General features: G+C 41.1%; 1 protein-coding gene across 1 annotated transcript; it reads right to left on the bottom strand.

Annotated features, from left to right (window-relative positions):
* Window positions 1–39,577: 39,577 nt before the first annotated feature.
* Window positions 39,578–143,029, bottom strand: sucla2 (succinate-CoA ligase ADP-forming subunit beta). Its single transcript, XM_072270486.1, has 11 exons — window positions 142,921–143,029; window positions 110,853–111,027; window positions 106,882–106,981; window positions 98,171–98,333; window positions 92,247–92,375; window positions 69,392–69,530; window positions 66,452–66,613; window positions 65,309–65,451; window positions 53,338–53,458; window positions 48,219–48,307; window positions 39,578–41,760 (listed from the first exon to the last, which is right to left on the bottom strand). Exons 1-11 carry the CDS (start codon window positions 142,990–142,992, stop codon window positions 41,686–41,688), a joined length of 1,368 nt encoding a protein of 455 aa, XP_072126587.1. The 5' UTR covers window positions 142,993–143,029; the 3' UTR covers window positions 39,578–41,685.
* Between the last annotated feature and the right edge of the window lie 1,150 nt (window positions 143,030–144,179).

The raw sequence follows: 144,179 nt of genomic DNA, 5'->3' as shown, positions 1-144,179 counted from the left end.
TAACACTGAATCACAGGATCAGTTAATGGATTCACTAGTCATCCAACTTCCATGAAAAAAATGGCAAAAAAAACGTGGAGGCAGAAATTGAAAGATTTTTGATTGTTCAGAAGGTGAAGGGTTACAAGGATAAGATGGGCAAAAGGTGGCGAAAAACGAACCAGCAATGATCGGAGGCGCAGTGACATCCACACCAGACTTCGAGGCGAGTGGTCCTGGGTTCAAATCCAGCCGGCTCCTTTCATGCTTTCCATCCGTGCTGGGTTGAACATCGAGTAGCAACTCGGCCTCGTAAAAATCAGATAAAAACGCTAAGGAAACGGCAAGGTTGCCGCCCGACGCACCACAAGGCACAGAAAGGACTAACAGCAACAACAATGATTGGATAGCAGAATAGACTTAAAGGGCTGAATGACCTAATTCTGCTCGTATATCATAAGGCCTGAACTATCAATCCAGGAATGGGAGTTAGGATCTCACAGAGTCCTGGGAATGTAAACACAGAGAATTAAATCGATGTGTTTCATCATCATCAGGTGCCGTGCCCAGTTTGAGCTTTGACTGCCATGGCCCACACACTCCTGTTTCGGGTCAAGTGGATCAATTCATTGGTATTCATTTCCAGTTCTCTGGCTGCTGTCTCCATCATCATTTGTCTTTGTCTTCCTCTTGCTTTCTTCCCTTCAATCTTTCCCATAATTACCGTGTATTCTAACTCCTCTTTCCTAATCACGTGTCCAATGAAGTTAGATTGCCTTTTCATGATCTCATACGTTATTTCTCTTTTTGTGCTTGCTCTGTTCATGACATCCTCGTTAGATATTCGTTTTGTCCATGATTTTTTTTGCATCCTCCTCAAAAACCACATCTCTGCTGCTTTAATTCTTTTCCTCACTTTACTAGATATTGTCCAACATTCTGAGCCATAGAACATAACTGGATAAACGTAACATTTCAGTACTCTGAGGCGGGTTGTCATGCCTAATTTAGTATTGGTCAGTATACTCTTCATTCTCGTAAAGGTGTCTTTTGCCATCCATATTCTTCTTTTGATGTCCATGTCACACCTGCCATCTGATGTCACCCAGCTTCCTAAGTAGCAAAAGTTCTGTACTTGTTTTATGTCTTCCCCGTTTATTCTCAGCCTGTAGATAGGATTCTCCTTCTTTTCGGATATCACCATACATTCTGTCTTTTTGCAATTGATAGACCCATTTTTGCACTTTCTTCAACAACTATATCAATTAAGTTTTGATGTGTTTAAGTTTTCAACTAAACCCTCTGCTTCACTTTCTGCTTTTCACAGAGTCCTTTCACTTCATGAGTCCCTGGACCTTTCCGTCTCAGCACTCCCAACTCACAGCACCTTCCCATGGAACTAGAGAAGATGCACTTGTCTATTCACTTCTTCCCTTCCCAGCCCAAACCACCATTCCAGGTGAAGTGATGGATCCACTTGAACTTGCAATCTAATGTATAGTATTCAGTAGTCGCAATGTGGCTTCCCCCTCATTGGAAAAGACCAACCATGGACGGGGTGACTGCTTTGCCGAGGACCAGCATTCAGTCCGCAGGGGCAATCCGAGCTTCCTGCCACATGTCACTTTAATTCACAACCCCTCTCCCTATCTGACCCGTGTGTCTAGGGCCTCTTCCATTGCCATAGTGAAACCCAACATGAACTTAGGGGACAGCATTTTGAGAACAGTGTTCAGAAGTTTTTTTTTGTGATCATTATGGATAAGGATAAGTCTGAATCTCGGGGTAAGGTGCTAAACTGGAGAAAAGCTAATTACAACAATATTGGGAAGGAGTTAGGGAGAATACATTGGGAGCGGCTATCATTGGGCAAGCCCATATCTGACATGTGGAAATCACTTCAAGGCCAGGTGATCAGAATTCAGGACTGGTGTGTTCCTGTGAGATCTATTACTCTTTAAAGCACTTGAAAACGGCCTTTCCCATCCAGCCACTTACTTCAATCCAATCAGATAACCTGTTATTTTTAGGAATGTTAAAAATTGTACAGCCCATCTTGATACAGTTGTAAATTACAGTCTAATTGAAATAGCAAAAGTTACCAGGTGCTGATTTCAAGAATCAGTGAAAAAGAAATTCAAAGAATTCAATTACTTTGATGGGACAGGCAGTGTAAATTCAACTGGAAATGAAAGCACTCATCTGTCAAGAGTTGATGCATCTCCCAAATAGAGTCAGGAGAGAGACACAGTGTTGAACACTGGTGAATGGGTATGTGTGTGAAGGGAACCAATACGTTCAGTGGCCACTTCATTAGGAATATCTGCACACCTGCTCGTTAATGCCAATCTAATCAGCCAATTGTGAGGCTGCAACTCAATGCATAAAAGCGTGCAGATATGGTCAAGAGGTTCAGTTGTTATTCATACAAAATATCAGAATGGGGAAGAAGTGTGATATAAGAGACTTCGTAGAATGACTGTTGGTGCCAGATGGGGTGGTTTGAGCACCTCAGAAACGGCTGATCTCCTGGGATATTCACACACAACAGTTTCTAGGATCTACAGAGAACGGTGTGAGGAATCAGAAGCAACCAGTGAGCTTCAGTTTTGTGGGAGGAAATGCCTTGTTAATGAGAGAGGTCAGAGGAGAACGGCCAGAATAATTCAAGCTGACGGAAAGGTGGCAGTAACTCAAATAATCACACATTACAACAGTGGTGTGCAGTACTGCATTATAAGAGGTACCTAATGTAGTGATCACTGAGTGGATATCCTGTAAAGGTGCACTCAAAAAAGTAAATCCATTGTAGCAACCTCGATCTCCTCATAGAAGGGCAAGGACTTCTATTGGGAAATCTGGGTTAGCAATCCGGAAATGCTTTGAGCTGACATAGATGACATGACGTGCTAAACAGCTCACTCAAAGTATCAAACATTGTCTGAAAAGTGATGCTAGCCTTCTGCTATAGAAAAAAAATATTTCTCCATCCCTGGAGGCCTTATTGATGAGGTTAATAATGTGGAACAGATGTAGGGAAAATGATACAGGGTAGTTTACCACAAAAGCATTTAAGTGTGTGAATAAAAGTAACTGATATTTGGATAAAAAATGATACTGCACTTACAAATATTGCTGGAGGAAGCTTGCTGCCTCTCTCACCTGTAGCAGATTTCCTTTCATAAAGGAAGAATCCTTCCATGCCTTCACTCCAGACATTAGACTTTTTAACGGTGATCAGGTTGTTTAGAAATTGTTTGAATGATATTAGCTTAATTTCTGTAAATTTAAAACTTCTCAAATCCTTGTAATTAGAGAAGGTTGTCTACTTTTTCTTCCATGCAACAGAGATAGGTGTTGCAACCAAAAGCAGACTGCTGGAGAAACCCACTGGGTCAGGGACAGTCAGTATATTGGGCCAATACCGGTGACAGTGTTGAGTTCCCAGTACAGATTTTTGCCAGATTAGCAATAATTTCTAAGCAGGTGAGAGTGGAAAGGGAGAATGAAACAATCACGGGGGCTGCACCTACACTAGTCAACAAGTTTACACTTCTAAACTCCCTGTGAGCAGGTAGCTTCCAGATTAGATAAATTAAAGTGTCCCTTTGAACTCAGCCTCTTCTATCTGATAGGTCACCCTTGTTTAGTGTGATTAGAGCTATTGAGGAGTGTGTTCATTTCTCTAGAAGAGTATCTTCAAGATGCATCGGCCTGCAGCAGGAGGCCACCAAAGATCCATGGACCTTTAAGGCCATATTTCAAGAGAAGTACATCTTTAGACGTGATAATGGGTGTCGGGCTGGAGGTATGTTTCCACCAAAGGAGGTGTAAGGCGATCCTTTCCTCTGCTAGACTGCAGGTCACCTCAGGGCAAGGTGTCACTGCGGCTGAGCAAACCCCCCCCCCCCCCACCACCAATCAGGGTCCGGTGAAGTCATGGGAACACGGCTTGTACGAGCAGCTGGTGCATATCACAAGTCCTGGTCATGCAACCGCTGACCCCAGGCAGACAATCTCTGAAGAATATTAATAATGGCAAGGATCACCTGTCTTGTGAAGACATTGCCCAGAAGAAGACAAAGGCAAACCACTTCTGTAGAGAAAAATTGCCAGGAACAATTGTAGGCTCCTTGATCACCTACAGCATACAAAATAGCACATAATGATGATGGTGGTGATGACGACAAGACATGTTAAAAGTCTCCTTGTGACGAACCAACAAACGTATTATTGAAACTTGCACCACTGAAGTCTCACAATGGCAGAACAAACCAAAGAAATCAGGCACCCAAAGCAGGGACAGGTCCACGAAGAGGCCTGGGAGGAAGAATGGGGATTAGGCATGGGGTCAGATTAGGGACTATAGGACAGTCAGATCAAAGGACTGTGTTGGGTATCAAAGCAATGGGAGGTAAAATTCAGATGAGAGGATTAGTCTGCAAGAAGTAAAGTGGTATGGCATTGAAAGTTTGGTTCAGCAGAAGTTTGGGAATCAATAATCAATGAACTTGGTAACCAGGGAAAATAAAATGCCAATGGTGTGGTTGTTGAGAATAAGGTTGGCAGTTAGGGGGAAAACTACTGTGGAAACCAGGAGTCAAAGGGGGTGATTAATAATACAGACTGATAGATAAATAAGTGATCTACACTATATTTGGAGTGGCAATAGTACGGTTGAACACATATTGATGGATTGGGATCTTAACAGTTTGGGCATTCAACAGTTAGGGATCAATACTCAGGGGCCTTTGGTAGTGGAGCTGAGTCAACAATTGATAGTTGGGAGTGAATGTGGCTTGGAGCACAGTCCATAGTCTAGGAGATTGAGGTGGTGGTAATGGGAATCAGGAAGGATCAGTGTGGACAGGTCAAGCTATGGTCAGCAGCTTGAAGAAGATGCTTACCATGACAATAACAGGCTGTGGAGGCCAAAGTAGTACTCAGAAGGCATATCACTGAAAAGGAAACCATTTCATGCGCTCAGAGCAATGTGGGCAGCAGATTGAAACCTAGATTCACAAGCACAACAAAGACTGGTTTCCGCATGAGTGATTTGCACCACCTACTGGCCAATGATACATCAACAAAAGTCACATATCTTGTGAACAGGTGCGTTATAAACCAGTGACCTCTGCTGTACACTGTGCATTTACATGGAAGATCTGAAATAACATCATGGAATTTGTGAATTTCACATTTAAATGAAAATTCTCATTTAACTTTAATGTTTCATTGAAATTGATTCCTATTGCAGGGAAAAATGTGACTACACAATCTAGTTTCTAAGCGACAATGGTAAAGAAACACAGATCAAACATTTTGGAGTAAAAATAGCTCAGTATTATTGAAATGGAGGAAGGTTTATAAAACAATTCCTTTGTTTCTCACATAACTTAGTACTTCCTACCATTCTGTACAATCCCTTCATAATTTGAGCACTGTAAAACAAATCCTCTTATCTTCTTTGGTGAATAATCAAGAAGAGATTTAATCACAGTTAAATCTCTATTTAGAGATTAATTTAAGGACTTTGACCCTAATCTCATCCAATGCTACTTTCCAAATTAACTGAGCAATATTGAAATGTAAAAGAGAAATCAGATTACAGATTCCTTAACTTTGCTATCATTTCTAAGGGTTATGTTTCTTAAACTGCAGTTAATATGTCCCAAAGAGTAACACTGACGCTGGAAATGAGATGTAAAAGACTCTTCTACAATTTCACTTTTATTCAAAATTAAAGGGAAATACCTTTCAAATTTAATCTGCTTCTTTGACTTTGAATATTAGATTTGCAACTCATACATATTGTCTAAACATTACAATACCTGCAAAGTTAATTAAATAACCTCCATTCTTTCTTTTGTTTTCTAAGTGGCAAGCGAAACTCAACACTGCTCATTGAACTTGGCTCAGAAAAAAAGTCTGATTCGCCATCATTTAGTACCTTACACACTCATTATCATCTCAGCCATTTTTCATTGAGATCAACATAATTTGGAAAGTAGAAAAAAAAGTAACTTACAATGTTAATTGGTCCTGGTAAATCTGAAAGTAGACAACTGTACATAGGTTACTGAAGAGTAACTGCATACTGACAGCACTGTCAGCAACAGTTATTATCATTTCATTGATGACTGACAGCTGACGGATTAGGTGGGAGTTGGATATATTGAAATTTTCCTGCCTTATGTGACCATAAGACCATAAGGTATAGGAACAGAATTAGGCCATTTGGCCCATGAAATCTGATCTGCCTTTGCATCATGGCTGATTTATTATCCCCTTCAAGCCCATTTGCTTGCCTTCTCCCTGTAACCTTTGTCACCCTTAAGATGGGCAAAGATAAGGTGAAGGTGAAGATCTACCATCCAATCTATCTATTCTTAATTGTCGACAGTGGCAGAGGATCTTTGTAGTCTAATATTGACAGATTAATAGGGCCTATCTTTCATATTGTCAGGTAAATGCCATATTGTAGTGGTCTTGGTACCTGTTAGAGGCCCAGGTAATTCTAGAGCACAGGTTTTCATATTACAACTGGGCCAGTGTCTGTTCCAGACTGTTTCCTGTATCCAATGCTCTTTGGCATTTCTTCTTATAATATGGGATGAATCAAGCTGATTGAATGGTTTTTATGATGCTGGGGATCTCAGCAGGAAGCTGAAATGAATCACCCACTTGATATTCTGGATAAAAAAAGGTTCTCAATGCTTCTCCCTTGTCTTTAACACTCATATGTCAAGGCTTGTCATTAAAGATCATAATGTTCTTGGAATTATCTCTTCCTATTGGCTGATTCTTTAGAAGTGATAATTATTTAAAGAAATGACTTATTTCTTAGAGCAAAGAATACTTACCAAGTTTTCACACACAGTAAGCAGTTGAGAACTCCTTGACCAAAAATCTAAAATCCAGAAACCTCTGAACTACGAACAAGAGACTATCTGTAGATGCTGGAAATCCGAGCGACACACACAAAGTGTTGGAGGAACTCAGCAGGCCAGGCAGCATCTATCGAGAAGAGAACGGTTGGCAATTCAGACCGAGACCCTTCAGTAAGACTTCAGTTGGCCGTGTGGCAAAAAAAGCACAACAGCAACTCTTCCACTTCAGGTGACCAAAAAAGTTCGGCATGAGCCCTCAAAACCTCAAGACCTTCTAGAGGGGCGCCATTGAGAGCACCCTGACTGGCTTTATCACCACCTGGTATGGGAACTGCCCAACCTTAATCACTGGGCTGCATACCATCGCAGACTTCAAAGCCAAACATTCTGGTACCTCTCTCCCAGATGAGCTCAATTGCTTTTATGCTCAGTTCGATGTCACTAACTCTGAGCCTCAGAGGAAAGCCACCACTACAACCTGCAACCTGGTCATCTCTGAGGCTGCGGTACGCAGGTGTTTCCAACAAGTGGACAGTCACAGGGCTACGGGACCAGCCGGCATCCCAGGGGGAGTACTTCGGATTTGCACAGCACAACTGGCAGATGTGTTAACAGACATTTTTAATCTCTCCCTCTCCCAGTGTAGAGTGCCTTCCTGCTTCAAATTATCCACCATTGTCCCTGTACCAAAAAAGACCAAGGTAACATGCCTGAACAACTGGCGTCCTGTTGCACGCACCTCAATAATAATAATGGCATGAACATTGATTTCTCTAACTTCCGTTAATGCCCCTCCTCCCCCCTTACCCCATCCCTATTTTTTTTATTTCTCTCTTTCCCTCTCACAATAACTCCTTGACTGTTATCCATCTTCCTCTGGTGCTCCCCTCCCCCTTTCTTCCTTGCTAGGCCTTCCGTCCTATGATACTTCCCCTTCTCCAGCCTTGTATCCCTTTTGCCAATCAACTTCCTAGCTCTTAGCTTCATCCCCTCCCCCTCCTGCCTTCTCCTATCATTTCGGGTCTTCCCCTCTCCCTCCCACTTTCAAATCTCTTACCATCTCTTTTTTCCGTTAGTCCTGACAAAGGGTCTCGACTTGAAACATCGACTGTACTTCTTCCTATAGATGCTGCCTGGCCTGCTGCGTTCACCAGCATTTTGTGTGTGTTGCTTGAATTTCCAGCATCTGCAGACTTTCTCGTGTTTGTGTCAATAATAAGCAAATGCTTTGAGAGGCTGGTCAGGGACTACATCTGCGGCATGCTGCCACCCTCACTGGACCCCCTACAATTCACCTACCAACACAACCGATGGACACACGATGCAATAGCCACAGCTCTACATATTGTCCTTACACATCTGGAGAAGAAGGATGCTTATGTGGGAATGCTATTGTTGGACTGCAGTTCAACATTCAACACCATAATTTTGTCCAGGCTCAACAAGAAGCTCAGAGACCTCAGCCTTGACCCTGCCTTGTGCAGCAGGATCCTGGACTCCCTGTCAAATTGCCAGCAGGTTGTAAGAGTGGGCTCCCTCACCTCCAACCCTCTGACTCTCAATACGGAGGCCCTTCAAGGCTCCCTACTGAGTGTCCTCCTTTACTCCCTGTATACCCATGACTATATCGCCACCAACAGCTCCAATCTGCTAATTAAATTTGCCGACGACACTACATCGATTGGCCTTATCTCAAACAATAATGAGTGGCCAGGGAAGAAATCATCTCTCTAACACAGTGGTGTCAAGAAAACAACCTCTCCAACAATGTACAGGTGTATAATGGAGGGGAGGGAGAAGATGGCAGCACAACGCAGTGCACAGCGGCCACTCCGGTGAATGATATCTGTAATCTGTCAAGTAGGGTGCCGTGCACAATTCTGATTTGATGGAGACAGACATGAGAGAACGGAGGAACATCTGGAGAAACTTCTGAAATGCCTTTTTCGCTGCTGCTGTTACTGTGATCTAGAATCTCCGGAGGGGAAGGCCCTGAGTCCTCGGCTTTGCTTGTTGCTTGGCGGCTGGGACGGAGTCGAAGCGCTCAGCAGAGATGGTGCTCAGTGCTCGGTGTCGAAGGGCTGGTCGGAGGCTCAAAGCTTTCGGACGGATTCAGTGTCGGCTGTGGTCGGGTGCTTCCAATGCATCGACAGTTGTTGGTGCCTGGAGGTTTGTGGCAGAGAGAGTTTCTCCTTTCTGCTGCCTGCTATCGAGGACTATCGGTAGTCTATCAGAACTTTGAGACTTTTTTTTTACCGTTCCCATGGTCTGCTCTTTATCAAATTATGGTATTGCTTTGCACTGCTGTAACTATATGTTATAATTATGTGGCCTTGTCAGTGTTAGTCTTTGGTTTGTCCTGTTTTTTCTGTGATATCACTCTGGAGGAACATTGTATCATTTCTTAATGCACGCATGCATTTCTAATTTCAATAAACGAGGACTGAGTGTCCTCATAATCTAATCTAATCTAATTTTGCAAAAACCAAGGAGCTGGTTGTGGATTACAGGAGGAGTGGAGACGGGCTAACCCCTATTGACATCAATGGATCTGGAGTTGAGAGGGTAAACAGCTTCAGGTTCCTCGACATCTACATCACCGAGGACCTCACATGAACTGTACACACCAGCTGTGTGGTGAAAAAGACACAACAGCACCTCTTTCACCTCAGACGGTTGAGGAAGTTTGCTATGGGCCCCCAAATCCTAAGAATTTTCTACAGGGGCACAATTGAGAGCATCCTGACTGGCTGCGTCACTGCCTGGTATGGGAACTGTACCTCCCTTAATCGCAGGACTCTGCAGAGAGCGGTGCAGACAGCCCTGTGCATCTGTAGATGTGGACTTTCCATGATTCAGGACATTTACAAGGACAGGTGTATAAAAACAGCCCGTAGGATCATTGGGGGCCCAGGCCATCCCAACCACAATCTATTCCAGCTGCTACCATCCGGAAAGTGGTACTGTAGTGTAAAAGCCAGGACCAACAGGCTCCAGGACAGCTTCTTCCACTAGGCCATCAGACTGATTAACTCACATTGATTTGAGTGTACTCTATATTACATTGACTGTTCTATTTATTATAAATTATTATAAATTGTTATGATTGCACATTGCATATTTAGATAGAGATGTAACATAAAGATTTTTTACTCCTCATGTGTGTGAAAGATGTAAGAAATAAAGTCAATTCAATTTAATTCAGAGACTGGTACAGACAGCCCAGCACATCTGCAGATGTGAACTTCCCTCCATTGAGGACATTTACAGCAGCAGGTGCAGAAAGAAGACCTGGAAAATCACTGGGGACTCCAGTCACCCCAGCCATAAACTGTTTCAGGACACTGCTTCTGTCTGGTAAATGGTACTGCAGCATTAAAGCCAGAACCAAGAGGCTATGGGACAGCTTCTTTCTACAAGCCATCAGACTTGTAAATTCACCTGTTTGTACATTGCGACGGAGTCATAACATAAAGAATTTTACTCCCTCACATTGTGGAATGATTGTAAGATTTAAATAAGTTCAAATTCTAATTTAGTAACTTACTACCTCTGTCAGTAACAGAACAAACCATTTAAGACAGGCCTAACAAAACAAATTCTTTCACCAAGAGTTGGGGGACAGGGGTGCTGAACCAATGGAATTCTCCACCTCAGAGGACTATGGAGGCCAAGACACTAAGTATATTCTTGGAGAGGGAGTATAGAGTATTAAGATAAAAAATCAGCTACAAATATATTGAATAGTGTAACAGCCTAGAAACATTGAATGGCTGACTCCTGCTGCAATTTTCTAGGATTTTGTATTGCTTTCAATAAAATCACCTCTCTGCAGACTGGATTGCACCCCTGAGGTGAGCAGTAGTGTACAGATCACATAGACACATCTTGTAAGGATGTGAAATATCTTTCTACAACACTCTAGTTCTGGACACCCATAAGGGAACCATGTCCACACTGTTAATCATCATCGTAATTGTATATGTTTTGAAAATGTTCCCTTTCATTCTTCTAATCTTCAATGAATATAGTCTAATGTAGCTGTCTTTACTTTCCACATGTTTTAGAAATGTGTGTAGGGCCAGAGAGATTGCATATGGCAGGACCTATTTCGATGGTGGACTATGGTGGGTTAAAATCTGGGAGGCTTGAATTCCAGCTAGTGACTTCCTGTATGACTAAGATTGAGACCATCTGCTTCACTCTCTTTCCATCTTTTGAATGGAAAATAAACACAAAAGATTCATTAAAATCACTCTCGTAATTCAATTATAAGGAAAGGATTGGCAAGTCATGTCTTCTTCCCTAGAAATGGAGTGAACTGAGTTATAAACAGTCGAGGATTTCCCAAAACAGCTCTTGAACCGTGATCTTGGATCAGCTCCGATCCACCATGATGAAGTGTTTCAAGAGATGGTCATGCACGCATCAATCCCAGCCTCCCAGACAATTTCAAACCACCGCATTTCACCTGACTTCAAAATATGTCCACGGCAGATGCCATCTCTGTAAGACCACAAGACCTAGCAGCAGAATTAGGCCATTCCATCATGGCTGATCACTAAACCCCACTCCCCTGCTTTCCTTTCGTAACCTTTCATGCCCAGACTATCAAGAACTGATAAAACTTCCACTTTTTATAAACCCAATGACTTGGCCTCCATAGCTGCCTGTGGCAACAAACTCCATCCTCTGGCTAAACAAATTCTTCTTCATCTCTGTTCCAAATGAATGTCCCTCTCTTCTGAGACTGTATCCTTTGGTCCAAGATTCCCACACCATAGGAAATATCCTTTCCACATCCATTTCATCCAGGCCTTTCAATATTAGACAGGTTTCAATGAGAACCCCTTTATCCTTCTAAATTCCAGTGAGTAAAGGCCCAAGGCACCTCTTCCTAGAGATGCTGCCTGGCCTGCTGCATTCACCAGCAACTTTTATGTGTGTTGCTTGAATTTTCAGCATCTGCAGAATTCCTGTTGTTTGCCTTATTTCCTCAGAATCATTCTTGTGAAAATCCTCTGACCCCTCTGCAATGTCAGCACATTCTTTCTTAAATAATGTTCGCATTGCTCCAAGTGAAGCCCAACAAGTGTCATAAAAAGCCTCAGCATTACATCCTTACTTTCATATCCGAGGCCTCTCGAAATGAATGCCAATATTGCATTTGCCTTTCTCACCACCAACTCAACCTGCAAGTTAACCTTTAGGGAATCCTGCACAAGGACTCTCAAGTCCCTTTGCGTCTCAGATTTTTGAATTTTCACCCCGTTTAGAAAATAGTCTATGCTTATGTTTCTTGTACCAAAATGCATGACCATATACTTCCTAACACTGTATTCCAGTCTGCCACTTCTTTGCCCACTCTCCTAATCTGTCTACGTCCTTCTGCAGCCTTCCTGCTTCCTCAACACTACCTGCCCCTCCACCAATCATCGAATTGTCTGTAAACTTGGCAATAAAAGCATCAGTTCTATCATCCAAGTCATTGACATACAATGTAAGAAGAAGCAGTCCCAACACCGAACCCTGTGGAACACCACTAGTCACTGGCAGCCAATCAGAAAAGGCTCCCTTTAGTCTCACTTTTGTCTCCTGCCAATCAATCAATGTTATATCCATTCTACTATCTTTCCTGTAATACCATGTAATATCTTGTTAAGCAACCTCATGTGCAGCACCTTGTCAAAGGCCTTCTGAAAATCCAAGTAGACAACATCCACCAATTTTTCTTTGTCTATCCTAAAGTCATAGAAAACTCCAGCTGAAAAACAGGTCTTTCAGTTCATCCAGACTATGTCAAAACATTTAAACTGCCTAGTCCCAACCAATTGCACCCAGACCATAGTCTTCCATACGCCTCCCATCAATGTACCTATCCAAACTTCTCTTAAACTTTGAAATCAAAATTGCATCCACCACTTGTGCTAGCAGCTCATTCCACACTCTCACCACCCTCTGAGTGAAAACATTTCCCCTTGTGTTTCCCTCAAATATTTCATCTTTCACCCTAACCCGTGACCTCTAGTTGTAGTCTCACCCAGCCTCATTGGAAAATGCATGCTTGCATTTACCCTGTCTATTCCTCTCATAATTTACATACCTCTGTCAAATCTCTCCTCGCCCTTATTCGTTCTAGCGAATAAAGTGCTAACCTATTCAAGCTTTCCTTCCAACTCAGATCTTACAGTCCCGGCAATACAATATCCTTATAAATTTTTCCTGTAGACTTTCAATCTTTTTTACATCTTTTCTGTAGGTAGGTGTACAAAAATTAGGCATCACCAATATCTTACACAACTTCAACATACATATCCCAACTTCGGCACTCAATACATTAATCAATGAAGGCCAATGTTCTTTATGACCCGATCTACCTGTGATGCCACCTGTAATGAACTGTGGACCTGGATTCCCAGATCCCTTTCTTCTTCTAAACTCTGTGTCCTAGTGGCTCACTTTATAAGACCTGTGCTGGTTGGTCCTTCCAAAGAGCAACACCTCATGTTTTCCTGCATTAAATTAAATCTGCCATTTTTCTGCCCATATTTCCTGTTGATACAGATCCCATTACAAGCTTTGATAGTCTTCATCGTTATCCACTACACCCCCAGTCTTGGTGTCTTCTGCAAATTTGCTGATCCAGCTAACAACAATATGATCTCGGTCACTGATACAAAAGACAAACATCAGACCAGCACCGATCCCTGTGGCACTCCACTAGTCACAGGCTTTCAGTCAGAGAGGCAACCATCTACTACTACTCTCCGGCTTCTCCTGCAAAACCAATGCCTAATCCAATTTACTACCTCTTCTTGAATGCCAAGCGACTGAACTTTCTTGACCAACCTCCCATGCGGGACCTTGTCAAATGACTTGCTGAAATCCATGTAGACAACATCCACTACCTTGCCTTCATCAGCTTCCCTAATAACATCCACAAAAAACTCTATAAAATTGGTTAGACATGATTTTCCATGCCGACCATCCCTAATCAATCCATCTCTCCAAGTAATCATATATCAGATCTCTTAGGATACCTTCCAATATCTTTCCCACTACTAATGTCAGGCTCATCCACTTATAAGTTCCTGGTTTATACTTAGAGCCTTTCAGAAACAGTGGACCAACATTAGAAATTTATGCACTTGTCTCCCACAGGTCCTGAAGGAACACCCCTTCAGGCCCAGGCTATTTGTTCACCCTAATTTGCTTCAAGACAGCAAACAACTCTTCCTCTGTTATCTGTATATGGTCCATGACCTCACTGCTGCATTGCCTCACTTCTATGAACTCTGTGTCCATCTCCCAAGTAAATACAGATACAAAAAAGTTAATTTAAGGTCTCCACCATTTCTTTAGGCTTGATGCATAGATTGCCAATGAGATCTTCCAGAGAGCCAGTTTAGTCCCCTGCAATCCTTCTGCTCTTAACATACCTGTAGAATCCCTTAGGATTCTCCTTTGCCTTGTCTGCTAGAGCAACCCCATACCTTCTTTTAGTCCTCCTGATTTCTTTCATAAGTATTCTCTTGCATTTCTTATTCTCCATGAGCACCTCATTTGTTCCTACCTGCCTATACCTGCTATACACCTTTTTTTCTTAACCAGGGCCTCAATAGCTCTTGATAACCAACATTCCCTAAACCTGTTACTTTAACTTTTATTCTGACAGGCACATACAAGCATTGCACTCCCAAAATTTCTCTTTTGAAGACCTCCCACTTACCAACTACACCTTTGCCAGAAAACAGCCTGTCCCAATCCAGACTTGACAGATTTTTTCTGGTACCATCCAAGTTGACCTTAGTCGAATTTAAAATCTCAACTCAAGGACCAGAACTATACATTTCCATATTTAGCTTGAAACTAATGGCATTATGTTCACTAGATGCAGTGTTCCCTTTCACAAACTTCTATCACCTGCCCTGTCTCATTCCCGAATAGGAGATCAAGTATTGCACACTCTGTTGGGGATTTCTATGTTAAGATTAAGGAAACTTTACTGAACACATATGACAATCTCTATCCCATCTAGTCATTTAACAGTATGTGAGTCTCATTCAATATGTGGAAAGTTAAAATCACCTACTATATCAACCTTATGTTTCTTGCAACAGTCTGTAACCTCTCTACAAATTTATTCCTCTAAATATAATTTTTGCTCTATTATATGCCCTCTCTTTGGCTTTTACGTTAGCTTTGACTTCTCTTATCAGCCACAGTTGTATCATCCTGCCTTCAGAATTCTTCTACCTCTTTGGGGTGAATATATCCTGTGCCTTCTGAAGTGCTCTCACAAATTCCAACCATTGTTGTTCAGTCATCATCCTTGCCAGTGTTTTTTTCCAATCAGTTTCCACCTCCTCTGTCACACCTCTGTAATTCCCTGTGCTCCACTGTAATGCTGATACATCTGACTTTAGCTTCTCCTTCTCAAATTGCAGAGTGAATTCTATCATTTTCCCTAAGGATTCCTTTACCTTAAGCTCTCTAATCAATTCCAGTTCATTGCACAACACCCAATCCAGAATAGTTGATTCCCTAGTGGACTCAAACACAAGCTGTTCTAAAAAGCCATCTTGTAGCCATTCAAGAAATTCCCCCTTTTAAGATCCAGCACCAACCTGATTTACCCAATCTACCTGTAGATTGAAAACCCCATGATTATTGTAACATTGCCCTTTTGGGAATATTTTGTATCTCCCGTTGTAATTTGTAGACAACATCTTTACTACTTTTTGAGGGTCTGTATATTACTCCAATCAGGGTCTTTTTACCTTTGCAGTTCCTCAGCTCTACCCAGAATGATTCAACACTTTATGACCCAATGTCACCTTTTTCTAATGATTTGGTTTCATTTTTTACCTACAAAGACCATAAGACATACGAGCAGAATTAGGCCATTTAGCCCGTTGAGCCTGCTCTACCATTCCAGCATGGCTGATCCCAGATCCCACTCCACCCATACATCTGCCTTCTCGCCATATCCTTTGATTCCCTAACCTATCAGGAAACTATCAACTTCCACCTTAAATATACCCACGGACTTGGCCTCCACCGCAGTCTGTGGCAGAGCAATCCACAGATTCACTACTCTCCAGCTAAAAAAATTCCTCCTTGCCTCAGTTCTAAAAGGTCACCCCTCAAATCTGAGGCTGTACCCTCTAATTCTGGATACCCCCACCAGAGGAAACATCCTCTCTACATCCACCCTATTGAGTCCTTTTAACATTCGGTGGATTTCAATGAGGTCCCCCGACATTCTTCTAAATTCCAGTAAGTGCACACCCAAAGCTGCCAAGCACTCCTTGTATGTTAACCCATTCATTCTAGGAATCATCCTTGTGAACCTCCTCTGGACTCTCTCTAATGACAATACATCCTTTCTGAGATATGGGGCCCAAAACTGTTGAAAATACTGCAAGTGTGGCCTGACTCATGTTTTATAAAGGCTCAGCATTATCTCCTTGCTTTTATATTCATATTCCCCTTGAAATGAATGCCAACATTCCTTTTGCCTTCTTTACCACAGACTCAACTTGTCAATTAACCTTCTGGGAGTCTTGCATGAGAACTCCTAAGTCACTGCACCTCTGATGTTTGAACCTTCTCCCCATTTAGATAATAGTCTGCACTACTTCTTAACCAACAGACTGCAGTGACTAAGAATAGGCAGCAACACCTCCACCATGACTACCCTCAAAATTGCTGCCTCACTAGGCTGCATCCTCAGCCCCAACCATTACTCCCTCTGTTGGCCATGGAGGAATTAAAATATGGAAGGAAACATCGAACTCGAATGGGTGAAGGACAGTGGAAGTAAACAAACCAATTGTTTTTGTTCTTACTATATGGTTGAAGGAATGGAGGCTGCCATTTTCTGAAGCTGCTCTGTAAGTTCCACCTTGTGAACTGTTTGAGAATTGATTCTTGCTCTGTGGTAATCTAACCAGAACAATTGAACCTGGACACAAGGAGTTTCTGCTATTGACCTGCTAAACTAGAGATCATTCTCAGATAAACTGTACAATGGCAGGTTTGCCAAAGTAGTCTCGTTATCTTGGCCCAGTACCTGAGTGATCTGGTTTGACTGGTTTGAACCAAAGTCAAAGAAAATAAAAGAAGTCACCTAAGGCATGAAGTTGTGTTATTCTTGGACTATATCCAGTGGGAGGTATTATAGGTGAGTCAGATGACCTCAGGCCTACAAGAACGAGGTGGATAATTTGAACTGATAAGAAGTATTTAAAATAAGGAGCTTCAAATGCAAAGGTCACTACAACTCCAGAGATTAATCATCGCAAGAAAGAATTCCCAAGCCAGGGTCTGGGAGAAGAAAGGCTCAATCTTCTGGCCTACGGGTGATCCCCTGTTTTAATGTTATAAATTGGAAAAGCAGTCTGAGTGAGTATTGGTACAATGGGAACAGGAGAATTCATGTCCTAAGTTGTTTGCCTGGGGTCAACATTGTTGTGTGTGTGGACACAATAAAGTGTGAGTTTTGATTAATTAAGAGTTGCATAGTGAGTTTCCTAACCTAGTTCTGTCGAGGAATAGTCAACATATTTTGGTGTCCCTGGGTGGACTCATAGCTAGAAGAATAGAGGCCTGGGACCCTAGTTTCGAGTTGAACCACCCATTAGGTTAGGATATTAAAATGGGAAGAGGGAAGGACAAGAAGAACACACAAGAAGTTCGGAGGGGATTGGAGAGAATACCTTCTTAGTTATATATTAAGAAAATAGCCTGACTATGAGGAGTTGAGAGTGGAGGGCCAGGGATGCGTTGTGGAAAGCAGTTAATGAAAAGGAATCAAAGAAAATATGAGAGATTTAAAATTTGCTATGATGGGATTTATACTGGAAGATCTAATTGAAGTGAAGAGAGCAAAACAGAAGTGTAAGTATAGGGAAGAGTTAGAGACAGAGAGAAAGAGAGAGGAAAGTAAATGAAATTCTGAGGAGCAGGGCTATGCGAATTTGATAGATGATTCATTTCCAGGCTTAGTGTGAACATTTGAAAAGAGAAAAGGAGGAAAGTGAAGAGGAGTGTAAAAAGGTGAATACAGGAGTGGAGAAATGGAAAAGTCATCATCAGTATTTACAGACTGCTGTGAATATCGTACAGAACTCAGCAGCTGAGAAGAAAGGCAGCGCTAATCACACCTGGTGTTTAAAACAGATCAAAAAGCTGCAAAGTTAACTCTCAACTCAGAGAGAAGTAAAATGTGAATTTGGGATGAGGACTAACGATGATGCTGATATAGGTTGGGGTAACTTAGCATATGAAGTGATACACTATAATCTTAAATTTGACTGGGGAAGTGGCCCACCTCCCTATGGAGTTTTTCAAGAGAGGGTGAAACCTTTAACACCCACTGCCCCAGTGGCACCCATGATAAGTTCGGAAGACACCAGATCCCGGAGAACCAGTTGTAATAAGGTATTCTGCCCTTTTTGACAGGGTTCAATTGAGTGCTATAGCCTTGTCACTGCAGGGTTGGAATGGAGTTGTAAAGGGTATTAAAGTTTCTACCTTCCTTGCAGATAATCCTCATTGTACTGCAGAACCACAGGGGTGTCAGGATATGATAACAAATGATCCCAAGGGACTATTTATTTAAAAATAATAATGGGGGAGGAGGTAAGAGATCAGAAAGCAGTACCCGAGAACACAGACACAAACAAAGCAAACCCTTTTTTTTTGTAGGAGGTTCCTCGCTTGCACAGGGTGATGTGAGGCGAGCCAGCTGTGGAATATACTGTATGTGAGGATAAAAGAACACAGTCATAAAGGTGAAAACTCACATCAAGCATCCCAGAGGGAATACTAGTCTGTTTTTCGGTCCAGTTACTGAGCAGCCCTCGGGTAACAATGGCCAAGGTAAGATTACAGTTCTGTGGGATCACACTCATGTGAGTGTGAGTGGGGCAGTGACTTACTCGAGATATATCTGTTTGGGTGGTTACAGCCAAGGATTTTCCAAAGGATGCTTCATTTGTTATTAACTGTACACAGGAGAATGTTATACAGGGGATAGCAGAGATAAAAGGTTCACAGTGTGAGCAAATATCATGAGTATACTTGGAGATTCTTAAGTAACCCACCAACACAGGCTATTGTTATGAATGGTACTGGGAAAGGAATAGGACTATCAAGATGCCATCAACAGGGAGACCAGCGGTTTTGCCTGGAAGAAATAACAAAGCAGAAACTTGCACATTGTAGTTTTAGCATTCATGAATATTGTTCATTGGCTACTTCACCTGTGAGTAATCAGTCTCCCTTAGAATATGCACTGGTGGGACAGACATGTTATATAGCAATAGCAGACACAAGTTATACCAAGGGATGGAAACAATGCCTTTGGAAAGTCACAATTTCACAATAAGGAACTTGATCTTGGATCTGGCTATTGGAGGACAAACATCGTCTGAGCCAGCAGTAAATAGGGTAACAAAGGAGAACCTCACAATCCAATGCAGTGATACAGATCAATATTTGTGGGACTGTGTTGTTACTGAGTTGCCACTGATTCATCATTTGACTGCAGACTGAACGTGTGTTGTGAAGGAGGCAAGGGAGATGAGAATGTTTAGATTATAATCTATCAATGGACTAAACACACTGAAGTAATGTAAACACACTCTGGTTGTTTCTGGTTTAAGATGGTGCAACCGAAGATGTACAACAGTCTACTGGTATATCATAAGACAATAAGAATCGAATAAAAACGTTCCTTATGGCATCTTTCATGAAGCAAGTTGTGGTGAACTATCGCCACAGGCAGTGAGGAGGCAAGCAGAGACCAGGCTGATTCGGAAGATGAGCCACGCTGGGACATTGCGACACACAAATTGTTCAAGCGGCCAGGTTCACAGATGGAGTTGGTATCACTGTCGGAGATGGAGGGAGCGACTTAGAGAGCGGCCAATGTGGCAGAGTTTCAATGCCCCTCCACCTACCCCCGATATGAGGCTGGATCACTCCAAGTGCTGAGCTGATCTGGTGCGTTCGAGATGGCTTCAGGCAGGGCAACCCAGGCATATCGGGGCGCTGGGATCAAGGTCCTAGAACGTGGAACTACTCGGTGCTTGGACAATGTGAACGACGGCACAGGTAGACTGGGAGCCCAAGTGTTGAGTACAGAGGTAGATAGATACTTCATTGATCCCAAAGGAGATTAGTGTCACAGTAGCATTACAAGTGCACAGATATACAAATGTTAGCGTGAACTAGGAAAGAATAAAAAAGTTACCTCAAACAGTCTAACAGAAGTAGGTCATCACTTCCCCAACTAGAGACTGACTAATTATAGAGCTTAAAATCCAAGGGTAAGAATGAGCTCTTTGGAACAGCACAGTTGTTTTAATCTACTAACAATGTTCCTCTGTTCAGCCAAGATGGCATGCAGAGGGTGAGAAACATTGTCCAAAATTGCCAGGATTTTCTGTAGGGTCCTTTGTTCTACCACAGCCTCCAGTGTGTCCAGTTTGACTCCTGTAACAGAGCCAGCCTTTCTAATCAGATTATTTAGCCTGTGGGCATCACCCATGTTGATACCATTGCCCCAGCACACCATTGTGTAGTGGAGAATGTACTGGCGACAACAGGCTGGCAGAAGATGTGAAGAAAAGATAACCGTCCGGCTGATTTTGCTCGCTCTCCCGTGAATGTTCATTCCTTTCTCCGCAGCGCCAAGACTGTGATCTGGCTGCTGTGCATTTCTGCCCGCTGTGCATTTCTGCCCCACTGGTGTGAAAACCAGGGACTGAGGCTTGACGTGGGCCTACTCGGGCTGCTCCAGGAGCGGATCTGGGACTCAGTCTGGATCGGGATGCTGTTGGCTCCCTTCTATTGTTTGCACAGTGTGTTTTTCTCTCTCTCTGTCTGTGCAGTGTTTTTTTAAAATTGGGTTAGACAAGTTTCTTGCATTGTGACTGTCTATAAGCAGACAAATTTCGAAGTGTATAATTTATACAATCTTTGATAATAAATGTGCTTTGAATCTTCTGTGTTTGAAATAATTGGTGTTGGAATACAACTGCTGAGTGGCCTCATGATAGTTGACAGCTCTATTGAAGGTTACGTGTCCTACAATAAAGTCTGTTGAATATTCATTTGAACAGATACAAGGTATGAAGATTAGGTTGGCAATGGATAGACTATTCACAATATTCATTCAATTTCATCGGATGCCACGGCAGTAGATTATGTGGATGAGGAAGGTGAAATGGTAGTACGATTTTTTTATTATTATTCAAAATCAGTGGAGACTAGGGCCTTCTGGCCCTTCGAACCACTGCACCCAGCAATCCCCCAACTTAATCCTAGCCTAATCACAGAACAATTTGCACTACCAACCGGTATATCTTTGGACAGTGGGAGAAAGCCAGGGCATCCAGAGGAAACCCACGTGGTCATGGGGAGAATGTACAAACCCACACTGGCAGCAGCGAGAATTGAACCCAGGTCACTGGTACTGTAAAGTGTTGTGCTAACCACCACACTACTGTGCCGTACCGAATTTATGAAGAATTGATACGGGATTTTGTAGAGGAAATGAGGCCGATGGTTGTTGATAATCATGATTGAATAATGGTAATATGGGGAAATGATGGGAGAATTAGGATAATGTTAAGAAGTCCTGTGCTTTTTGGGGTGCTGCTTTAGAAAGAAAGGACTTAGAACCCAAGTACAACTTCACTGTGAATGTAATGATAATACTGACATGGACGCAAATCAGAAATGAGATCATGGGTTAGCACGTACGACAGGTAACTCAATCTCTGTTGCTTGGGAGCCTCAAGATCTTCTGCATATACCTTACCCCTTGGTGTAGTCAACAACTGATACCACAACCACTGCATTGCCAATTGTACTGGTCCGTCGTTGTGAGATGAGGTTCAGAAAAATACAAAGGGAGTAGGACTTTTTTTTAGAGGAAACAGGAAAACAAACTGTTCTAGTACCGGGAAAGAGACCTATGCAAGTGTTGTTCAACTTGACATCACTCCAAATTTCTGGCTGGTGTGGAATAAGCCTCCAGAGCTTTTCCAATATTTATTAATTGAACAGTTAGGTTCATAGTGTTGGAAAATATCAAAAGGAGATAGGAGGTGAGGCAGTGACTGGGGGGAGGTGAAAGTAACTGGGAAACAATAATGTCAGTGGTTCAGAGAGATGATGAGCCAGCCATGAATGGTGCAGAATGTAAATATCAAGTGTATGAGTATTCAGAGTTGGATAATCCAGGGAGGGATGATTCAGTCTTCCTGAAGATACTGAAGGAGGGCCTGACCTCAACCCACCAGGAAGTTTTAGATTTGGGGATAGCGGTGGGATAGACCTACTCTGGAATAGTATCCTGGGCCAGTAAGATAGACCAGAGGAGGGGAAAGAGAAGTCGTACAGTGGCTGTAGTGAATGTAGCTGCTGTGATGTCACAGAGGACTTGCTATGTGTGCCGGTATCTGGGGCATGTAGCAAGGAGCTGCCGGAATTGAAGTGGGAGAGTAAAGGAGATAATTTGTTCAAGCTGCAGCTTCTCAGGCCATGATTGGAACTAGTGTCCTGAAAAGAGGGTTAAGTGTGAAAATCACTCACCAAAGCAGGCAGAATCCAGCAGCGCCCTCTCTTTCTGATTTTGACTGCTGACCAGATTATAGAGCTGGTGAAGTTAGCCAAATGGCTGACAGCAGCCTCGGATGGTCATCCACGGAGGTACACAAGAGGTTTATTTGAGGGCCAGCAATGTGAAATGTTAGTGGACACAGGGTCATCAGTATCGATATCTGATCTACCTTTGCCCATGACTGGAGAGCTGATTTACATTACCAGTGCAGGAGATGAAACAATGAGGGCAGAGAGAAGTCAGCCCCACGTACCCGAGATTGAGGGAGTGCAGATTCCTGTAGATTTTTGGGTGTGCCCAAACAATGAAGATTCTGTCCTGGGGGTAGACACACTGAGCAAGGCAGGAGCAATGATAGACTCAGGAAAAGGAGAAATAACATGGACAAGACAGGGACAGGGAACATGTATGACCTGCAAAGCAGCTAACATGGCGCACAGAGAGACAGCAGCCTCAAGCATGGAGGAGAGACAGGGTGATGTGAGGAAATCATGTCAGGAGGTCCCAAGGGTTGGGCCAAGAACAGCCAGGAGTTGTTAGTAGTGCAGCTGCCTGAGGAGGGAGCTGAGATGAAAGTAAAGACTCACCAGAAAGGGGACAGTAAGGAGCAGAAAGGGAACAAGTGGGCAGACACCAGTGTGAGGAGAACAGTGAAAGAAAGTACAAACACCAAATTAGTAGGATTACATGGAGAAGTGAAGGACCACTGTAACTATGGTAACACATTGAGGGCTCGAGCAAATAGCAGTGATATATTGCAGATCGGAGAGAGCCAGAGAGAGAGAAGATAGTCCTCCCACAGCCATGTGACCAAGTCATGGTAAGGGAGCCGGTTTCACTCCCAGGTGGATGGAACCACAGGCGGTGCTCTGGATGAATGACCATGTGTTGGTGAGCAGTTCCTGCGAGGCAGCCAGTGGAAACAATGGATACAGGTTAAACCGAATGACTCACCTTCTTGTCATCCTCACAGATGGAGCAAGAGATCAAGTGTTCCCAGTAACAGTGTCATTTAATTGCAGAGAACCAAGTGAAGAACACCAGCCGGCTGCATGAGATCCGACCAGAGCTGATGGACACAGACCCACAGCAAACATGAAAGTAGAGTTCACCGAGAGAGCGCGAAAGAAAGCCGTGAACACCATATTAAAGTATAACAGTATCTGTACTCTGTAATGAAGGCTGCGTGCTGAAGGCAGATGATTAGTCGCATAGCAAAACATTTGGGGAAAATAGATGGGATGGCATCTGAGTTACAGCAGCAACATCAGTTTCCACAATTGCAATGGTGTGGCAGACCGAGCAAGAAAAGAAATGACACACATTGGGCCAGTAATCAGCTGAACAGTCCTGAAGGGTTTGCCACCGAGATAGGGAATTGCCATCATTCAAATGGAGACCACCCCAATCCCTCCTGTACACCGATGAGAGGGTCTGAGAGACTAGTTGTCAAGATCCTGACAAGCATTTGTCACAACAATATTCTGGAGTTAGGGCATATAAGAATATGAAGTTTAACCGCAGCCATTCTTCAGACATGAACATGGATTGTAGATTAAATTTAAAATGCATCCCTAAACAAATTCCCTGGAGCTGTGAACGCCAGCTGATTGAAAACCAAACAATGCTGATTAACATTCATTTTGGGTGTCTGGAGTGTGGGTGCAAAGGAGGGATTGAATATTCAAAGGAAGCATTGTGCATACATTGTAACTATTGAGTTGTCCTGCTGTTACCTTTGATCTTCAGCATATAAAATGTCATGTAATATTGGATCGGGCAGGTCTCTTCCTCCAAGAGTGCCTCAGTATGATACCTGCTTCACATTTTTGTTGAATAAAACACTTCCGTATCCACAAACTTCAGTGTCTCTCCGGTAACTTTGCTCTTGTTACAACACATTATTGATTGTCACTCTGCAACACTTTGATAAGAATATAACTTAATTAGTTTTTACAAAGTGACAAGCAGAAAAGCACACAGAATTTTGGACCACTGCCTGAAAGGCAGAGCGTAGGTTCAGTTCTCCTGCTAGAGTTGTGTTGGGACCCTGCCTTTCCTCACAATTGCTGGGTGTAAGATTTCAGGGGTCTATGCTTTGATCATCCAAAGGTTTTGGAGATTCTAGGCAAATTCACTTTAAATAATCACCTCCATTAACAGGTTTACACCCACCACTACCGGTTAATCTATCCAACTGTCCACCTACTCTGTGAAAACCATATTTTATAGAACTTGTGTTTATGCATGTGCTTCCTTGTCAGTCATATCTGATTTAATGTTAATACAAATTCACACTTAAAAAAGACCTTCTTAACAAAAATAAGAACATGAAGTACAGAGACACAGAGTCTGTAGGCTCTGAATTCACCATCCTATAAATAAATCCAGGGATCTGGTATCAGGCTTCTTCAGCTCCATGAGTTTGTGCCCAGAATAATGTGTGTTGAATGCAGGGCATGTGAACAATGTGGCTTGCTCATCGTTACAGGCCGAGTATAACGAGGGCCTCATTGCTGGGGTCATGGATGTTGATTCACTTATCCTTCCAGTTGAAATGGTGGATTTTCCGGAGGTAACCTTCTCTCCAGTGCCTTGAGGTCCCTCATAAGTCCCGGAAGCACATAAGAGGGCAGGGGTCAACACTACCCAATTGACCATGGGTTGTGTAGCAAGTTTGAGACTTGTTATTCTTTCTCTTCCTCTGTCAGCTATAAATTAGAACATAGAACAGTACAACATGGGAACAGGCCCTTCAGCCACAAGATTGTACCAAATCAATTAAATTACTAATCAAATGGACAACTAAACTAATCCCTTCTACCGACACAATGCCCATAACCTTCCATTTCCCTATCCGGTCATGCTTACTCTGTGATGCACAAAGACAAGTATCATTGGCAAACTGCAGTTCCACAGAGACTGGTCCCACTTAGGTGCCATAAAATGAATGGTTTCTAAATAGTGCTGCATATTAATTCTGCTGTAGCAGAACAATGCTTGGACTATTGCCTCAACGGTAGTAGCACGTTGTATGAAGCCATCCATTATTTACTTAGCATCACAAATCTGCTACATCTTGCCCTTTTAACAATAAAACTCAGTGAATAAGTGAAACCAATAAAAGTAAGGGCAAGATCAAACATAGCCTAACTGCTGTCTATAGTAAAGCTCTCTCACAAAATAAAAAAAGCAGCTCTGTTTTGGATACCAACTTATTGGCATATAAAATAATATTATAGAGGGAGATTACAAGTTATTTATAACTAGGAAAAGAATTGATTAACCACATAAATTATTTTGTTCCTATTACTGTATCACAAATAATAGAATGGAAATAAAAATAAAAATAGAATATGTATCTATTGATAGTGGTCTGTATGTGAAATAGAAAGTCATTGTGATTTCTAATCCCATTGTGACATGTTCATTAAAGTTTAGATTCAGATTTATTTACTTTTCAGATGTACATTGAAACAGCTAAATGTGTTGTTTGTGCTAACAGCCAATACAACTCAGGGGTGTGCTGGGGACAGCCCACAAATGTCCCCACATATTCCTGCGCCGATACAACATGCCTACAGTGTTCAGCAGAATAATACAAGCACCCACAATGTATCAGATGTAATTGTTATACTTAAGCAAGTATATTTGGATAAACAAGGCATAGATGGATAAGGCTCCAATGCAGCCAAATGGTATTAGTGTTGATGGGCAAAAAGATCAGCATGGATGTAGTGGGCCAAAGGTTCCATTTCTACGCTGACTTGAGACTTTGGTGATGCTGGAATGGTGGATCTTCCAGATGGTTACTGAATGTAATTTCTTTTAACTCTTAGATGTTACATGGGATGAAAATAAACTTTCCAATAAACCAGGGGAATTGAAGGTGAGCGCAGAATTCAGCTTCCCTAGTGAGTGGAAAGAGAACATGGTAACTGGAGCCCCAGTGAATAGAAAGGATCATGGAAAATCGGACCCTGGTATATGGAAAGAGAACAAATGAAGCAGGGTGTTGGTAACTGGATAGGGTGCATGGGAAAACTGTGTCCCTGTGAACAGGAAGAGTGCTCTGCAAACATTAGCAGGTAAACTTGAAGCTGAATCATCAGGGATTCTCTAGTAATTAAATAGCAGATTATTGTAAATTATTATATGAGTAAATGTACTCAATATGCAGTCTGCAGAATATATCAGTTTAGGTATTAAAAACCTTGCAAATAAGAAGAGGCTTGTTGTTAAGAGAACAAGATATGCACTGCAGGCTACAGAGTTTTACTAATGCTAAGTAAGCAAAAGAAGATTTAATTTAGCTTAATGTTGTTTAGCCCAGAGATTGTACCCTGGTTTTATTTCTGAGAAAGTGAACTGAGAGATTGTACAAACTGTATCTCCAATATTTTACCTCTGTATTTTTGTTAAGTATGCCATTGCTTTTTAAATTGTGAAATCTTACATTAAACATTTCATTTTAAGTGTAATTGTCAAAAAGGACATTATTAAATAAAAGTTCCATATAGTTTTCGCAGAGTGGGTGGATAGATTAACCAGCAAAAGTGGGTGTAGAACTGTTAATGGAGATGATATTTGACAAGAAGCTGTCAAAAAGCTCCTCAAACTTCAGGAATTCAAATCACAGAGCAGTGGTAACTTCTACCTGGAATTGTGAAGAAGACCAAAAAGACGTAAGTGAGGTATGAGCACTAATTCAATGCTCTGGTCAGAAAAGGATTCTGGGAGTTTATGTTGTTCATCATTTTGGAACTACAAATTAAGTGGTAAGCAAACAACCAAATCTGTCAGGATTTGGAGTAGTTCAAGATGTACTTCAAAACATCTCTCCTTTTGTAACATGGGTATTTTCAGAACATCACCCCTCTTCCCTGAACTTCCTAGCTTCCACAATCTTCTCCACAGTAAATACTGACTAAATTGATTAATTTAAGACCTCACTCATCTTCTGTGGCTCCACACAAAGGCAGTCACCGTAATTCTTAAATGACCCATTCTCTCCTAGGTTATCCATTCTCTCTTAATACACTTATATAATCTCCTAGGATTATCATTTACCTTGTCTTCCAAAGGTATCTCCATATTTTTTCATCCCGATTCCTCTTGAAGTAGCTACACATCCTTTATATTCTTCTTTCTTTTTCCTTACAAGAGTCTCAACATCCCTTGCTGAGAGTTCCCCTTGCTGTCAGTCTTACCGTTCACTCTATCGGGAACATGCTGGCACTGAACTCTCTCCATCTCATTTTTAAAGCCCTCTGCGTGTCACATGTCTTTTTACTAGCAACCAGCATCTCACTGTCAATCTTTGTGAATTTCTGCTGAATAGGTGAACAAAGTTATGAGGGTTAGGGTAAATGTAAGCAGGTTTTTTTCCACTGAGGTTGGGTGGGACGACAACCAGAGGTTATGGGTTAAGGGTGAAAGATGAGAAGTTTAAGTAGAACATTAGGGGAAACTTCATCATTCAGAGGGCCGTGAGAGTGTGAAATGTGCTGTTAGCACGTGGTCCGTGCAAGCTCTATTTCAACATTAAGATAAGTTTAGATCGGTACATGGATAGTAGGGATGTGGAGCGCTATGGAGTAGGCAGTTTAAAAAGCTTCAGCATGGACTAGATGGGCCAAAGGGCTAGCTTTTGTGCTGTAGTTGTCTATGACTGTAATGCCATCAAAATTAACCTTATCCCATTTTTGGTCTTGAACTCATGGATCAGTCCCACCTTTTTTTCATAATTATTTTGGAACTAATAGAATTATGGTCACTGACCCCAAAATGCTCTCCCAATAATACTTATTCACTTACCCAGCTATTTTTTCCAATAGGAGATTGATTGTTGACCCTTCCCTACTTGGAATATTTACATCAGTGAAAATGGTTGCTGGCTACTCAATACTCAGAGGAAATTTTCAATGAACATTGAGCGTAACCTGCAAGATTTCCAGTGGCATTTCTCTGAGTTGAGACATAAAGCAAGGTTGTGTTGTTTAGATTGTCTGAAGTGGCTGCTACTGACACATTCTACAAGGAGAAGTGACATTATTTTGCTATCACTGGAACATTGTCCACATGTATTATATAACAGTAAATGACATATTTACATTGATTGGCTTGCATGGCCATTTAAGGGGACAATCTTTTTTTGAAGAGTGGCCAAGCAAATGGCAAGAGAAGGGCAGTAGATGTTATCTATGTGGACTTTAGCAAGGTCTTTAATAACGTAGGCCGGGAAGTTAGATCACATGGAATTCAGGGAGAGCTAGCCAACTGGATACAACATTAGCTTCAAGATAAGAAGCAGAGGGTGGTAGTGTAAGATTGCTTTTCAGATTTGAGGCTTGATTTTCAGGTTGGAGCATGTGAATGGTAGTGTGTTGTAGAAATCAGTGCTGGATTCGCTGTTATTTGTCATTTGCTTTAATGTTTTGGATGAGAATGTAGGTGGCACAATTAGTAAATTTGTGGACAACTTCAAAATTATGTAGCAGTTGACAGGGAAGGAGGTTGTCTGAGACTGCAACAGGATCTAGATTAACTGAGGAAGTGGGCCAAGGTATAGCAGATGGAAGTTAACTCAGACATGTTTCGAGAAGTTATACCAGACAGGATATATACCGTGAATGACAGCATCCTGTAGTATGTTGTAGAACAGGCAGGCTCAGAGAATCAAGCAAGTAGTTTCTGAAAGAGGTGACATTAGTAGATGAAGTGATGAAGATGGTGTATGGCAAGCTTGCCTTTATAAGATAGGGAACTGAGTACAGGAGTTGGGAAAGGATTTTTTATAGCTGTGCAAGACTTTGATGAGATTATACATGGAATTCTCATCACCATACAATCACATACAGATGTTTATAAAATCACAAGGCACATAGATAAGGTGGATTGTCACAGTCTTTTTCCCAGGGTAGGGAAGTATAAATCTGGGGGCTGTAGGTTTAAAGTGAGAGGAGAAAGAGACAAAGGGGATTTGAGTTGAAAGTTTTACACACTGAAGGTGGTGGATATATGGAACAAGCTGGCAGAGGAAGTAGTAGAGGCAGGTATAATTACAAAATTTAAAATACATTTGTACTATTGACTGTGAAGATATTAAACCATGGAAGAAACCATCAAACTTGAACAAGTCAAGGACAGTGGAAGTAGACAAAACAAGTGGCTTTGCTCTTGCCATGAAAGAATGGAGGCAGCCATTTTGTGACACTGTTCTGTAACCTCCATTTTGTGAACTATTTTTGCTCAGGGCTAGCTGGATCAAAGCAATTAAAAGTAGGCACAATGAGCCCCCTACTGAGAATCTGCTAAAGTAGAGATCATTTTCAAATAAGAAGTTGTTTATGAGATGTTCTTTGGTAAAATATAAAATTCAGGTTTATGAATAAGGCAGTTTGTGACTGTAACCTGAGCCCAGCAACTGCCTGATCTGGCTAAACTAGTGTGATTCAGGGATGACAAAAAAAAAGTAAACATGATAGATAAATCGTTATTTATGAGAATAGCAATAAAGTGATTCTGCCTTAGACTGGAGCTCTTACTTAGGAAAAGAGCAAGGAACTAATGTTGGCTTGAACCAGAGCCAAAAAGCTGAATAGGCTGGAGCCAATGAAAAATCAAACCACAACAGTTTGAATTCATAAGGAATGAGGGGCTTGAGATGTAGGGCACCAAGAACTCCAGAGATTAGTTATCACAAGAAAGACTTTCACACACCTGCAATCCCATGCCAGTGGTAGAGAAAAGGAGGATCAATCATTTGGCCAATAGGAGATCCCTGTTTTAGTGTTGGTCTGTGTGAGTATTGGTACAAAAGGAACAATAGTATTCATGACCTATATTGTCCCAGGGTCAACATAATTTATTCTGGAGACAATAAAGTGAGAGTTTTGAATTAATTAAGATTCATGCAATGATTTGCTTAATTTAGGTATTTTTGTGATAGGTTGACAGTAAATGGATAGGAAAGGTTTTTTAGAGTGATATTGGCCAAATGCACGCAATCGTGACTTCCCTTTAAAAAATGTAAGGTAACTGGAAAATGGTGAGCAGGTAATTGCTGATTTAATAATTCTGTTTAACATCAATAAAGAAAATACAATTCCACCAATTTTATATTAATAAAGGCAGTTCTGGGACCGGAAATAGAAGTCCTCAGTATGACCCTTGTTCCCACACAAAAACAGAGTTATGTGTTGCTACTGGGTATTATCTCCCAAGATGAATTTCACTACTAATGCAGTCAATGTTTGAACAATGTTGCTTTAACCTCTGATTCCTTAAAGCCATTTTGGCTAACTGCCTACAAGCTAGCAAATAGCCACAGTTTCAACAATGTAGATGTTGTGTGCTGAAGTGTGTGAGGAGCACAGAAGAGTGCTGTTAAACCAGGCCAAGAGCAACTGGCAAGGAGTTTCTCACTGCACGATCTTATTACAAAACAACTTTCACTACAGAACAGCTGCAAACAATTTATTGTGGAAAAAGTTACTTTCTGCTGTTAATTTTCAAGCAACCTAACTGCAATATTTTACAGGCTGTTTAATCCGTCAATGACCGCGCCCAATTTCTGATAGCTCTCTATTTATTCCCTTCCCCCTTCCTCAGTCGTATATTATTCTTTCTCTTCTATCAACTGTTTTTAAATGTATTTATTCTCCTCCTGTGAGATGTGGGATTTCAAGGTACCTGACGATCTCCCTGACAACTACACCACAGGAAATGCATCCACCTGTTGCTCCTGACTGACAAGGTCAAGGAACTGGAGCTGGAGCTGGATGCACTCAGGACCATCCAGGAGGCTGTAACCCTCATCGACAAGACTTTTACTGAGGTGGTTACATCCAGAGTGCAGGTTTCAAAATAGCAGATGGGTGACAACCAGAAAGGTGTATAGGGTTCCCTGTGGACATTCCCCACAGCAGCAAGTATACTCCTTTGAATACTGCTGGGGGTTGATCTTTCAGGGTAGTGCACCAGCAGCCAGGCCAGTGGCATTGTATCCATCTCTGAGGCTCCGCAGGGAAGGGTAAAGTCAGGCAAAGCTGTGGTGATAGGTAACTTGAATGTTAAAAGGATGGACAGGAGATTCTGTAGCTGCGAAAAAGACACCAGGATGGTGTGTTGCCTCTCAGGTCCTAGGGTCCAGGATGTCTTAGTCCGGCTGCAGAAAATTCTCAAGGGAGAAGGTGAGCAGCCAGAGGTCAATGTGCACACTGGCATTAATGACATAGGAAGGAAGGGAATTAGAGGTCCTGCGCAGTTATTATAGGGAGTTGGGGAACAGGCTGAAGAACAGGACCTCCAAAGTAGCAATCTCTGGATTACTTCCAGTATGTGCTGGTCAGTACAGGAATAGGATGACAGTACAGAGGAATGAGTGGCTGAGGAAATGGTACAGGGGGATCTCCACTGAGGAAATGATGACAAATAGGATAGATTGCACTTGAACCTGAGGGAGACCAATATCCTTGCTGGAAGGTTTGTTAGAGCTGTTGGGAGGGTTTAAACTAATTTGGCAGGAGGATGGAAACCAGAGTGATAGGGCTGAGGATGGGGCAGTTGCCATACAAGTAGGTTCATTCTATAGTGAGACTGTGAGGCAGATGGTATGGCATAATTGCAATTAGCAGGTGAGCTGAAATGTAACATGAAGGCAAAATTGAAAAGGATGACAAACACAGGATGGAAGGTATTAAATTTGAATGCACTCAGTATACTGAATAAGGCAAATGATCTTGTAGCACCATTAGAGATTGGCAGATATGATGATTGGCAGGTGTTACTGTACTAAGTCATGCAGAAAGAAGATCATAGTTGGGAGCTTAACATCCAAGGATACACATTTTATTGAAAGGACATGCAGGTAGGCAGAGGGGGTCGGTGGTTCTGTTGGAAAGAAAATGAAATCAAATCCATAGGAAGAGGTGACATACAATTCAAAAATGTAGAATCCTTGTCAGTGGAGTTAAGAAACTGAAAGGGGAAAAAGACCCTGATGGGAGTTATATATAGGCCTCCAAACAGTAGCCAGGATGTGGGATATAAATTACAATTGGAGATAGAAAAGGCATGTAATGATGACAATTTTACAATTTTACAAGAGGAATTTCAATATGCAAGTAGATTGAGAAAATCAGGTTGGTGCTGGATCCTGCAAGGGAATTTGTAGAATGTCTACAAGACGACTCTTAGAGCAGCTTGCGGATGAGCCCACTAGTGGTAAGGCAATTCTGTATTGGATGTTGTGTGATGAACCAGATTTAATTTAGGAACTTAAGGGAAAGGAACCCTTAGAAACTGTGATCATAATATGAAAGAATTTACCCTGCACTTTGAGAGGGAGAAGATAAAGTAAGATGGATCAGTATTACAATGGAGTAAAGCAAATTACAGAGGCATGAAAGATGGGCTGACCAAAGTTGATTGGAAAGGGATACTAGCAGGGATGTTGGCAGAGCAGTAATGGCTGGAGTTTCTGGTGGCAATTATGAAGATGCAAGATAGATACATCTCAAAAATGAAGAAGTATTCTAAAAGGAGGATAAGGCATTCATGGCTGACAAAAGAAGTTAAAGACAGCATAAAAGCAAAAGTGAAGACACATAATATAGCAAAAATTAGTTGGAAGTTAGAAGATAGGGAAGCTTTTAAAAACCAATATACAATGGAAATCTAATTCTTACCTACAGTGAGATCTTTGTCTTTGTTAAAATTCTTTTCCTGTAGAAGGAAGCCATTGAAATAAAACTAAGTGAAAAGAATTTAACAAAGACGAAGATCTCACTCTAAGTAACAACTGGAACTCAATTATAAACAAGGTGGGACAGCGGAAACCTGATTGGATGAGGACTAACTAATCAGAAGGGACAGACAACGGGGGTATAAGTACCAACAGACTACACATGCCCTAGCATCATCCCTGATGAAGGTGGCAGAGTTGGTCATCAAAACATCGGTTATGATTGATACCTGTACCTGGCTGGAAGCCCAAGCAGAGTTTATTTGTCATTGGATGTTGTTTACTTGGATTTTCAAAAGGCCTTTGACAAGGTGTCGCACATGAGGCTGCTTAACAAGAGCCCATGGTATAACAGGAAAGATACTAACATGGATAGAAGATTGGTGGACTGGCAAGAAACAAAGAGCGGGAATAAAGGATGCCTAGTCTGATTGGCTGCCTATGATTAGTGGTGTTCTACTGGGGTCGGTATTGGGATTGCTTCTTTTCACATTATATATCAACCATTTTGATGACAGAATTTAGGCCTTGCTGTCAAGTTTGTGTGGATAATACGAAGGTAGGGAGAGGGGCAGATGATATTGAGGAAGCAGAGAGTTTGCAGAAGGACAAATTGGGAGAATAGGTAAAGAAGTAACAGATGGAATATAGTGTAGGGAAGTGTACGGTCATGCACTTTGGAAGAAGAAATAAAGAAGGAGACTATTTTCTAAACGGAGTAAATTCAAAAATCAGAGGTGGTAAGTGATTTGGGAGTACATGTGTATGAATCTCTAAAGGTTAATTTGCAGTTTGAATCAAATAAAGATGGCAAATGCAATATTATCTTTCATTTTCAGGATTAGAATTTAGGAACAAGAATGTAATGTTGAGACATTATAGGGCATTGATCAGGTCACATTTGGAGCATTGTGAAGACTTTTGGACCTTTTATCCAAGAAAAGTTGTGTTAGCGTTGGAGGAGTTTCATAATGCTTTCAGGATTGAAAATATTAATGTATAAGAAGTGTTTGATGGCTCTGCTTGAGTTAAGAAGAAGGTGGTGGCGGGGAGAAGGGTGGGAAATCACATTGAAACCAATTGAATTTTGAAAGGCTTAGACAGACAGGGTATGGGGAAGATATTTTCTATAGTGGGTGAGTCTAGGGCCAAAAGGCACATCCTCAGAATAGGGGGAAATCCATTTAGAACAGATGAGTAGCAATATCTTTTGCCAGAGGGTAGCGAACCGAAGGAATTCATTGTCATGGATGACTCTGGAGGCCAAGACATTGAGTATATTTAAAGTGGAGCTTGATAACTTCTTGATTATTTACAAGGAAAAGGCAGGAGAATGTGGTTGAGTTGGGATAATAAATTAGCCATGATGGAATGTCAGAGCAAACTCGATGGGCCGTATGTCTTAATTCTGCTCCTATGCCTCACGGTCTTATTCTCTGTGTAGAATCTGACCCTCCCCTTTGTCCTTTCTCCTTTTATAATCTTAGAAACATAGAAAAACCTACAGCACAATACAGACCCTTTGGCCCACAATGCTGAGACGAACATGTACTTACTTTAGAAATTATCTCGGGTTACCTACAGCCCTCTATTTTTCTAAGCTCCATGTACCTATCCAGGAGTCTCTTAAAAGACCCTATTGTTTCTGCCTCCACCACCATCACCGGCAGCCCATTCCACGCACTAACCACACTCTGTGTAAAAAAAAAACTTACCCCTGAAATCTTTGTACCTACTTCCAAGCACCTTAAAACTGTGCCCTCTCATGTTAGCCATTTCAACCCTGGGAAAAAGCCTCTGACTATCCACATGATCAATGCCTCTCATCATCTTATACAATTCTATCAGGTCACCTCTCATCCTCTGTCGCTGCAAGGAGAAAAGGCCAAGTTCACTCAACCGATTCTCATAAAGCATGCTCCCCAAACCAGGGAACATTCTTGTAAATCTCAATACCCTTTCTATAGTTTCCACATTCTTCCTGTAGTGAGGTAACCAGAAATGAGCACAGTACACCAAGTGGGGTCTGACCAGGGTAGCTGTAACATTACCTCTAAGCTCTTATACTCAATCCCACGGTTGATGAAGGCCAATGCAATATAATCTTTCATTTTCAGGATTAGAATTTAGGAACAAGAATGTAATGCTGAGCGTTATGGGGCATTGATCAGGCCGCATTTGGAGCATTGTGAACACTTTCGGACCTCTTATCCAAGAAAAGTTAACCACACAATCAACCTGTGCAGCAGCTTTGAGTGCCCTACGGACTTGGGCCCCAACATTCCTCTGATCCTCCACACTGTCAAGAGTCTTACCATGAATACTATATTCTGTCATCATTCCTGACCAAAATGAATCACCTCACACTTATCTGGGTTGAACTCCATCTGCCAATTCTCAGCCCAGTTTTGCATCCTATCAATGTCCCTCTGTAACCTCTGACAGCCCTCCCTCCACACTATCCACAACACCCCCAACTTTTGTGTCATCAGCAAATTTACTAACCCATCCCTCCACTTCTTCATTCAGGTCATTTATAAATATCACAAAGAGTAGGGGCCCCAGAACAGATCCTCGAGACACACCACTGGTCACTGACCTCCATGCAGAATATGACACGTCTACAACCACTCTTTGCCTTCTGTGGGCAAGTCAGTTCTGAATCCACAAAGCAGTATCCCCTTGGATCCCATGCCTCCTTACTTTCTCAGTAAGCTTTGCATGGGGTACCTTATCAAATGCCTTACTGATATCCATATACACTAGATCTACTACTCTACCTTCATCAATGTCACATCTTCAAAAAATTCAACCAAGCTCCTAAGGCACAACCTGCCTTTGACAAAGCCATGCTGACTATTCCTAATCATACTATGCTTCTCCAAATGTTGATAAATCCTGTCTCTCAGGATCTTCATCACTGATCGATAATTCCTGGGCTATCTCTACTCTTTTTCTTGAATAAGGGAACAACATCTGCAACCCCCCAATACTTCGGAACCTCTCCTGTCCCCATTGATGATGGAAAGATCATTACCAGAGGCTCGTCAATCTCCTCCCTCACCTCCCACTGTAGCCTGGGGTACATCTTGTCTGGTCCCGGTGACTTATTCAAAAGCTCCAGCATATCCTCTTTCTTAATGTTTATATGCTCAAGTTTTTCAGTCTGCTCTAAGTCTTCCCTACAACTGCCAAGATCCTTTCCCATAGTGAATACTGAAGCAAAGTACTCCTTAAGTACCTTTGCTATCTCCTCCAGTTCCATACACTCTTTTTCATCGTCACATTTGATTGGTCCTATTATCTGACATCTTATCCCCTTGCTGTTCACGTACTGTAGAATGCCTCGGGATTTTCCTTAATCCTGCTTGCCAGGGCCTTCTCATAGCCCCTTCTGTCTCTCCTAATTTCATTCTTAAGCTCCTTCCTGTTAGCCTTATAATCTTCTAGATCTCTATCAATACCTAGTTTTTTGAACCTTTTGTAAGCTTTTCTTTTCTTCGACTAGATTTTCAACAGCTTTTGTACACCACGGTTCCTGTACCCTACCATCCTTTCCATCTCATTGGAATGTACCTATGCAGAATGCCACGCAAATATCCCCTCAACATTTGCCACATATCTACAGTATACTTCCCAGAGAACATCTGTCCCCAATTTATTCTTCCAAATTCCTGCCTGATAGCTTCATATTTCCCCTTACTCCAATTAACCGTTTTCCTAACTTGTCTGATCCTATCCTTCTCCAACGCTATGGTAAAGGAGATAGAATTGTGATCACGATCTCCAAAATGCTCTCCCACTGAGAGATCTGACATCTGATCAGGTTCATTTCCCAATACCAGATCAAGCACAGCCTCTCCTCTTGTAGGCTTATCTGCATATTGTGTTAGGAAACCTTTCTGAACACACCTAATGAACTCCTCCCCATCTAAACCCCTTGCTCTCAGAAGATGCCAATCAATTATTTGGGAAATTAAAATCTCCCACGCCAACAACCCTGTTATTATTACATCTTTCCAGAATCTGTCTCCCTATCTGCTCTTCGATGTCCCTGTTACTATTGGGTGGTCTATAAAAAAACACCCAGTGGAGTTATTGACCCCCTTCCTGTTCCTAACTTCCACCCACATATCTTAAATATATGCCTTTACTAACTTTCTACCCAGGAGGAACAGCTATTCCACATTAATACAAAAGAAAAACTTTAATAGAGCTCACCTTTGTCTGCTGTTCTGAAAAGGGCCAATTTTTATTTCCAAACAGATTTTCATCCTTGAAGCGCTGTCAGTAAATCTCTTCTATCTTTTCCCAGTGGCTTTGACTTGCTCCCTGAAGTAGGGTTTTAACTACCATTCTGTCAACATTTTAAACTAAAGCTCAGCAAAATGGAAGGGTTCCTCTCCTCAGGGTATTTGAACTGTTCTAGTCAGGTAAATAATATAAACAGAGATGAAGCTTTTCATATATTTGGTTTGATATGGTCAGAACAAATATCAGTTGTTTCCAAGTGCATAGATGGCTTCACTCAAGCATATTAATCAACTTCATGTTCAAGGAAGCTATCAGATTACATACAGCAACCAAACATCACATTTAAATAGTTTGACAAGAAAATGCTTTACGTATATTATATCAGTAACCGCATTTCAATTATCTCGTCTGCTTAAGCAGCTCCTCAGCATCAATGATAACTTGCTTCCACTACAGATCTGAGAAGCAGAAGACACTTATGTAGGAATACTCTTCACGTGAATTTGCTGTTGCACTCACCAGCTATCAAGCCCCAAAGATAATTGGAGATGAGATCTTTTCTATCTGCATTCCTCCCTCTAACATTCTTCTTCACCTAAATCAATGTGAGGAGTTGCACTTTGAGAGGTCAATTACAAAAAGCAATTCCCTTAAGGATTGATGTTGAGGAGTCTTGGAAGTCCACAGCTCCCTGAAAGTGGCTTCGGTGCGGTGGTAAAGGTGGTGTATGGCAAGTTTGCATTCATTGTTAAGGACAATGCATATGAAAAATGGGAAGTCATGTTGTAATGGTATGAAGTTTCATTTAGGCCACACTTGGGAGTCATGTTTGCAACTCTGGTCACCACACTATAGGAAGGATGTCAAGGCTTTGGAAGTGATTCCAAAGAGGTTCATAAGACATTTCTTGGGTTGGAAAGTATTAGTCCTGAAGAGAGACGGGACAAATCATATATGCGATAACGGGTCTTGGCCCAAAACGCTGACTCTTTATTCCTTTCCATGGCAGGACTTGCTGAATTCATCCAGCATTTTGTGTGTATTATGAAAGATTGGACAAACTAGGATTGTTTTCTTTGGATTACTCGATGGTGAGAGACGACCTATTAGAAGTATAGAAAATTATGTGAGGCTTAAGAATCTATTCCACAGAGTTGAAACGTCAAATACTAGAAAGAAAAATGTTCAGGTGTGAAAGGGAATATTTAAAAAATTACTTGATTTTTTTTTACATAGAGGTGGTAGGTATCTAAAACCTGCTGCCAGCTGAAGTGGTGAAAGTAGATACAATAGCAGTGGAGGAAAGTTTAGGCGAGATGTCAAAGGTACACAGAGGCAAATGCCTGGAATGCACTGCCGGGGCTGGTGGTAGAGGTTTTAGGAAAGAGTTAGATTGATCATGGAGTAGGTTAAAGAGGCTGTACTACTCAACAAGGAGCCATTCAAATCTACCATTTTAAAGGCTTTAAAACTGCATTCAAGTAGTGGTAAATGATAAAATAGTGACTAGGAAAGTTAAACTAAACCAGTAAGTTGCAGAGTAAAATAGAGCTTTGAATATCTATAAAAATGAAATACCTGTTCAGTTTTTTTACTCACAGCTGTTTTCAATCTATAGCACCGTGACTGTTAGTGAGATTTTATGCCGCAGGCCACAATCACAAATGCAAATCCCAAAATCTTACTTTAAATTTCAAAATGCATGCAAGAAAAAAAATCTAATTAGGGTGAAATATGTCATGGGCATACCACCAAACACCAAAGATTACAGTCTTCTACTGTTTTTACCAGAAGTTGCTTATGCTTCTGGATAAATAAGATAAATCGCTCTCGGAGCAAACTATTTAGCTACATAAATATAAGTATTTGTCTAATATTTTTAATTTCAAAATCAGAAATTTCTGATTATACACCAGAGTTCATGTTATTCTCATCTTTATGCACCCTTTTAAAATGATCAAATAAAAACAACATTCAGATTTGTGTTAGATCAGCATACCTTCATCTCACACAATTAGTGCATTCAAATTTAATAAACATAGGTTACTGAACATTCAATAGGGAAAACAACTGTTAAAAATAAATGGCAACCTTGACTAAGTTAAGCAATCTTTAGAATTCATTGTCTTCTGTATTAAATGAACAGAATGACCATTTTTTCTAATTATTTTCATTAAAATTGTTGCAGTTTCAATAAAAACTCTATTAATATCATCGCAGATACAGACCCCGGTTGAACTTAAAAATAAATTCAAGTTCAGATGATACTTATGTTTCATTCTGAGCTGGCATTTTCATTTTTCGCATACACTATCACAAATCCATAGTTTTCATTAAATCAGACAGACACAATTTAGTGAGAATCTGAACAGACATCAAAACAGTAAAGCCTTGAAAAGTCTGCATAGTGAAAATGCTCTACCCAGAAAGGAAAAATAATAATTTAAAATTTTGAAATTTAAAAAATGCAATTAACATTCATTATCTGAGGAAAGAGGGACAGAATTAGTCTTTCAGAATGAAGACACTTCATTAGAGAGAGGAAGAGAGAAAACAAGTTAGTCTTAAGGTGCAGAGAGGGTCAGACCAGTGTTGTACTTAAAACTAGCTTGTTTTCACTGTTCTCCAGCTCTGAGGATGTTTGACCTGAAATGTTAATTTTTCTCTATTTCTGCAAATTCCGCCTAACCATAGCCCTTTCTCAACATTTTCTATAATATTTTTCTCAAGTTCCAGCATTTGCAGGTTTTTAAAAAATATCATTTAGGACTTTTTTGCAGCAGCATAGGGAGCTGTAATTACACTCATAATTACACCACGTGGCACTAAGCTTTATATTGCTCATGTTGTCTTTATTTGAATTTTCCATAAAGTTTGATAATACAATGGACTCAAAGTGAGCCACATGGCCATTGCTCTATATCATCTGATACCTTACCAAACAGAAATCAATGGATTGCAGTCTAAAATTGCTCAAAATTCTTGCATTCTCAATCTTTCATATTTCACTGGATTCATATCTCTGCTAAGTGGGAATTCTGTGGGCCAGTGTTTTATTTGTCTAAAATAAACAGGAGTGGTATAATGAAGAGCATTTTTAAACAGAGAAACTAAATCACATGCAATGTACACATTCGTGTAATAAACTTACTAAGTCAACATAACATTTGTTCTGTATCATTGAAGGTACTAGAATTATTTAGATAAAATTTACAAAATTATAAAAATTGCTGATATAATTAACTGTGCAAGCTGACGGAACATAGTTACCCAGTACAAAGCAGTAAACAAGCCATAAAAATGACCCATTTCCTATCTTCGATGGAAGAAGAAAAAGCAATCTAAAAAGCACAGAAAATAGCATAATTACTGCTTCTGTACATGCAAATCTTATGCTCAGTGGACGATATCTTCAAAATTCATTTTTCAGGACACTAGCGTTACCGGTAAGGCCAGAATTTACTCCCTATTCCTATGTGCCCTTGAACTAAGGGGTTTGCTAGGTTCTTGTATGAGATTTGAGTCACTTAAAGGCCCCATCAGATAAGGGCAACAGTTTTTTTCATGTATTTCTGATTATTAATTAAAATTAAATTCCACAGCTGCCACAGAGAGATTTGAATGTAGATCACAGGGATTGCTGAAAGTAGATCTCTATTTTGCTGGTCGAATAATTGCACTATTGTACTTTGACTCTTGCATGACCAATAGATGAAGGAATTAAAAGACAGAAATTACTGTTTGTTAACAATTTAACAAAACCACTGAACATTTACATGACATTCATTATTTTAATGTAGATGTTAAAATTTTACACATTTCATTGGAAAAAGCCAATTGACAAACTGCACTATGAACATGTGCACCAAAGAAAAACAGCCTTTGTGCTAAGCAAGTTAAGATGTTTCATGTAGAGTACATTGCTCTGAAGCATCCAATGTTAATGAACTGGCATGACAGATTTTCATAAGTTAATATAGCCTGGAAAAGGCAGTAATCAGTGTTGCTTCTTCTAAACATACCTTTCTTTCCCCTTCAAGCAAATAAATAACTCCAGGTTGCTAACCACATTCATTTTATTAAGCAAACATTTCAAAAAACATAAGCATATGAAAAATAAATAGCTGTTTAACAACTGTCCCCTTAAAGCATCCACTTTCGAGGCTGGAGTATTGTGATTAGATTGGGAGCTGGAAATTCACATTGACTTGTGCTTCTTTAGCCAGTGAAACAATTTCTGAAAGTTTGACAACCTGTTCGGGAAGGAAAAATAGAAGTAAAAAAGAAGAGAGGGCATATAATATCTGCAACAGAGAAAAACATGAGTAATTCAGTTTATTTTTAATCTTTGAAATTGGTGTTCAGGATATAATTCATGATGGCAGTTATTCTTTGAAGCATTATTTGTTCTTTTTCAAAGCAAATAAACAACTGCACAGTCTCATTACAAATCATTATCCAGTGTTCTAATTAATAATCATGCCAGTTCTTCAGTAATCTGATTGAAGCTTTACCTAAGTATTTATCTGATTGTTTCTGAATGTTAACACTGAAAGCCACATTCACATTGTCCCTTTAACCTTTCCACATACCTAAAAATGCTCACCACCGATAACACTGCAGGAATTGTTATCCTTGCCTTCTCCTAAGGCTCCACATTCATTCAGTGTGGACTTTGAACTGAATACAATATTCTCACAGATGCATAGGAAATGTTTTATAGCTTACAGCATTCTTCTTGACATTGTAATACTGTTCTTTTATTAGTAAAGTTAAGGATGCATACGGTATCTTAAGCTTATTCCCAATTGGTCCTGACGACTTTATTGAATGTACAGTATGTGCACCCAATTTACCCTACCCTTTGTGTCACTCTTTATACCAAAATGTTTAACTTCTGTTCTTGCCATTCTCCCAGTCTATTCTGTGGATATTTAAGCCTTGTTGACAGAAAAACACAAAATAAAAGTGGTCAACTATAGATTCCTGAGGAATAATATCCTACTTCCTCGGTCCTCGGGGCTGGTAGAAACTGAACAACCATCCTTCCACCGTTCTGAACAGAGTCAATTTTATATTCATGATGTTACTGTTTTTTAATCCATTTGGCATTAATTTTGCAAGTATGTTTATTATATGGCTCTTCGTCAAACTCTTTTTAAAAGAATTCAGCAACAAGATTAAAGATGTAAAAAGCTTTTATAGATATGTAAAAAGAAAAAGATTGGTTAAGATAAATGTAGGTCCCTTACAGTCAGAAACAGGTGAATTGATTATGGGGAGCAAGGACATGGCAGACCAATTGAATAATTACTTTGGTTCTGTCTTCACTAAGGAGGACATAAATAATCTTCCGGAAATAGTAGGGGACAGAGGGTCTACTGAGATGGAGGAACTGAGGGAAATACATGCTAGTAGGGAAGTGGTGTTAGGTAAATTGAAGGGATTGAAGGCAGATAAATCCCCAGGGCCAGATGGTCTGCATCCCAGGGTGCTTAAGGAAGTAGCCCAAGAAATAGTGGATGCATTAGTGATAATTTTTCAAAACTCGTTAGATTCTGGACTAGTTCCTGAGGATTGGAGGGTGGCTAATGTAACCCCACTTTTTAAAAAAGGAGGGAGAGAGAAACCGGGGAATTATAGACCAGTTAGCCTAACGTCAGTGGTGGGGAAACTGCTGGAGTCAGTTATCAAGGATGTGATAACAGCACAATTGAAAAGCGGTGAAATCATTGGACAAAGTCAGCATGGATTTGTGAAAGGAAAATCATGTCTGACGAATCTCATAGAATTTTTTGAGGATGTAACTAGTAGAGTGATAGGGGAGAACCAGTGGATATGGTATATTTGGATTTTCAAAAGGCTTTTGACAAGGTCCCACACAGGAGATTAGTGTGCAAACTTAAAGCACACAGTATTGGGGGTATGGTATTGATGTGGATAGAGAATTGGTTGGCAGACAGGAAGCAAAGAGTGGGAATAAACGGGACCTTTTCAGAATGGCAGGCAGTGACTAGTGGGGTACCGCAAGGCTCAGTGCTGGGACCCAAGTTGTTTACAATATATATTAATGACTTGGATGAGGGAATTAAATGCAGCATCTCCAAGTTTGCGGATGACACGAAGCTGGGTGGCAGTGTTAGCTGTGAGGAGGATGCTAAGAGGATGCAGGGTGACTTGGATAGGTTAGGTGAGTGGGCAAATTCATGGCAGATTCAATTTAATGTGGATAAATGTGAGGTTATCCACTTTGGTGGCAAAAACAGGAAAACAGGTTATTATTTGAATGGTGGCCAATTAGGAAAAGGGGAAATGCAACGAGACCTGGGTGTCATTGTACACCAGTCATTGAAAGTGGGCAGGCGGTGAAAAAGACAAATGGTATGCTGGCGTTCATAGAAAGAGAATTCGAGTACAGGAGCAGGGAGGTACTACTGCAGTTGTACAAGGCCTTGGTGAGACCACACCTGGAGTATTGTGTGCAGTTTTGGTTCCCTAATCTGAGGAAAGACATTCTTGCCATAGAGGGAGTACAAACATTTGTATGTTTATCTCTGATAATATTCTGGTCACTGTTTTATCCATCCTTTGCAGTAACTTGGCATCCTCATTAAAGTGTTCCTTCTGAACAGAACGCAATACTTCAGCTAAAAACAATCTGCTAGAGGATCTCAGCAGGTCGAAAGCATCTACAGTGGGGGAAGGAATTGCCGATATTTCAGATCAAGACCCTGCATCAGGAGAGGGAAGGTAGATGGTTTAAAATAGGAGAGGGGAAGTGGTTAGATAATGCTCTCCCACTGTCTTCCACAGATATCACAAAGACAGATTCTGCAAACAGGATCTCGACCAGAACCATTGGCAATTCCACCCTCACCACAGATGCTGCTTGACCCTTTGAATGCTTTTGTTCCAGATCCCCACAACTGCAGTCAGAATCAGAATTAGGTTTAATATCACTAGCATATATCGTGAAATCTTCCCGCCCACTCCCGATCTCAGCTCTAATCCTTGCCATAAAACATCAACTGTTTATTCATTTTCACAGACGCTGCCTGATATGCCAAGTTACTTCAGCATTTTGTGTGTGTTGTCATGCAATTTGTTGTTTTGCAGCTGCAGTACATTTCAATATACAATGATTAAAAACAGTAAATATAATCAATTAACTAGTGCAAAAAGAGAAAAAATAGTGAGGTAGTGTACATGGGTTCATATTCCATTCAGAAACTTGATGGCAGACAGGAAGAAGCTGTCCCTGAAACACTGAGTGCTTCTCTTCAGGCTTCTGTACCCCCTCCCTGCTGGTGGCAATGGGAAGAGGGCATGTCCTGGGTGACAGGGTCCTTAATGATGGATGCCATCTTTTTGAGGGATCATCTTTTGAAGGTGTCCTCGATACTGGGGACGATAGTGCCCATGATGAAGCTGGCTGAGTTTACAACTTACTGCAGCTTTTTCCAATCCTTGATAAAACCCATTAGATGGTGCCTTATAAAGTCCAAATGTACCAGAGCAGTTGCATTTCTTTCATCTATGTTCTTTGTAACATCAATAAACTTCAGATACATTTTTTTAAACTCATCTCTTCATCCACATTTGTCAAAGTGATTTTGTCTCCAATCTCCCTTTTTAGAACTTTCCCTACTTCTGAAGTTAAACTATAGTTATTACAGTTTATCTTTACACCCTTTGTGAACGAGGGTCATCATCCATATATCAAGAGATAAATATACGTGTATAAAAGATAATGATGGAAATATTCTAACAACATTCTAAGATTTTTAACAACAGCTGAATCTGTAACTCAGTCCTGGCATTGTTTACTTCTCACTGCCCTGCTCTAATTCAGCGGTCCCCAACCACCGGGCCGGGCATGTGCTACCGGGCCGTGAGGAAACAATATGAGTCAGCTGCACCTTTCCTCATTCGCTGTCACGCACTGTTGAACTTGAACATAGGGTTGCCAACTGTCCTGTACTAGCCAGGACATCCCGTATATTGGGCTAAATTGGTTTGTCCCACACAGGACCGCCCTTGTTCCGTGTTCCCCCCGCTAAGGTAGAGCATTCCTATGAAACCTTTCGTGCTGAAATGGCGTGAAGCGAAGAAGCAACTACCATTAATTTATATGGGAAAAAGTTTTGAGCGTTCCCAGACCCAAAAAATAACCTAACAAATCATACCAAATAACACATAAAACCGAAAATAAGTAACACTAACATATAGTAAAAGCAGGAATGATATGATAAATACACGGCCTATATAAAGTAGAAATAACGTTCGTATAGTCCGGAAGATAAAGGCAAAACCGATTTGTGGGGGGAGAAATCGGCACGTACACGCATGCACACACAGGTGCCCATGCAAGGCTTCATGGTCATGGCAGCCTTTCCTGGGGTAAACACAAGTATCCCGGGATTTGACTGCTACTTTTGGGAGTGAGAAAGTTGGCAACCCTCACTGTAAAAGACATGTTGAGGTGAGTTTAACCCTATTTGAACATCCGCACCCCCCCCACCCCCGGTTGGCCAGTCCGCAAGAATATTAAACCATATTAAACCAGTCCGTGGTGCAAAAAAGGTTGGGGACCCCTGCTCTAATTGATCCCCATCATCCAGACAGATCAGCTGCTGTAAACTATTTCCCGTCAATTGTCATCCAGTTTCTCTTGGTCTTTGACCAGTTACAAACATATCTTTTCTTCTCTTCACCTGGCCCCATCTCTGTAATTTATAACCTTCACAGAACAATGAAAGGTAATTGACCTAAAAATCTTGACCTACCAGTCCTTGCTTCACCTCTCTCTTACCTCTATACTCTTTTATATTTTGGATACTTCATATCAATTGATATTTTCAGAATCAAGGGTCTCAGTCAACTGTAAGACAGGGTAGACAATAGTTTGTGGAAATCTTCTTCTACCTGTAAACTACATCTAGGTCTTTCTGCAGACTCCCTGCTTCCTGAGCAATACCTGCCTCTCCATCTATCTTTGTATCACCTGCAAAATTAGTCACAAAGCCATCAATTCAATCATCCAAATCATTTACATATCTTGTGAAAAGAAGCTGTCCCAGTACTGACCCCTGCAGGACATCACTAGTCACCGGCAGCCAACCATAAACGGCCCCCTTTATTCCCACTCTTTGCCTCCAACCAGTCAGCCAATTTTCTATCCATGTTAGTATCTCTCCTATACCATGAACTCTTGAGCAGCCTCACGTGCAGCATCTTGTTGTCAAAGGCCTTCTGAAAATCTAAGTATACAACATCCACTGACTCTCCTTTGTCTATCCTGCCTGTCATTTCCTCAAGGAATTCCAACAGATTTCCCAAGCAACATTTCCCTTTAAGAAAACTATGCTGACTTTGGCCTATTTTATCATGTTCCTCTAAGTACCCCAAAACCTCATCCTTAATAATGGACTCCAACATCTTCCGAACCACTGAACTCAGGTTAACTGGCCTATAACTCCCTTTCTTCCCCCCCCCCCCCCCCCAGTCTTAAAGAGTGCAGTGACACTGCAATTGTCCAGTCCTCTGGAACCATTCCAGAGTCTAGTGATTCTTAAAATATCATTACTAATTCCTCTACAATCTCTTCAGCTACCTCTTTCAGAACCCGGGGTGTAGTCGATCTGATCCAGGTGACTTTCTACTTTCAGATTTTTCAGCTTCCTAAGCACCTTCTCCTTAGTAATAGGAACTACACTCACTTCTGCCCCCTGACACTCTCAAATATCCCGCATACTGCTAGTGTCTTCCACAGTGAAGACTGACACAAAATATTTATTCACTTAGTTTGTCTGCCATTTCATTGTCCCCCATTACTGCCTCCCCAGTGTCATTTTCCAGTAGTCCGATATCTAGCCTCGCTTTTCTTTTATATTGGGAAAAACTTTTTACATCTCCTTTTATTTTATTGGCCAGCTTTCCCTGAAAATGGTTGGCTTTTAAAAGCTACCCAATTCTCTTAACTTCTATTTTTTGCAATATTATATGCTTCCTCTTTTCCTTTTATGCACTCTTTGACTCCCCTTGACAGCCACGGATGCCACACCCTGCTTTTAGAATGCTACATCTTGCTGATACATCTACCCTGAACTGCCCCCAGAAACTCCAGCCATTGCTGTTCTGCTGCCATTCCTGCTAGTGTCCCCTTCCAATCAACTCTGGCCAGCTCCTCTCTCATGCCTCTGTAATTTCCTTTACCCCACTGGAATATTGATACATTTGACTTTATCTTCTCCCTCTCAAACTGCAAGGCGAATTCTATCATGTTATGATCACTGCCTCAGAAAGGTTCCTTTACTTTAAGCTTCCTAATCAAATCTGGTTCATTAGACAACACCCAATCCAGGACTGCCTTTCCCCTAGTGGGCTCAACCACAAATTACTCTAGAAAGCTACCTAATGGCTGATTGATTAATCTGGGAACATTTAATTTACACCAACATTCATCCTTTGTAATAAACCCTATTTATAATACAAATAAGAAAATGACTCATTCTTGTACCAGGTGGGAGACTCAAAGACGGTTTCCTGTGTGGCACGTGAGTAGTTTTAGGTCAATGGACTGAGAGTGGAGGGCAGGAGTGATACACACGTGCAGGCTTTCAGCTGTTTTCTGCTGTTTGTTGCAGTTAATTGCAAAATTTAAACTTTTAAATATTTTTACATAAACTCCTGATTGCAGAATATGTATTACCATTCGCGCTGCATCATCCAGATCATCACAGGCAAGAATTTTCAGGCTGCTCGCTGCTATTAATGCTTTTGCATCATCAACACGTGTACCTAAAATAAGATAGAAACCAACAAATTTGAAACAGTGCAACACTACCATCAAAAATCAGTACAACTGTGGAAGAAAATCCAACAATTCATGCTGGTTATTTGTCTCCTGACCGTGTTAAACTTTGCAAGAACATGTGGTGGAGCAATATCACTGGTGGCTAACATTTATCAGTCCCACCCAAAACCTGGATTGGCCAAACTACTGATCAATTAATAACTATAATTATAATCATGATATCATGGACTCCTTCCATTGCTCATGGTCACTGCAGACCCCAATCTACACTCCCTCCGATCTACACTCAACGTGCTTGGCAACTTCTCAGATGCACTTTTTACATTTAAATTAATCACCAAGAATACAGATAATACATTTCCCCCAAATAGGCCTGACATCATCCTTAAAACTCTTTGGCTATACTGAAAACCATTTATGTGATGGAGCTCCGAAGACAGGTGTGGATACAGCAGAAAACAAAAATCTGGATGAACTCAAAGGGTCGAGCAACAACTGTAGTGGTGGAGATGGGAAAAGATGGCAGACATTTTGGGTTGAGACACTGCCTAAAATATATACGTATTATCCCCCCCTCCTGCCAACAGACGTCCTTCAGGAACCTGATTTATTTTGCTGAAGATCGCAGCATCTGCATTCTCTTGTGACTGGGAGCCAGTAGGAGTTTTGTTTGAGGAAATGTGGGAACAATAGCCTTGGTTGGAAAAAGAACTCAGAAAAATAATCCCTAATGAATCAAAGAATGTAGGAACAAATTCCAGTTAATAAAAGGAGCAAATAAGCAAAGTCTAAGAGATTAAATGGAGAACAGAAAACAAATCTCTGCTGAATAAGACTAAGGAGAAAAACAGATCCACAATGAGTAAAAGGAGAGTAGAAGACAGTGTTGCAGCAAGTAACAGGAATTCAGGAGACAGACTCCAAGTGCGTACGAGGACCTCCAGGGCATACAAAAAATGGGGAGGTGGGAATGTATCACACCAGGTGGACATATTAGTTGCAAGAAGTATTATGGTTTTGAAAAATTAACTAACACTACCAAATGTATTGACATATCACACTGGAAGAGATTGTAAAAGATTCTGCACTATTTATTCTTTTGTATATATATTTTTATTGTGAATAAAGCTTACTTTTGAAATAAAAACCGGTGAGTAAAAGCTGTCCAGGGTACAGAGCATGAGTGAGTAAAAGAGCCAAAAACAGATGGCCATTTAGTAAAAACAGCCATGGAAACAGTAATAAATAAAAGGAGCACAGGGAACAGATTCTTGATGGGCCAGAGTCCTGGTTGGGTTTGGTGAGTTAAAAAGCAGTGTATGGGTGATTAGAGACTGATTGGTTGAAAGGCAACACTGCCTAAAAGGAACAGGAACAAGTTTCCAGCAGGAAGAAAAAGAACACAGATCCCTGATACATTTAAGGAGTACAGTGTTACATAGTCATACTTTATTGATCCTGGGAGAAATTGTTTTTTGTTACAGTTGCACCATAAATAATAAATAGTAATAAAACCATAAATAGTTAAATAGTAATATGTAAAATTATGCCAGGAAATAAGTCCAGGACCAGCCTATTGGCTCAGGGTGTCTGACTCTCCAAGGGAGGAGTTGTAAAGTTTAATAGCCACAGGCAGGAATGACTTCCTATGACGCTCTGTGTTGCATCTCGGTGGAATGAGTCTCTGGCTAAATGTACTCCTGTGCCCACCCAGTACATTATGTAGTGGATGGGAGACATTGTCCAAGATGGCATGCAACTTGGACAGCATCCTCTTTTCAGACACCACCGTCAGAGAGTCCAGTTCCATCCCCACAACATCTCTGGCCTGAGTAACAAACAATAACAGGATTCCAGTGTGGTTAAAAGCCACATGTTAAGCATGGTTTAGGTGATTAATGGTACTACAAAGTGAAATGACCTGATGAAACTAAATCTCTGTGAGCAACAGGAGTGGAGGAGAACATGTCCAGTCAGTAACAGGACTGCGGGATACAAGATCCAATTACTTTAAAAGCAATATGGACAAAAGTGCCACAGTGGGTTAAGGGAACAGGAACAGTATCTGGGTAGAGAGTAAAGAAGCACCTCAGTATCAGAATGGACCCAGCGCTCTGTGAATAAAAGGCGTATTGTACATAAAAAGACTGAATAAAAGGAGTGCTTTGCATTTTCAGAATCTCCAGTGACACCAAATTGGAGGCACAGTGAACGGTGAGGAGAATAGTAACAAGCTGACAGAACGAGTAGATAAATGGCACATAAAAAAAGTGAGAAAAGGCAATAGAAATTCAAGTATACAATTCTAAAAGAGGGATCAGAACAAAAATATTGAGGTGTATTTTGTTAATTGAGAATGATAGGGTAAATAAAGAAAATGCTAATGAAGCAACTGGAGATGTAAAATACAAGACCAAAGAAATCTTGATGAATCTTTATGAATAACTGGTTTGGCCATAACTGGAATATTGTATTTGATTCTGGACATCAATTTTTAAGAAAGATCCCAAAACTTTTTACAAAAACATTTGTCAAAATAATTACAGGGAAGACAGACCTCAGTGGGGAGAGTGAAGGTGCTGCCACTGATTTTCCTTGCAATTGAGAGATTGTCAGATGATCTAATATAGAAAGTCAAATTAATTTAGTTTAGAGTAGCTGGACAAAATCAGTTCTCACGATCTGAAGGAGCAAAACCCAGAGGATGTGGAATGAGATACAATGAAACAACCAACTGAACATGAAAAAAAACTTTTCAGAGTGAGTACTTAAGAGCCTCAAATACAATGGCAGAAGTTATGGAAGCAGACTCAATTAAATACTTCAAAAGATAGTGGGATAAGAATAAAATAACTTGTAGGCTATGGAATGAGGTCGTAAAATTAGCTAGATTGTTCTTAGATACAACTGATTGAGACTTAATGGGACAATTGACTACTTTCCATATCAAGAGTATTTGGTAAATCTGTGATTTATGCTGGTTTTATTTTCTGGATTATCACACTGAAAGATTATTGCACTATCTCAGTTTTCAATCAGATTGCTGGACAAACTTGCGAGCAAATTAATTTTATTTACCCAATAAAGACATAATCTCGAAATAATGAAAACTTATTCTACTTTTCAAACATATTCAGTTGTTCATAAGAGTTTGAATTTTAGGACTGACTTGTGGGGGACTAGGTAACAGCATAATGTTTCATCCTGTAGGTTATCAGTTGATCACTTGAAACAAAATGAATTTTCAACAGTGCACTGCAGATGCTTAAAATTAACACAAGAACTTTGGAATTGCTTTGTTAAACAAAAACAACCTCTTCACTCTTCTGTTTATTGGATACAACAATGATTACTCACTGACTATTAAATGAAATGGAAAGCAGGGATATTGACCTTGTGCAGACAGATGGGATTAGAACATAGAACAAAGATCATTCGAGCACAGTACAGATCCTTCGGCCCACAATATTGTGCCAACATTTTAACCTACTCTAAGATCAATCAAACCCTTCCTTCTACATAGCTTCCAGTTTTTCTATCATCCATGCGCCTATCTAAAAGTTTCTTAAATATTCCCAACATATCTGTCTCAACTATGAACTCTGGCAGGGTGTTCTATTCACCCACGCTCTCTGTGAAAGACTTACCTCTGACATCCCTCCTATATTTTAAAATAGCACTGATTAGCGCAGACATAGTGAGCTGAAGGCCCTGCTCCTATGCTATACTGTTCTATGTTCAATCAATGTTTATTGATTGAAGTACATCAACAGGCTAAGGAAAATACCAAGTTTTAGAAAGCTTTAAGAGAAGTAGGTCTAAAGTCACCCAATCTCCTAAATATTCTACACTGAACATATCACCTCTCAACTTGTTTATATGCTGTATAATTACTGAGCAATCTAATTTGCATTTAGATTATTCAACACCAACTGCTTTCACAATTTCCATTGGGAATTTATACTGCAAATTTGCTAATCCAGCTTCATTTTAAGGCTATGCCCTAGTAATCTCGACAAGATTGAAAAATCTTTTGAAGTCAGAAGTAACTGCAGTTATATTATTTCTCAATTTTTCCTCTTCCATTAAGATCATTAATTTAATCACAGCTACATTTGATCCATTCCTTTCTCCCATGGCCCGCTCTCTTCTCCTATTCCTTCTTCTCCAACCCTTTGCCTTTTCCACCTATGACCTCCCAGCATCTTACTTCTTTCCGCCTCCCCCACATATCTAGCTTCACCTCTCCCCTTCTAGATTGTCCTCCTTACCCTGCCCCCAACACTTATTCTGGCATCTTCCCTCTTCCTTTCCAGTCCTGATGAAGAGTCTTGGCCAGAACAGAGAGACCAGAGATTAAAAATATATAATTCCTGAAAGTGGTGACAACAAGTAGAGAAAATGGTGATAATTACCCTTGCCATGCTTGCCTTCATCGGTCAGGGCACTAAGTACAACGAGTCTGGATGTCATTTCACAGTTTTACAAGACATAGGTGAGATCTCACTTGTAGTGTATTGCTATTGCCCATCAATAGGAAGCATGTTATTAAGCTAGTGAAAATGTATTAAAAAAAATCAGGAGGACGATGCTGGGAATGGAGGACTTAAATTACAAAGAGATACAAGTACGCTGGGGCTGTTTTCTCTTCAGCGTAGGAGTCCTTATGTAAAATCTTGAGGGACATGGATAAGGTGAATTGACTCAGACTTTTTCCCAGGGTAGAGGAATCAAAAACTAGTGGGCATAGGCTTAATGCTAGAGTGCTAGGATTTAAAGGGGATCTTCGGAGCAACTTATTCCACACAGAGGCTGATGGGTATACTGAACAAACTTCTACACCCTAGTTCACAATTGTCCAGTGTATCAACGATATGGTGAGTGTGCACAAGTAAATATACTAATTATTTAAAACAGCAATGGTTGATACATGTATAAAAGTTTAGTAGTTATTCTCTGCATTCGTTTATGTAGAGGCGTGAAAAGTGTGTGTATAACTTTGAAGTACTCTCACCTTGCAATCGAACAACGATGGGAATTTTTAAGTGCAAATCTGAAACAGCAGTAATGATTCCTTGAGCAATTACATCACAACGCATAATTCCACCAAATATATTCACCAGAATTGCCTGAACCTATAAAGAAAACAAATATATAGTGATATTATCTACAAGTGTTTTCCAACAACAGAACATTGAAAATCTAGTTACAATGCTAAATAAAACAAGAAGGTAGCTTCCTCATTAATGGAAGGCATGAATATACCTCACCAACATTATGTTACAATGATATTCCACAATGTCTTTTTAAGACTAAAACATGATTTTATTCAAAGTAAAACTCTGAATTTGCTGGCACAACATAGCAACCCAAAATTGGTCGTTATTCAGCCTATTTGATAGACAACCAAAATTCATGCTTTTTTGGCTTTATATGCACTCCTATTGAATTATTCAAGAAAACAAACTAAAACCATTAAAATAACTTCAGTACATCAGAAAAAAAGAACAGAACAGAACGTTACAGCACAGAATAGGTCCTTTAGCCAACTAAGTCTGCACCAACCAAGGTTCCAATTTAACTAATCCCATCTGCCTGCACATAGTCTGACTCTCTCCCTAGCCATCTACATGCCTCTTATTATGTCATCATCCTATCTGCTTTTATCATCTCCCATTAAAGGGTACTCCAGCCACCTAACACTTGCTGTGTGAATAAACATATTTTGCACATCTTCTTGAGACTTACCCCCTCTCAATTTGAACCTCTGCCCTCCAATATTTGAAATTTCCAAACTCAGAAAAAGACTAACGAGAAAACTAATTGTTTGTCCAAATACCTCTAACAGCTAATACTCTCTAATTAATGTTCCCTCTAAGGTGTGTGCTTGCACACATCTTTTGCTACTAGTGCACAAAGGAACTTAAACTGCACACAAAAGGTTGTCACCCTTTAACTCATTGACATGTTAAGTATATTTCACAATCATACATAATCATATTTTCCTTTTCTGGTTTCTGATGCGGACAACATGGAGTCTGCGATGACTTGTCTGCAGATTTTGGAACTGGCTTATTTATACTATTTTTATTAAAGAAGTTATTGATTCACTATGTCAAATTCCAAAGAAGCAAAGGGTGTGAAGCGCAAAACAACTGCTAGTTCATTTAAATCAGAACGGCTTATTAAATAGTAGAAACTGCTACACCGAAGCTCATGAGGTCAGGAATGAGCAGCCACGAGAAATATTAATGTTTAATACAGAAATTGATGTTATCTGAAGGTATTGTTGTGATGCAAAATTTGCTGGAGAATTTGCAAGTGGGAAGAGGTGGAGTGATATTTGGAAACTTGACTTTTTAAAAGTGTCATTTATTTTTCAAATCACAGATGGACAGTGTACAAAAGCTCCAGCGAGAAAATCCTTCATTACCCTCTACAGGCCTGCTATGTATGTTTTAGGAGAGTGCAGATGAACGAGAGCAAAAACAATCAAACCCAGGGAAGATCAAAGTTCTTACTGACAGTGTTTTGCTAGCTGTTAAAGTGAGTATCTCTTGTTATGAATCAGCAGCAACAGAAATAAATTTGAGTCGAGTTTTTATAAAAGAAATGACATTTATTAACTTCTACTCAAATTAACATGGAACAATAAACAAATCGATTAACTTAAACGGATGTTAACAGCGTTATGCTTCTATAGTTATCAAATGATTAAACTTAAAGACAATTCTTAACAGATCCCATTTAAGCACAGTCTTAAGGTGGTAGTTTAATAAGTCCATATGATTTATGAAATAACTGAGAGGAGAGACTTCCCGAACCTTGCGATGAAGAAAAGTTCCAGCCGAGAAATACCTTTTCCAAAGTTATGACGCAGAATACGAGTTCTCAAAGCAACTGACCTTTCTGACAGAGGTGGTCATCACACACCCAAAACCACATAAGGGTTAACAAAACGTGCGTGCCACATACGGATGGTTCAAAATGTCAGTCACACCCATAATGCGCCGAATTCCACTGGTTAACCCCAATCCCTTTGGGGTTCGTTCAGATTCTTCACACTCTCTCTCTCTTCTTCTCTGATGGCGTAACTACCAATGACGAGTTCCTACCAAAATGAACTACACAACTGCAGTCTCCCCTTGTATACCACTTAGAACACACCATCACGTGACATCACATCACCCCACTATCACAAGACAATTACATCATTCTAATGGCACGAGACCATTACATCATTCCAGTAGCATAAGACAACTTCGTCATATTCACGAGATACTCACGGGACAGGTAACACTCTATACAAGTTTCCCCCGCTATCCGAAAGTAGACCGTTCCAATGAAACCATTCATAAGCCGAAATGGCTTAAAGTGAAGAAGCAATTACCATTAATTTATATGGAAAAAATTTTTGAGTGTTCCCAGACCCAAAAAATAACCTACCAAATCATACCAAATAGCACATAAAACCTAAAATAACACGAACATATAGTAAAAGCAGGAATGATATGATAAATACACAGCCTATATAAAGTAGAAATAATGTATGTACAGTGTAGTTTTACTTAACAGAATTAGGAAGATTTAGCCAAAACCGATCTGTAGAAAAAAAAATCGGCACGTACACCCATGTGCACACACCTACCCGCGCAAGGCTTCACGGTCATGGTAGTCTTCCTCGGAGTAAACACAAGTTTAAAGCGGGCATCTTTTTTTGTAAAAGCGGAAATCCTCTTTCGGTTACCGAAAACAGGTACTAATGTAGGTCTTTCGTAAAAGCTAAGTGTAAAGCGAACGTTCATAAAGCAGAGGACACCTGTATATAAAATTCAGTGCACATATGTTGTTGTCACTGGGCAAAAAATTGAACAGCACAAGGTCTTTGTGCACCCTGGTCATTACAAATTAGAGGGAACATGGTCTCTAATCCAGGCAACATACTATTCTGCACCTTCTCCAAAGCCTCCACATTCTTAATACAGATAGCAAGGTGATCAAAACAGTACACCACACTTCAAAAGTGAACTAAGCAGAAGTTTTATACAACTGCAATGTCACTTCCCAATTTTTATATTATCAATGACCCATAACAGTAAGTATGACAATTTTATCTGTTTGTGTTCCCACTTTCAGGAAACTGTAGAGTTGCATCACAATGTCCAGGAACTGAACGTGAAGCAACTACGTGAGACTGTTGCTGCAATGATAAAGTATGACTTTAATTTTGAAAGGGTACGTCGGTTTAGAGCATATTTGCAAGATGGTTTGAGTGCTTACAAAGAACTGTATGATAGAAAAATGCGCGAGGCTCAACAGTCAAGCATACTGTCAGTTTTTCAAGCCTTCCACATCAGCCACAGCAGACGACGAACTTCAACCTTCGACATCGAGGCCAGCAGTCATAGAGAAGATGAGCTGCCTGCCCTAATGGAAACAGACAACGATGAGATGACACCCCAGTGTCCCACCACCCCAACCCCCCAGGCCGCGGGCAGATACCGATTCGCGGAGAATGCAGCGGTAGCTGGGCACATCTTTAAGAAAAAAGTCGAAATAAACATGCTAATTAATTAGGTGCCGCCCGGCACGTAATTGTCGGCCCAGATCAGAGACGACGCAATCAGAAATCAGCACTGATCTGGGCTGACAATTACGTGCCGGGCGGCACTTAATTAATTAGCTTGTTTATTACAGCTTTTTTCTTAAAGATGTGCTGGATGTGTCCCAGCTACCGCTGTACCCCTGCATGCTTCGCGGCAATGTATCGCTCGGCGGCCTGGAGGGTGGGGGCCACTGCACCACCCCAACCTCCGATGACTCGGCCTAACACACCATCATCAGTGTACTCTGCGCTGTCTTCCTGATTCCCGTAAGTGATACTACACTGTACATACATTATTTCTACTTTATATAGGCTGTGTATTTTTACGTGTTATTTGGTATGATTTGGCAGCTTCATAGCTTAAAGGTTACTGGAGTGTTTTTGCCAACAGCGCTTGCATGAGATTTTCGCTACGGACAACAGTTCAGGCAATGATTGTGGAAAAGTATTTCTACTTTATATAGGCTGTGTATTTATCGTATCAATCCCGCTTTTACTATATGTTACTGTTATTTTAGATTTTATGTGTTATTTGGCATGATTTGGTAGGTTATTTTTGGGTCTGCGAACGCTCACAAAATTTTCCCATATAAGTAATTGCTTCTTTGCTTTATGACATTCCGGCTTACGAACCGTTTCATAGGAATGCTCTACCTTCGGATGGCGGGAGAAACCTGTATCTACACTCAAAAGGCTACTTTATTAGGTACCCCATATCTAATAAAGTGGCCACTGACTGGATGCTTGTTGTCTTTTGCTGCTGTAACCATTTATTTCAGGGTTCATTGTGTTTTGCGTTCAGAGGTGCTCTTCTGTGCACCTCTGTTGTAACGCACGGTAACTTAATTTATTGTCACCTTAGTGTCAGCTTCAACCAGTCTGACCATTCTCCTCTGTCCTGTCCCATTAAAAAGGCATTTTCACTGACAGTACTACTGCTCGCTGGGTGTTTTCTAATTTTCACATCATCCTCTGTAAACTCTATAGACTGTTATGCATGAAAATCCAAGGAGATTAGCAGTTTCTGAGATACTCAAACTACTCCTTCTGGCACCAACAATTATTCCAAGATCAGTCCCTTTGATCACACTTGTTCCCCATTCTGAAGTTTGGTCTGAACAACAACTGAACCTCTTGACCATCTCTGCATGCCTTTATGCATTGAATTTGAGCCACATGATTGGTTAATTAGATATTTACATTAATGAGGTTATAGGTGTATCTAATAAAATGGCCATTGAGTGTATCACTCTTACCTGCTTATTAATCAATCCATTTACATTTTCATGCATTGGAGGTCCAAGTAATTATCCTTGCAGAACAGCACTGATCACAGACCTCCAATCAGAATAACATCTTCCTTCCACTACCCCATCTTTTATTCCAAAGCCAATTTTGTATCCTATTTAATTAACCTACTCTTCTGGGCCAGCTAAGGACATTATCCATGTACACGACGTCCACTGCCTTATCCTCAATTATCTTTACCACCTTCTTAACTCAATCAAATTTGTGAGACAGAACCTTCCTGGTGCACAGTTTATCCCATGCTTTTCCAAATGCAAGTAAATCCTATCCTAAGAATCTTCTTCAATAATTTCCATACCATTGATGCAAGGTTCACCAGCAACTTACTGGATTTTTCCTCTTACCCTTCTTAAATAATGAACAACACTGGCTATTCTTCAGTCTACCGGGATCTCACCTGTGGCTATAAAGGATATGATGATCTCAGTCAAGGCCACATCACTCTTCTCCCTTAGTATCCTGGGAGATTCCATCAGGCCTGGAGGCTTATCCACGCTAAACATTTTTCAAGATACACAACACTTCATCCTTCTCAACTTGCCCTAGAATATCAACATGTCCTTGCCCTGACCTCGCCTTCATCTATTTTGTTCCCTTTGGTGATACTGGAAAGCACTGATTTTTTTTGATATTTTTCATAAGATTTGTACTTTATTAAACAAACTCATATATTTTTCACAGTGTGGTTATTCATCCCCAATCACTAGCTGAAAGCGGTATAGAATCTAAACTAACGGTTTATCATCCTTTATAATTTTTCATTGGCTAAGTATTAGCTACGTGATGTGATTGTTTTAATTATGTAGCCTATTAGCTAGTTTACTTTTAATAATTTTTCTTATGTTATCTATAAAAGTAATGGCTTTTTCAGAGTTGCCATCTTCACTTCTTTATTCTCTTGCCTTCGCAATCACCTCTTAGCATTGTTTTCAGCTCTTTATTTTATTTGCTTAATGTTTGCACACTTGTTTGTACTCCAAAATAAACTGAAATATTGGAATTAAGACTGCTCACCATTCCTGACTCCCAAAGGAACCCTAAGGATCAGAAAACAAAAAGAGATCCAACAGTGAATACTAATTTGAATAACTCATTTAGCCCTCATCCACTTCTTCTGACTCTAGAAATAAATTTGGCCTGAAGTAGCTTTCCTCATTCCCTAGTTATCATCTTGCTTTTAATATATGCATAAAATATCTTGAAATTCGCCGTAATCCAATTTACCAAGGGCATTTCATGTGACCTTAGGCCTACTTCCTGCTTCTTCTACATTCTCTGGTCCTTGCCTGATTTCATATGTGTTCTGCCTTTTTCTTTTGACTAAATTTGCAACATCTCTTGTCATCCAAGATTTCTAAACCTTGCTATCCTTATCTTTCATCATCACACGAACATGCTGGCCGCGACCTCAATCCAGCTGGCCTTTAATGTTAGATGTGGACTTATCCCTGGACTATTCTTTCCAGTTCCTGACTAATACTGTTGTAACTAGTCTTTTTGCAATTTAACACTTTCATATGGAACTATAATATCCTAAACCATCTTAAAACTTTCAGATTTATGATCACTGTCCCTAAAATGCTCCTCCAATGTAACTTCAATAACCTGGCCAGACAGATTCCCCTGTATAAAGTTTAATAAAGCCCCTTTTCTAGTTGATCTATCTACATATTTCAAGAAATTTTACCCCACCTAAGGCCTTGGCAGCAAGAGAGTCCCAAACAATACTGGGAGAATTAAAGTCACCTAATACAACCACCCTGTTGCTATTACATTTGTCCACACTCTGCCAACACCTTAACAGCATGAATGCTAAATTTTCCAATTTCAAGTAACCAATTCCCTCCATGTTTTCTTCCAATACACACTCATTTTCCTACGTGTTTCTTCCTTCCTTTGTCCACTTTTCCCATACTCTCCCAATTCCATTTGCCCATTATCACCCTTCTTTATCTGCTTTTGCCTATCACTTATTTCCTCTGTCACACTCCTTCCTTTTATTGCTACATACTGGCAATCTTTTCTCTTCTCAGTCCTGATGAATAGCTGATGTATATGCTTTGCCTCCAGAGATGCTGTCTGACCCACTGGCTTCCTTCAGCATTCTGTTATTTGCTCAAGTAGAAGTTATCCATACCTCCACAAGACTATCTGGTTTCAAATTTTTATCCTTCTTTTTTCCTCCAAGACCTTACCCCTTCTTATTTTAATCTTTTCCAGCCACACAACCTGAGAAAACTGCTTTCCTCCAAAGGTAAGTAGCGAGTTTCTACCTTGCTCATTCTCCCACAGTTACACCTTTACTATCTATGTATTAAGTGACAAAGGCCTTGAGATCTGGAATTTTCTTCTCTAATTTCTCTTCTCTCTCCTCATTTAAGATGACCCTTAAAACATTCTTTCGTCAAGCTGCCCCAATACCTTGTTATGTGGGTTGTTTGATGAGCTCTAATGAAATGCCTTTTGTTACATTAATTGTTCCATATTAATAAATGTTGTTGTGAAGTGATTTCTATATGAATCGTTACTTCTGATTCTTCTACCCTTTGTTGAGTCCTGTTGCTAGCTTATACAACCTTTTATAAAAGGCTGCACTGAATTGTCAAGATGCCTTCATCAGATCACTTACATTTTTATTTCATGAAATTTTTCTTACTTTTACTATGCTTCAGGGTTAACAACTTGCCCTTATGCAATCTTTACAGTCTTATAAATGGTGTCTATGTGTGGAGAAAAAACACAGTCTAGCAATAAATTGGTAAGGTATATATCATTTCAAGAGGGCAGAGAGTTATTCAGATTACCACTAACCATCAATAATATAATATTCTTCACCTGGTTATCATGGCCTTTAAAGAGAAAATTCAATTTATCATTCTCAGTTGAGAACCATCATTGCCCTTCTAGTCTTGGTAACTTAAGCTTGAGAAGGACCGCATCACTAAACAGATAAAAGTTTAACTAAAATTATGTTTTTCTTTTAGTACCTTAGCATTTTCCAGCTCCCCTAAGTTTGACTTCCACCTCCACAATTTCTTTAAAATGATACTTGAACTTCGCACAAAATGATCACAAGATATTTTCAAGATAGTCTATAAGTCACTTTCCTTCTGCACAATCATGGAACAGATCACCCCTTAAAAGATTTTCTGAACCACTGGTAAACCTTAAATTCATTCAAAGCCCAAATAAATCATTAGTTTCCAATGAATCTCTTGTTCTTATCAGCAGGCCCGCCGTGGGAAATAAAGCTGATCAAATTTAATTTCAGGGTTATTATTAGGAACTCTGGTATCATGAATACAAATGAAAACAGCCAAGTAGAACAATCACCCCGCAGGTTGTTCATGGAACAAAAATACCAAGAAATAAAGTTTCACCAATTTATCTTTGCTCTTACTTAAAGTTAAGAAAGTTTGAAACTATCAATCTTATTCAGAATTAAATTGGAGCATGGCTAACCTGAAGCTTAACTCTATTGGAACTCCATGTGAAATTGGCGTCTGGTGTGGTAGTGAGTTCCAGATAATAACTCATTTTTATATTGAGGGTTTTACAACTGGTCCTTGAACTAATAGTTCATAGGAACAGTTTTTACACTAGTTTTCTGCCTTAAAAAAAAACTCATCTTAAATATACAATGAAGTTACACTGGAAAGTGTTGAAGTTCCTGATTATAAATTCAACCTACTGAGATAATTTATAATAAAGAGTTACTAATTATAATCTGGTAAATGAGAAGAACCATGACTCAGTAATTGCAGTAAGTGTTGGTGCTGAGGTTACAGTGCAACTGCTGAGGACAGAGTGCAGCTGTTGAAGTTCATCCAGCTTTGGAGGGCAGTTAAGTGTTAAGTACATTGCCACAGATCTGGATTCACATCCAGACAAATTTTTCACCTGAAAGGCATTAGTAAACTGGTTGGGTTTATATGAACACCCGGTGATTTTTTTGACTGAGGTTATGATTTTCTTAAATTCCAACATTTAACTAACAGAGTTCAATTTCCATCACAAGATTTGAACTCAAATCTCCAAATCATTTGTCCAGTCTTCAGATTAATTGCAACATATCCCTGCTCAGGAGAACCAGTGAGATTACTTCTGCTGTAGACCTATTATGACAATAGGCATGTTGCAGCAGGTGAAGGTCCTTGCTTCGGCAGGAGTTGACTCTAGTCATGATCAAAGTACTTCATCACAGAAAATATAAGTGCCACTGGACGACAGTCATTGAGACAGTTCATCCTGATCTTCTTGGGCACTGGTATGATTGTTGCCCTTTTGAAGCAGGTGGGAACCTCCGACTGCAGCAGTGAGAGCTTGGACACTCCTGCCAGCTGGTTGGCAGAGATTGTCAGAGCCCTACCAGGTATGCCATCAGGGCCTGACACCTTACAAGGGTTCACCCTTTTGAAAGATGATCTGACATCAGCCTCCGAGACAGAGATTACAGGGTCATCAGATAACAAGGGGATTCACATAAAACTCAGTGAGCTCATCTGGGAGCGAAGCACCACTGCCATTCATGATGTTAGGCTTTGCTTTGTACAAACTCCATTTCCAGAAAAGTTGGGATATTTTCCAAAATGCAATAAAAACAAAGATCTGTGATATGTTAATTCACGTGAACCTTTATTTAACTGACAAAAGTACAAAGAAAAGATTTTCGATAGTTTTACTGACCAACTTAATTGTATTTTGTAAACATACACAAATTTAGAATTTGATGGCTGCAACACACTCAACAAAAGTTGGGACAGAGTTAAAATAAGATTGAAAAGTGCACAGAATATTCAAGTTACACCGATTTGGAAGACTCCACATTAAGCAGGTTAATTGGTAGCAGGTGAGGTATCATGACTGGGTATAAAAGTAGCATCCATCAAAGGCTCAGTCTTTGCAAGCAAGGATGGGTCGTGGCTCACCCCTTTGTGCCAAAATTCGTGAGAGAATTGTTAGTCAGTTCAAAAGGAACATTTCTCAATGCAAGATTGCAGAGAATTTAGGTCTTTCAACATCTACAGTACATAATATTGTGAAAAGATTCAGAGAATTCAGAGCCATCTCAGTGCGTAAAGGGCAAGGTCGGAAACCACTGTTGAATGTGCCTGATCTTCGAGCCCTCAGGCGGCACTACCTAAGAAACCGTCATGCTACTGTGACAATTATAACCACCTGGGCTCGGGAGTACTTCCGAAAACCATTGTCACTCAACACAGTCCGTCGCTGCATCCAGGAATGCAACTTGAAACTGTATTACGCAAGGAGGAAGCCATACATCAACTCTATGCAGAAACACCGGCGAGTTCTCTGGGCCCGAGCTCATCTCAGATGGATTGAAAGACTGTGGAACAGTGTGCTCTGGTCAGATGAGTCCACATTTCAGCTAATTTTTGGAAAAAATGGGCGTGGAGTTCTCTGTGCCAAAGATGAAAACGACCACCCAGATTGTTATCAGCGGAAGGTGCAAAAGCCAGCATCTGTGATGGTATGGGGGTGCATCAGTGCTCATGGCATGGGTGAGTTGCATGTATGTGAAGGTACCATTGACTCTGAGGCACATGTTAGGATTTTAGAGAGACATGTGTTGCCATCAAGGCGATGTTTCTTCCCGGGACGTCCATGCTTATTTCAGCAGGACAATGCCAGACTACATTCTGCACGAGCTACAACAGCATGGCTTTGTAGACACAGAGTGCGTGTGCTTGACTGGCCTGCTGCCAGTCCAGATCTATCTCCTATTGAAAATGTATGGCGCATCATGAAGAGGAGAATCAGACAACGGAGACCACGGACTGTTGAGCAGCTGAAGTCTTATATCAAGCAAGAATGGACAAAATTTCCAATTGCAAACCTACTACAATTAGTATCCTCAGTTCCAAAACGATTAAAAAGTGTTAGTAAAAGGAAAGGTGATGTAACACAATGGTAAACATGCCTCTGTCCCAACTTTTGCTGAGTGTGTTGCAGCCATCAAATTCTAAATTTGTGTATGTTTACAAAATACAATTAAGTTGGTCAGTAAAACTATTGAAAATCTTTTCTTTGTATTTTTGTACTTTTGTATTTTTGTTAAGTGTTCTTGATGGTGGTATAACAGTGGTCAAGTGTGTTGGCTCCTCTGGTTCCACGGGCGATATGTTAGTGGTAGTTGTTCAGAGACTACGTCAAGCTGGCCTAGTTGAATTCTCCTGCAATGATATGGAAGACATCAGAGTGCGCAGTTTCTTGCCTGCTGATTACGTTGCTCAGCTCCTCCAGTGTCTGCCTGATGTTGGCCTGAGATAAAGTGTACACTGTTACCAGGATGATGGCAGAAAACTCCCTCAGCAGATAAAATGGACAGCATTTAGCCACTAGGTGATCCAGGTCAGATGAGCAGGACTGAGGCAAAAGCGCTACATTTGTGCACCACAATGAGTTAATCAAAAAGCATACAGTTCTCCACCTTCTCTGCCTTTAAGACTGAACTGTTCTACCTTTACGGAGAATGGTGAAGCCATCAAGCTGCAGCGCTGCGTAAGAAATGGTGGGTGTGAATCATGTTTCCGTGAAGCAGAGCACACAGCAGTCCCTGATGTCCCTCTGGTACAGCAATCTTAATCTGAGGTCTTGAATTTTATTTTCCAGAGACTGTACACTCACCAGCAGGATAGTCGGGAGTGGAAGTCTAACGCCTCTGCACTTCAATTTAAACCAGTGCGGCATCCCCACTTCTGCTTTCTTAAAGGGGAACTGCACTCGCGACCTGATTCTACCGTCCGAGGTTCATCGGTTTGCCACATCAATAGATTTTTTAAATGTTTTAAAGCAATGCTGCTTACTGAAGTACCAATGGCTGTGACCGCGACTTATAGCTATAGTAGTATTAAATGGGAATATTTCATGGTTCCCATCAGAGCTGCACGCAAACAGTCACCACTTAATGGTGCCATCATAGTGAGCTAGTGATGCCAAACACAATTAAATACATTACCCATGGGCATATTCAATTATGATGTTACAATTCAGCATGAGTCATCACTTCAAATTTCAAATCCATGTTTACTTTAATATTTTTTATGCCTACCTTTTTGTCTGAAGTAATTAGCTTAAAGGCTTGTGTAACTTGCTGGGCAGTTGCTCCACCTCCCACATCTAGAAAGTTAGCTGGAGTACCACCATGAAGTTTTATAATATCCATTGTTGCCATAGCCAGTCCTGCACCATTCACTGCAATGACAGAAACCAATTAAAGCACTTAACAACCTGCACAAGTATTGGGGCATGATAATAGAAAAGTAATTTTGATTTTCAAAATCACATTGGGAATGAAAAAGATCCAAGTTTTGTAAAATTCACAAAAGGCACCAGACATTTTGTGTAGAGAAATGTTACAAATGCTGTTTAAAGGGTAAATGATAGAACTTTCACAAAAAAATGTATAGATCAACAAACTGCTAGAGTGATACTAAGAGATTTTTTAAAGAAAAAATATGCTTGAAATTTTAAAAATAGCAGTTATCATGAAATTACGTGCCAAAAATAAGTTAGGTCAGAATGCAAATAGCTAGTAGGAGAGAGTAAAATGCTGAATTAGGCTGAGAGTTTACATATGGTTTCCAGCCATTTGTAAGTTTATATGAAACTACTGCATGATTAAAATTTAGGATGAGAGTTTACATATGGTTTCTAGCCATTTGTTAGTTTATATGAAACTACTGCATGATAGAAATAAAAATATCCAGTAGTGTCAATGGCCTGAGTACTAAAGGCCAAGGACAGCAGCTATCCCATGCAAAACTTATGCTCAGTGTTGAACAGTTTGTTTTCGGACAGTTTAGAACTCCATTGTCACTCTTCAATGCCACTGGCATTACAGGTTCAAAAAAGGCACATACAGTGATAGCAGATAAAGCCAGCCAAATGCCCCATTCTAGAACAGTATACGGCCGAACTTTGGAAAACTTTCTGACACAGGATAAGAAAAGATGAGACTCTGCAATGTAGACAAAACAATTCAGTAGTGTCTATAAATAATAGGCTTGCCTTACACATTACAAACAATTTGTTAAATTACTGGATACCTTTAAAAGTCATCTTTCAATGAGTGGCATATTAAAAATTACTGTAAGAGAGGAGAAGGAATGATAAAAGAAAACAACTTGAAGCAAGCTGATATAATCTCTTAATTATCTGAATCACTTCTTTTTCTAACCGCATTCTTTCCTACCCAAGCAGCCAATGTTGCCATCTAGTCCAATGTAGTTCAGGTCCGCCTTCGCTGCTTCCTGATCTCTTTCATCTTCTTGGCTCCAGTCTTGCAACTCGAAGATTTGTTTTTGGCGATATGCAGCATTAGAATCAAAAGTAATTTTTGCATCCATGCACATGACTGAAAAACAGACCAAAAAAATTTACTAATCGAAAAGTAAAATGTACATGCTGAAGGCTTGTAATAAATCAGAAAAGGTAGTAAATATTCAGGTCAGAATAAGTACAGAGAGGAACAAAGTTCAATGGGAGACAAGCTGGATTGTCTTCATCTGCATTGCATGGTAAGAGGAAGCTCTGTGGCTGTTCTTGCAGAAAGTGGCTCCAGGACAACATCTATGCACCATCAATCTACAGGCCAGGACACTATTATTACTTTTTAATTTTGTTTTTTTGTAACTGTATTTTTTTCTGTTATAATTATTTATGCTAAATGTGCTGTTCCATATTTTGCACCGTGGCCCCATAGGAACTCTGTTTTGTTTGGCTGTACTCATGTATATGGTTGAATGACAATCAAACTTGGACTTGAATTAAAGTTTTATGTTCAATGCTCATGTCAGAACTGAGGAAAAGTTTCGAGTAAACAAGCTTATAAAGATCAGAAAAAGTGGAGATTACATTAAGTATCTGACAAGATGGCAGGCAGGAGAGATTAACTGTCAAAGGTATTAATGGAACAAAGTGAAATCTGATGATAAAGCATTAATGAATAACAAGCTGGAGTTGACATGTTGTTTCAAGAAGATGAATAAATAGCTGAAAAAAACCTCTGTATTTGAAGTGTAAGGTATAAAGATAAAACTTGCTGAATTCCAGGCTGGAGCATCAAATTAGCAGCAGTGAACCCCTAGAGGCCGTACCTGTACTACCATTCAGTGATCTGACTAACCTCAAATCTGTCTTCCTACCTATTTCCAATAATCTTTCACCTCCTCATTTTTCTAGATCTATTTACATCTGCCTTAAAAGTATTCGATATTTAGCTTCCACTATCCTACGAGGTAAAGTTCCAAAGCATCATGGCGCTTCAAAATAAAACCTGATCTATTTCAACTGGATGACTGCTTATTTTTAACCACAGACCCCTAGTATAAAATTCTCTTACAAGGAGAAACATTCTCAAAAGTGGCCACTGAATTTGCATTGACTGAGTGAGCTGCAAATGTAGAACAATAAATTAGTAGTGACACTAAATGGCAGCTTCATCTGAATGGTGACAAGGGTGGCTGGAGGATAAAGAGCAGGTCTAGTCCTCCTTTAAGTTGCCTAGTAAAATGCCAAAAGAACGGATGTGGATATATCAATGATAGAACTAAAAACCAGATCACTCCTGATGGATCAGCCCCTTTGGAATTTAGGCATCCAAGTTGCTGAATGGTTGATTAGCATACTGTTACAATTGAATCTTTAGGGCATGTGTTCTCAAATTTCCATGAAATCCCAGGCAGGTTCCTATATGCATCAATAAAAATTACTCGCCAAGCCAAGCACAGAATAGTTGATGGTTTGTGGAGATTTGTGTACTGTGTGGTACGGCCAGAAGTCCCAATTGTATGGCATGTCAGTTGTTCTTCCCAAAATGGCCTGTCCATCTACGACCTTCTCCAGACAGGGTGAAGAAACAGATACAACAATAATACCTCAAAATTTGCCTGGGTAGTCTATAAACCTATGGTATTTTCCAAATGTAAGCAATGCATACTCTATGTTCCTTTCTCAATCCTTCTGATCAACCCAGGTTCTCTCCTCTCTTTTTCCAATAATCCCACCCCAGTCATCGAACCAGTTCTGTTTGTCTGACACCCACACACTTAACCCACTGGGTCACCTATTTTCCTATACCCTCGCTCAAATGAATCTCACCACCTGGCTCCATCTGCTGACTTTCTGCATCAGTTTACTTTTTTGTTCAAGGATGAGGTAGAAAGAAGACCAGTTTCAAACCTGAAGCAGTCAGAAAAGATATAACAGAATCTGTGGGAACAGAATACAGCCCTTACAGGAAATAGGGTGAGAAGAAATGTAGTCAAGTAGTTGTGGTAGCTTGTGAGTTTGTTGTACAAGGATGTTCACCTGAGATATCAATTTATTCTCTCTATTCAGATCCTGTCTGTGCTGCCGGGTGTAAGCAGCATTTTAAGCTTACTAACCCTAAGTTCAAAGAAAATTTAAAAGCAATAATGATCAAATTAAAACATAAAGGTTAGAAAATGGACAAAAATACATGAAATTTGCAGATTCTCAAACAATAGTCAGATGACCAAGATCAGAAAACTTTTATTCCAATCAATGGATTGTAACAAGAAGCATATAGAGGAATAAGCAAGAGAAAATTTGCAGATACTGGAAATCCAAGCAACCACACAAAATGCTGGAGGAACTCAGCAAGCCAGGCAGCATCTACGAAGAAGAGTAATCAGTTGATATTTCAGGCCGAGACCCTTCATCAGGACTGCTGAAGGGTCTCGACCTGATACTTCAACTGTTTACTCCTTTCCATTGATGCTGCCTGGCCTGCCGAGTTCCTCCGGCATTTTGTGTGTGTTGCTATTGAGGAATGAATCTGTGATTTGCATATAAAATTTCTAAAAAAACTCAGTGGCAGATAGGACAGTTAATTGCTGAGAGTCTTTCACTTCCTTACTAAATTATGCTTTCTGGTCTACCAAAATCCTTACATAAAATCTGAAAAAAGAGTTAGAATTAAATAATCAGCTAATAAATTAAATGTAGAGTTCTGTTTTACTTAACAATTAATAATTCCAAAAACACTGAAGCAGAAATTTAACTCTTAACAGTTCAATTACTTTTATGAATCTGCTTTTTTAGTAAGCACCTTTGAAAGTACTTTAATGTGAGTGAATTCCAGAAGACAGAATGTTAAGGGTTACCTTACCCATGCCCGATGAGTCTTCCACCATTGGGTTTATTTCAATTAAAGTAGCATCATATTTCAAAAACAGTTCATACAAACGTACAATAATGTCAGCAGCATCGTCTATTAGTGCAGCTGGGAAATCCATTTGCTGAGCAACCTATTATAAAATGAAATTTTAAAAAATCAGCTGTGGCTACAATCAAAAAAGAGAAAAAACAAAGAAATCCTTCAACAACATTGAACATTCAAGGCCCATGAACTGATTAAGGAGGTATTTTAAAGCATTATAAGGATTTAAATATTACAAGTACTTGGTAATAATTTGGATGGAGTTGACCGATAAAAAATAAATTAAAAATAAGATTATTTTTAATTATCCTGAATAATGGGAACCAAACCGAGTGAAATAATTAAACTCCCAGAGCAAGTAAAAGTATTGTTGTTCTACCACAAACCCAGTGGTATATTGCTGTGGCATGACTTGATTTTACAAATGGGCCCAGAGGAACATAAAGGAGGATGATCTTATATTAGATTTCCCAAAGTAACTTGATGGTAATCATGCATACAATCAAAAAGAATCAAAGCTAACTGCTTCTCACAGGAAATTTTAAGGTGCATTTTCTTTTAGGTCTATTTTGCAGCAAACACAATTCTCTTTCAGGTAATGCTCTGTTGGGAATCTTTACAAATTGGTTACAGCATGGCGGGAGCCCATTTAGCTAATCTAGTCAATATTGATCCTATGCAACAGCAACTTAGCTCATTCCACTCTCCTGTTCTTTACTTATAATCCTGTAACTTTCTTTTCCCTTTCAGATACTGACTTAGCTCCCATTTGAAAACTACAAATCCCATTTCTAGAAAAGTTGGGATATTTTCCAAAAGGCAATAAAAACAAAAATCTGTGAAATGTTAATTCACGTGAACCTTTATTTAACTGACAAAAGTACAACGAAAAGATTTTCAATAGTTTCACTGACCAACTTAATTGTATTTTGTAAACATACACAAATTTAGAATTTGATGGCTGCAACACACTCAACAAAAGTTGGGACAGAGGCATGTCTACCGTTGTGTTACATCACCTTTCCTTTTAATAACACTTTTTATTCGTTTTGGAACTGAGGATACTAATTGTAGTAGATTTGCTACGGGAAATTTTGTCCAATCTTGCTTGATATAAGACTTCAGCTGCTCAACAGTCCGTGGTCTCCGTTGTCTGATTCTCCTCTTCATGATGCGCCATACATTTTCAATAGGAGATAGATCTGGACTGGCAGCAGGCCAGTCAAGCACACGCACTCTGTGTCTACAAAGCCATGCTGTTGTAGCCCGTGCAGAATGTGGTCTGGCATTGTCCTGCTGAAATAAGCATGGACGTCCCGGGAAGAGACGTCGCCTTGATGGCAACATATGTCTCTAAAATCCTAATATACGCCTCAGAGTCAATGGTACCTTCACATACATGCAACTCACCCATGCCGTGGGCACTGATGCACCCCCATACGATCACAGATGCTGGCTTTTACACCTTTCGCTGATAATAATCTGGATGGTCGTGTTCATCTTTGGCACGGAGAACTCGACGCCCATTTTTTCCGAAAACTAGCTGAAATGCGGACTCATCTGACCACAGCACACTGTTCTACAGTCTTTCAGTCCATCTGAGATGAGCCTGGGCACAGAGAACTGGCAGGCGTTTCTGCATAGAGTTGATGTATGGTTTCCTCCTTGAGTAATACAGTTTCAAGTTGCATTCCTGGATGCAGTGACGGACTGTGTTGAGTGACGATAGTTTTCCAAACTACTCCCGAGCTCAAATGGCTATAATTGTCACAGTAGCATGACTGTTTCTTAGGCAGTGCCGCCTGAGGGCTCGAAGATCAGGCACATTCAACAGTGGTTTCCAACCTTGCCCTTTACGCACTGAGATGGCTCTGAATTCTCTGAATCTTTTCACAATATTATGTACTGTAGATGTTGAAAGACCTAAATTCTCTGCAATCTTGCATTGAGAAATGTTCCTTTTGAACTGACTAACAATTCTCTCACGAATTTTGGCACAAAGGGGTGAGCCACGACCCCTCCTTGCTTGCAAAGACTGAGCCTTTGACGGACGCTACTTTTATACCCAGTCATGATACCTCACCTGCTACCAATTAACCTGCTTAATGTGGAGTCTTCCAAACCAGTGTTACTTGAATATTCTGTGCACTTTTCAATCTTATTTTAACACTGTTCCAATTTTTGTTGAGTGTGTTGTAGCCATCAAATTCTAAATTTGTGTATATTTACAAAATACAATTAAGTTGGTCAGTAAAACTATTGAAAATCTTTTCTTTGTACTTTTGTCAGTTAAATAAAGGTTCACGTGAAGTAACATATCACAGATTTTTGTTTTTATTGCATTTTGGAAAATATCCCAACTTTTCTGGAAATGGGGTTTGTACAATTGAACTTGTTTTCTCTTCCACCAATGGAACAGCAAACCATTTCTTAACCATTTGGTGTGAGATTGGAGATGATGCGAGGAATGGAGGCGTCAAGGTGGCTGCCATCACATTGGCAACCAGAAAATAAGAGGGCAAGAGAGGGTAAAAGTCCAGAAAGAGGTGTCTAAGAGGGGGAGCATCAGAAGCTTAAATGGTAGAGCCTTTATTCATAACTCAAATTGTCTATTCTCAAACCCTTTTCTAAATTACTCCCAATATATTAACATACTTTCCTAAATAAGGAGACTAATACTATACACACATTTGTAGAAGCTGTCTCACCAGTAAAGTTTCCACTGAATTCTCCTAGCCACAAACAGTAAGATTCTATTAGCTGTCCTAATTACTTACTGTACCTCCATACTAGCTCTTTTCAAATTGCCCCTTTGGATACTTCACATAACTCTGCATCTTAGATCTGAACTTTGCAATCTCTTGCCACTTACATTATGCTGTTTTTGTAATTATCTTGCCAAAATAAACATCTTTCCCACACTGTAAGCAAGAATGATTCCAGGAATGCGAGTGCTACCCTATGAGAAATGCCTGGCAGCTCTTGGGCTGTATTCCATGGAGTTCAGGAGAAAGAGGGGGGATCTCATAGAAACATTCCAAATGTTAAAAGGCCTGAACAGATTAGATATGGCAAAGTTATTTGCCATGGTAGTGGATTCTAGGACAAGAGGGCACGACTTCAGGATTGAAGGACATCCTTTTAGAACTGAGATACAGAGAAATTACTTTAATCAGAGGGTGGTAAATCTGTGGAATTTGTTGCCACGAGTGGCTGTGGAGGCCAAGTCATTGGGTGTATTAAAGGCAGAGATAGATAGGTTCTTGATTAGCCAGGGCACCAAAGGGTGAAGGCAGGGGAGTGGGGATGACTGGATGAAGTGGATCAGCCCATGAATGAATGGCGGAGCAGACTCGATGAGCCAAATGGCCCATTTCTGCTCCTAAATCTTATGGTCTATGGTCTAATATGCTCGGATTTTTGCCATCACCCTTTTCTTACTTTCAGTTTATCTATATTTGTGTCCTTGGCATATTTATTAACTATTCCTAGTGCCTTTGTCCAGACAATTTACATGATGTAAAAGGTTTAGATGCCAGATCCAATTCCTGCAACAAAGCATTTGTTACATCATACCAACTAGTAAAGAGCTTGTTGATAGTCAACCTCCTACACAAAGTGCTACCTCCTAAACCAGGGGTCGGCAACCTTTTTGCCTCTGTGGGCCGGATCACGTATTAATGAGCGGATGGTGGGCCAGATAAATGCTATAAAAAACTTGAAATATGGGAATTATCCATTTAAATACATCTAGTTATGTTTTGCCACAAATTAATGAATAACGCATGCTAGAAAATCATTTGTGCTTAACCAAGGATGCGAATTAGTAATCAAAGAACTCAGTTTAGTTGCAATTTATTTCAATCAAGGCACCTTTTGAATCTATTAAAAGGACACAAAGAATCTTTCAACAGAAAACATATGAACATGATGCATTGAATGGTGGTAAATTAAGTATAATAAAAAAGAAAATTTTAATACAAACAGTCGATAAATCAATGTGAAACTTAATGCTGTTTATTGCTTGAAAGCTTCTCAATATTGGGTGTCAGACTCGTTGATGCCAAGAGCAAGACATTATCCAGATGAGCATCAGTCAGTCTTGTTCTCAAATGGTTCTTGGTGTGCTTCATTTTTGAAAATAATTGCTCACACAGATAAGTGCAAACAATGATGCCATCTTTTTTGCATGGTCCACCAGGTTAGGATACTTCCCACTTGGATGAATATATTTTCTATAGAAGTCAAGCACTGACACATCTTCAGAATGAAATTTTGATCTCAATATGTCATCACACTGCATCTCAGTCAATTCCATTTGAAAAATTTCTGACGCAGTGTCCACGTTTTGAGACTTCGCAGCTGGCCTGGGTATTTCCTTCATTTTCACTGCTTTTCTTGGCAAAAAATGACATTTGTTTTCTGAAACTAGCCTTCATTCGCTCAGCTTCATCTTTCCTTGCTTGCCGAGTAAACTTGTTAAAATTTCCACTATGGCGGGTCTCGTAATGTCGCCTGATATTTGCCACCTTCTTCACAGCAACATTTTCTAGGCAAATGAGACAAAATGGTTTCTCAGCTTGCTTGATGAAGAGGTAATCTAATGTCCAAGTGTCTTGGAAATTGCGGCACTCGGTGTCTACCTTCCTGTGTTTCGCATTCATTGCCATTGGAATTTTTTTCTTCAATTTTATTTCGAAACATCAGTTATTCAACAAGTGTCATAGCACACGTAAATATCTGGATTTTTAGCGTGGATTTCTTGTTAAAACACAGTGACGCTGTTTCTGTTTACAAATGTGAATGGGCAACAATCCCATCTGAAAACCTGCGTGTGCACGGGAAGTATCTAATACATATTAATAAGGTAGTCTGCCTTCCTGTCATTCGTATACAGTATACCAGTGCTTGGTTTGGAACTAAACGGAACCTGAGGCCAGTATAACAAGACGCCATGTATGCCCATCAGTGTGGTCGCGTGAAACACTCAGAATAAGGAAAAATCGCTCACGGGCCAGATAAGCATAGTACCTCAATATTTGCTTGCAGGCCGATCAAAATACCTTCGCGGGCCGGATCTGGCCTGCGGGCTGTAGATTGCCTACCCCTGTCCTAAACCATGAGATTCTAAGTTTTATGAGAACCTTGGATGCAGCACCTTATAAAAATGACTTCTGATACTGTACAAATGTCATTCTCATTTATCTACAATACTTCTTCAAAGAATTCCAATTAATTTGTTGAACATTTCTAATCACAAAACTATGTTGACTTTGCCTCATTACTTTCTAAGTGGCATCCTATAACACATTTAATGATGCTTTCCCATGATGGACAGTAAGCTGACTGGCCTTGAGGTTCCTGCTTTGTTTCCCCTCTCTGTCGCATTTGAATAAATGAAATTTGTTACTTGCCACTCTGATGAACCCTTTCCCAAACCTAAGGAATTTTGGAAAATTAAAGCAACTATCAGGCACCAGACATTGCTTGTACAACTCCGGCATTAAATTCATTAGTACCTAGAGGCACAACAATTTACTCAAGAACCCTTTCTTGTTATTTGCAGTTTTCTCATGAAAGCCTTTGTCTCATAACACCACTTTCAATCTTGACCTCTGTGTGGTTTGCATGTTTGTGGTAACCGTGGGGATTTCTTTGGGTACTTCGGATTTCTCCCACTTGTATTTCCAGCTCTCACACCTCCTGTGTCTCCACTTATTATCCTCAGCCTCAATCTCTGCCTTTGCCTACTCCTCCAAAAAACTGTCTGATTCCGTTTCCATTTTACATTTGCTGTCACCTTTGGTCATGCTCACTTCTGTCTCTCATAACTTTATTATTTATTATTACTCTGAACACATGTAAGCAACCTGGTTCACATCTCTATAAACTCAGCAGCTGTCATATGTTCTCATGTAATTCTACTATTTTATCGTCTACATTTATGATCTTGCTCTGGTTTTAATTCTGTTGTGGGAATGTGCATACAGTACAGCTGAACTTCAAGGTTTTACTTTTCCCTGCCAAGCTTTAATTCAATTTATCCAGGCCAGATCTATCACATCCAAATGTAAATGGCTCTTTTCCAGTTGGAGTGTTCTGCATTCTTTTCCATTGCTATTTTGAACTTTACGTAGGTTGATCATTGATATAGGTTTCCTGGATGCTCACCACTGACACTTCCTCCATTTGACCTGACCTAATTCCCACAACCAAGACCTACTGAAACACAAACAACAGGAATTCTGCAGATGCTGGAAATTCAAGCAACACACATCAAAGTTGCTGGTGAACGCAGCAGGTCAGGCAGCATCTCTAGGAAGAGGTACAGTCGACATTTCAGGCTGAGACCCTTCGTCAGGACAAACTGAAAGAAGAGTTAGTAAGAGATTTGAAAGTGGGAGGGGGAGGGGGAGATCCAAAATGATAGGAGAAGACAGGAGGGGGAGGGATGGAGCCAAGAGCTGGACAGGTGATAGGCAAAAGGGATATGAGAGGATCATGGGACAGGAGGTCCAGGAAGAAAGACAAGTGGGCGGGGGGGGGGGGAACCCAGAGGATGGGCAAGGGGTATAGTCAGAGGTACAGAGGGAGAAAAAGGAGAGTGAGAGAAAGAATGTGTGTATATAAATAAATAACGGATGGGGTACGAGGGGGAGGTGGGGCATTAGCGGAAGTTAGAGAAGTCGATGTTCATGCCATCAGGTTGGAGGCTACCCAGACAGAATATAAGGTGTTGTTCCTCCAACCTGAGTGTGGCTTCATCTTTACAGTAGAGGAGGCCGTGGATAGACATGTCAGAATGGGAATGGGATGTGGAATTAAAATGTGTGGCCACTGGGAGATCCTGCTTTCTCTGGCGGACAGAGCGTAGGTGTTCAGCAAAGCTGTCTCCCAGTCTGCGTCGGGTCTCGCCAATATACAGAAGGCCACATCGGGAGCACCGGACGCAGTATATCACCCCAGCCGACTCACAGGTGAAGTGTCGCCTCACCTGGAAGGACTGTTTGGGGCCCTGAATGGTGGTAAGGGAGGAATATCCAGCAACTTTGATGTGTGTTACCTGCTGAAACACCTTCCCTTTCTGGCCCCTTATTGTTATCAAGGTCCATATTTGGGGAATAGAAATCCCCCATTATCATCTTGTATTTTGCACACTGTGTCATTTTCCTGAAAATCCATTCCTCAACATCTTTTACACTAGATGGTGACCAATAATGAAATCTTAACACATCTCTACTGTTCCTTAATTTTAGACAACAGAAATATTCTGTAATTTGAAGATATCTTCCCTGTCTTGCACTGAAATACTTTATACTTTATTGTCGACAAACAATTGGTACTAGAACATACAATCATCACAGCGATATTTGATTCTGCGCTTCACACTCCCTGGATTACAAATATTAATTATTATAAATATTAAAAATAGTTAAAATTAGTAAATATTAAAAATTTAAATTATATATCATAAATAGAAAACAGAATAATGGGAAGTAAGGTAGTGCAAAAAAGACGAGCGGCAGGTCCAGATATTTGGAGGGTACGGCCCAGATCCGGGTCAGGATCCGTTCAGCAGTCTTATCACAGTTGGAAAGAAGCTGTTCCCAAATCTGGCCGTACGAGACTTCAAGCTCCTGAACCTTCTCCCGGAGGGAAGAGGGACGAAAAGTCTGTTGGCTGGGTGGGTTGTGTCCTTGATTATCCTGGCAGCACTGCTCCAATAGCGTGCGGTGTGAAGTGAGTCCACGGATGGAAGATGGGTTTATGAGATGTGCTGCGCCGTGTTCACGATATTTTGCAGCTTCTTTAGGTCTTGGACAGAACAACTTCCATACCAGGTTGTGATGCACCCTAGAAGAATGCTTTCTACAGTGCATCTATAAAAATTAGTGAGGGTTTTAGGGGACAGGCCAAATTTCTTCAGTTTTCTCAGGAAGTAAAGGCACTGATGGGCTTTCTCGGCACTGAACTCTGCTTGGTTGGACCAAGTCAGGTCATTTGTGATATTCACCCTGAGGAACTTAAAGCTTTTGACCTGGTCCACTTGCGCACCACCGATGTAAATTGGGTTGTGCGGTCCACTACTCCTTCTGAAGTCAACAACCAATTCCTTCGTCTTGCTGACTTTGAGGGATAGGTTATTGTCTTCGCACCATGCCACCAGGTTCTTAATTTCCTCTCTGTACTCAAACTCATCATTACCTGAGATACGGTCTACAATTGTTGTGTCATCAGCAAACTTGTATATTGAGTTTGATGGGAACTTGGCTCCACAATCATAGGTGTACAGTGAGTACAGCAGGGGGCTGAGTACACAGCCTTGTGGGGCAGCGGTGGTCAGAGTGATTGTAGAGGAGAGCTTGTCCCCTATTTTCACAGCCTGGGTGAGGAAGTTGAAGATCCAGCTGCAGATCTGAGTGCTAAGGCCCAGGTTCCGGAGCTTAGGAATCAGTTTATTTGGAATGATGGTATTAAATAAATATTGTCTATAATCAAGGAAGTCTGAGAGTCGGAGCGGGAGTGCGGAGGAAGACATTTTTGAATTTTTCGTTTTTTTTTCTATCGGCGTTCAGAGAGGCGGGACTGCGCAGGCGTGTGACATCGGGCAGTGAAGCACGGAAGATTTAAAAGAAACAGAGCCTCATACAGCGGGCAGCGTAGTTTGCGGGCTGCAGAGTGAGCCGGGAGCAGAATGAAGGCTTAAGGGCTTCGGCTCACCGGGCTTAGGTGGAAACGGGCGAGGCAAGGAAGGTTTGGATTCATTTTTTGTTGTTATTTCAGGGGAGAGGCAGTATGAGTGTGAGGGCAGTTTGTTGTTCTCGGTGCCGGATGTGGGAGGCCCTGGAGTCTCCAAGCCTCCCGGACGTCCACATCTGCGCCAGGTGCGCCGAGATGCAGCTCCTAAGGGACCGCGTTAGGGAACTGGAGCTGCAGCTCGATGACCTTCGTCTGGTCAGGGAGAGTGAGGAGTTGATAGAGAGGAGTTACAGGCAGGTGGTCACACCGGGGCCACGGGAGGCAGACCAGTGGGTCACGGTTAGGAGGGGGAAGGGGATGAGTCAGGTAATAGAGAGTACCCCGGTGGCTGTGCCCCTTGACAATAGGTACTCCTGTTTGAGTACTGTTGGGGGGGACAGTTTACCTGGGGGAAGCGACAGTGGCTGTGCCTCCGGCACAGAGTGCGGCCCTGTAGCTCAGAAGGGTAGGGAAAGAAAGAGGAGGGCAGTTGTAATAGGGGACTCGATAGTAAGGGGGTCAGATAGGCGATTCTGTGGACGCAGTCCAGAGACCCGGATGGTAGTTTGCCTCCCTGGTGCCAGGGTCCGGGATATTTCTGATCGTGTCCAAGATATCCTGAAGTGGGAGGGTGAGGAGCCAGAGGTCGTGGTACATATAGGTACCAATGACATAGATAGGAAAAGGGAAGAGGTCCTGAAAGGAGAATATAGGGAGCTAGGAAAGGAGTTGAGAAAAAAGACCGCAAAGGTAGTAATCTCGGGATTACTGCCTGTGCCACGCGACAGTGAGAGTAGGAATGCGATGAGGTGGAGGATAAATGCGTGGCTGAAGGATTGGAGCAGGGGGCAGGGATTCAAGTTTTTGGATCATTGGGACCTCTTCTGGCGCAGGCGTGACCTGTACAAAAATGACGGGTTACACTTGAATCCTTGGGGGACCAATATCCTGGCAGGGAGATTAGCGAGGGCTACTGAGGTGACTTTAAACTAGAATGGTTGGGGGGTGGGAATCAAATTAAAGAGGCTAGGCGAGAGGAGGTTAGTTCACAACAGGGGGATGGGAACCAGTGCAGAGAGACAGAGGGGTGTAAAATGAGGGTAGAAGCAAAAAGTAGTAAGGTGAAAAGTACAAGTGGCAGGCCGACAAATCCAGAGCAAGCATCAAAAAGGGCCACTTTTCAACATAATTGTATAAGGGCTAAGAGAATTGTAAAAGCGCGCCTGAAGGCTTTGTGTGTCAATGCAAGGAGCATTCGTAACAAGGTGAATGAATTAAAAGTGCAGATTGTTATTAATGAATATGATATAGTTGGGATCACAGAGACATGGCTCCAGGGTGACCAAGGATGGGAGCTCAACATTCAGGGATATTCAATATTCAGGTGGGATAGACATGAAAGAAAAAGAGGTGGGGTGGTGTTGCTGGTTAGAGAGGAGATTAACGCAAAAGAAAGGAAGGACATAAGCCGGGAAGATGTGGAATCGATATGGGTAGAGCTGCATAACACTAAGGGGCAGAAAATGCTGGTGGGAGTTGTGTACAGGCCATCTAACAGTAGTAGTGAGGTTGGGGATGGTATTAAACAGGAAATTGGAAATGTGTGCAATAAAGGAACAGCAGTTATAATGGATGACTTCAATCTACATGTAGATTGGGCGACCCAAATTGGTAAGGGTGCTGAGGAAGAGGATTTCTTGGATGTATGAGGGATGGTTTTTTGAATCAACATGTCGAGGAACCAACTAGAGAGCAGGCTATTCTAGACTGGGTATTGAGCAATGAGGAAGGGTTAATTAGCAATCTTGTTGTGAGAGGCCCCTTGAGTAAGAGTGACCATAATATGGTGGAATTCTTCATTAAGATGGAGAATGACATAGTTAATTCAGAAACAAAGGTTCTGAACTTAAAGAAGGGTAACTTTGAAGGTATGAGACGTGAATTAGCTAAAATAGACTGGCAAATGACACTTAAAGGGTTGATGGTGGATATGCAATGGCAAGCATTTAAAGATCGCATGGATGAACTACAACAATTGTTCATCCCAGTTTGGCAAAAGAATAAATCAAGGAAGGTAGTGCACCTGTGGCTGACAAGGGAAATTAGGGATAGTATCAATTCCAAAGAAGAAGCACAAATTAGCCAGAAAAAGTGGCTCACCTGAGGACTGGGAGGAATTCAGAGTTCAGCAGAGGAGGACAAAGGGCTTAATTAGGAAGGGGAAAAAAGATTATGAGAGAAAACTGGCAGGGAACATAAAAACTGACTGTAAAAGCTTTTATAGATATGTGAAAAGAAAAAAAGATTGGTTAAGACAAATGTAGGTCCCCTACAGACAGAAACAGGTGAATTGATTATGGGGCGCAAGGACATGGCAGACCAATTGAATAATTACTTTGGTTCTGTCTTCACTAAGGAGGACATAAATAATCTTCTGGAAATAGTAGGGGACAGACGGTCCAGTGAGATGGAGGAACTGAGGGAAATACATGTTAGTAGGGAAGTGGTGTTAGGTAAATTGAAGGGATTAAAGGCAGATAAATCCCCAGGGCCAGATGGTCTGCATCCCACAGTGCTTAAAGAAGTAGCCCAAGAAATAGTGGATGCATTAGTGATAATTTTTCAAAACTCTTTAGATTCTGGACTAGTTCCTGAGGATTGGAGGGTGGCTAATGTAACCTCACTTTTTAAAAAAGGAGGGAGAGAGAAACCGGGGAATTATAGACCAGTTAGCCTAACATCGGTGGTGGGGAAACTGCTAGAGTCAGTTATCAAAGATGTGATAACTGCACATTTGGAAAGCGGTGAAATCATCGGACAAAGTCAGCATGGATTTGTGAAAGGAAAATCATGTCTGACGAATCTCATAGAATTTTTTGAGGATGTAACTAGTAGAGTGGATAGGGGAGAACCAGTGGATGTGGTATATTTGGATTTTCAAAAGTTTTTTGACAAGGTCCCACACAGGAGATTAGTGTGCAAACTTAAAGCACACAGTGCTGTGGATAGAGAATTGGTTGGCAGACAGGAAGCAAAGAGTGGGAATAAATGGGACCTTTTCAGAATGGCAGACAGTGACTAGTGGGGTACCACAAGGCTAAGTGCTGGGACCCCAGTTGTTTACAATATATATTAATGACTTGGATGAGAGGATTAAATGCAGCATCTCCAAGTTTGCGGATGACACGAAGCTGGGTGGCAGTGTTAGCTGTGAGGAGGATGCTAAGAGGATGCAGGGTGACTTGGATAGTTTAGGTGAGTGGGCAAATTCATGGCAGATGTAATTTAATGTGGATAAATGTGAAGTTATCCATTTTGGTGGCAAAAACAGGAAAACAGATTATTATCTGAATGGTGGCTGATTAGGAAAAGGGGAGGTGCAACGAGACCTGGGTGTCATTATATACCAGTCATTGTACAGCAGGCGGTGAAAAAGGCGAATAGTATGCTGGCATTTATAGCGAGAGGATTTGAGTACAGGAGCAGGGAGGTACTACTGCAGTTGTACAAGGCCTTGGTGAGACCACACCTGGAGTATTGTGTGCAGTTTTGGTCCCCTAATCTGAGGAAAGACATCCTTGCCATAGAAGGAGTACAAAGAAGGTTCACCAGATTGATTCCTGGGATGGCAGGATTTTCATATGATGAAAGACTGGATGAACTAGGCTTATACTCGTTGGAATTTAGAAGATTGAGGGGGGATCTGATTGAAACGTATAAAATCCTAAAGGGATTGGACAGGCTAGATGCAGGAAGATTGTTCCCGATGTTGGGGAAGTCCAGAACGAGGGGTCACAGTTTGAGGATAAAGGGGAAGCCTTTTAGGACTGAGATTAGGAAAAAGTTCTTCACACAGTGAGTGGTGAATCTGTGGAATTCTCTGCCACAGGAAACAGTTGAGGCCAGTTCATTGGCTATATTTAAGAGGGAGTTAGGTATGGCCCTTGTGGCTAAAGGGATCAGGGGGTATGGAGGGAAGGCTGGTGCAGGGTTCTGAGTTGGATGATCAGCCATGATCATACTGAATGGCGGTGCAGGCTCGAAGGGCCGAATGGCCTACTCCTGCACCTATTTTCTATGTTTCTATCAATATTCATTTCTTTGCTTCTCTATATCTCCTGAATACCTTGTATGTCGGAATATTTAGAACCCATTCCTGCCTTTTTTTTTTGAAAACCAGGTCTTTGTTGTTGCCATGATGCATAATTCTATTTGGTTAACTGTATGTGCACCTGACCAACCAATACATTTCTCCCTTTATCTACATGCACGATAAACCTCTTAAACTTTGCACTCTCTCGGAGACTTTCTTGAAATAAATTCTATTTCATGTTCATGATACTTATCATCTCCCAATATCATTACCCAGAACTAACAGTTTTAAATAGGAAAGCTTCAATTTGACTATTCAGTCAAATTATGATCCAAGTTTCTAATCTTTTGACATTGGAACTATTTTATAAATTAAATCAAGTGCAGCCTTCCCAAATACCCAGATCTGATTGGAATTCCGCAAGTGTTTTTTCTGATTTCTACACAAATTTTAGAACATCGTTTTTGACTTTTGCGTTAAACTAATTTAGCTGTATACTGAATTGATTGCAAGGAGGTTAAACAAATGGATAAAGGAATTACTTTACTTGAATAAATGAGCTTTATACATGTTTGTTGTTGATTCATGTTGTGGTTATTTGCAAAGTAGTACTATGTTGAAAATCGCGAGAATGGAAGGGATTGCTTCAGTTACATGGTGAATGTCTGCTAGTTGTGCTTATCTTGATCATGTGCTAGAAAACTAAATAGCGAACTAGTTGGATTTTGCAAGATCTACTTTTGGGGTGCCTTTCATATCTGCAACAAGAATAACACCAAACCTCTATATAAAAAAATACCATTTATCACAAATACACAATTTTGCCAAACTCCCAGCAAACCATTCACTGTCTTACTTTCGATGTCAAGACTAAACTGCATATATACTATATTTTGGTTGTATTTGCTGCTTATTTACAAAGTGTATTTGTTATCTTTTCTGTCCATAACTTTATAGAAGTCCTAAAGCAGGAGAACATTACCTGAACTATTCAGGTTCTTTCATAGCACCCATCAGTAGACGGTAATTAAATCATCAGAATCACGAACCCCCCCCCCCCAAAACCCACACTAATCTTTACACCAATGTGTAACTGTTCTGTCCACACCAGTTTTTCAAACTCTACACTGTTAACTAGTGAAGGAACTGGTACTAAACAAAATATTTCAGCCTGTCTCATCTGATCTGAGTCTGAATAGAAGACCTGTCAGGCGTTAGGGAAATAATATTTAAGCCAACACGGTGGCAGTAAACAAACTTCAAATAAAACCGCAGATGCTGGATAACAAATAAATACTCAGCAAGTCAGACAGCAACTGTTAAAAAAGAAACAGCTGACATTTCAGGCACAGGATCCTTATCAGAACTAAGAGAAAAACATATTAACTTCCAGTCACTAAGAAAGTGAGGGGGGGGGGAGGGTGGATAGATGAAAGGACGATATTTCTGATAGAATGGGACAAAATGAGCAAATGTAGCAACAGGAGTAGTCGTTAGGATACTCTGCCACTTTGTGGTTTATGTTGCTAATTGCCCAGCAGGTCCCACTACATAAGATAGAAAAAGAAAAACTGAGAAAAAAAGAAAAAAAGTTGATGTTGGGCAGAAGTGACCAGGTCTGATACATTAATGATTTGAATGATAATGTAGTTGGCACAATTAGAGAGTTTGCAGAGGACACCAAAATCGGAGGTATAGTGGACGGTGCAAGTTATTTAAGATTACATATGGATCTAGATCAACTGGGAGAATAGGCTGTGTCGCCTTTTGGAGAGTTAAGCCAAGGAAGGAATTCACAGTAAATGGCAGGGCCCTGAAGAGTGCTGTAGAACAAAGCGACCTAGGGTTACAAGTGCATAGTTCCCTGGAAGTAGTGACATAGGTAAACAAGGTGATGAAAAAGATAGCTGGCATGCTTGCCTTCTCACTCAGGGCCCTGAGGGCAAGAGTTGGGGCATGACATTACAGTTGTAGAAAACATAGTTGAGCTGATGCCTGGCATATTGTTTGCAGTTATGGTCACCAAACCAAAGGAAGGATGTCCTTAAACAGAAAAGGCTCCAGAAAAGATTTGAAAGATATTACCAGAACTTGGGGGGCTGCAGCATTTTTCACTGGAGTGTAGGAAATCTGAGGTATTACATTACAGATATATAAAATCACAAGGGGCAGAAATAAGGTGAATGGTCAGTCTTTTTCCCAGGGTAGCAGAGACTGAAATTAGGTGAGTGTATGAAATGAGCTGCTAAAGGAAGTGGTACAGCAGATAAAATTACAATGTTTAAGACATCTAGGCAAATTCAAGATTGTTTAATGTCATTTCCTGTATACAAGTGTAAGGAGAACGAAATAATTGTTCCTCTGGATCCAATGCAGAACAAAACAAAAACACAAAAGATAAAGAACACAATAAAAGTAAATACTCAAGATAGTTTGTAGAACATAGAAAAACTACAGTACAATACAGGCCCTTTAGCCCACAAAGCTGTGCCACACATGCCCTTACCTTAGAAATTACATACAGTTACCCATAGCCCTCTATTTTTCTAAGCTCCATTTACCTATCTAGGAGTCTCTTAGAAGACCCTAATCGTATCCGCTTTCACCACCGTCTCCGGCAGCCCAATCCATGCACTCACCACTCACTGCGTAAAAAAACTTATCCCGACAGCTCCTCCATACCTACTTCCAAGCACCTTGAAACAGTGCCCTCTCGTGCTAGTCATTTCAGCCCTGGGAAAAAGCCTGACTATCCACGCGATCAATGCCCCTCATCATCTTATACACCTCTATCAGGTCACCTCTCATCCTCTGTTGCTCCAAGGAGAAAAGGCTGAGTTCACTCAACTTATTATCATAAGGCATGCTCCCCAATCCAGGCAACATCCTTGTAAATCTCCTCTGCACCCTTTCTATTGCTTCCACATCCTTCCTGTATTGAGGTGACCAGAACTGAGCACGGTACTCCAAGTGGGGTCTGACCAGGGTCCTATACAGCTGCAACATTACCTCTCGGCTCCTAAATTCAATGCCACGATTGATGAAGGCCAATGCACCTTATGCTTTCTTATATACATAGATTGATTGTATGCCCATTAAGTGACACCACACTGTACATAGGGTGACTGATGGAAAATAATAAAGTCGTAGTGGAGCAAGTGGGTGGAGGCGTTGATCAGCATTACCGCTTGGGAATAATAACTGCTTTTGAGTCCAATGGTCCTGATGTGGATGCTATGTAGCTTTCTCCTGGATGGCAGTGAGACAATCAGTCCATGAGCAGGAGTGTGCGATTGTTCATGATGTTAGTGCCCTTTTCTGGCATCTAGTGTAGTAGTCAGCACATCACTATTACAGAATTCAATTCCAGCACCGTTCTGTAGGTCTCTGAATGTCCTCCCCGTGGAATACCTTTTCCCTGGGTGCTCCAGTTTCCTTCCACAGTCCAAATATGTACTAAGTAGGTGAAATGGTCATTGTAAAAGGTAGTGTTAATCGGGGTTGTGGGGCTACTGGGATAGCACGGCTTGAAGGGTCAGAAGTGCCTACTTTGCACTGCATTGCTAAATATGTGTCCTTGATGACACGGAGGCTGGTCCAGTAATGTGTTGAGCAGTTTTGACTACCCATTACAGAGCCTTCCCATCCGCCTCAGTGCAATTTTCATACTAAACAGCGATGCAGTTTGTTATGATACTTTCTGCTGGGCATTTGTAGACTGACCTAAGCACAGATGTTCCAGCATCTGCACGTTTTCTTGTTTGTGCCTGGATGTGCACAGTTCAGCTCTCTTCCGCCTCCTCGGAAAGTAGAGGCATTGATGAGCTTTCTTGATGTGTTCTGGGACCAGAAGAGGTTTGTGGTCTGCACTGTCAGGGGTTTGAAACAACTTGCAGTTTCCACTGCTGTGCCGCTGATGTAAAGAGGACTGTGAGCAATGCAAGTTCTCCTTAAGTCAATAACCATCTTCATTGCCTTGTTGACATTAAGGAAGAGGCTATTTGTCTGACACAAGGCCTCGAGCTCTTCCACCTCCTCTCTGCAGGCTGTCTCATCATTGTTGGTGATGAGCCCCACCATTTTCATGTCATCAGCAAATTTGACAATGTGATTGATCAGGTGTATGGCTGTCCAGTCAAATGTGTGAGCAGAGCGTACAACAATGGGCTTAGCGTACAACCCTGGGGTGGACCCAATGTTAAGGATGATGAGCAAGGAGGAGTGGGTGTGACTCTTCACTGTCTGAGGTTTGTTTGTTTGGAAGTCCAACACCTGGTTGCATAGTGGTGCATTTAGACAGGAGCACGATCTGGCATAGATTAGGAGACCACTACGCTGAGCACCTATGCTTCTTTCACCAGAAAAAGCAGGACCTCCCGGTAGCCACACATTTTAATTCCACTTCCCATTCTGACATGTCAGCCCACGGTCTCCTCTACCGTCATGATGAAGCCACGCTCAGGTTTGGAGAAGCAACACCTTATATTCCGTCTGGGTAGCCTCCAATCTGATGGCATGATATCAATTTCTCAAACTTCCAGTAATTTCCCACACCACCCCTCCCACTCCTTCACAATTCCCCATTCCTGTTTCTCTCTCACACCTTCTCACCTTACCTGTCCACCTCCCTTTGGTGCTCCTCCTTTCCCTTTCTTCCATGATCTTCTATCCTCTATCACATTCCCCCTTCTCTAGCCCTTTATCTCTTTCACCAATCAACTTCCCAACTCTTCATTTCACCCCTCCCCCTCTTCCATTTTCACCTATCACCTGCCACTTGTACTCCCCCCACCTTCTCATTCCCTCTTCCTTTCCGGTCCCGATAAAGAATCTTGGTCTGAAACATCGACTGTTTACTGTTTTACATGGATGCTGCCTGACCTGCTGAGTTCCTCCAGTATTTTGTGTGTATTGCTTGGATTTCCAGCATGTTTCTCATGTTTGCAAATTCTATCATATTATGATCACTGTCTCTGAAGGATTCCCCTTTACCTTAAGCTCCCTAGTCAAATCCAGTTCATTGCACACACCCAATCCACAACAGCTGATCCCCACACTCAACTACAAGCTGCTCTTTAAAGCCATCTTGCAGGTATTCTATAAATTCCCTCTCGGGATCCAGCACCAATCTGATTCTCCCAGTATACCACCGTATTAAAATCCACCATAACTATGATAACATTGCCCTTTTGACATGCCTTTTCTAGCTCCCATTGTAATTTGTAGCCCACATCCTGGCTACTGTTCGGAGGTCTGTATATATGCATCAGGATCCTTTTACCCTTGCAGTTTCTTAATTATAACCATAGAGATTCCACATCTTCCGATCCTATGTCACCTCTTTCTAAGGACTTGATTTTATATTTTAATCAACAGTGCCACTCCTCTCGCTCTGCCTATCCTTTCATTATAACGTGTATCCTTGGATGTTAAACTCCCAACTATAATCTTCTTTTGGCCATGATTCATTGAAGTCCAGAACATCGTACATGCCAATCTCTAACTGTGCTACAAGATCATCAACCTTATTCCAGATACTGCGTCTACTACTTTTGTAGAGGCCTCCTTGAACATCTCACAACACGCTGGAGGAACTCAGCAGGTCGGGCAGCATCTGTGGAAACGATGAGTCGACGTTTCAGGCCGGAACCCTTCATCAGGACTGTAGAGGGAAGGGGCAGAGTTCCTCCAGCGTGCTGTGAGTGTTGCTTTGATCCCAGCATCTGCAGATTATCTTGTGTCCTAGAACAGCTGCCAGTTGGTCTGTACAAACCAGTCCTGTAGCATAAATATTGCCTCATTAGGACATCCAGTGATGGTCCTCTTGCCTGGCTTCGCCATTTTCGGTAGTGGTCAGTATGCTGGGATTAACATTATAGAGATGAGCTCAGAGAGACCAGGATGATGGTGTGGGATGGCTTTGCAGGTACTGCACCTGTATAAGCATGGTCCAGTCTATCTGTTCCCCTAGTGGCCACGGTGATGCTTTGGTGGAATTTGGGTAAAACGTCTTGGAGGTTAACATCATTGAAGTCTCCTGCAATTATAAAGAGACCATCTGGATGCTTGTTTTGTAGAGAGTTGATGATACTGTGAAGCTCACCCAGTGTGTCTTTGGTGATTGCACTTGGAAGGATGTGATAAATACAACAGTAAATTCCCTGAGCAGGTAATATGGCTAGCTTTTAATTGTAAGTTGCTCAATACTAGTAACAACAGATAAGTTTGTGCACCAACCTTTGTTAATGTCCACACAGATTCCTCTTCTTTTGGATTTCCCCAACAGGGAATTCCTGTCTGTGATGAAAAGGATCATCCTGACAAGTCGAAATGCCTAGTCAGGTACGTTGTTGTTTAACCACATTTTGATGAAAACCGGAATGCAGCAGATTATCATCTGTGCATTCATTCTCAATCTCAGTGAGTCCAATTTATCATCTAGCGAGTGGATATTGACCAGGAAATGTGATGGTACCACTGGTCTTATCAGGTTAGCTCTCAGTTTACCAGTGCCCCAGCTCTCTTGCCGTGTTTCTGCACAGCCAGCATCTGCCACTTCCTCATCTGAGCTGCTTAGACCAGGTCAATGTCGCCAGACCTGGTGTCTCTAGAATCTGTGGTCTATTGAGCATCGCTATTAACTCTGCTGCTGGCGGATTAAAAGTAAGTTTGTTTAAGAGTTCAGTGATGCTGTATTTGCTGACCTTTGCTCGACAGATATTCCCGGCTAAAATCTTTGAAACGGTAGCTAAAACTTTAAAGCTCGCACCATTATTGGGAACTGGAGTCCCTGTGTGTCGCCATGAACACAAGTGAATCTATAGATGCTGGAAATCTTGAGCAACACAAACAAAATGCTGCAAAAACTTAGCAGGCCAGGCAGAAAATATGGAGGGAATAAACAGTTGACAATTCGGGACGAAACCTCTCGTCAGGACAAGGAAAGAGTTGCAGGGATAGCGGTAGAAAGTGGAACTTAGTCAGTATGTACAAATTGGGCCAAAGGGCCTTTTGCTGAGTTGTACAACTTTATGATAGAACCAGAAACAGCGAGTTTCCTGAAGCTGGAGAATTCATTTCAGATCTGGAAGGCTCAGCCAGAAGATAAAATGTTGTTCTTCAGCTCATTTTAAAAGCACACAAGGACAGAAATGTCAAAGGAGAGTAGGATATTTAAAATATGGCAAATGGAAGCTAGGGTCACTTGAAGATCAAATGCAGATATGCTGCAAAGTGATCACGCAATATGTGCTTGGTCTCTTCAATATGGAGGAAACATCTCATTGTAAACACTGAGTGGAAGAAGTGCTGTTTCACCTGAGTAAGCTATTTGCTTCCCTGGATTCAGGGAAGGGAAGAGTGAAAGGACAGGTATATCATCTGTTGTTCCACAGCAAAGGAAAAGGTAGGCGGGAATGGAAGAACTAACCATGGAGTTATGAAGTGAAGAAGCCCTTTGAAATGGGTAGGTTACCTTGCATCTCTTAGAGGGGTGTGAAGAAATACTCTGCAAATACTAAGACAATATATCAAATTTATTTTACCACACAATCTTAGTTAAACATCCATTACATTAATTATTTACATCAACACAACTAGATAAATTTCGAGTGGTTGGGAGTTTAATATAGTTTCAGGCAAATTATTGATTTAACATTAGTAGGTCATTAACATAGAAGGAATTCCATTAACTCTCTTCATCCATTTTACTTAAAATAAGAGAAACAAAACAAGAGAAGCAGAAATAGAAAATAATGTAAATACTTAAGTCAAGCTCATCTTTGGAGAGAGAAACAAGGGTCTCTGTCCAAAGAAGCTGCCTGATTTGCTGAGTATTTGCAGCAGTTTCTGTTTTCAATCTCTCACTGCTACGGGCGGAAGTTCCCACTTGTTTCAAAAAGGCAATAATTATACCAGTGCCTAAGAAGAATAATGTGGGCTGCCTTAACGACTATCGCCCGGTAGCACTCACGTCAACAGTGATGAACTGCTTTAAGAGGTTGGTCATGACTAGACTGAACTCCTGCCTCAGCAAGGACCTGGACCCATTGCAATTTACCTATTGCCACAATAGGTCAATGGCAGACGCAATCTCAATGACTCTCCACATGGCTTTAGACCACCTGAACAACACAAACACCTTCGTCAGGATGCTGTTCATCGACTATAGCTCAGCATTTTAATACCATTATTCCCACTATCCTGATTGAGAAGTTGCAGAACCTGGGCCTCTGTACCTCTTTCTGTAATTAGATCCTCGACTTCCTAACCGCAAGACCACAATCTGTGTGGATTGGTGATAACATGTCCTCCTCGCTGGCGATCAACACTGGCACATGTCAGGGGTGTGTGCTTAGCCCACTGCTCTACTCTATATACACATGACTGTGTGGCTAGGCGTAGCTCAAATACCACCTATAAATTTGCTGATGATACAACCATTGTTGGTAGAATCTCAGGTGGTGATGAGAGGGCGTACAGGAGTAAGATATGCCAACTAGTGGAGTGGTGCCGCACTAACAACCTGGCACTCAACGTCAGTAAAACGAAAGAGCTGATTGTGGACTTCAGGAAGGGTAAGATGAAGGAACACATACCAATCCTCATAGAGGGATCAGAAGTGGAGAGAGTGAGCAGTTTCAATTTCCTGGGTGTCAAGATCTCTGAGGATCTAACCTGGTCCCAACATATCGATGTAGTTACAAAGAAGGCAAGACAGCAGCTATATTTTATTAGGAGTTTGAAGAGATTTGGCATGTCAACAAATACACTCAAAAACTTCTATAGTTGTACCATGGAGAGCATTCTGACAGGCTGCATCACTGTCTGGTATGGAGGGGCTACTGCACAGGACCAAAAGAAGCTACAGAAGGTTGTAAATCTAGTCAGATCCATCGTGGGTACTAGCCCACAAAGTACCCAGGACATCTATAGGGAGCAGTGTCTCAGAAAGGCAGCGTCCATTATTAAAAACCTCCAGCACCCAGGGCATGCCCTTTTCTCACTGTTACCATCAGGTAGGAGGTACAGAAGCCTGAAGGCACACACTCAGTGATTCAGGAACAGCTTCTTCCCCTCTGCCATCTGATTCCTAAATGGACATTGAATCTTTGGACACTATCTCACTTTTCTTTAATATACAGTATTGCTGTTTTTGCACATTTTTAAAATCTATTCAATATATGTAATTGATTTACTTGTTTATTATTATTATTATGTTATTTATTATTACTTTTTTTTCTCTGCTAGGTGATGTATTGCATTGAACTGCTGCTGCTAAGTTAACAAATTTCACGTCACATGCTAGTGAGAATCAACCTGATTCTGATTCTCTTTCAACCGCCATTTGTATTTTTGCTCTTTAATGAACCTGAATAGACTTTAAAGTAAAATAGCACCCCTTAAGTTAATACTTTCTTCTATAATATAAAGTTACATAATTAAAGTGCTATAGGAAATGGGTTGTAATGAACTGGACAAGATTGTTTCATTTCTGCAGATCTGAGCTTAAAAGAGCCTTAATAAATCTTGCAGACAGGAAGCTCTTCACCTTACGTGAAAGGAGTTTGAGAAGATCAATGTTACAAAACATCACTCCAATCACAATAGACAATGACATTAAGAGGCCTAACCTGCTGAGTATCTTCAGCATTTTGTGTGTATTGCACAAGGTCAAATGATTACTTTGGCAACAAATGCCTAAATATCCTGCTGGATTCCAAAATATATTCTGGCATCACGGATGCATCTAAAGTTCAGATTCATCACTGCACCTTATTATTAGGTTTTGTTCTCAGTTGTTCATTCTCTGAAGATTGATTAAAGTGAAAGCTGCACAGGCAGCAACCAAAGTCATGTGTTCACTGTAAAATAAAGTTAGTTACGTAGCATCCTCTGGAATCAAAATCATACAAAGCTATGCCAAAAATGCTTTCTCCTTTCTCACTTTGTTAAATAGCGAATTAACAATACCTTGGCAGCCTGCTCTCCTTTGATGCCCTCCATAATATCCACTGGTTCTTTGATAATAGCATCTGGTGTCTCAGCTGCCACATCTTCAATGTTCACCCCTCCGTGACTGCTACCAATGAGAACTGGCCCCTTCAAGCAGAAACACGTAAAAAGTTTTTAAAAATTCCTATGAACTCTACTACTGCTTCCTCTTTTCATGCATTATACCAGATGAGACCACGCCATTTCGACTGGAAATGTTTTTAGTTCAGAATATGGGAACAGGCAGGGAGAAAGGGGGGAAAACATCTTTTGCCAATCTTATTAAAGGAGCACATACCTAGAGTAATATTTACAAGTTTTCTGATGATACAAAGCTGGGTGGCATTGTGGGCTGTGAGGGAGATGCAGAGGCACGGGGAATATAGGTGGGTTAATACGCAATTGCTTCTGGTCAAGATGCAGTTTCCATCGGAGTCATAACTCAGACTCAGTTGTTTTATAGGTTCGTAGGGATGGTTCAGGGGACTGCACAGGGAGCTAGGGGTTAGATCAGGGTTTAGGAAAAGTGAGTTAATGCAGAGTCAGGGCAGGAGCCAGTGATCAACTCCAAGTTGGAATGCACCATAGTCAACGGTCAAAAATCCCTGTGGGCAGATGCCGGGTCAGCGAGCTCTGAGGACAAAGACCATGATCCCCATGGTCAATGACGGAGGTTGGCGAGCCCTGTGGATGAGGTTGGTAAATCCTGAGGTCAGAGGTCTGGAATTTGAGGCCCAGAATTCAAAATTACGTGATCAGTAAAACCTGGGTTGATACTGGAGATCAAAGCATGAAATCTGAAATCCAAAGTCGGTGACCCGAAGGTCAAAATTCCTGGGTTGGCATGCCTGGAAGTCAGAGGCCCAGTCTGCAAGTCGGGCAACAAGGGTGGTCTGTTCCAGGGTTGGAGGTCTGTGCAAGAGGAAAGCGGCTTGTACTGCTGTTGTTTTGTTTCTAAGGAGAAAGGTTTAGAAACGTGCTCTAAAAAGAAAGGTTCTTAGGAAACTGAAAGGTCTGGAGGAAGATAAGTCACCTCGACCAGACAGTGTACACCCCAGAGTTTTGAAAGGATTGGATTACAAGATTATGGAGGTATTAGTAATGAGCTTTCAAGAATCACTAGATTTTGGAATAGTTCCAGATGACTGGAAAATTGCAAATACTACTCCACTCTTCAAGAAGGGAGAGAGGCAGAAGAAAGGAAACTATAGACCAGTTTGTTTGAACTCAGTGGATGGGAAGATGTTGGAGTCAATTCTTAAGGATGTGGTTTCAGGGAACTTGTTGGCACAAGATAAAATAATTCGTAGTCAGCATGGATTCCTCAAGGGAAAACCTTGCCTGACAAACCTGTTGGAATTCTTTGAAAAAATAACAAGCAGGATAGACAAAGGAGAATTAGTTGATGCTATGTATTTAGATTTTCAGGCCTTTGACAAGGTGCCACACGAGGCTGCTTAACAAGCTACAAGCCCATAGTATTACACGAAAGATTCCAGCATGTGGCTGATTGACAGGAAGCAAAGAATGGGAATAACGGGAGCCTTTTCTGCTTGTGACTAGTGGTGTTCCACAGGGATCTGTGTTGGGACCAATTCTTTTTTAAGTTATATGTCAATGATTTGGATGATGGAATTGGTGGCTTTGTTGCAAAGTTTGCAGACAATATGAAGACAGGTGAAGGATAGGCTGTTTTGAGGAAGTAGAGAGACTATAGAAGGACTTGGATAGATTAGGAAAATGGGCAAAGAAATGACAGATGGATCGCAGTGTTGGGAAGTGTAAGGTCATGCACTTTGGTATAAGAAAGGGCTGACTATTTTCTAACTGGAGAGAAAATACACAAACTGAAGTGCAAAGGGACTTGGCAGTCCTTGCGCAGGATCTCCTAAAGGCTAATTCATTGGTTGAATCTGTGGTGAGAAAGGTAAATGCAATGTTCACATTCATTTCAAGAGAACTCAAATATAAAAGCAAGGATGCAATTTTGAGACTTTATAAACCTCTGGTGAGACTTCACTTAAAGTATTGTGAGCGGTTTTGGGCCCCTTATCTTAGAAAGAATGTGCTGAAACTGGAAAGGGTTCAAAGGAGGTTAATGAAAATGATTCCAGGATTGAATGGCTGGTCATATGAAGAGCATTTGATGGCACTGGGCTTTTATTTGCTGGAATTCAGAAGAAAGAGGGGTGACCTCATTAAAATCTATTGAATGGTGAAAGGCCTTGATACAATAGATGTGGAGAGCATGTATCCTATGGTAGGAGAGTCTAAAACCAGAGGACATAGCCTCAGAATAGAGGGCTATCCTTTTAGAACAGAGATTAGGAGGAATTTCTTAGCCAGAGAGTGTTGAATCTGTGTAATTCTTTGCCACAGGCAGCTGTGGAGGCCAGGTCTTTTAAGTATATTTAAGGCAGAGGTTGATAGATTCTTGATTGGCCAGGGCATGAAGGGATACAGGGAGAAGGCAGGAGACTGGGGCTAAGAGGAAAATTGGATCAGCCACAATGAAATGGCAGAGCAGACTCGATGGGCCAAATTGTCTAATTCTGCCCCTATGGTCCTCTGGTTTTTCATCGATGCTTGTCTTGGTCTGCTGAACATGGTGGACATACTACGTTGGTGCCACAGTGTGTGTTGACACTTGCGAGCTGCCCCCAGCATATCCTTAGGTTGTGTTGATTAACACAAAAGGCACATTTTACTGTACTTTGATGTACACATGATAAATTAATAAATCTCAATCTGACCCAAATTTTTACATGGAAATAGAAGAACTGGTTGTCTTTCTACAGAACTCACTGCTAGTGAACATGTATGTATGTTATGTAAGCAATTAGGAAGGCAAATACCACACTGGCCTTCACAGCAAGAAGAAACAAACACAATAGTAAAAACATATTATCATGCTCTCATAGATCAATTGGAGAGTGTACATCTGGAATATTGGTTGCATTTCTGATTCCCCGAATCGTGGGAGACAGAGAGTAAATAATAATAATAGGCATCCGTTAGTCTCGTGAAACCATGGATTTGCGCCTTAGACAGTTACCAGGGTGCAGGCCTGGGAAAGGTTTGTATGGAAGACCAGCAGTTGCCCATGCTGCAAGTCTCCCCTCTCCGCGCCACCGATGTTGTCCAAGGGAAGGGCACTAGGGCCAATACAGCTTGGCACCAGTGTTGTAGCACAGCAATGTGTGGCTGAGTGCCTTGCTCAAGGACACAACACGCTGCCTCAGCTGAGGCTCGAACTAGCGACCTTCAGATCACTAGACCGACGCCTTAACCACTTGGCCACGCACCAACACACCGAGAGTAGAGAGTTACCAGATTAATTACTGGAATTTGGTGGTAGGGAGCTGGGATTTGTCTTGTGAAGAGAAATTAATCAGACAGGGCCTACACTCTCCAGCACTTCGAAAAACAAAAAGGGGATCTCATTCAGAAACATCAAATTCTTTAAAGAGCTTGACAGGCTCAATGTGGAAATGTTGTTTTCCCTGGCAGGACCAGGGATCAGAAACCCAATATAAAGAGGTCAGCTATTCGTGACTGAGATGAAAAGAAATTTCTTCACCTAGAGGTAGTGAATATTTAGAATACTCTACCCAAGATGGTTGTGGAGACTCAGTCAGAGCCAACATTCAAAATAAGTACAGCTAGGTTTTGTTTTGGATCTAAAAGAACCATGTGATATGTGCAGAGAAGTGATGCTCAGAAGATGATCAACCTTGGCCTTATGAAACAGTAGAATAAATAGGTCTCTCCTCCTTCTACTTCTATTGTCATGTTCACCATAACCCCCTAACCGCTCCGCCAAAAGCAAACAGAATCACCTTTAGCTTCCCCATTGGTTTAGCTGATAAGGTACCAGTAGATCGGTACTAAGCCTAATATGCCAGAAGATTGGAATTTTGGCTCAACAATTTATTCTGAAGAATCGTAGAAATAGCTGGTTTATAAACAGAGGCAATGTGTAGTCAGGAAAGGCTGATGATAGGGCAAAATTGCAGTCAACAGAATGAGTTGCAACATAAAAATCAAACAAAATCGAAAAAGGAGAATACAGAACTGAATGTGTGCAGTATGCGGAATAATGTAGATGAACTTGCAGTGTATGATGTTGTAGGCATCACTGAAACATGGCTGAAAGAATATTTTAGCTGGGAGCTTAGGTAATATCCAAGGATACACATTGTATCGAAAGGACAGGCAGGAAGGCAGTTGCTCTGTTGGTAAAAAAAAATCAAATCACTAGAAAGAGGTAACATAGAGTCAGAAGGTGTTGAATAATTGTGGATAGAGCTAAGGAACTGCAGAGGGAAAAAGACCCTGATAGGAGATTGAAAATGCATGCCGAAAGGGCAATGTTACAATAGTCATGGGGGACTTCAAAATGCAGATAGATTGGAAAACTCAGTTTGGTGCTGGATTACAGGAGGAATTTCTAGAGTGCCAACGAGATGTCTTCTTACAGCACCTCGTGGTTGGGCCCACTATCAGCTATTCTGGATTGGCGGTTGTGTAATGAACCAGAATTGATTAGAGATCATAAGGTAAAAGAACCCTTAGGTGCAAGTGATTATAATATGATCAAATTCACCAAGAAATTTGAGAAGGAGAAGTCAAAGCATTACAGTGGAGTAAAGGGAATTACAAAGGCATGAGAGAGGAGTTGGCCAGAATTGATTGGAAAAGAACACTGGCAGGGATGACAGTACGGCAGCAATGGCTGGAATTTCCGGAAACAATTTGGAAGGCACAGGATATATACACCCCAAAGTGGAAGAAGTATTCTAAACAAGAGATGAATTAACTGTGGCTAACAAGAGAAGTCAAAGCCCAACTGGTAGAATGGGAATGTGAGTTGAAGTGGAATGCAACCGGTTGGTTTGGATGAACATTTTGTATAGGTGGTTCTTAACCCTTTCTCTTACATGAGCAAAGGTGAAAAACTGTGAACCTTCCATCCTCTCATTAAACTGCCATTCTGGAAGTACGTTAAACCAGATACTGTGTTATTTCTCTAACAACCTGAGCATTTTTACTTTCTATTTCTTCTCTAATTTCTACAATCTTACTTTGTAAAAACTGATACAAAGAAGTCAATTAATATTATGCCATTCCTTCAGCCAGGGTTAAAACATTTCTGTTTACTTCCATATCAGCAAAAATTTCAGCTTAGTGGTGTGTACAGGTACTTGATGGGTGTGGAGTCAGTGGCTAAAGGACCTATCAACCTATTTACAGTCTGTATGGCAATACAACAGGTTAACAACAACTTGCCATGGTTGTCAAAGAATTCTAAGATGCAAATTTAGTTCCAATGCAGGATTAGCCAACTTCAATCAATATGGCAATTGGAAAATTACAGCTTGAGTCTTTCTCAAAGGATATGGAAAAGACTAAAATTACAATAGTTCTATTCATGATCCAAATGCCGCAAAGCTTACTTGAGCCAAGGTTAGATAGGAACTAGTTTGGTGATACTTATTGCAACATCTCACACAAAAATTTCAATATGATGAAAACTCAAGTAACGTTAATACCCTTCAAACAAAGCATTAACTAATTTTCTGCAATTTGCTGTTCCAAAAGAATTGCTATATTTAAATATAGTAGCCATAAACTAACATGAATAAAATAAAAAATGCTGGAAACATTCCAAATATTAGACAGTATTTGTGGTTTGAGATAAACATTTCAGATCAATGACCATTCACCAAGCTAAACATAAAAACTTCTATTTCAGAATTTCAGCATCTTCATTCTTCAAACCGAAAAGGTTAACTGTCTCTCTATCCCACAGATACTGCCCAAAAAGTTGAATGTTTCCAATAATTCTTGCTTTTCATCCTTAGTATTTGACTAATGAAGTTATGAACAACATAACTATTCACCTGAAAAGATCTGTCCATTGTGATAGCAAAATAGTACTCTCTTCTTGGATACCTGCGTTCACAGATAAACACCTTGTTGCATATCCTTCCCTTCTCTCCAGTTTGTTTAGTGATTAGTTTTCTTCCAATCATCTTTGAAGCAATATCTCGGACTTCTTCTGGGCTGCAAGGGTATCAATACTTTACTAAACATAATTAGCAAAAAACATAAATTGACAGCTTTTAATACAAGAAATTTTTAAATGTTTTTGAAATTCTTATCTAACTGATCAACATGTGCAAACTTGAAATAAACAGACAAACCAAGTCAAATCAAAGACCAAAACTGTAATTTTACAACGTAACCATGAATTTTGAGAAAGAATAATTCAAGCAACAAATCTTTCCCTTGAAGGTGCCTTTTTTGTGGAGCTGTTTCGGATTAGAGAGCTGTTTTGGTTTAGATATTTAATTGTTTTCTTCTCACTCTTCAAAAAGTAACATGTGAAAAACCAGGGAACCATCTAAAAATTGAATAGACAAAAATACTGCAGGAGCTCAGCATGCCAGGCAGCATCAATGGAAAAATGTAAACAGTCAAAGTTTCAGGCCAAAATCCTTCATGAGGGCTGGATCGCTTGTTTGTAAAATTAAAGCATCAACTTTATGACAGACACTACACAAAAATCTTAAGTTCTTTTACACAATTGAGTCAGAATAGAAGAGTGCTATTTATCTCCATTCAGAGCAAACGTGCAAGGAAATGGAAGTGTAGGTTGTTCAGAACAATTGGTCCTCTCACAAATAAAAAAAATGAGAATAGAATGGAATTATCCCTAAGCAAAAAATTCAATTTCCACCAGGATAACTCAATAATTCTGGGCAATAAACACAGATGTTTTTCCGTAGACATTACTGGTTTATTAATATCACCCAGGGGAGTAACTTGGCATCCCAACGTAGCCTATCCCACATATGATTAAGTTAATCCTTTGTAAGACTGTCCGATAAGCCATATAGTCAGACATCTGATCATTTTGACATTTCGCAATCAGATAACCTGATGGGCCTTTCATTAATGACCTAACCACAGAACACAATAATACTATCAGCTCAGTTCGATCAACTTAGTGTGGTTTTCCAACATCTGGGAACTAGGTCCAAGTAGAGAGCAACGGCTGACACTGGCACATCTTAGTAACCCTGCCCCTCTCACACTGCCCATTTTTAAATCAATAATTAATACTCTATTTGTTCCAAAAGTGACAAAAAGATATTTTTGTTTAAACACACATCAAGTAATTAGGATTTCTGATGTATACCATAATAAACGAGTATTCAAAAGGAGACCCCATCAAGTCTATGAAAGAAAAGAACTTGTGGGGCTACGGAGAGAGGGACAAGTATAAATACAAGGGTATTTACAATATACAGAGCTGGAACAAACATGACAGTCCAAAAGGCAATACTGTGACCCAACTGAAGGAAGAATCTAATAAACATTCATTGCTGGACTGACATCAAGCAAGTAGCTGGGGAAATAAGATAGCCTGCAAGGCATCCTTAACACTAGATTTAACTTCCTTTGTTACAGAATTCAGAAATATATTCAAAGAATCACATTAATGACAGTAAAGCAGACAATTGACACAAGTCTGTGATTCGTATTTAATTAGATTTTAAATTACACTTAGGTTTATCTTATTCAAGGAGATCCATCATATGCTCACAACTGGGACTTTGAAAGGTTTTATTTTCCCTCAGTAATTTCAATATACTTACTAAACAGTATGACAATTACTTAACAATGGCAGTACCTGACTTAAGTGAAATACAGTAGGCCCTCCATATTCGCGACGGATTGGTTCCGGGACCCCTCGCGGATACCAAAAAACACGGATGCTCAAGTCCCTTATTCAACCTGTCTAAATGCAGTGGACCTTAGGACCCAGCAGAACCCCAGCCCTTATTTAACCTGTCTCAGTGCGGTGAACATTAAGACCCGGCGGAGGAGCTGTGAATCCGCAGTGTTTCTGTTCATGAAAATAATCACGATCACAATTGAAAATAAAGTGGAAATAATAAAGCGATCGGAAAGAGGTAAAACACCATCGGTCATTGGAAAAGCGTTAGGCTACAGTCAGTCAATGATCGGAACAATTTTAAAGGATAAAATGAGAAAGGCCCTGCCCCAATGAAAGCTACCATTATTACTAAGCAACGCAGAGGTTTAATTATTGAGTTTTGGGGTCTTGGGTTTTTGATCTTTCACATCAACCCGGCACGGATGGAGAGCATGCTCGGGAGAGATCTGTCACTGGATCAAACTTGGGAATTTCCGTTCCCGAGCCCAGTGCTGAAACATACGTTTCTTAAGTGTTTTATATGCATAGAAAGGTAAAATATATGCTATAAACGAAGACAAACGTTTGACTAACTGACACTAAATAATACTGGATGTACCTGTTCCGACTTACCTAGTAAGAGAACTTCTGTTTTTTTTTCAATCCTGAACCACGATGACCTACGCATATCCTGCTGTATACCTTAAATCATCACTAGATTACTTATAATACCTAATACAATGTAAATTCTATGTAAAATAGTTGTTATACTGCATTGTTTAGGGAATAATGACAAGAAAAAAAAGTCTGTACATGCTTGAACAACAAGTACTGGAAAAGCACTTCCGGGTTTTCTCAATTCACGGTTGGTCGAACTCGTGGATAAGGAGGGCCGACTGTATTCCAAATCTTTAAACTGAACATCAAAAAAGTTGAAAATAAAAGAGTCTCCAAATAATCAGTAAATTGGTTCATTATAGCTAAGGAAGGAACAGGCTCCTCAGCAACCACAGGAAGTCTTGAAATCAGGAGATAGGAATCAGATTCTAAATTAATACTTTGCATTTGTAGTCTCCAGGGAGAAGGACATGGAAGTGGGAGGTTTAAGGGAGAGGTACACGGGATAATCTAGAGCATATCTGTATCAGGAAGGTGGAAGAGCTAAAAATATTGGAGCACTTTAAAGTGAATAAAACCCCAGAGCTGATAGTACAAGAATATAAGAAATAAGAGCAGGAGTAGGACATCTGGCCCGACAGGCCTTCCCCGCCATTCAATAAGATCATGGCTGATCTGGTCATGGACTCATCTCCACCTACCTGCGTTTTCCCCAGAACACTCAATTCCCCTACCATGCAAAAATCTGTCCGTTTCCTTAAATATATTTACTGAGATAGCCTCCACTGCTTCATTGGGCAGAGAATTCCACAGATTCACCACCCTCTGGGAAAAGCAGTTCCTCCTCATCTCCCTCCTAAATCTATTCACCCAAATCTTGCGGCTTTGTCCCCAAGTTCTAGTCTCACCTACCACTGGAAACAACTTTTCTGCCTCTATCTTTATCTGTCCCTTTCATAATTTTATATGTTTCTATAAAATCTCCTCTCATTCTTCTGAATTCCACCGAGTACAGTCCCAGGCAACTTAATCTCTCCTCATAGTCTAACCCCCTCATCTCTAGAATCAACCTGGTGAACCTCCTCTGCACCGCCTCCAAAGCCAGTACATCCTTCCTCAAGTAAGGAGACCAGAATTGCACGTTGTATTCCAGGTGCGGCCTCACCAGTACCCTGTATAGATGCAGCATAACCTCCCTGTTCTTAATTCAATCCCTCTAGCAATGAAGGCCAACATTTCATTTTCCTTCTTGATAGCCTGCTGCACCTGCAGACCAACCTTTTGTGATTCACGCACAAGCACTCCCAAGTCCCTCTGCAGCATGCTGCAATATTTTACCATTTAAATAATCTGCTCTTCCATTTTTCCTTCCAAAGTGGATAACCTCACATTCACCAACATTGTATTCCATCTGCCAGACCTTTGCCTACTTACTTAACCTATCCATATCTCTCTGAAGACTCTTTGCATCTTATGCACAATTTGCTTTTCCACTCAGTTTTGTTATCATCAGCAAACTTAGATACACTACACTCGATCCCCTCTTCCAGATTGTTAGTGTATCTCGTGAACATGTGCGGGCCCAGCACCAAGCCCTGCAGCACACCGCTCACCACTGACTGCCAAACAGAGTAACACTTACGTATCACAAACTCTCTGCTTTCTATTAGTTAACCAATCCTCTATCCATGCTAATACATCGCCCCCAACTCTATGCATCCTATCTATCCCAGGAAGCTGTAGGAAGAAAGGGAGGAAATTGCTAGAGTGCTAACAATGATTTTTGCATCTTCATTAGCTACAGGTGGTTTATTACTGTCACATATGCTAGGATAATGAAAAGTTTTCATGTGCATGCCATTCAGACATTGAAGGAGAACAAAGGGAATTAAATGATTAAATGCAGAATATAGTGCACAGTTACAGAAAAAGTGCAGTGCGGGTGGACAAATTAGGTACAAGGACCATGATGAGGTACACTTAGAGATCAAGAGTTCACTTTTATCATAGAAAGTCCATTCAAGTGTTTTATAACAGTGGGATAGAATTTGTTCTTGAGCCTAGTGGTACATGTTCTCAAGCTCTTAACCATGTCCCTCTTAACCTTCTCTGCTCCAGGGAAATAGACCCAGCCTCATTTCATAATCGAAATCCTCCACACCAGGCAACATTCTGGTGAATCATTTCTACAATCTTTCCATCACTATCATTCACTTCTACAACTGCACAGCTGTGGTTTGACAAATGTTGTGTCCCACTTATACAACTACATTGCCCTCAACAACTCATTTTGCCATTAAAAGTTCAACAAGATTAACCAGACAAGACCTTCCCTTGACAAATCAGCACTAGCCATCTCTGATGTAATTCTGTTGTCACTGTGTCAGATCAGCTCTTGTGTAAAGTTTGCTTGCAGATGGTAGCTTTGTGCTGCAAATAATCTGTTAGGAGCAAACTGCGATCCTATTGTAGTATGTAACCTACTGTAATATGTAAATATGAGACAATTTCTGCCTGTAGCTCAATAAAAACAAAAACCAGCAGCAAAATGTCAAAGCACAGCCCAGGAAGAGGCCCACTGGCCCACAGTATTTGTGTTGACCATGATGCCAAATTAATCTGCCTGCAAGTGATCTATATCCCTCCATTCCCTGTATGTTCACATGGAACGTCTAAATGCCTATAAAATCCTACCATTGTGTCTGCTTCCACCACCCAACCTGACAGTATTTTCTAGACACCAGCAACTCTCTGCACATCTGTCTCTCCCTTACATTAAAGCTATCCATTGTAGCATTAGCATTCTATACTGGGGAAAGACTCTGATTACTGACCCTATCTATTCCTCTCATTATTTTAAAACCCTCAACTATGTCTCCCTTTAGACTCTGAAGCTCTAGGGAAAACAACTGAAATTTGCCCAACCTTTCCTTATAGTTCCTACTGTCTAATCCCTCCCCTAACAATAGGCTCCTAAAGTTATTAGTAGATGGATGAATGGAAATGTAGAATGCTGTTCAGGAGGGCGAGGTTTAGACTGATTTTTAGATTTGATTGAACGGTTGGGACAACTTTGTGGGCTTAAGGGCCTATACCTGGCTGTTATGTTCTATGTTCTTAATAGCATTCAGGTATAGAAGGATCTTGGGGCCCCGAGTCCATAGTTCATTGAAAATGTCAATGCAAGTGGATAAGGTGGCGAAGATGGTGTATGGAATGTTTGTCTTCATATGTAGGGGTGATGAGTATTAGAGTAAGAAAGTAACGCTCCAGCTATTTAAAACTGTAGTTAGACCACACTTGGAGTTTGTGTGCAGTTCTGGTCACCCCATAAAAGGAAGGATGAAGAGACTGTGGAAGAAGGTGCAGAAGAGGTATATTAGGATACTGCCTGGATTAGACAGTAGGAACTATAGGGAAAGGCTATTGTTAACCGTATACTTTTTTTTCCCCGTTTGACCTCCTAAAGTGCAACACCTCACACATGCCCAGGTTAGACTCCATCTGCCACTTCTCTTTCCACATCTGGAATTGAATCCATGTTCCACTGCATTCTGTCATAGTCCTTCACACTGTCCACAACCCAACTAATCTTGGCATCATCAGCAAACGTCCTAATCCACCCAAGTCATCATTATATATCACAAGTAATAAATAAGAGATCCTTAAAGAACACCACCGATCACAGATCTCCAGCTCGATTACAGCCTTCTGCTCCAACTCTCTGTCTTCTATGAGCAAGCCAGTTTTGAAATCAAACTAGGGATGTATTCTGGATCACCTACATTTTATCTTCTGAGTCAACCTAATACAAGAAAATTTATCAAATACCTTGCTAGAGTCCATGCAGATAATGTCCACAACCTACCCTCATCAAGCAGCTTTGTCACCTCCTCAAAAATTATACATTTATAAGGTGCAACCAGCTGTTGATAAGCAGGCCAAGTTTTTCCAAATGTCCATAAATCCTATTTCACAGCAATCTCTCCAATAGCTTCCCTAGTACAGGTCGATCTTCACTAATCTGACTACCTGTAATCCGGTTCCCTCGATAATCTGGCACTGATTATGCTTAATGTGATCCTTCTGTAATTCGGCATTTTCACTGATCCAGCACTCCTCAAGTCCCAATGGTACTGGATTAGTGAAGGTCGAGTACTAATGTGACGTTCACTGACTATAATTGTCTGGATTATCCTCACTTCCCTTCCTGAACAAACAACATTTGCTACTCTCCAGTCCTCCAGGACCTTGTCTATTACTAATTAGGGCACAAAGATCCTTGTCAAACTCCAGCAATCTCTTCACTTGTTTTTTTTCTATATTCTGGGATATATGCCATCAGGACCTGGGGACTCTAAGACCACCAATTTAGCCATTTGGACTATTGAGACTTCTCAGCCATTCAATCATAGCTGATTTATTTCCCTTCTCAAACCAACCATCCAGTCTTTACTCTGTAACCTTTCAACACCCTTACTAATCAAACAAACCTATAAATCTCTGCTTTAAATATACTCAATAACTTGGCCTCTACAGCCAACTGTGACAATGAATTCCACAGATTCACAACCCTCTGGCTAAAGATATTCCTCATCTCTGTCCTATTCTGAAACTCTGCCACTATTGGAAATATCCTCTACACTCTATCTGGGCCTTTCAATATTCCATAACTTTCAGTGAAAACACCCCCCTCATTCTTCTAAACTCCAGCAAGTCCAGGAACAGGGCCCATTGAATGCTCCTTATACATGAACCCTTTCATTACTGGAATCATTCTCACAAACCTTCTCTACCCTCTCCAACAACTACATCCTTTCTTATATATGAGGCCCAAAACTGCTCAGGATACTCAAAATGTGATCTGACTAATGTTTTATAAAGCCTCAGCATTATAACCTTGTTTTTATATTCTAGTCCTCTCGAATTGAATGCTAACACCGCATTTGCACATCCTTATTACTGACTCAATCAGCAAGTAACCTTCAGTGAATCTTGCACGAGAACTCCCAAGTACCTTTGCACCTCTGTTTTCTGAATTTGCTCCCCATTTAGAAATAGTCTATGCCTTTATTTCTTCTACCAACGTGCATGACCTTACACTTCACTACATTTATTCCATCTGCCAATTTCTTGTGCATTCACCGAATCTGCCCAAATCCTTCTGCAGACTTCCTGCTTCCTCAACACTATTCACCCCTCCACTCTGTATCATTTGCAAACCTGACCACAGAGCCATCAATTACATGTAAAATAGCGGAATTAACATTGCCTCTTGCCGAACAACACCTGTCACTGGCAGACAAACCAGAAAAGTCCCACACTGTGCCTTCTACCAGTCAGTCACTCTTCTGTCTATGCTATGGTCTTTCCTGTAATACCACGCTTAACTTATCTACCAGCCTTACATGTGGTACCTTGTCCAAATCCTTTTGAAAATCCACTTAAACATCATCCACTGACACTCTTTTGTCTATGTTGCCTGTTACCTCCTCAAAGAATTCCAACAGATTTGCCAGGGAAGATTTCCCCTTAAGGAAACCATGCTGAAATCGATTTATTTTTTCATGTGCTTCTAAATAACTCCAAACCCTGTCCCTAATAATGGACTCCAATATCTTACCACACAATTACATCATGCTAACTGGCATATAATTATAAACACGAGAAAGTCGGCAGATGCTGGAAATTCAAAGCACACACAAAATGCTGGGGGAAATCAGCAGGTTAAGCAGCAGTCAACATTTCAGGCTGAGACCCTTCTCCAGAACTGAAAAGGAAGGGGGACAACGCCAGAATAAAAAGGTGGGGTGAGAGGAAGAAGGCTAGCTAGAAGGTGATAGGTGAAGCCAGGTGGGTGGGTAAGGTAAAGACCTGGAGAAAGAATCTGAGAAGAGAGGAAAGAGGACCATAGGAGAAAGGGAAGGAGGATGCGACCCAGGAGTAAGTGATAGTCTGGAAAGAAGAGATAAAAATTCTTTCAACTACTGATATATTGGACACTTTCCACAATTTTAAATTCCAAGAAAGTTTGAAATTACTTAAGCTGCCTGAAGCAACATAACTTCGACAACATGACAAAATGTTCATTCTTTATTATTCTTGAATATAATCATATTTTCACTGCTATAGTCAAGAGAGAAGTCACTTATTACTTCGAGAGTATTGCTCAGCATGCAATTTCAACAGTTTGAATGCTAGGGCAGGAGAACCTACTGTAGAAGCAGTGCATTTAATTACAGCACACTGAATTGTAATCTCCAGACTTACGAGTACACGATTTTCACTCCTCCCTTCAGACCACCTTCAAATTCTCCTTTCCCACGACCACCAGCAAGCACCTGAGCTTTCACCACCACATCTTTTGACCCTGTTAGAGCAAGAAGGATTCATTAATCCTATGAGCACAAGCATTTGACATTCTTCTATGAAGGGCTGGGAGAGTGCCAAAGAGGGAAGGGAGACAAATGAGTCCATCCACAATCAGGAATTGTTCACTTTTGGATGACAATATGTATCAGCTGAAGTGTAGCCAACCACAAAACAACAAACTTGTATTACCATAGTACCGTTAAGAGATCCTCACAGGTTACTGTCAATAAACTGCATCTGAAATGTAGCTACTGTTGTACTGAAGAAAATATGGCAGCTATTTTTCCAAACTACACATATCACAGAGGTGAAAGACATGACCCTTAATACAGGTAAGGAATGAATACTGGATTTTCTTCATCCCAGGGAGTATATGGTAGAAACAGGACTATGCAGAGCAAAGAATGTACAAAAGGCTTAAAGAGGCTAAGTTAACAAGAAAGTGCCAAATTGTAAATGATATGTAATGAGGAAAATGTTATATATTGATTTTGGTAGGTATGTATATAAATACAGAATAATGTTTAAAAGACATAAATCTAGGAAGTGTTGATTTATAGAGAGAGCTGGGCGCACTGGTGCAGAAAATATTATATATGTATAACAATCAATCACTAAGATTGAGTGTCATAATAAGACTGTTGAACTATAAGGGCAAGGAAATCTTGCCACAGCTTGTGGGTTGTTTTGACAACTGCTTACAATATGTAAAAATATACTTGCCTTGCAGGTACTAAAGTTAATTCAGATACAATGTTACTTGATTTATGATGTTGATTTGTGAAAGGAGGGTGAGTCATTTGAGGAGAAAACAAGAATATAATCATATTCATTGAATTTTTGCACAGCTGAAAAGATAAACACTATCAAGTTCAATTTATTGTCATTCAACCATACAGTTTGTATTGCGAAACAAAACGTTCCTCCTGACAAGGTACACAACACAGCACATATAACTCACACACATAACATATTAAGTGATATTAGCACAAATAAAATAAGTAATAAGGTACATATATGATACAAGTTAAAAAGAAAACAGTATAATGCTATTGATGCTTCATGTGATGAGACCTGAGTGGTGGCATGGAGTTCGGTAATTTTACGACCTGAGGGTAGAAGCTGTTTCTCATCCTAACAGCTCTTGTCCTAATGCCTGATGGTAGGGGTCAGAGATTGTTGGATGGATGGGAGGGATCATTGACATTGCCAAGGGCCCTGCATATGCAGAGCACCTGATAAATATCTCCGATGGATGGAAGCGAGACCGTGCTGATCCCCTCAGTGGTCCTCACAATCCTTCATAGGGATTTATGATCAGATGCCTTACAATTCCCATACCAGACAGTGATGCTGCTGGTCAGGATACTCAATGATGCTCTAGTAAAAATGGGTTAAAATGGGGGGGAAGAGTCTCACTCGCCTCAATCTCCTCAGGAAGTGGAGATGTTGCTGTGCTTTCTTGACCAAACAGGTAGTGTTGAGGGACCAAGTAAGATTGGCTAGAAATCTGGTGTTCCTAGCTCTCTCCACACTGGTGCTATGTATGTGCAGTGAGGAGAGGTCAGTCTGCACCTTCCTGAAGTCCACAATCATTTCTTTGGTTCAAAGTTCAAAAGTTCAAAGTTCAAAGAAAAATTAATTGTCAGAATATATACACATCACCACATACAACCCTGAGCTTCTTTTTCTGTGGGCGTACTTAGCAAATCTATAGAATAGTAACTGTAAGCTATAAACATCAGGAACTGTAAACTAAACAAACTGTGCAAATGCAAATAATAAACAACAATAAATAATGAGCATGAAATAACAAGATAAGAGAGTCCTTAAATGAGTTTAGTTAACCCCTTTTGTTCAACAGCCTAATGGTTGAGGGGTCTTGACAACATTGTGTTCAGACAATTTTACCAGCTGCTCTACCTCCTCTCTGAATGCCATCTCATCTTCGTTGTTGAAGAGGCCAACCACTGCTGTGTCATCAGCAAACTTAACGATTCAGTTTGGACTAGGTCTAGCAGTGCAGTCATGCACCAGCAACATGAACAGCAGCAGGGTAACCACATAGCCATGGAGCTCACTGGTGCTCAGTATGATGGAGGTAGAGATGTTTCTGCCAACACAGCTAACTGTGGCCTTTCTGTAAAGAAGTACAGGATCCAGTTACAGAGAGAAGATGTGGACAGTTTACCCACCAGTTTCTGAGGTTTGATCATAATAAACACCAAACTGAAGTCAAGATACAGCAACCTGGCATACAAAGTACCATTTTCTAACTGGGACAGGATGGAGTGGAGTACAGGGGCTTTGGCATCATTAGTAGACTGACCAGAACAATAAGCAAACTGTAAAAGGGTCCAATATAAAAGCAAGATGGGATTTAGTGTGATCCATAACCAGCCACTTCATCATTGTTGAGGTCTGTGCCATTGGATGGTGGTCATTGAGGCAAGTTACCGTTACCCTCCTAGGTACTGGGATGACGGTGGCTGCCTGGAAGCCTAAGGGAACAGTGGACTCTTCCAGAGAGATGTTGAAAATGTCTCTTGGAACTTCAATTAACTGAGTTGCAGTGGTCCATATGGAAGAATTAGCTTAACAGTTAAGTTTCAGAGAATCCAATCCAAAGGGAAGCAGCTTTGTTTGCACCAGAGATGTTGGTATAAACCAGGTCTAATGTGTCTTCATCCTGGTAGTAAAGTCAACAAGTTGATAGAATTTAAGCAGAATTTTTTTTAAGTTAGCATGGTTGAAGTTGCCAGTAACAACAAAGAAACCACCAGGGTGTGTGGTTCGCAATTTAGTCATGGCGCCGTAGAGCTCAGAATACTTCCCCAGCAATAGCACAAGTGGGTGGAGAAGAATGTACACAGCCACAATTACAATAACAGTGAACTCCCTTGGTATATAGAAGGGCATGCACTGCACTTTTAAGAACTCTACCATAGGTGAACAGTGAGTCACTACCAAAACATTGGTCAGAAGTTTTATCAGAAGTATGATCACCTTTAATCGCACTAAATTACATTTAGTGTAGTGTAACCTACTTGTTACTCACAAGACAAACTCATTTCCAGGAATCCAATGGTTGGGTACAGTATAGGTAAAAGTTTTATTGTTTGACTTGGTGAAAAGTACACCAAATTTTGTTTTTAAAGACTAGATATGTGGCCAATATCCTTTTTTTCTCATGCTAGCGCTATGTGCAATTTCTTTTTAATAAAATACAATTTGTAGGCACATATATAAATCAGAGGCATGTAATGGATCTTGAAGAGCCATGAGGTAGTTGCCAACAACCTGAGTGCATCCTTCTTCTGAATGAGGACAAAAGGACAGTGTCCAGATATGGTATAAACTCATCACAAGATAATTCATTCACAACAATTAGATATAGAAGAGCTCACCTGAGGCATACACAGGTGCTATAAAAAGAAATTCCGCTGCATTCTAGCATTTAGGTGGTAGTATTTCTCAATATTTAGAATATTTGCTAGACAAGATTGAAAAATGTAGGAAAAATTTTTGAAGAAGGCAAGCAGCCTGCTCTCATCCCTGATATTTTCTTTTCTATACATTATACTAGTGACTCACACCACTCAGTGATCAAAGATAGGTACTACTCACATTAGCATTGTTCTATGTACATAGTTTTAATTCAACCTCCTGGCGAAAGCCAACTACCTGAAATCCAGAAATAACAGTTGAAATTCTCCAAATGCTTCCTTCAGAAAAACCAAAATAATGAATGGATATTTTCATTACCCTTTTTTGGCTCTCAATCACATCTTTTTAAATACAAACATTACATCAAAATGAGTAGGACGTTTAAATCATCATAACAGGTTAACTTGCATACACAGACATACCTATTGCTTTGGCAGCCTTGAAGGCCTCATCAGCCGAGCTGGCAACTTGTCCTTTAGGGATCCTGATGCCTGCATCTTTCAGTAAGTCCATGCTGAGGTACTCATGAAGGGAAAGATTTCTTTTGTCTTGTTGCTGAGCGTCATTTCCAACCAGATTTAGGGGCCCACCAAAAATCTAAATGGAAAAAGATGTTTAAAAAATATGGTCCAGGGGTTAAGTGCCATAGAAGGCAAAGAGCTTAATGTTGTAGCTCCAGAAAAATTTAATAGGAATTTGTTACCTAACGAATTGCAAAGCAATTGAATTAGAAAAATTTCTAAAATAGTATTTGAGAATATTTGAATATTTTATGCGCTTATGTTAGCTAAAACAACAAAATGTGATGTTCAGCAAACACCGAATTGAATGCCAGCTAATACATATTTTAAAGCATTACTGGCCCTCTCCAGATGCCGCAGCAAATTTCACTTAACAGCACGGGAACTTCCAGGTAAACATGCGCCTCAATCCAACAGGTTTGTGTAAATCAAACTGAATATAAGATAAGTAGGGCATTGTTACAAAGGGAGACTGATATCAGTAAGTCAGGGCTCTCTTAAATTCCATATTTAAATTGATATGAGCAAAGAGGAATTAGCAAAATCCCAGTAAAGGCAAAACTTTTAAGTTTCTGTACCTTTTCAGTTATGTTTTGAAACTCAGTGCTACTTTTAAATAAAATGGAAAGACTATAGACTATAGTAAGAGGTCAATGAATAACCTGGTAGAAAACAATCTCGCAAAGGCATGCTTCTTTGTTAATGCCCCCATGAGGACCTTGTGACTGATGCAGGGTCTTGATCTGAAAAATCAAACATTCTTTAGCCTCCGCAGATACTCTTTGATTTGTTGAGTTCTTCCAACAGTTTGTTTATCATTCCTACAAAAAAAAACTGTGGCTTTTCAATTCTGGGACAGAGCTTCCAAGACAGCCAAGAGCAATCAGCAAATCTCCTCTGACACTCGGCTGCAAGGGTCAGATATGCAATACAATTGGCAACCTCAGTCAAGTCAGTAGTTATCAACTATGCAGAACCCAAGGATCAAATTTCCACTTTAACTGAAGAGGAATGACAGATGGGTGTTGTGAGGAACAGAAACACGTCATGCCACTACTCTAGATTATGAATGATTCCTGAAGGAGGGCAACTCATCACAGTTACTGAAATGAACATGTTCCTATTTCAAAATGGTTTAGTTCCTTCCACAAAAAAACTTAAATTAAGATTTTTGTTTCAGAAGACAAAAAGATCATTACAGGTTCCCCCCCGCCATCCGAAGGTAGAGCATTCCTATGAAATGGTTCGTAAGCCGGAATGTCGTAAAGTGAAGAAGCAATTACCATTAATTTATATGGGAAAAATTTGTGAGTGTTCGCAGACCCAAAAATAACCTACCAAATCATGCCAAATAACACATAAAACCTAAAATAACAGTAACATAGAGTAAAAGCAGGAATGATATGATGAATACACAGCCTATATAAAGTAGAAATAATGTATGTACAGTGTAGTATCACTTACCGGAATTGGGAAGACAGCGCCGAGCACACTGATGATGGTGTGTTTGGCTGAGTCGTCAGAGGTTAGGGTGGTGCAGTGGCCCCTCACCTCCAGGCCGATGACCGATACATTGCCGCGAAGCATGCAGCGGTACAGCGGTGGCCGGGACGCACCCAACACATCCTTAAGAGAAAAGCCGAAATAAACAAGCTAATTAATTAGGTGCCGCCCGGCACTTAAATGTCGGCCCAGATCAGAGGCGATGCAATCAGCAATTGCCTCTGATCTGGGCCGACATTTATGTGCCGGGCGGCACCTAATTAATTAGCTTGTTTATTTTGGCTTTTTTTCTTAAAGATGTGCTGGGTGCGTCCCAGCTACCGCTGCATTCTTCGCGGATTGATATCTGTCCGTGGCCCAGGGGTTGGGGTGGTGGGACACCGGGGTGTCATCTCGTTGTCTGTGTCCATCAGGGCAGGCAGGTCCTCTTCTTCTATGTCTGCCCGCCTCCATGTCGAAGGTCGAAGTTCGTCGTCTGCTGTGGCTGATGTGGAAGGCTTGCTTGACTGCTTAGTCTTGCGCACTTTTCTATCATACAGTTCTTTGTAGGGACTCAAATCATTCTGCAAATATGCCCTAAACCGACGTACCCTTTCAAAATTAAAGACGTACTTTATCATTGCAGCGGAAGTCTCACGCAGTTGCTTCACGTTCAGTTCCTGGATGACTTCACTTTTGGTCCGTTTGCTACTGTATTCGGTTTCGATTGTTATCCTTTCCTCTTCCAATTGCATCAGTTCTTCATCTATCAGTTCTTGGTCATGGGATGCCAAAACCTCTTCAACATCATCTTCGTCAATTTCCACAAGCCAAACTCACCTTGTCCTTACTTCGTTCACCACGATCGAAACGCTTAATTATGTCTAGTTTTACGCTAAGTGTAACACCCTTATGAGCTCCTTCAAGCTTTTCCAGTAACTTAGAACTCATCTTGCTAATGGATGCTCACAGGCACGTGTTTAAGCAATGCCGGCTAGAATGCCGTTCCGAATCCTGGGGAGGAGCGGCTGCTCGGGGCGCGTGCTGCCTTTTTTTCGCGCGCTGCCTTTTTTCGCAACAATGAAAACACCTTCTGTTAGCGAAAACAGGTAACTAATGTAGGACTTTCGTAACAGTGAGGTTTCATAAAGCAAATGTTCGAAAAGCGGGGGACACCTGTATCACAAAATAATTTCGTATTTTAAACAAAAGATTCTGCAGATGCTGGAAATCTTAAGCAACACAGACAAAATGCTGAAGGATCTCAGTAAGTCAGGTAGCATCTACAGAAGGGGAATAAACAGTCAATGCTTCAGGACGAAACCCTTCATGGGACTGAAAATAAAGAGAGCAGAAGCCAGGATAATAAGGTGGAGCAGGGAAACGAGTACAAGCTGGTAGGTGATAGGTGAGACCAGGTGAGAGGAAAGGTGCGTGGGTGGGGGAGGCTATGAAGGCAAGAAGTTGGGAAGGGATAAGTGGAAGAGATAAAGGGCTGAAAAAGGAGGAATCTTATAGGAAAGGCCAGTGGACCATTGCATAAAGGGAAGGAGGAGAGAAACCAGAGGAAGGTGATGGGCAAGTGAGGAGAAGGGGTGAGAGTGTAACCAGAATAAGGTATGGAAAAAGAGAAATGGATAGAGGGGAGAAATTACTCAGGAGAAATCAATGTTTATTTCATCAGGTTGCCATCCCTGACAGAATATAAGGTGTTACTCCTTCAACCTGAGTTTGGTCTTGGCATCGCACTAGTGGCAGCCACGGACAGACATAACAGAAAGGGAATGGAAAGTCAAATTGAAATGGGTAGCCACAGGGAGATTCTGCCATTTGCAGAGGACGATGTGAAGGTGCTTTGTAATTTTAAAACAATTCTGTGGTGATTTTGTTATACAACTGACCATAGGACTTGTGTGTAAAATCTTAGAACATAATACAGGCGTCCCCTGCTTTTCAAACGTTTGCTTTATGAAACCTCACCGTTACAAAAGACCTACATTAGTTCCCTGTTTTCGCTAACAGAAGGCGTTTTCACTGTTACAAAAAAAATCAGCGCGTGCCCCAAGCAGCCGCTCTCCCCAGGATTCAGAATGGCATTCTAGCCGGCATTGCTTAAACACATGCCTGTGAGCAGCAAGATGAGTTCTAAGGCATCGGAAAAGCCTGAAAGAGCTCGTAAGGGTGTTACACTTAGCTTAAAACTAGACATAATTAAGCATTTTGATCGTGGTGAATGAAGTAAAGACAAAGTGAGTTTGGCTTGTGGAAGCTGACGAAGATGATGTTGAAAAGGTTTTGGCATCCCATGACCAAGAACTGATAGATGAAGAGCTGATGCAATTGGAAGAGGAAAGGATAACAACCGAAACCCAATGCAGTAGCGAACTGAACGTGAAGCAACTGCGGGAGATTTTCACTGCAATGATAAAGTACAACTTTAACTTTGAAAGGGTACATAGGCTTAGGGGATATTTGCAGGATGGTTTGAGGGCTTACAAAGAACTGTATGATAGAAAAATGCGCGAGGCTAAGCAGACAAGCAAGCCTTCCACATCAGCCACAGCAGACGACGAACCTTGACCTTCGACGTCGAGGCCAGCAGTCATAGGAGAAGATGAGCTGCCTGCCCTAATGGAAGAAGACGACACCCAAGTTTCCCACCACCCCAACCCCCAGGCCGCGGACAGATACTGATTTGTGGAGAATGCAGCGGTAGCTGGGAGGCACACAGCACATCTTTAAGAAAAAAGCCGAAATAAACATGCTAATTAATTAGGTGCCACCTGACGCGTAATTGTCGGCCCAGCTCAGAGGTGACACAATCGGCAATCGCCTCTGATCTGGGCCAAAAATTACGTGCCCGGTGGCACCTAATTAATTAGCATGTTTATTTCGGCTTTCTTCTTAAAGATGTGCTGGATGTGTCCGGGCTACCTCTGTACGCCTGCATGCTTCGCAGATCGGTATCGGTTCGCTGCTCAGAGGATGGGAACCGCTGCACCACCCAAACTCCGATGACTCAACCTAACACACCATCATCAGTGTACTCAGCAAGCTGTCTTCCCGATTCCCATAAGTAATACTACACTGCACATACATTATTTCTACTTTTTTTTCTTTTTAAATCTTTTTATTAATTTTCAAAATTATAAACTCAACAAAATTGGTACAAAGAGATTGGAATAATCTTAATCAGCATATATAAAAAGGATTTTAAGTAACAAAGATATAACAGACTTCCAAACTCATAATGAAATTAGTCATAAAAGAAGAAATGAAAAGAAAAAATGTATAAACAAAAAAAATCCCCAAAAGAAAAAAAACCCAAAAAAAAGAACAAAACAGGGCTAGACCAATATCTTGTATCAGACACGTTCAGTAATATCGTCAACTCTGCTCCTCTAATCATATAATTTAAGTTTTAAAAAAAGATTCGGAAAGGTCAGATCACATAATATGAAAATGTTGCAAAAAAGGTTTCCAAGTTTCTTCAAACTTAACCAAAGGGTCAAAAATATCACTTCTAATTCTTTCTAAATTTAAACTTAATATAGTTTGAGAAAACCACTGGAATGTAGTTGGAGGATTAATTTGCTTCCAGTTCAACAAAATAGATCTTCTCACCATTAAAGTAACAAATACTATCATCCGACAGGCTGAAGAAGACAAAGATCTATGTTCTACCATTGGCAATCCAAAAATTGCCATAATAGGATGGGGTTTTAAATCAAAGCATAGAACTGTTGAAATAATATCAAAAATATCTTTCCAATATTTTTCCAAAAGAGGACAAGACCAAAACATATGAGTTAAAGAAGCCACTTCAGAGTGACATCTATCACAAGTAGGGTTTATATGGGAATAAAAACGAGCTAGTTTATCTTTGGACAAATGGGCTCTGTATACTGCCTTAACTTGTAATAATGTATGTTTAGCACATATAGAAGAAGTACTAACTAATTGAAAAATTTTATCCCATTTCTCTATAGGTAAACAAAGTTGAAGTTCCCTTTCCCATTCATTTTTAATTTTATCAGATATACCTGGCTGTAATTTCATAATTATATCATAAATAATTGCTATTAATCCCTTCTGCAAAGGATTTAAACCTAAAATTTTATCAATAATGCCAGTAGGATTTGAAGTCAGAAAGGTAGGCATTGTAGTATTTTAAAAATTTCTTATTTGTAAGTACCTAAAAAAATGGAATCTAGGCAAATCAAATTTCTTAGATAACTGCTCAAAAGACATAAAACAGTTATCCAGAAATAAATCAAGAAAACATATTATACCTTTCATTTTCCACATCAGAAAGGCTTGGTCCATTACCAAGGGTTGAAAAAAGGAATTAGATAAAATTGGACTTGATAACATAAATTCATTCAGGCCAAAAAATTTACAAAATTGAAACCATATTTGCAATGTATGTTTAACTATAGGGTTAACATTTGTTTATTCAATTTAGATAGTACAAAAGGCAGTGAAGTTCCTAAAATGGAAGCTAAAGAAAACCCTTGTACAGAGTGGCCTTCAAGGTTTACCCAATATGGGCTTGGAGTTATATTCCAATCTTGCATCCAAAATATTAAATATCTAATATTAATTGACCAATAATAAAATCTTAGGTTAGGCAATGCCAAACCACCCTCTTTCTTAGATTTCTGTAAGTATTTTTTTTAATTAATCTGGGATTTTTATTTTGCCACATATAACAGGAAATTTTAGAATCAATAGTATCAAAAAAAGATTTAGGAATAAAAATTGGTATCGTTTGAAATAAATATAAAAATTTAGTTAAAATTATCATTTTAATAGCATTGATTCGGCCAATCAATGATAGAGACAATGGGGACCACTTAGTAATCAGTTGTTTAACCTGATTAATTAATGGTAAAAGGTTAAAATTGAATAGATCCTTGTGTTTCTTAGTAATGTTAACTCCTAAATAAGTAAAATAGTCAGTAGTCACTCTAAATGGAGAATTTCTATAAGTGGGAACCTGCATATTTAATGGGAAAAGTTCACTCTTACCTAGGTTTAATTTATAACCAGAAAAACTACTAAACTGAGCAGGCAAAGTTAATACTGCTGGAATAGATTTTCCTGGGATGAAATATATAATAGCAGATCATCTGCATATAGTGATAATTTATGAGTCTCATTTCCACGGGTAATGCTAAATATATTAGGGGAGTCACGAATAGCAATAGCTAGTGTTTCCAAAGCAATGTCAAATAGTAATGGACTAAGAGGACAGCCCTGCCTAGTACCACGGAATAGATGAAAAAGAGGGGATCTTTGATTGTTAGTAAATACAGAAGCCAAAGGGATAAGATATATCAGTTTAATCCAAGATATAAATATTGAACTAAAATTAAATTTCTCAAGGGCGTTAAATAAATATGTCCATTCAACTCTGTCAAAAGCTTTCTCGGCATCCAATGAAATAACACATTCTGGAATTTTGGGTGAAGGCGTTTAAACAATATTCATTAATCTCCTAATATTAAAAAAAGAGTAACTATTTTTAATAAATCCAGTCTGATCAGCAGAAATAATTTGAGGTAATACATTCTCCAATCTCATTGTCAATGTTTTAGAAAAAATCTTAGAATCCACATTCAGCAAAGATATAGGCCTATAAGATGCACATTCAGTTGGGTCCTTATCTTTTTTAAGAATTAGGGAAATAGAAGCTCAATAAAAAGATTGTGGTAATTTACCTATAGATACTGCATCCCTAAAAACACTACATAGCCAAGGAGTCAGTGGAGTAGAGAAAAATGTTAAAAAGTTGATAGGAAATATTCTATAGCTCCTAATCAGGAACTTTATAAACAGAGAGTTGAACTTCAAATGGAACATAATCTCTTATTATCATCTACGATTGAAAGTCAATTAATCAAAACTAAGAGTCAATTTTATATACATGGTGATAAAACTGGGAAACTTATAGCTAATCAATTGAAATCGGCCTCAGTTAAACGACAGATTCTTAAGATTCGTAAACAAGATGGCACTTTGACAGTTGACCATGACAAGATTAATAAATCCTTTCAAGAATTCTATACCTCCTTATATCAATCAGAATTTCCTGATGACTCTACTATAATGCATGAATTTTTAAAGAAATTGAATATTCCAAAATTATCATCTAATGAATGTTCAAAATTAGATGTACCTATTGCAGTAGAGGAAATAAAGAACGCTATTTTTTCTATGAACTCAGGTAAAGCACCTGGCCCAGATGGATTTACAGTAGAATTTATTTCTATTTTTTAATCAGCTGTATATTTTTACGTGATATTTGGTATGATTTGGCAGCTTCATAGCTTAAAGTTTACTGGAGAGTGTTTTTGCCAACAGCGCTTGCGTGAGATTTTCTGCCGAGAGCACTTGCGCCGTGTTTTTGCCGACAGCGCTTGCGTGAGATTTTCGCTATGGACAGCAATGCAGGCAATGATTGTGGAAAAGTATTTCTACTTTATATAGGCTGTGTATTTATCATATCATTCCTGCTTTTACTATATGTTACTGTTATTTTAGCCTCCAGGTCCAACATATTATTCTCCGTAACTTCCGCCACCTCCAACGTGATCCCACCACTAAGCACATCTTTCCCTCCCCCCCTCTCTCTGAATTCCGCAGGGATCGCTCCCTACACAACTCCCTTGTCCATTCGTCCCCCCCATCCCTCCCCACTGATCTCCCTCCTGGCACTTATCCGTGTAAGCGGAACAAGTGCTACACATCCCCTTACACTTCCTCCCTTACCACCATTCAGGGCCCCAAACAGTCCTTCCAGGTGAGGCAACACTTCACCTGTGAGTCGACTGGGGTGATATACTGCGTCCGGTGCTCCCGATGTGGCCTTTTATATATTGGCGAGACCCGACGCAGACTGGGAGACCGCTTTGCCGAACATCTACGCTCTGTCCGCCAGAGAAAGCAGGATCTCCCAGTGGCCACACGTTTTAATTCCACATCCCATTCCCATTCTGACATGTCTATCCACGGCCTCCTCTACTGTAAAGATGAAGCCACACTCAGGTTGGAGGAACAACACCTTATATTCCGTCTGGGTAGCCTCCAATCCGATGGCATGAACATCGACTTCTCTAACTTCCGCTAAGGCCCCACCTCCCCCTCGTATCCCATCTGTTACTCATTTTTATGCACACATTCTTTCTCTCACTCTCCTTTTTCTCCCTCTGTCCCTCTGAATATACCTCTTGCCCATCCTCTGGGTCCCCCCCCCCTTGTCTTTCTTCCCGGACCTCCTGTCCCATGATCCTCTCGTATCCCCCTTTGCCTATCACCTGTCCAGCTCTTGGCTCTATCCCTCCCCCTCCTGTTCTCTCCTATCATTTTGGATCTCCCCCTCCCCCTCCAACTTTCAAATCCCTTACTCACTCTTCCTTCAGTTAGTCCTGACGAAGGGTCTTGGCCTGAAACGTCGACTGCACCTCTTCCTACAGATGCTGCTTGGCCTGCTGCGTTCACCAGCAACTTTGATGTGTGTTGCTCCAAAGTACTTGACTGCTACTCTTGTCCGGTGGCAACCTTAACCCGCTTCCCCCCCCCCCCCCCCGGGGTCGGCTGGTCCGCAAGAATATTGTCAATATTTGCAGAGCAAAAAAGGTTGGGAATATTGTCAATTTTTTGCAGAGTGAAAAAGGTTGGGGACCCCTGTAATAGGTAATCCAAATTTCAGCAGGGAGCACATTGGGAATAGTCAACAGTCATCAGAACAATCACCTAGATTGTCTAAGGCTGTTTCAGGTTAAATCCACCTCTAATAAGTGAGAATCTTATATAAGCCAGCTGGTCAAAGTACAGAACTAGCATGTTCCTGTGAACCTTGGATGACAAGATATTGTAAGTTCAGTCAAACAGAAACCAAAATCAGAAAAGGCTCTTGAAGAACAGAAAGGCCAAAGGAAGACCTGAAGAGGCCATCAAATGTCATTGGCATGTAGAATTAATGATAATATCGAGGCATTCTATATGCAGAAGTAGAGGGAAAGGGGAGATTCACTCAAGAACAAACAGGGAATTTATGTGTGGAGCCAAAGGAAGTGGTTCAGGTCTGGTGAGGTCACAGAGGACTGGAGAACAACCAGAGTTGTTCCTTTGTTTAAGGAGAGCAGGGATAATCCTGAAAATTACAGGCTGATGCATTTTACCAGAGTGGCAAGGAAATTACGGGAGAAGATTCTCAACTACTGTATTTACTTGAAAAATCGCGGACATTTTAGGGATGGTCAGCAAGGCTTTGTGCAGAGAAGGTACTACTTCACAAATATGACTGTTTTTTTAAGGAAGTGATGAAGATTGACAGAGATAGGGAAATTAATGTTGTCTGCATGGACTTTAGTACACCATTTGACATTTAGTAAATTCCCTCTTACTAGGGTGGCCCAGAAGATTAAGTTACATGAGATCCATGGAAATTACATAACATGGAAGAAGATCCTTCAGCACAATTCATCCCTGTAAACCCAAGCTAGTGCTATTCGTCTGAACTTCGCCCATATCCCCAAACCTTTCCTATCCATGTACCTGTCCAAATGTCTTTTAAGTGCTGTAATTATTCCTGCCTCTATTATTTCATAAGACCATAAGACCACAAGACAAAGGAGCAGAATTAGATCATTGGCCCATCAAGTCAACTCCACCATTCAATCATGGCCGATCCTTTTTTCCTCTCCTCAGCCCCACTCCCTGGTCTTCTCCCTGTTAGCTTTGATGCCGTATCCAATCAAAAACTTATCAATTTCTGCCTTAAATGCAACCAACGACCTGGCCTCCACAGCTGCCTGTGGTAACAAATTCCATAAATCCACCACCCGGTTAACAAATTTCTCCACATCTGTTTTAAATGGATGCCCCTCTTTCGTGAGGCAGTGCCCTCTTGCCCTAGACTCCCACACCACAAAAAACATCCTTTTCACATCTCTGTCTAGGCCTTTCAACGCTTGAAAGGTTTCAATGAGATCACCATTCATCCTTCTAAACTCCAGCGAGTACAGACCCAGAGCCATCAAACGTTCCCCATACGATAACCCTTTAATTCCCAGAACCATCCTTATGAACTTCCTCTGAACCTTCTCCAATGCCAGCACATCTTTTCTTAGATGAAGAGCCTAGGACAGTTCACAGTACTCAAAGTGAGACCTCACTAGTGCCTTATAAGGCCTCAGCATCACCTCCCTGCTCTTGTATTACAGGCCTCTTGAAATGAATGCTAACGCTGCATTTGCCTTCCTCACCACTGACCCTACCTGCAAGTTAACCTTCAGGGTGTTCTGCTCAAGGACTCCCAAGTCTCTTTGCATCTCAGATTTTTGGATTGTCTCCCCGTCTAGAAAATAGTCTGCACATCTATTTCTATGTCCTCCTAAAATATGTCTAAAGCCTCATTTATACTTCTCCGTTAACTCGACACCGTAATCTACGCCAGTGACCTACGCACGTTGTGAACATTTATACTTGTACATTGGTGTGTCTGCATCGCTCTGCAATTCGCACATGTCACGCATGCGCACACACCTGCCCGTGCAAGGCTTCATGGTCATAGTGCTCTTTCGCGGGGTAAATAAGATGCCAGCGTCTTTTTTCGTAAAAGTGAAATGTGTCCTCCATAATTTCGGAGGTTGTAAAGCTTTATGGAAAGCATTGCAGCCAGAGCTCCTTCCCTGCCCTTCAGTCGCCCAATGGGAAGCTATTGCAGCGTAGGAGGAAATGCGATGCTACTAAGCCGACCAAACACAGCTCTTGCGTTCTAAGTTGCCGCGACGTGCGGTTACATTTTGGGAGAGGTGCGCGTCGCAGCAACGCAGGCTCTTGTGTAGGGTTCCGCGTCAGCTTTGCGTAGGGTTTGCGGTGACACAGTACTTACGGCAACGCTTTGACGCAGAAGTATAAATCAGGCTTTAGTCCGTCGGCAGTCTTCTTGTTTCCTCAACACTGCCTGCCTTTACACCAATATCATATCATCTGCAAACCTGGCAACAATGCCATCTATTGCATCATCTAAATCACTGATATACAGCATTAAAAAAAGCAATCCCAACACCGACCCCTGCAGAACACTAGTCACCAGCAGCCAAACAGAAAAGGATCCTTTTATTCCCACTCGCTGCCTCACCAATCAGCCAATGCTCTAAACATGCCAGTAACTTTCCTGTTAACACAATGGGCTCTTAACTTGGTAAGCAGCCTCAGGTGTAGCACCTTGTCAAAGGTCTTCTGAAAGTCCAAATGTACAATGTTCCCTTTAACTATCCTACCTGTAATCTCCTCAAAGAATTCCAACAGGTTTTTCAGGGAATATCTTCCCTTAAGGAAACCATGTCGCCTTTGTCCTTTTTTGTCCTGTGTCACCAAGTACTCCATAAACTCATCCTTAACAATTAACTCCAACATCTTCCCAACTACTGAGGTCAGGCTAACTTATCTATAGTTTCCTTTCTGCTGTCTTCCTCCTTTCTTAAAAAGTAAGAGTGACATTTACAATTTTCCAGTCCTCTGGCACCATGCCAAAGTCCAATGATTTTTGAAAGATCAGTACTAATGCTTCCACAATCTCTACCAGTACCTCTTTCAGAACCCTACGATGCAGTTTTTCTGGTATGGGTGACGTATATACCCTTAAGTCTTTCAGTTTTTTGAGCACCTTCTCCCTTGTAATAATATCTGCACCCACTTCTCTTCCCTCACACCCTTCAGTATCCGATACACTGCTAGTGTCTTCCACAGTGAAGACTGATGATGCAAGGTACTCATTTGGTTCATCTGCTATCTCCTTGCCCAAGGTTATTATTTCTCCGGCCTCATTTTCTAGTGGTCCTATATCTCATCGCTCTTTTATTTATTTATTTATTATTTATGTAACAGACTTGAAACAGCTTTTACTATCCACTTTAATATTATTTGCTAGGTTGCTTTCATATTTCATCTTTTTCCGCCTTATGATTCTTTCAGTTGCACTCTGTAGCTTTTGAAAAGCTTCCCAATCCTCTATCTTCCTGCTAATTTTTGCTTTGTTATATGCCTCTATTTTGCTTTTACATTAGCTTTGACTTCCCTTGTCAGCCACAGTCTTGCCATTTGAGTATTTCTTCATTTTTAGAATACATCTATCCTGAACCTTCCTCATTTTTCCCAAAAACATATGGCATTGCTGGCCTGCTGTCATCCCTGCCAGCATCTCCTTCCAATTTACTTTGGCCAACTCCTCTCTCATGCCTCTGTAATTTCCTTTATTCCACTGAAATACTGCTACATCAGACTTTACTTTCTCCCTATCAAATTGAACTCAATCATGGTGTGATGACTGCCTCCTAAAGGTTCTTTTACCTTAAGCTCCCTAATCACCTCCGGTTCATTAGATAACACCCAATCCAGTATAGCTCGTCCCCTAGTAAGCTCAACAACAAACTGCTTTAAAAAGCCATCTCACAGGCATTCATCAAACTCACTCTCTTGAGATCCATTACCAAACTGATTTTTCCAATCAATCTGCATGCTAAAATCTCCCTTGACTATCATAACATTGCCCTTTTGACACGCCTCTTCTATTTCCTGTTGTAATCTGTAGTACACATCCCAGCTACTGTTGGGAACCCTGTATATCAGGGTCCTTTTACCCTACAAGCAACACACATCAAAGTTGCTGGTGAACGCAGCAGGCCAGGCAGCATCTCTAGGAAGAGGTGCAGTCGACGTTTCAGGCCGAGACCCTTCCTCAGGACTAACTGAAGGAAGAGTTAGTAAGAGATTTGAAGTGGGAGTGGGAGTCCTTTTACCCTTGCAGTTTCTTATCTCAACCACAAGGATTCAACATCTTCTGATCCTAGGTCACATCTTTCCACTGATTTCATGCCATTCTTTACCAGCAGAACCATGTCACCCTCTCTGTCTACCTTCCTATCCTTCCGATACAACATGTAACCTTGTACATTCAGTTCCCAACTACAACCATCCTTCAGCCATGATTCACTGATGGCTACAACATCATACCTGCCAATCTATAATAGTGCAACAAGATTATCCACCTTATTTTTATACTCCATACATTGAGATATAACACTTTGAATAAGGTATTTGATTCTGCATCCCTAATGCACTGATACTCACCCTGCTGACTGCAATTTTGTTCTATCACCTGCCTGTCCTTCCTGACAGTCTGACTGCACACTATCTTTACTTTTTTTACCATCCATCCTATCCTGAGTCCTTTCCCTCCGGTTCCCAGCACCCTGCCAAATTAGTTTAAACCATCCCCCACAGCTCTAACAAACCTGCCCACAACAATATTAGCCCTCCTCAGACCAATTTCCTCAGGCAGCTCATTCCATTCACCATCTGTGTGAAAAACTTAACTCTCAGATCTTAAGGTTTTCCGCTTCACCTTACACCTATGCCCTTTAGCTTTCAACCTCACAGACCTGGGAAAAAGATTATGACCATCCACCTTTCTTATACAGCTCATGATTTTATGAACCTCTGTAAGATCCTCTATAACCTTTATGTACAAGCTGGTTTTAGAAGAGGCAAGAGGCACCAGAGGCCAAATTGCTAACCTACGCTGGATAATGGAGAAATCGAGGGAATTCCAGAAAAGTAATTATCTATGTTTTAATGACTACTCTAAATCCTTCAGCAGTGTGGACCATAACAAACTATGGCAAATCCTTAAAGAAATGGGGATACCTGGACATCTGATCTGCCTTATGAGAAACGTGTACGAAGATCAAGAAGCAACAGTTAGAAATGAACACAGAACAACAAGCTGGTCAAGATTGGGAAAGGAGTACGACAAGGCTGCATACTGTCACTCCATTCATTTAATCTATATGCTGAACACATCATGAGGAGTGCTGGCCTAGAGGACTCAAATGCTGGAATCAAAATTGCGAGACGAAATATAACAACTTCAGATATGTGTATGATACTACTCTAATGGCTGAAAGTGAGGAGGATGTGAGGAAGCTTCTAATCAAAGTGAAAGAAGAAAGTGCAAAAGCTGGCTTGTTGCTCAATATTAAGGAAACCAAGATCATGTCAACCAGCCCCATTAACTACGTGGTAATAAATGGAAAGGAAGTGGAAGCAGTGACAGATTTTGTCTTCCTCGGTTCAAAGATTTCTATAGATGCTGACTGCAGCCACGGAATTGAACTGCGCTTACTTCTGCAGAGGGCAGCAATGGCAAATTTAGATAAAATACTGAAGAGCAGAGATATGACATTGTCTATGAAGATCCGTACAGTCAAGTCTATAGTATTTCCAGCTGTGATGTACGGCTGTGAGAGCTGGACTTTTAGTAAGGTTGAATACAAAAGAATCAATGCCTTTGAACTTGGATGCTGGAGGGAAGTGTTAAGAGTTCGTTGGACAGCAAGAAGATCCAACAAGTCAATACTTGAAGAAATATGGCCAGACTGCTCACTAAGAGGCCTGATTATGAGACAAAAGCTCAAGTATTTTGGCCACATCATGAGAAGACAGGATTCCTTAGAGAAGACTCTCATGTTAGGTAAAACAGAAGGTAAAAGGAGAGGACAACAGAGGCTACGATGGATAGATTATATTGCTCAGACAATGTGTATGATCCTTGGGGGATCTTAGGGAGGCAGTTTCCAACAAGAAGGCTTGGTGTGCAGGAGTCCACAAGGTCATAGAGAGTCGGACTCGACTTAAAAACTGAACAACAACAAATAAGGTCATTCCCTCACCCTTCCTTGCTACAGGTAAAACAGTACCAGGCTTATTAGTCTTTGCTTTTAACTCAAGTCCTCCAGTTCTATCAACATCCTTTTCAATCTGCTCTGCACCCTCTCCAACTTAGTCACATCTTTCCTATAGAATGGCAAACAAAAGTACACAATACTCCAAGCAACCTTACCAACTTCATGCACAGCTGTACCATAGTGTCCCAACTTATGTGCTTCATCCTGACCAGTGAATGGAAGCATGCCATATACTTTCTTCACCACTCTATTTAACTATGTTATTACCTTCAAGGAACAATGTAAGTGTATCCCAGGTCTCACTGTCATGGCCTCCCATGGCCATGTCAATCACTCGGTATTTCAAGCTCTGGTTTAACTTACCAAAATGCATTATTTTGCACTTGTCTGAGTTTGCTCTCTTTCGTAATTGATCTATATCCTCTTATAAACTCAGGTAATCTTCATTATCTGACATTTACAGTACTGTGCAAAAGTCTTAGGCACATATGTATAGCTAGGGTGCTTAAGACTTTTGTACAGTATTCTATTTGTCAACATAGAGTGGAGAGCAAGTTTGTAAATCTGGAGCGAGCAAAAGACGCTGGGAAATATGAGGATGGCGCATTGCAGGAGGGCTGTGGGGCAGGTAGCAGAGCAGGAGTGCCAGGGTGGGTGGGGGGATTAAATCAATCAAACCCAAAGTTTGACTGATTTAAGTGCCAGGCCAAATAGGAAAGATCGTATATGGGCCAAAAGGCGGCAGTGGGGCCTGAGTCTGAGAATGCAGAATGACCTGAGGTTTGGATGATTTAATCACCTAACCAGACTGAAACGGTCAGGGTGTCAGGGCTGGAGGCAATGGCTGGGCAGGTTCATCTCGCTGCTCCACAAGGTTTGAGACTTATGCAGAGTACTGTACTAATCACGCAACCTAATTCCCATCCGAAGTATTAACATTTATACAGTCAGAGGCCACTTCATTAAGTAACAGAGTAGAACCTGGTGTGGCCTTCTGCTGCTGTAGCCCATCTCAAGGTTCAATGTGTTGTGCATTCAGAGATGCTCTTCTGCACACCACTGTTGCAATGCATGGAATTTTGAGTTACTGTTGCTTTCCTGTCAGTTTGAACCTGTCCAGTCATTATCCTCTGACCTCTCTAATTAACAAAGGAGTTTTCACCCATAGAACTGCCACTCACTGGATGTTCTTTGTTTTTCACACCGTTCTCGGTAAACTCTAGATAGAGACTGTTATGTGTGAAAATCCCAGGAGCTCAGCCATTTCTGAGATACTCAAACCACCGTGTCTGGAACCAATAATCATTCCATGGTCAAAGTCATTTAGATTATATTTCTTTCCTATTCTGATCTCTGGTCTGAACAACAAATGCTACATAATAGGCTGATAGGATATTTTCATTAACGAGGTATAGAGGTGTACCTAATAAAGTACCAATGAGTGCACATACAGTTGCAAGAAAAATTTGTGAACCCTTTCAAATTACTTGGTTTACTGTATTAATTCCTCATAAAATGTGGTCTGATCTTCATATAAGTCACAATAATAGACAAACACATCTGCCTAAACTAGTAACACACAAGCAATTGTACTTTTCATGTCTTTATTAAACACTTTGTTTAATAATTCACAGTCCAGGCTGGAAAAAGTACAGTGGCATGCAAAAGTTTGGGCACCCATGGTCAAAATTTCTGTTACTGAGAATAGTTAAGTGAGTAGAAGATGAACGGATCTCCAAAAGTCATAAAGTTAAAGATGAAACATTCTTTTCAACATTTTAAGCAAGATTAGTATACTATTTTTGTTTTGTACAAAACAAAAGGAAAGGAAAGGAACACCATGCAAAGGTTTGGACACCCCTTAGAGATTTGAGCTCTCAGATAACTTTTACCAAGGTCTCAGACCTTAATTACTGTAGCTTGTTAGGGCTATGGCTTGTTCACAGTCATCATTAGTTAAGGCCAGGTGATGCAAATTTCAAAGCTTTATAAATACCCTGATTCCTCAAACCTCGTCCCAACAATCAGCAACCATGGGCTCCTCTAAGCAGCTGCCTAGCACTCTGAAAATTAAAATAAATGATGCCCACAAAGCAGGAGAAGGATATAAGAAGATAGCAAAGCATTTTCAGGTAGCCGTTTCCTCAGTTCGTAATGTAATTAAGAAATGGCAGTTAACAGGAACGGTGGAGGTCAAGTTGAGGTCTGGAAGACCAAGAAAACTTTCTGAGAGAACTGCTCATAGGATTGTCAGAAAGGCAAATCAAAACCCCCTTTTGACTGCAAAAGACCTTCAGGAAGATTTAGCAGACTCTGGAGTGGTGGTGCACTGTTCTACTGTGCAGCGACACCTGCATAAATATGACCTTCATGGAAGAGTCATCAGAAGAAATCCTTTCCTGCGTCCTCACCACAAAATTCAGCGTCAGAAGTTTGCAAAGGAACATTTAAACAAGCCTGATGCATTCTGGAAACAAGTCCTGTGGACTGATGAAGTTAAAATAGAACTTTTTGGCTGCAATGAGCAAAGGTATGTTTGGAGAAAAAAGGGTGCAGAATTTCATGGAAAGAACACTTCTCCAACTGTTAAGCACAGGGATGGATCGATCATGCTTTGGGCTTGTATTGCAGCCAGTGGCACGGGGAACATCTCACTGGTAGAGGGAAGAATGTATTCAATTAAATACCAGCAAATTCTGGAAGCAAACATCACACTGTCTATAAAAAAGCTGAAGATGAAAAGAGGATGGCTTCTACAACAGGATAATAATCCTAAACACACCTCAAAATCCAAAATGGACTACCTCAAGAGGCGCAAGCTGAAGGTTTTGCCATGGCCCTCACAGTCCCCTGACATCATCGAAAAATCTATGGATAGACCTCAAAAGAGTGGTGCATGCAAGGCGGCCCAAGAATCTCACAGAACTAGAAGCCTTTTGCAAGGAAGAATGAGCGAAAATCCTCCAAACAAGAATGGAAAGACTCTTAGCTGGCTACAGAAAGCGCTTACAAGCTGTGATACTTGCCAAAGGGGGTGTTACTAATTACTGACCATGCAGGGTGCCCAAACTTTTGCTTCGGGCCCTTTTCCTTTTTTGTTATTTTGAAACTGTAAAAGATGGAAATAAAACAGTAATCTTGCTTAAAGTATTAAAGAAATGTGTCTCTTTAACTTTATGCCTTTTGGAAATCAGGTCATCTTTTACTCACTTAACAGTAACAGAAATTTTGACCGGGGTGCCCAAACACTTGCATACCACTGTATATGAACCCTTATATTTAATAACTGGTAGAACCTCCTTTAGCAGCAATAACCTCCACCAAATGTTTCCTGTAGCTGATGATCAGACTTGCACAATGGCAAGGAGGAATTTCATACCACTCCTCCATACAAAACTCTGTCAGTTCATCCATATTTCTGGGATACCATGCATGAACAACCTTCTTGAGGTCATGGCACAGCATCGCAATTGGGTTAAGATCTGGACTCTGACTTGGCCACTCCAAAAAACAGATTTTCTTCTTTTTAAACCATTCTGTTGTTGATTTACTCTTGCTTTTCGGATCATTGCCTTGTCACATCATCCAACTTCTATTAAGCTTCAGATGGCAGACTACTACCCTGACATTCTCCTGTAAAATGTCTTAATACAAACTTTGAATTCATTGTTCCCTAAACAATTGCAAGCTGCCCAGGCCCAGAGGCAGCAGAGTAGCTCCAAACCATGATGCTCCTTCCACCATGCTCCACAGTTGGGATCAGGTTTGGGTGTTGGTGTACCGTGCCCTTTTTCCGCCAAACATAGAGGTGTACATTTCTGCCCAAAAGTTCAACTTTTGTCTCATCTGTACACAGTACACTGCCCTAGAAGTGTTGTGGAACATTCAGGTGGTCATTTACAAACTTGAGACATACAGCACTGGTTTTTTTAGGGAGCAGTGTTTTCCTCTATGATGTCCTTCCATGAACACCACTCATGTTCAGTGTTTTCTTACAGTGGATACATGAACAGAGACTTCAGCAAGCTCTAGAGATTTCTGCAGGTCTTTTGCTGTTACCCTTGGGTTCTGTTTCACCTCTTTCAGCATTGTATGTTGCATTCTTGGTGTGATCTTTGCAGGACGTCCACTCCTAGAAAGAGGAGCAACAGTACTGAATTGCCTCCGTTTGCGGACAGTTTCTCTTATTGTGGACTTATGAACACTCAAGTATTTAGGAATGCTTCTGTAGCCTTTTCCAGCTTCTAACATCTCTACAATTCCTCTTTCGAAGTTCTCAGAAAGCTGTTTTGATCAAGGCATGGTGCATAAAAACAGATGTTTCCTGAGAAGAGCAGTCTCTGTCAGTAACCTGACTTTCTGTGTCTTTTTTACAGGGCAGGCCATCTATACAACCCACAGCTCCAATCTGCTTTCATTGATTGGAACACCTAATGCTAAATAGCTTTTTTGGAACGCATTACCCCAGATGTTCACGTACTTTGAATCTAGACTGCTGTTGTTTAAATGGTATACAGGTGTCCCCCGTTTTTCGAACGTTCGCTTTACGAAACCTCGCTGTTACGAAAGACCTACATTAGTTACCTGTTTTCGCTAACAGAGGTGTTTTCACTGTTACGAAAAAAGGCAGCGCGCCGCACGCCCCGAGCAGCCATTCTCCCCCGGATTCGGAATGGCATTCGTGCCGGCATTGCTTAAACACGTGCCTGTGAGCAGCCGTTTGCAAGATGAGTTCTAAGGTATCGGAAAAGCCTAGAAGAACTCGTAAGGGTGTTGCACTTAGCACAAAACTAGACATAATTAAGCATTTCGATCGTGGTGAACGAAGTAAGGACGAAGTGAGTTTGGCTTGTGGAAGTTGATGAAGATGATGTTGAAGAGGTTTTGTCATCCCATGATCAAGAACTGATAGATGAAGAGCTGATGCAATTGGAAGAGGAGAGGATAACAATCGAAACTGAATGCAGTAGCGAAAGTGAAGATGTCCAGAAACTGAACGTGAAGCAAATGCGTGAGATTTTTGCTGCAATGATAAAGTGCGACTTTAATTTTGAAAGGGTATGTCGGTTTAGGGCATATTTGCAAGATGGTTTGAGTGCTTACAAAGAACTGTATGATAGAAAAATGCGAGAGGCTAAGCAATCAAGCAAGCCTTCCACATCAGCCACAGCAGACGACGAACCTCAACCTTCAACATCGAAGCAGGCAGACATAGAAGAAGATGACCTGCCTGCCCTGATCGACGATGAGATGACACCCCTGCATCCCACCGCCCCAGTGGTTCCAACCTCTGGGCTGCGGACAGATACCGATTCGCGGAGAATGCAGCGGTAGCCAGGAGGCATCCAGCACGTCTTTAAGAGCCGAAATAAACAAGCTATTAATTAGGTGCCGCCCAGCACGTAATTAATTAGTTTGTTTATTTCAGCTTTTTTCTTAAAGATGTGCTGAGTGCGTCCCGGCTGCCTCAGGACTCTTGCAGGCTTCATGGATCGGTATCGGTTCGCTGCCCGGAGGTTGGGGGCCACTGCACCACCCCAACCTCTGATGACTCAGCCAAACACACCATCATCAGTGTGCTCGGCGCTGTCTTCCCAATTCCCGTAAGTGATATTACACTGTATATACATTATTTCTACTTTATACAGGCTGTGTATTTTTACGTGTTATTTGGTATGATTTGGCAGCTTCATAGCTTAAAGGTTACTGGAGAGCGCTTGCGCCGCGTTTCTGCCATGAGCGTTTGTGTGAGATTTTCGCTACGGAGAACAATGCAGGACATCGTTGTAGAGAAGTATTTCTAATTTATATAGGCTGTGTATTTATCATATCATTCCTGCTTTTATTATATGTTACTATTATTTTAGGTTTTATGTGTTATTTTGGCATGATTTGGTAGGTTATTTTTGGGTCTGCAAATGCTCACAAGTTTTTCCCATATCAATAATTGGTAATTACTTCTTCGCTTTACGACATTCCGGCTTATGAATCGTTTCATAGGAACGCTGTACCTTCGGATGGCGGGGAAAACCTGTACTCAGGATTGACGAAAAGAAATTCAATTGTTTGTGTGTTATTAGTTTAGGCAGATTGTTTTTGTCTATTATTGTGACTTCAATTTTATAAGTAATTAATGCAGAAAACCAGATAATTGCAAAGGGTTCACAAATTGTTTCTTACCACTGTACAACAGTGGGCCCTGCACCAATCCATACAGGAAAGCACTAGTCACAGTGTTCCAATCTGAAAAACAAAACTCCACTACTATGTTCTGATTCTTTACACCAAGCCAATTTTGTATCTGAGTAACTCACCCTGGACCTGATGGATGTCATCTTCCAGACCAGCCTACCAAGTGGGATGTATGGGGGTGTCAGGGAGGGGTAGCACCTCTGGTGGGGGAACATGTCACGTCCTTTTCAAGGTGGTTTGTCCACCTTTGGTCCCCACCTGGCACTCAGCTCTCACCTGTGGCTCCCCGTAGCTGTTCACATGCGATGGCGGCCACACCCCGGGCAACGGCCTCAACAAGCTGGCTAAACCAGGTGAGGGTAGCCGACGGGTCTCAAACCCTCGGTGAGATAGGGAGTTGTCTATCCCAGCATGTGAAGACAGGCCCCGGCAGACTGAGCGGATGAGACCAATGGAAGGTCCAACGGTCAAGAAGGCAGTCTCTGCAAGCGTCGTGGAATGCATAGAGCACGACTAGACACAGAAGACGTCCTGGTCATCCACTGCACCTAGTCCCATCTCCAGCCGTCTCGACTCGTCTTGCCACTTGATCCAGATAGGAATTGGGAAGAGAGAGTGAGGCTGACACTGCAATTCTCCCTCATTTAAATCCAAATCATGCGCTCGTCTCAACATCATCAATTGACGTTGAGGTCTTCGTCGACAACGATGGACGAACACAAACAAACCAAGTGGGACTTTGTCAACAATGTCTACTATTCTGCCCTCATAACTTCTCGAGGTACCTCTTCATAAAGCTCAATCAAATTTATATTACATGATTTTCCACACACAAAGCCTCACTGACTATCCAGTTTACTTTGTTTGGTCATAGAAGACAGGGGGTAATGAAGGATGGGTGTTTCTTTGACTAGAGGTCTGTGACCAGTGATTTTCCACAAGGATTCACGCTGGGACCTCTGTTGTTTGTTATAATATATAAATGGTTTGGGCAAAAATTGATGGAAGTTCTGGACAGGGAGGAAGGCTGTCAAGGATTGAGCAGGATGTAGACAAGTTGAGTATTTGGGTAATGAAATGACAAATTGAGTTAAATCTGGACAAGTATGAGATGAAATATTTTGGGGTGTCAAATGAAGGAAGAACATGCAGTTTACAGTAAATAGTAGGACCCTTAGGAACATTAACGTACAGGGTAATCTTGGCATACAAATTCACACCTACCTGTAAGTGGCAACACAACTGGATAGGGTGGTTAAGAAAAATCAGAAGGCAATGCTTGCTTTCATCGATCTGAGCATTGAGTATAAATATTGGCAAGTTGTAATGTTGGTGTATAAAACTTTGGTTACACCACATTTAGGGCATTGTGTGCAGTTCTGTTTACTGCTCTATAGGCAGGACATGGAGGCTTTGGACAGGGTGCCAATGAGGTTCCTACATATAATGGAGTGCATTATATGCATAATAGAGTATACAAATTTGTATTGTTTTCTCTAGAGCTTCAGGGATCTGATAGAAGAATATAAAATTATGAGATGCGTATATAAGATAGATGAGTCGTTTTTTCCCCCCCAAGTGGAAATGTCAAATACTGGAGGTCATCGGGTTAAGGTGAGAGGGGCAAACTTAATGGAGATGTGTATGGGGAGTGTTCTCCCTCATCACAAAGTGGTAGGTCCTCAAACATACAGTCAGGGTTGCTGGTAGAAGCAGTTATAACAGCAACATTTAAGCGGTACTTAGGTATACAAAAACTGACAGGAAATGGACCATGTACAGACAGATGGAATTAATTTAGATTGGCCTGCTTCCAAGCTGTATCTCTTTATGCTTACTGGAAACTGAAATTAGTGGAGATAGATACTTGACAGCTGAAATGGACATGGATTTAAATGAATCAATTACTCAGAAAAGATGGAGGCTGTTGTAAATGGTGCTCTCAAGTGGCACATATAGACCAATAACCGAATTATTGACACACATCAAAGTTGCTGGTGAACACAGCAGGCCAGGCAGCATCTCTAGGAAGAGGTGCAGTCGACCTTTCAGGCCCAGACCCTTCGTCAGAACTAACTGAAGGAAGAGTGAGTAAGAGATTTGAAAGTTGGAGGGGGAGGGGGAGATCCAAAATGATAGGAGAAGACAGGAGGGGGAGGGATGGAGCCAAGAGCTGGACAGGTGATTGGCAAAAGGGATACGAGAGGATCATGGGACAGGAGGTTTGGGAAGAATCTCTTACTCACTCTTCCTTCAGTTAGTCCTGACGAAGGGTCTCGGCCTGAAACGTCGACTGCACCTCTTCCTAGAGATGCTGCCTGGCCTGCTGCGTTCACTAGCAACTTTGATGTGTGTTGCTTGAATTTCCGGCATCTGCAGAGTTCCTGTTGTTACCGAATTATTGACGTCCAATTTGGGTTTTGCCAAGACCGCATCACAGATCTCAACTCAGCCTTAAGCCAAACATGGACAAAGAACTGAATATCAGAGATTAGGTGAGAGTGTCTATTCTTGACTTCAAGGATTCCTTGTAAAACTGCAGTCAATAGACATCAAAAGGGAAAACATTTCATGGAGTCACGCACTGAACAAATAAAGATGGATGTAGGTGGCAGAGGTCATTTATCTCAGCCCGAGACACCACTGTAGAAATACTTCATGGCAGTCTTAGATCTATATCTTCAGTTGTTTAATCAATAACTTTCTTTCCATTATAATATCAGAAGTAGAAAATGTTTACCGATAATTGAGAATAGAATTCCTTTCTCAATTCCTCATCAAATGAAGTTGCTCATGCCTGCATGCAGCAAGACCTAAACAATATTCAGTTGCAGGTTGATAGTAGCAAGCAACTTCTGCACCACAAAAGTAGTGGGCAATGACAACCTCTATCACAAAATAATCTAATCACTTACCCTTGACATTCAATGAAAAACAAATAATGTTGTAAAAAAACTGCACTTTCAAAGAAAGGTCGGGCAATTGAGAGGGAAAAAGGTAGGGTAGCTTTGTTTAACAGGAAAGGAATAAATACAGTATTGAGTATCAATGGAATGCAGTGAATGAGTTGGAACAATTCAGGTGGAAACAAGAAATAGCGGGGAAATAGAGAGGAGGGAGAAATTTACAAGGAACAAGGTGTCATTTCACCTAATTCGGATTGAGCATTAATTGGAAAATATCAAAGGCATACAAGGAATTATTGCTGGTGTTTTCCATTGGCATTTTGATTGGATTGGTTCAACACACAGGCTTCATGGAAGAATTTGTAGGGTGCATCAGGAATTGTTGCTTAGAGTAACAGAAGAAAGACCCTACCAGATAACAGGCTCTTTAGATTTGGTCATGAGTAAGAAAGAAAATTGTTTAAGGATCCCCTAGCAAGCAACATAACAACATAGAGGAACTCTGGATGCACTTCGAGGGTAAATGCCAGAGGTTCATAAGCAACATCTTCCATATAAATAAGGACAATTATAATGGTATAAAAGGTGGAGTATTTAGAGTAGATTGGATTAAAAAAAAAGGCTAAGGAATGAACAGCGGATGAACTGTGGCAAGTATTTAAACAGATGGTTCCTACAGAAAATGATCCCAATTAAAGGGATCCAGGAGCAAGATTGTAGTTAACAGTGAGTCAAGAAAAGCATTAATTTAAAGATTCAAGCTTACAAAAATAGTAAAGTGGCTTGTGGCAGACAAGAGGACCAGGAAGTTTATAAGCAATAGGGAAAGACCAAAGAACTAAAAAGGAGGGAGAAACGTACTGAGAGAAAATTGGCAATTAATAGCAAAACAAACAGCAAGAGCTTCTACTGAAATATAAAAAAGTGGGGAGGAGAGAGGCAGGGAGAGATTAACTAGAAACAAAGAAATGCTAACTAAATCAAATCAATGCTTTGCATCAGTCTTTAAGGTGGAAGATATCTCAAATATCCCACAAAGATACCTGATACTCTAGTTTCAAACAGAATGGAAGGACGTGCTACAATTATCATAAGGGGCAATGTACTGGGAAAAACTTACGGGACTAAAGTCAGACAAGTAAGACGGTTTTAAAAAAAGTTACCTCAGAAACAGTAGAATCATTTTTCAAAACTCATTAAGCTCCTAGAAGATACTAATGAATTGGAGAAACCACAAATGGGATTCAAACATGAAGGCATCTTTGTATGCTTGAGTTTTTGATTTAATGTTTTCCCTGATCCACTGTGTTAAGTGTAAGCTTAACCTCCTTTGTTGGCAAGACACTAATCTCCAAAATCAAGGAAGAAATAGCTGCTCATTTAGGAAGCTGAACACAATCGAACTAAGTTAACATGATCTTATGATACGTAATTGCGTTTGACAAACTTGCTAGCAATCTTCATGGATGGTACAAGGAGAGTCAGAGGAACCTGCTGGTATAGAGCATTTAGATTTTCAAAAGGCATTTGACAAGTGCCACACAAAAAGCTGATGCAAAAGGTAGGAGTTTATGGTATTGGGGAGGTATGCCAACATGGACTGAACATCTTATAAGCACAGTTAGAATAAACAAGCCCTTCTTCAGGCTGAAAGCAGTAACTGGTTAATTATCTACAATTGTTATTAATGATCTGAATCAGGTGGCAGAGTCCAAACTATCCAAGTTGATGGTAGCAAAAATTAAGTGGAAGGACATACTGCTATGAGGATACTTGGACTCTGCAGATCAGTTGAAAACTTAGCAAATGGAGTTTAATGTGGGAAATTGTGAGGTCATCCATTTTGCTAAGTCAAATCTAAAGGCAGGCTGTTATCTAACAAGAAAGATTGCATATGAACAAAGTACAAAGGGAAAGCGGCCAGTGAAGGAGTGGAGCTTTGAGGCTTTGACTCGAAGGGCTTCGACGAGAAGAGATGGAGGACGAGCTTGCTCGCAGTTAGTCTTTACAATGCCTCCTGAGATGGTGATGTGCCTCGCATGTGAGATGTGGCAGTCATGGGGGAATGCTCCTCTCCCGCAGAGTCACATCTACCAGAAGTGCATATGGCTGAGCGATCTGGAAGACCGTGTAAGGAATCTGGAGCAGCACCTGGATGAACTTCGGCTCATAAGGGGGTATGAGGACTACAGGGAGGTAGTCACACCTAGGCTGTCGGAAGCAGGTCGTTGGGGGACAGTCAGAGGGGGGAAAGCGAAGGTGAGCAGACAGGTAGTGCAGAGCGCCCCTGTAGCCATTCCCCTGAATAATAAGTTTACCGCCCTGGATACTGTTGGCAGGGACGACAGACCAGGTGTGAGCCACGGTGGCAGAGCCTCCGGCACTGAGTCTGAGCCGGTCATATAGAAGCGTGGGACGGAGAAGAGGAGAGCGGTTGTCATTGGAGACTCTATAGTCAGGGGAGCAGACAGGAGATTTTGTGGACGTGAGAAGGACACCCGCATGGTTTGTTACCTCCCGGGTGCCGGGGTCGGGGATGTCTCTGACCGGGTGCATGACATCCTGGTACGAGAGGGAAAGCAACCAGAAGTAGTGATACGTGTTGGGACCAACGACATAGGCAGGAAGAGGGATGAGGTCCTGAAGTGTGAGTTTCGGGAACTAGGCAGAAGGCTGAAGAACAGGACCTCAAGGGTGGCATTCTCAGGGTTGCTGCCAGTGCTACGTGACAGTGATGGTAAGAATTGGAGGAGATGGCAGTTGAATGCGTGGCTGAGGAGCTGGTGCAGGGAGCAGGGTTTTAGATTTTTAGATCATTGGGATCTCTTCTGGGGAAGGTGGGACCTGTACAGATTGGATGGGTTGCACCTGAACTTGAGGGGGAGCAATATCCTTGCAGGTAGGTTTGCTGGCATGGTTCGGGAGGGTTTAAACTAATTTACAAAGGGGATGGGACCCAGAGCGATAGAGCAGTGAAAGAAGTGCATGGAGTAAAGCCAGATCTAACATATAGAGAGGCTTTGAGGAAAGAGAAGCAGAATAAACGGTGTAAAGACAGTAAGGTAGAAGGGCTGAAATGTGTGTAACTCAATGCAAGAAGCATCAGGAACAAAGGTGATGAACTGAGAGCTTGGATACATACATGGAATTATGATGTAGTGGCCATTACAGAGACTTGGCTGACACCAGGGCAGGAATGGATTCTCAATATTCCTGGATTTCAGTGCTTTAAAAGGGATAGAGAGGGGGGAAAATGGGGAGGAGTGGTGGCATTACTGGTCAGGGATACTATTACAGCTACAAAAAGGGTGGGTAATGTAGCAGGATCCTCTTTTGAGTCAGTATGGGTGGAAGTCAGGAACAGGAAGGGAGCAGTTGCTCCATTGGGGGTATTCTATAGGCCCCCTGGTAGCAACAGAGATACAGAGGAGCAGATTGGGAGGCAGATTTTGGAAAGGTGCAAAAATAACAAGGTTGTTATCATGGGTGACTTTAACTTCCCTAATACTGATTGGCACCTGATTAGTTCCAAGGGTTTAGATGGGGCAGAGTTTGTTAAGTGTGTCCAGGATGGATTCCTGTCACAGTATGTGGACAGGCCGACTAAGGGGAATGCCATACTAGATCTAGTACTAGGTAATGAACCGGGTCAGGTCACAGATCTCTCAGTGGGTGAGCATCTGGGGGACAGTGACCACCGCTCCCTGGCCTTTAGTATTATCATGGAAAAGGATAGAATCAGAGAGGACAGGAACATTTTTAATTGGGGAAGGGCAAATTATGAGGCTATAAGGCTAGAACTTGCCGGTGTGAATTGGGATGATGTTTTTGCAGGGAGATGTACTATGGACATGTGGTCGATGTTTAGAGATCTCTTGCAGGATGTTAGGGATAAATTTGTCCCGGTGAGGGAAGATAAAGAATGGTACGGTAAGGGAACCATGGGTGACAAGTGAGGTGGAAAATCTAGTCAGGTGGAAGAAGGCAGCTTACATGAGGTTTAGGAAGCAAGGATCAGATGGGTCTATTGAAGAATATGGGGAGGCAAGAAAGGAGCTTAAGAAGGGGCTGAGAAGAGCAAGAAGGGGGTATGAGAAGGCCTTGGCAAGTAGGGTAAAGGAAAACCCCAAGGCATTCTTCAATTATGTGAAGAAAAAAAGGATGACAGGAGTGAAGGTAGGACCGATTAGAGATAAAGGTGGGAAGATGTGCCTGGAGGCTGTGGAAGTGAGCGAGGTGCTCAATGAATACTTCTCTTCGGTATTCACCAATGAGAGGGAACTTGATGATGGTGAGGACAATATGAGTGAGGTTGATGTTCTGGAGCATGTTGATATTAAGGGAGAGGAGGTGTTGCAGTTGTTAAAATACATTAGGACGGATAAGTCCCCGGGGCCTGATGGAATATTCCCCAGGCTGCTCCACGAGGCGAGAGAAGAGATTGCTGAGCCTCTGGCTAGGATCTTTATGTCCTCATTGTCCACGGGAATGGTACCGGAAGATTGGAGGGAGGCGAATATTGTCCCCTTGTGCAAAAAAGGTAGTAGGGATAGTCCAGGTAATTATAGACCAGTGAGCCTTACGTCTGTGGTGGGAAAGCCATTGGAAAGGATTCTTAGAGATATGATCTCTGGGCATTTAGAGAATCATGGTCTGATCAAGGACAGTCAGCATAGCTTTGTGAAGGGCAGATCGTGTCTAACAAGCCTGATAGAGTTCTTTGAGGAGGTGACCAGGCATATAGATGAGGGTAGTGCAGTGGATGTGATCTATATGGATTTTAGTAAGGCATTTGACAAGGTTCCACACGGTAGGCTTATTCAGAAAGTCAGAAGGCATGGGATCCAGGGAAGTTTGGCCAGGTGGATTCAGAATTGGCTTGCCTGCAGAAGGCAGAGGGTGGGGGTACATTCAGATTGGAGGATTGTGACTAGTGGTGTCCCACAAGGATCTATTCTGGGACCTCTACTTTTCATGATTTTTATTAACGACCTGGATGTGGCAGTAGAAGGGTGGGTTGGCAAGTTTGCAGACGACACAAAGGTTGGTGGTGTTGTAGATAGTGTAGAGGATTGTCAAAGATTGCAGAGAGACATTGATAGGATGCAGAAGTGGGCTGAGAAGTGGCAGATGGAGTTCAACCCAGAGAAGTGTGAGGTGGTACACTTTGGAAGGACAAACTCCACAGCAGAGTACAAAGTAAATGGCAGGATGCTTGGTAGTGTAGAGGAGCAGAGGGATCTGGGAATACATGTCCACAGATCCCTGAAAGTTGCCTCACAGGTGGATAGGGTAGTTAAGAAAGCTTATGGGGTGTTAGCTTTCATAAGTCGAGAGATAGAGTTTAAGAGTCGCGATGTAATGATGCAGCTCTATAAGACTCTGGTTAGGCCACACTTGGAGTACTGTGTCCAGTTCTGGTCACCTCACTATAGGAAGGATGTGGAAGCACTGGAAAGGGTACAGAGGAGATTTACCTGGATGCTGCCTGGTTTAGAGAGTATGCATTATGATCAGAGATTAAGAGAGCTAGGGCTTTACTCTTTGGAGAGGAGGAGGATGAGAGGAGACATGATAGAGGTATGCAAGATAATAAGAGGAATAGATAGAGTGGATAGCCAGCACCTCTTCCCCAGGGCACCACTGCTCAATACAAGCGGACATGGTTTTAAGGTAAGGGGTGGGAAGTTCAAGGGGGATATTAGAGGAAGGTTTTTTTACTCAGAGAGTGGTTGTTGCGTGGAATTCACTGCCTGAGTCAGTGGTGGAGGCAGATACACTCGTGAAGTTTAAGAGACTACTAGACAGGTATATGGAGGAATTTAAGGCGGGGGCTTATTTGGGAGGCAGGGTTTGAGGGTCGGCACAACATTGTGGGCCAAAGGGCCTGTACTGTGCTGTACTATTCTATGTTCTATGGAACTAGGTGTTCGTGTACGTGAACCACAAAATGTTAGTAGGTGGAGAGTACAGCAAGAGGTTAGGGTGGCAAATGTGATTTTGTGATTGGATATCTGTGCTTAGTGCTCTACAAAGATCAGTGCTGTGACCCTTGCTGTTTGTGATATGCACACAAATGTTTTGTATGTTAGTGTAGGTGGCAACTTCAAAATGTTTGCAGTTGTCATTAAGATTGGTGGAATTGTTGACAGAGTGATGCTGAAATGCCACAGACAGTGCAGCACTGGAAATACCAGTGCTGACCATGATGCTAAATTAAACTAACTCCATGTGCCTGCAGGTAATCCATTTCCCATCAATCCTTGCATGTTCATGTGTTTGACTGATCGTTCTTAAATATGTCTGTTGTATCTGTTTACACCCTCACAACAACCCCTCACCCCACACCCAACCCAGCTGTGTGTTCCAGACAGCTAACACAGTAAAACAAATTTGCCTCACTCATTTTCTTTAAATCGTCACCCCCTCACCTTCAAGCTATACTCTCTAGTATTTGAGGTTATAGTTGAAGACACAGCCAGCAAGAGATGACTGAAAAGTCAGAATTGAAGAACAACAAGAACCTCAGAGGATAATTGATGCTGACAATAATCCAAGATGGGGAGGGGTCCACAAAGTAAATTGAGAGCAGGTAATTTCAAATCATTCCTGGATTAAAGAAGAATCAATTACAGAAGCATGCTGCAGTGATTTTAAAAAAAAACAGAATAAGTGACTCAAAGGAAATATTTTGGACTCGTCAGTTCATGAGGAAAGAGACAAATGAAAATTTCAACATAGACAAGAGAGTAAGTTTTAAATTCAAATTATTGACTGATAATAGTAAACTAAGAGATCCAAGATGCTTAAATTTGGAGCAAAAAAAAACTACTGGAGGATAAGGAATAAAGGACAGGTGGTACTGGTGAATTGGAAAGCGAGTATGCAGGGAAAGTATCTGCAGTACATGACAGAAAAAAAGGGAGCAGAAGAAGTGATACAACCCAGCAACACAAAGAAGTTACAAATAACAAGAGTGCAAAGGACCCCAGCAATATACCTCATTGCAAATGAATGTGGGTTAAAGTAATTTTAAAAAACAGCATGGTTATCTGGTAGAAAGAGGCACACATCCCAGAGACAGATGAACAAGATGAGGGAGGGGAGGGATTGGGGAGGGGGGAGGGGGGAGGGATGAGGGAGGGGAGGGATTGGGGGAGGGGGAGGGATTGGGGGAGGGGGAGGGATGGGGGAGGGGGAGGGATGAGGGAGGGGAGGGATGGGGAGGGATGAGGGAGGGATGAGGGAGGGGAAGGATGGGGAGGATTGGGGATGGGGAGGGGAGGGAGGGATAGGATAGGATTGGGGAGTAGGCAAACTGAGACGGGTGGTGAGCCGAGTGGTGGGGGTGAAGGTGGTGTAGTTGAGGATCAGGTTAAGGATAGAGTCGGGAAGTGGTAAGGAAGGTTGGCGGGGGAGGAATCAGCGTGCGCTGGGAGTGGGGGGGTTGGAAGGACTGGAAAACGGAAGGGGCAAGGTCGAGAGTGTTGGGTATAGAGCGGGTTAATCTGACGACGGCACCGCAAACTCTGTGTTTAGGCCTGCGATCGCCGTGTCGTGCGGCTGCTCGCACACGAATCTCTCCGCACCCAAGCCCAGAGCTCAGCAGCCCCTCTCTTCATCGGCACTCACCCTGGAGAAGCGACAAGCCACGGATCTTCCATTTGACCCGAGCCAGAGCCGGGAGAGAACGCAGGCCGCCATGGAAATCCGAATCGGACGTACTGCGCCTGCGCTGCCGGCTGCTGGGTAATCCGGGTGACGCTCGTCTTGCAGTGCCGGCTGTTATGCGCAACAGCGGGTCTGCGGCGGTGTCTGCTAAATGCGTTTTAAAACAGACGCTGTTTGTGTGCAAAACTATCCAAAATATTTACTTAAATGAATTATAACTGAAAGGGAGAAAACCATATCGTGGTGTCAATACTTATTTTTAAATAGGAAGTTCAATATAATACTTTTAATCTCAGCATTCTTCACACAACACCTATTGTACATTTTCCAGCGGCTGATTAACGTGTAAAAAAACTAAAATGTGAAATTTAAAACCAACACCTTGTAGAACTCACAAACGAAAAGCATTTGTGCTAAAAGACGCGAGCCTGCAGATGCTGGAAACTGGAGCAACAAACCATTTGTGTTCGAGCAGTATCTGTAACAGTAAGGAATTACCAATGCTGCGAGTTGAAACCAAGAGTTGCCATTATAGAGAGAACGGGAGCCACAGGTGAATGGTAGGCAAAGTGTAAACGACGGTGGCAGGTTGCACCAAGTAAGGGAAGAGGGGCGGGATGGATATGAGAGACAGTGCCAGGTGGATAACGTATGGAGGCAAACAATGAGGGAAAAAAATGAGAGGCAGGTGGAATGAGGTTGGGGGGAAGGGGAGTGTGAGCGTTGGAACAGTTGCTTGCGGGAGATACGGAGAAACACAAATGGCTACCGCGGCTAGAAACTAAAAAGGAAGAAAAAAAAATTGGAAACCATTGGGAAAGAGTGAATGCCAGAGATGTTTTAAGTTGATTAAAACAATTGTTTATCTCTCAAACCTACCTTTGAATATGATTAGCTCCCCAAGAACGATAATTAATTTCACACAGGGTAATACAACATAAGCTCAAATCAGCTCAGATTCGGGTTTATTTATTACATGTACATGGAAACATGCAGTGAAATGAGGCATTTGTGTGCTCCAACCTACCCAAGGATACACTGGGGCAACTCACGAACACCTGTTCATTGTCTTGTGTTACTGTAAGTACAATCAAACTGGCCTTTAACAGAATATCTTTTATTGAGAACAAGACATTCAAGAAGTTTAGTACAACAATATTCAAATTGTTTATCTCAGTAAATATATTTAAGATAAGGTTGTACAGATTTTTGCATAGTAG

This window comes from Mobula birostris, chromosome 10 (genome assembly GCF_030028105.1).
Source record: "Mobula birostris isolate sMobBir1 chromosome 10, sMobBir1.hap1, whole genome shotgun sequence".
In the NCBI taxonomy this organism is placed as follows: Eukaryota; Metazoa; Chordata; class Chondrichthyes; order Myliobatiformes; family Myliobatidae; genus Mobula; species Mobula birostris.
This window is presented reverse-complemented; position numbering and strand designations above follow the sequence as displayed.

Excerpts from the sequence above, each read along its gene's own strand:
- sucla2 (XM_072270486.1), bottom strand. The coding sequence starts at position 142,992 with ATGGCGGCCTGCGTTCTCTCCCGGCTCTGGCTCGGGTCAAATGGAAGA. Across the intron at positions 92,376-98,170 it reads CAATGGACAGATCTTTTCAG|GGGCCAGTTCTCATTGGTAG; the intron begins GTGAATAGTTAT and ends TTCTGCTTGAAG. Across the intron at positions 53,459-65,308 it reads TAATTACTTCAGACAAAAAG|GTTCAGGCAATTCTGGTGAA; the intron begins GTAGGCATAAAA and ends TTTTCTTTATAG.